The 144179-nt window shown below is 31.8% G+C and overlaps 12 protein-coding genes, 9 non-coding genes and 3 pseudogenes across 23 annotated transcripts in view; 11 read left to right on the top strand and 13 right to left on the bottom strand.

Moving 5' to 3' along the window:
• The first annotated feature begins 2385 nt into the window (after positions 1 to 2385).
• Positions 2386 to 10377, top strand: LOC118042698 (receptor-like protein kinase FERONIA). 2 transcript variants are annotated; one of them, XM_073405811.1, is made up of 2 exons: positions 2386 to 2642; positions 5721 to 8207. In XM_073405811.1, the coding sequence occupies exon 2, from the start codon at positions 5935 to 5937 to the stop codon at positions 8014 to 8016; it is 2082 nt and encodes a 693-aa protein (XP_073261912.1). In that variant the 5' UTR covers positions 2386 to 2642; positions 5721 to 5934; the 3' UTR covers positions 8017 to 8207. The 2 variants fall into 2 exon arrangements, with proteins under 2 accessions (XP_073261912.1, XP_034906307.1); XM_035050416.2 differs by lacking the exon at positions 2386 to 2642 and adding an exon at positions 10005 to 10377 and having other exon boundaries at positions 5046 to 7834.
• A 13891-nt stretch (positions 10378 to 24268) lies between these two features.
• Positions 24269 to 27216, top strand: LOC118042701 (putative receptor-like protein kinase At5g39000). The gene has a single exon (XM_035050417.2). The coding sequence runs from the start codon at positions 24367 to 24369 to the stop codon at positions 27043 to 27045; it is 2679 nt and encodes an 892-aa protein (XP_034906308.1). The 5' UTR covers positions 24269 to 24366; the 3' UTR covers positions 27046 to 27216.
• Positions 27217 to 31885: 4669 nt separating this feature from the next.
• LOC118042702 (uncharacterized) lies at positions 31886 to 38402 on the bottom strand. The gene is made up of 6 exons (XM_035050418.2): positions 38131 to 38402; positions 37166 to 37547; positions 36582 to 36778; positions 35889 to 36033; positions 34595 to 34748; positions 31886 to 32426 (listed from the first exon to the last, which is right to left on the bottom strand). The coding sequence occupies exons 1-6, from the start codon at positions 38175 to 38177 to the stop codon at positions 32401 to 32403; spliced, it is 951 nt and encodes a 316-aa protein (XP_034906309.1). The 5' UTR covers positions 38178 to 38402; the 3' UTR covers positions 31886 to 32400.
• Positions 38403 to 39798: 1396 nt separating this feature from the next.
• LOC118042703 (protein COBRA) lies at positions 39799 to 42786 on the top strand. Of its 2 annotated transcripts, XM_035050420.2 has the most exons (6): positions 39799 to 39922; positions 40589 to 40668; positions 41064 to 41520; positions 41687 to 41846; positions 41932 to 42200; positions 42313 to 42786. In XM_035050420.2, exons 1-6 carry the CDS (start codon positions 39853 to 39855, stop codon positions 42519 to 42521), a joined length of 1245 nt encoding a protein of 414 aa, XP_034906311.2. In that variant the 5' UTR covers positions 39799 to 39852; the 3' UTR covers positions 42522 to 42786. The 2 variants fall into 2 exon arrangements, with proteins under 2 accessions (XP_034906311.2, XP_034906312.2); XM_035050421.2 differs by lacking the exon at positions 42313 to 42786 and having other exon boundaries at positions 41955 to 42164.
• Positions 42787 to 49786: 7000 nt separating this feature from the next.
• Positions 49787 to 50623, top strand: LOC118042704 (uncharacterized). The gene is made up of 3 exons (XM_035050422.2): positions 49787 to 49945; positions 50100 to 50188; positions 50276 to 50623. The coding sequence occupies exons 1-3, from the start codon at positions 49799 to 49801 to the stop codon at positions 50421 to 50423; spliced, it is 384 nt and encodes a 127-aa protein (XP_034906313.2). The 5' UTR covers positions 49787 to 49798; the 3' UTR covers positions 50424 to 50623.
• A 3132-nt stretch (positions 50624 to 53755) lies between these two features.
• LOC118042740 (PI-PLC X domain-containing protein At5g67130-like) lies at positions 53756 to 56631 on the top strand (annotated as a pseudogene).
• Positions 56632 to 83264: 26633 nt separating this feature from the next.
• On the top strand, positions 83265 to 87337 carry LOC118042705 (cytochrome P450 85A). The gene is given in 9 exon segments (XM_073405698.1): positions 83265 to 84274; positions 84796 to 85117; positions 85219 to 85368; positions 85461 to 85706; positions 85814 to 85900; positions 86002 to 86088; positions 86653 to 86781; positions 86909 to 87033; positions 87126 to 87337. Coding segments are annotated over 9 exon segments (1425 nt in total). The 5' UTR covers positions 83265 to 84083; the 3' UTR covers positions 87214 to 87337.
• A 2211-nt stretch (positions 87338 to 89548) lies between these two features.
• On the bottom strand, positions 89549 to 98100 carry LOC118042741 (uncharacterized). Its single transcript, XM_073405550.1, has 5 exons — positions 98023 to 98100; positions 91305 to 91501; positions 91064 to 91108; positions 89880 to 90019; positions 89549 to 89625 (listed from the first exon to the last, which is right to left on the bottom strand). The coding sequence occupies exons 1-5, from the start codon at positions 98098 to 98100 to the stop codon at positions 89549 to 89551; spliced, it is 537 nt and encodes a 178-aa protein (XP_073261651.1).
• A 2706-nt stretch (positions 98101 to 100806) lies between these two features.
• On the top strand, positions 100807 to 103905 carry LOC118042706 (UDP-arabinopyranose mutase 1). Its single transcript, XM_035050424.2, has 4 exons — positions 100807 to 101361; positions 102806 to 103056; positions 103151 to 103319; positions 103411 to 103905. Exons 1-4 carry the CDS (start codon positions 101020 to 101022, stop codon positions 103744 to 103746), a joined length of 1098 nt encoding a protein of 365 aa, XP_034906315.1. The 5' UTR covers positions 100807 to 101019; the 3' UTR covers positions 103747 to 103905.
• An 880-nt stretch (positions 103906 to 104785) lies between these two features.
• LOC118042707 (tRNA (guanine(26)-N(2))-dimethyltransferase 2) lies at positions 104786 to 112457 on the bottom strand. The gene is made up of 12 exons (XM_035050425.2): positions 112117 to 112457; positions 111380 to 111682; positions 111159 to 111246; positions 110819 to 110940; positions 110462 to 110601; positions 110305 to 110377; positions 110034 to 110122; positions 109835 to 109940; positions 109021 to 109233; positions 108649 to 108843; positions 105431 to 105508; positions 104786 to 105238 (listed from the first exon to the last, which is right to left on the bottom strand). The coding sequence occupies exons 1-12, from the start codon at positions 112213 to 112215 to the stop codon at positions 104993 to 104995; spliced, it is 1752 nt and encodes a 583-aa protein (XP_034906316.1). The 5' UTR covers positions 112216 to 112457; the 3' UTR covers positions 104786 to 104992.
• LOC118042766 (small nucleolar RNA snoR83) lies at positions 106055 to 106172 on the bottom strand. The gene has a single exon (XR_004686507.1). It is a non-coding gene; the product is annotated as a small nucleolar RNA snoR83 (small nucleolar RNA).
• LOC118042764 (small nucleolar RNA snoR83) lies at positions 106371 to 106492 on the bottom strand. The gene has a single exon (XR_004686506.1). It is a non-coding gene; the product is annotated as a small nucleolar RNA snoR83 (small nucleolar RNA).
• Positions 106657 to 106779, bottom strand: LOC118042769 (small nucleolar RNA snoR83). Its single transcript, XR_004686510.1, has one exon. It is a non-coding gene; the product is annotated as a small nucleolar RNA snoR83 (small nucleolar RNA).
• On the bottom strand, positions 106966 to 107084 carry LOC118042768 (small nucleolar RNA snoR83). The gene has a single exon (XR_004686509.1). It is a non-coding gene; the product is annotated as a small nucleolar RNA snoR83 (small nucleolar RNA).
• LOC118042767 (small nucleolar RNA snoR83) lies at positions 107273 to 107391 on the bottom strand. Its single transcript, XR_004686508.1, has one exon. It is a non-coding gene; the product is annotated as a small nucleolar RNA snoR83 (small nucleolar RNA).
• LOC118042762 (small nucleolar RNA snoR83) lies at positions 107559 to 107677 on the bottom strand. Its single transcript, XR_004686504.1, has one exon. It is a non-coding gene; the product is annotated as a small nucleolar RNA snoR83 (small nucleolar RNA).
• LOC118042763 (small nucleolar RNA snoR83) lies at positions 107857 to 107975 on the bottom strand. Its single transcript, XR_004686505.1, has one exon. It is a non-coding gene; the product is annotated as a small nucleolar RNA snoR83 (small nucleolar RNA).
• Positions 108168 to 108286, bottom strand: LOC118042770 (small nucleolar RNA snoR83). The gene has a single exon (XR_004686511.1). It is a non-coding gene; the product is annotated as a small nucleolar RNA snoR83 (small nucleolar RNA).
• On the bottom strand, positions 108478 to 108604 carry LOC118042765 (small nucleolar RNA snoR83; annotated as a pseudogene).
• A 5656-nt stretch (positions 112458 to 118113) lies between the features above and the next one.
• LOC118042742 (uncharacterized) lies at positions 118114 to 119169 on the top strand (annotated as a pseudogene).
• A 715-nt stretch (positions 119170 to 119884) lies between these two features.
• On the bottom strand, positions 119885 to 119958 carry TRNAI-AAU (transfer RNA isoleucine (anticodon AAU)). The gene has a single exon. It is a non-coding gene; the product is annotated as a tRNA-Ile (tRNA).
• A 66-nt stretch (positions 119959 to 120024) lies between these two features.
• On the top strand, positions 120025 to 122382 carry LOC118042708 (uncharacterized). Its single transcript, XM_035050426.2, has 2 exons — positions 120025 to 120212; positions 121954 to 122382. Exons 1-2 carry the CDS (start codon positions 120100 to 120102, stop codon positions 122177 to 122179), a joined length of 339 nt encoding a protein of 112 aa, XP_034906317.1. The 5' UTR covers positions 120025 to 120099; the 3' UTR covers positions 122180 to 122382.
• A 4493-nt stretch (positions 122383 to 126875) lies between these two features.
• Positions 126876 to 135211, top strand: LOC118042709 (agamous-like MADS-box protein MADS2). Its single transcript, XM_035050428.1, has 8 exons — positions 126876 to 127060; positions 131842 to 131920; positions 133046 to 133107; positions 133307 to 133406; positions 134084 to 134125; positions 134212 to 134253; positions 134836 to 134975; positions 135124 to 135211. The coding sequence occupies exons 1-8, from the start codon at positions 126876 to 126878 to the stop codon at positions 135209 to 135211; spliced, it is 738 nt and encodes a 245-aa protein (XP_034906319.1).
• A 4369-nt stretch (positions 135212 to 139580) lies between these two features.
• The window catches only part of LOC118042710 (agamous-like MADS-box protein FUL-L), a 6910-nt gene continuing 2311 nt past the window's right edge, over positions 139581 to 144179 (top strand). Inside the window, exon 1 of the mRNA XM_035050429.2 lies at positions 139581 to 139910. Within this exon, the coding sequence (XP_034906320.1) occupies positions 139726 to 139910 (185 nt within the window). The 5' untranslated portion in view covers positions 139581 to 139725. The remainder of the gene's footprint in view (positions 139911 to 144179) is intronic.

Below are 144179 nucleotides of genomic sequence, written 5' to 3' on the forward strand. Positions count from 1 at the left end.
TACCCTTGATATGAGATAGAAATAAAAAATAGTTTTTTTTAAGAATTAAAAAAATTTCAAAGTTAAATCAATAAATAAAAAGTCAAGAAAACAATTAAGTCCACCCAGGTTAACTTGACTAACTCGTGACTCGAATCAACCTCATATAAAGGAAAGTGGAAAAAATCACTAAGATCATGGTTCAACAATCTAATGTTAAAGAATTAAATTGAAACAAAAAATCATTTAAAAAAAAAACAGTGTGATTGAGTTAGTTGAAGTTCGCTTAGCTAACTCGCAACCTACAGAATGTGATTTGTATAAAAAAAATTATTTAAAATAAAAAGGACCTAAAAAAAAGACCGAAGTAAAATAAAAGGAATATTAAAAAACTCAAAGTCAAGCCGAGTTAACTTGACAAACTTGTGACTCTGGATAATCCCATTAAAAAAATGAAAAAAATCACAAAACTTAAGGCCCAATAATGTAATTTCAAATGATTAAATAAAAAATAAAATTAAAAAAGCCATAAAAAAATCAAAAACTTGTGATATGAGATCGAAATAAACCCACATAAAAGAATGTGGAAAAAATCATAAAGCTCAATACCTAATGACTTGATATCAAAAAATTAAATAAAAAAACTTGAATGAACCTGGGTTCACACAATAAATCTATGACCTAGGATAAGACAAAAAAAAAGTGAAAACAATCATGAAACTCAAGGCTTAATAACCTAAAATTAAATGATAAAATTGAAAAATAATCAATTTTAAGAAAAGAGAATAAAAAATCAAAATTAAATTGGGCTAATTCTCGAAACTAGTGACCTGTGTCATGAGACCAGGATTAAACCATGGAAGACAAAACCTAAAAAAATACTAAGTAAAATTTCTAATTATAAAAAATTTGATAAACAAAACAAATAGTAATAAAAAAATGACCAAATTTGGCATAAAAATTAAATGAAAAAAATAACAAGGGACTAAATTGAAAATTAAAATAAAATAAGAAAATGATGAAAAAAACAATCAAAGAATGAAGATCAAAATTGCATATAAAAATTAAATAAAATGAAATGATGAGGGATAAAATTGAAAAAAAATAATAATTAAAAGAATGAGTATCAAATTGATTTAAAAAATTAAATGAAATAAAATGAAATAAATGTTAAATAAAAATCAAATTGAAAACAAATAAGGCTCAAAAAATATTAATAAAAAAAATTAATAGAAATAAAAATTAATAACTAAAATTAATAGAAATACAACCTGATATGAGAATGAATATTGTTGATGGTTTAGGAATAACTCTTGATAAATGGAAGTGATGATGTGAAATAGCTTTATTGATGATACGAGAATAAATATTGTTGATGGTTTCAAATAGAAGTATATATTGCTATTACTTCTATTATTCTAAAAAAAACAATTCTAAATATTGAAACTTCAATAGTGGTCTGGTTAATACGGAAATGTTTTTTTAAAGATATAAGAAAATAATTTAAAATAAAATAAAGTTGTTATTTTTCAAAAAAAACCTCTTAAAGCTAGTATCATCAGACTGCCTCTCCCTGACGTCCCAGCTGTGCACATGCTTGAAGCGCAGATTGAAGACGTCTTTGGACATGTACCTCATGCGCCCAATAACATATTTAAAAGGTTCTCAACTCAATTGATATGATCTTTATGTGCATTATATGCATAAAAGATGATTTATTAAGGCTAATACGGGATATGGAATATTTTATTAGTTTTTTAGTTATTTTCATTGTAAATTATTATTATTATTATTATTATTATTATTATTATGGGGTTAAGAATGACAAATATACTAATAGTATCATAATTTATTTTCATATAAAAAGCCATAAGAAACCGATTTGGTCAATAATGAAGCTAGCTCTAATTAAGTTAACCATTTCTTGTGTGCATAGAAATATAAACAAGCCAGCAATAAAAGGCCAATGGCTATGAGGAAAACGGGTGGCTATTTTAACTTATAGGTGTCATATCTCTTGCATGCTATTTGCTTATAATTTGTAGTTTTATATTTTGTTTGGTATTGTAAGTATTAGGTTTCGGATCTTAAACCAATGATAGGTTTTTCTAATTCTTTTATTTTTTTTATTAAATTAATTTTTTTATTTTATTTTGTTTGTGCCACTAAAAAATTTTGCGTGCATACTATTTCCAATTGATGTTAATTTTAATGGAAGTATACTATTTTTTATAATAAAATAAATATTCATGTGTATCGAATGAATAATTATAGATAATAAAAACTATACCAAATATTAGGATAAAAAAAATAAAGAATTTCATCCTTTAATAATGTAAAAATATTAAAATACAAGTTGGAATAAAATAAAACATGGCCTAGGGTCATTTAAGAGGAGGTATGATTCTTCCCTTCCTTAATAGTGTCCACCTTCCTCTTTCTTGCATTTTCTTCATCATACCTCTTGCATGTCCCTAAAAAATGATGCTTGAAAGAATAATAAGTGAGTGTGACTGTGTGAGGATGGAAACCACCATTTAGAGGTGTAGACATAGAGAAGTTCGGTTAGAGAAGAAACAATTGGAAGAGAACCAAGTTAAGAAGAGTAAGAAGAAGAACAAATCGTTAAAGAAACATCCTTAAATCTTGTTCAAATTCAAGTGGTAAGAAAATCTTTCTTGTTTTCATCTTTGTTTTGATTGAATATTGTTGGAAGGGATGAAACCCCCTTAAATGTGAAGAACTAGGGGTTTTTTGGTATATGCTGATTTATGGAATCTAATGAAACAAATAGAAGTAATTAGCAAAGAAGGAACAAAAACTCAAGTGAATAACAAAGAAAATTAAAGTATATCAAGAGGAAACCTAAACATAGGGTCGGCCACCTTTGAGCATGAAGGAGGAATAGAAATTGAATTGTAATCTTCAATGTTTAGAGCTTGAACTAGCACTCACAAGAGAAATAAATGATTAAAAATGAATTTTCTAAGGTGTTATGTATTCTTGGATCTTGAGCTTGTTGGATAAGCTTCAACATTACAGAAAGCCCAAGATATCCTAAACAAGAGTGGTTAGGATAAGATAGGCCTGATGTAATACTAATAGAATTAGGAGTTATCTAGTTCTAATAGAAATAGGAAAGCTGTGCTAGTAAGATATAAATATCATTGTTGAGTTGTAACAATGATCACAACGAAAGCTTGTGGTGTTTAGTTTTGAGTTATTTTCTAAACATAATAAGAGAGCTATTCTTATACACAAGCTAAGTGTCTTTATTTCTCAGAAAATAGAGAGCTTACAAATTTTAAACGTGAGATTATGGTGAGAAAATGAAGTGCTTGGAATGAAAGAACTTGGAAGAAATTGAACTTGGTGGTTCGGCCATAGGGTAGATTCCAAAGGAAAATTTCTTGGTTTAGGAATAACTCTTGATAAATAAAAGTGATGATGTAGAAATAGCTTACTGATGATATGAGAATAAATATTGTTGATGGTTTCAAATAGAAGTATGTAAGCATATGAATATGTGTATTTGCTTGGAAGAAGATTTTATTAATGGTGAATAGAGGGAAGATAGTGAAGAAAAACCTTAGTGCTTTACCTTAGACATGTTTCGGTCAAAATGAAGTTAAGAAAGATGAGATTTAAAGAGTTGGATAGGTATAGCAACCATAGTATTAATTAAAGGAACTAATTAAGGGTAAAGAGAATGCATTGTTGTATGGGTAGATGATGTCAAATAAGACAAGTCATTTTAAGAGGAAGTTTTAACCAAATAAGGGCTTTATTTTGGATTAGACTAATCAAATGAGTAGACCCATGTCATGTTATTGATACAATGAGAGATAAGAAAATTGATGAGAAAAGAAAACGAACACCCTCTTTTTTATTAGATGACGTTCGGCCAAATGAACACCAAAAGGAGGAGGAAGAAGACAGAATTTAAATTGATGTATGATTTTGTATAAGGAAATGTATTATTGTGATTGTTAAGAATAAATTATGGAAAAAAAATCCAATGGCATTGGTATGTTAGTGGTTATGAAATGACATGAGAATATTGAACATGAAAAGAATTGTTGTGTTTCTTACCATGGTTTGGAATTTAAGTTTAGATTGAGAGTTGAATAATATTTTCATAAAAAATCAAATTATATGTGATGAGTTACTCCTATGACATAGGAGAGGTCGCGAGTTCAGTATAACAATAAGGAGTTTTCACTCTAGTACAGACTTCAGTTAGGTGCATTATATCTTTGTTAATTAATCATGTCAAATTCTTGATAATACGATGTTATAATTTCTTTAATTTTATCATAAGTTCTTAATAGATTGATTGTGAAAAACTAAAAAAGATCTGTGATTGACTAGTTTTCATAATAAAGATTAGTGATGTATATTTGATGATGGAGAAAAATTAAATTAACTAGTTCTAATTATGGAAACGAATAGTTATTGTCAAATGGAAAAATTAAATTGAATCGACTACTTTCAAGATTGGAAACAAGTAGTATTAATATGTTTGACAATCAACAAAATTAAAGATAATTGGAAATAAAAAATTAATAAATTAATCAAGATTAAATAGTTCTTATGAAATTATTGAGAATTACTATGTTGAAAACGATTTTTATCCTTATATAATCTTAAATAACATACAAAATTGTTGGATTCATTATTCTATAATTTAATTACATCTTGTATAGTAAATATGTTTTCAGGCTCATCTTTTGTTTATGTAATTTAATGACATTAGAATAGACTAGGTTATATCATGTAATGAAGAATTAACTTCTTCTTCCTTCTTTTTTTTTTTTTTTTGTAAATAGTTTGTGGATGTAACTGAATTTCCAGTAGTTAATACTTCTAGTTAATTTATTAATTACTCCGATGAATAAAAAATTAAAAAAACTCGGCTTTGAAAATGGGGTTGTTATATATTATATTATATGATATAAGTTAGATAGTTGGTATAATTTTTTTAAAAAAAATACATGATATAAGATTATTTAACAATTAATAGATACATAATTAACTATTATACATATAATTTTTAAATATAAAATATGTTATGTATCGAACAAATAATAGGAGAGTTTTCATGTGTTAGACGTTGCCGTATTGGTCTTTACATTTCAACTTTGTAATTAAATATATTGATAAAAGAGGTGTTGACCAAAAAAAAAAAGAAAGCAATAGCGATAATAGATGAATGGGTAATAGAAAAATTAGAATCAATCAACTTCCGCATGACTTGAATTTACACCTCTAAGCATATAATTAAAAGTAGCTTCTCCTCTCGATTTGTTCATCTCTCCTCCTCTGGCCAGAAACAAAATGAGGAGCAGCAGCAGCAGCAAATATCTCTCTCTCACAAACTTAACTTTATTAACACATCTGCACCTCTCCTTCATGTTCCTCCATCTCACCATCCTTGTAACTGGGGATTTACCACCACCTTACGTCCCTCTCGATAGCATAGCGCTTGATTGTGGTTCATCCTACGACAGTTCTGGAAACGGTAGGCACTGGACTGCAGACATCAACTCAAAAGTGGCCCTTCTAGATCAAGACAGCTCCTTAACAAATCCCACAGAAAAAGTTGCCTCCACTAGCTTTGCACCTTATTATTCTGCTCGCGTCTCTCTCTCCCAATTCACCTACACGTTTCGTGTCAATACAACGGGACCTAAGTTTGTTCGCCTCCATTTTAATCCAGCTTCCTTCACTGGTTTCAACAGGTCTAAAGCATCTTTTTCTGTCACATCCGGTCGCTATACCTTACTTAGCAACTTCAGTGGCATACATTACACTGACCCTCGTGGTGAACGAAGTTACGCCAGAGAATTCATCTTAAATGTTGAAGATGAGCAGAAAAATCTGAGCATAACGTTCACGCCGAGCCCTCATGTAGCTGATGCATATGCTTTCATCAACGGGATTGAAATCGTATCCATGCCCACCAATCTTTATTACACTGCAGGAGATGACCGAGGGCTGTATGATTTTGACCAGGAGGTCTATCTTCCCCTTCAAAACGAAACTGCTTTAGAGACCATGTACCGAGTAAATGCGGGTGGGGGAGAGATCACACCGCCCAACGACAATGGCATGTTTCGAAGTTGGTTACCCGATGTCGATTACTTGACGGATGCTCGACCAAGCGCTTTGGTATATAATGACACTATTCAACTTCAGTATAATAACCACACTCGCTATGCTGCACCTGACGTACTCTATCGAACTGCTAGGACCATGGGGGCCAATGCTACTGTAAATAAGAAATACAATATGACTTGGGAGTTTCCGGTCCACTCCACATTCACCTATCTTGTTAGGCTTCATTTCTCTCAGTTTATTCCGATTATATTGCAAAAAGGCGATCTAGTCTTTAAAATATATGTCGGTAATCAAACGGCAGAGCGTTACGCCGATGTAATCTCTTGGGCTGATGGATATGGGGTTCCCATACACAAAGATTACGTAGTGATGATGGATGCCGGAGGAAACGACGGAATACAGAATTTGTCGATTGCATTGCACCCTATTCAGTCTACTAATGCCTTTGATGCAATGTTGAATGGAGCTGAAATCTTCAAATTGAGCAAAACAGACAGTCTTTCCGGACCAAATCCTGGTGTATATCAGGATAGACCCATTAGTAATACTCCTCCTAGCCCGACATCAACAAAGCCAAATCATGGTCTAAGAAGAACAGTCGCCATTATTGGTGCTGCTGTTTCGGGCATTGTTGTCGTCTCTGTCCTATTTTTCTTGATTTTCCGGAAAAGAGTCCAAAAATTCAAGGACTTGGTTTCTGGTGATGCAGCTTCAAACTTAGGCACTCTTGTTTCCTCTTCAAGAAATTCAACAAAGACCCATAGGCCATCTCTACCTTCTGATCGATGCTACCGTTTCTCGCTAGTTGAGATCATAGCAGCTACAAACAACTTCGACAATTCATTCATTATTGGTGTTGGTGGCTTTGGTAACGTGTACAAAGGATTATTTGATGGTGGAGTCAATCGTGCTGCGATCAAGCGATTGAATCCAAGTTCACAGCAGGGTGCAACCGAGTTCAGGACAGAGATCGAGATGCTCTCCCAGCTTAGATTCCGCCATTTGGTTTCTCTAATTGGTTACTGTAATGATAATAATGAGATGATCCTGGTGTATGATTATATGGCTCGGGGGACGCTTCGTGATCATCTCTACAGAACTGATAATCCTCCACTTTCATGGACTCAGCGCCTAGAGATTTGCATCGGTGCTGCCCGTGGGTTGGATTACCTTCACACAGGTGCCAAGCACACTGTCATTCATCGTGATGTGAAGACAACAAATATCTTGCTGGATGAGAAATGGGTGGCCAAAGTTTCGGATTTCGGATTGTCCAAAACAGGCCCTACGAGCACATCGAAGGGCCACGTGAGCACCGTTGTGAAAGGTAGCATAGGGTACTTGGATCCCGAATATTGTCAACGCCAGCAATTGACAGAAAAATCTGATGTCTATTCATTTGGGGTTGTGTTGTTCGAGGTATTGTGTGCTAGACCACCAATAAACCGATTAGCAGTGCCAGCAAGTCTAGCAGAGTTGGCTAGACAAAGCCACAGCAACGGAACGATTAATGAAATCATTGATCCGTATCTGGATGGAAAGATCTCACCAGATTGTCTGGAAAAATTTGTTGATGTTGCAGTGAGATGCTTGCTCGAGAATGGAATCGAAAGGCCATCGATGACCGATGTGGTTTGGGGCCTTGAGTTTGCATTACAACTGCAAGAGAGCGCGGAAGAGAATGTCAAAGTGGCTCAAACTGAGAAAGAAGTTAACATGGAGACTCCTCTGAAAGGCTCCACAATCGATGACAGCAGTGATTTGTTTAGTACTGGCAGTGAACTAGTTGTGAATTCCCGCATTTTGGAAATGGCAATAACAAGCAGAAGCGACGGACAGAGTTTTCCACGCAACGAGTCGGAGAAAATGATGTCTGGTTCTGTGTTCTCCGAGATCGTGAATCCGAAGGGGCGATGAGAAGCAAGCTAGTTAGCATGTTAAGTTAGTATAGGCCTCAAGACAAAGGTTTATAGCTGAAATACCTATCGATGCATATATGCATTGCTTGTTTGAATAATTTTGGTATTGATAATCAGAGTGTCTGATAGAATGATTTTATTGCAGTGCTCTGCTTATTCAGCATTAATTGGAACCAATTTTTCATGTTATTTGGCCACTCAGCCGCAAAATCACCACTCTTTCAAGCTAGCAATATATATGAACAAGTGCATGCTTAGTAATTAAGAAGTTAGGGATGCTCAAGCTTATCTGATTCAAAATTCGGTTCACTTGGATGAAAGGAAATCAATAGACTGAGAAGATTCTCTCTATGCAACCAACTCTTTATTTACAAAACAAAAAAGCTTACTTTTTTTCCCAAAAAAATTTGTTCCTTACTCAATATGTTAAAACCAAATTTTATTGTACATATAAAAAACATCATTTGATTTTCAAAATCCTTATTTGACAGATTCAAATAAAATACAAGAAGTTGATCTATTTTTCTGAACTTTAAAATAATCTATAAAGAATATTTCACCAGTGAAAAAATAATAAAGTCAATTAATATAAATCCCATATATATATATATATTAAATGGAAATATTAATTATTATTATTTTTTATAAGTTATGAGTTCTATTTTTTTTTTCCTATTAAATTTTTTTTTCAAGGTCAACTCAAGAAATAACTAATAAAATATCACTAGCATCATAAAATTTTCTTTACACACAATAAAAAAAATAGAAAATATATTTATTGTATAGATATATGGTATTAGTAAAATAGTAAATTGATAAACAACATTGTAAGACTTTCATGTTATTAATTTCCGAAATATATTGGATATCATTATCCTTGCCAACTTATCAAGTGTATTGTAGAGAAAATAAGAAAAACAAATATTAAATAAGAATTAAAATGAATGTATAAATTAATAAGATAAAACAACGTGAATTTACTAGTTATATCTAAATTTATGAAAATCAATAAAGAAAGGTCCACATGTTAAGGATGAAAAATCTGACGTTTCATTTCCTACAGAACGTTTCCAATATTTTATTCATAATTTGTTTTTTTAAAAAAGAAAATCTAAGGAAATATACAGAAGTCTGATTATGATGTCTTAAACGTTACCAAACTATTGATTGCATAACGCCAACGACTCGGAAGTCTTTGATGCCTTTCAAAGGTCACTGCTACACAGCACAGACGAGACGACCTGTCAAAGGTCACTTCTTCCATTTCCAATTGGTCCACTCTATTTGTTGCCTCATAACGTGCATTAGATGTTTACATGAAACTGGGCCCAAAGGCTTGGAACTTTGCCAACAACATGTATTTGCCTTTCCTATTCCAGTTTCCACGCCGGAGAGGGCATCCTATTTTTAAAATTGACCTTTTTTTTTTTGTTCAATTCTGCATAATTCTTAATTTCCCTTTCACTACCTATTTATTCTTAATATGAAATAAAAATTAACAATTATCCAACTCAAAGCATGGTTGACGCTGGCGAGACCTATAAGAATAAATTTAAGCATGGAAAAAGAATCCACATATAAACCATAAATTCATAATTTATTTATCTGAAAATAAAACTAATAAAATTTATTTTTTTTAGATGTTTACAAGACCTATAAATAGATTAAAAAAAAACCCTACATCTACTAGAAAAAAACTAGAAATCCAAAAGCACAAAGAAAAATAAAATAAAAAACCAAATTAAATAATAAATCCCAAAAAACCTAGAAAAAAATAACAAAATTGACCTAAACAACATCATCTTGGCTTGATTTCTAATTCTAGAAGATTCTGATAAGAGACACAGTCTTAATGTGCACGGCAGGGTGCAACCGAGTTCAGGACAGACATTGAGATGCTCTCCCGGCTCAGCTTAGAGAGCGCGGAAGAGTATGTCATAGGAGCTCAAACTGAGAAAGAAGTTGACATGGAGACTCCTCTGAAAGGCTCCTCAATCGATGACAGTAGTGATTTGTTTAGTACTGGCGGTGAACTAGTTGTGAATTCCCGCATTTTGGAAATGGCAACAACAAGCAGCAGCGACGAACAGAGTTTTCTGAGCAACGAGTCGGAGAAAATGATGTCTGGTGCTGTGTTCTCCGAGATCATGAACCCAAAGGGGCGATGAGAAGCAAGCTAGTTAGCATGTTAAGTTAGTATAGGCCTCAAGACAAAGGTTTATAGCTGAAATACCTATCGATGCATATATGCATTGCTTGTTTGAATAATTTTGGTAGTGATAATTAGAGTGTGTGATAGAATGATTTTATTGCAGCACTCTGCATATTCAGCATTAATTTGAACCAATTTTTCATGTTATTTGGCCACTCAGCCGCAACATCACCACTCTTTCAAGCTAACAATATATATGAACAAGTGCTTAGTAATTAAGAAGTTAGGGATGCTCAAGCTTATCTGATTCAAAATTGGGTTCACTTGGATGAAAGGAAATCAATAGACCGAGAAGATTCTCTCTATGCAACCAACTCTTTATTTACAAAACAAAAAAAGCTTACTTTTTTCCCAAAAAAATTTGTTCCTTACTCCCTACCATAATATGTTTAATCAATATGTTAAAACCAAATTTTATTGTACATATAAGAACAAGATTTGATTTTCAAAATCCTTATTTGACAGATTCAAATAAAATACAAGAAGTTGGTCTATTTTTTCTTAACTTTAAAATAATCTATAAATAATATTTCATGTTATTAATCTCCGAAATATATTGGACATCATTATCCTTGCCAACTTATCAAGTGATATTGTAGAGAAAATAAGAAAAATAAATATTAAATAAGAATTAAAATGAATGTATAAATTAATAAGATAAAACAACGTGAATTTATTAGTGATATCTAAATTTATGAAAATCAATAAACAAAGGTCCACATGTTAAGGACGAAAAATCTCACGTCTCATTTCCAGAAAGTTACCAATTTTTTTAATGATGAATTATTGATTGCATAATGCCAACGACTTGGAAGTCTTTGATGTCTTTCAAAGGTCACTGCTACACAGCACAGACGACCTGTCAAAGGTCTTCTTGCATTTCCAATGGGTCCACTCTATTTGTTGCCTCATAACGTGCATTAGACATTTCAAAGGCAACAACTTGGGATTTCTTAATGTTGACTTATTGATTGCATAATGCCAACGACTTGGAAGTCTTTGATGCCTTTCAAAGGTCACTTCTCTCATTTCCAATTGGTCCACTTTATTTGTTGCCTCACAACGTGCATTAGATGTGAAATATTCCATTTTTCACGCCGGAGTGGGCATACTATTTTAAAATTGAACTTTTATTTTTTTGTTCAATTCTGTATAATTCTTAATTTCCCTTTCACTACCTGTTTATACTTAATATGAAATAAAAAAATAACAATTAGCCAACTCAAAGCATGGTTGATGCAGCAGAGACCTATAAGAATAGTAACAATACATAAAACACAATAAAATTTAATGAACAAAAAAAAATTATATATGTGTGAAACACAAATTTATGATTTATTTATCTAAAAATAAACCTATTAAGTTTATCTTTTAAAAAGGTTTATAAGACCTGTAAATAGATCAAAAAAGCCCTACATCTATTAGAAAACAACTAGAAATACAAAAAAGAAATAAAAATAAAAATAAAAAATCAAAGTAAATAATAAATCCAAAAAAAAAACCTTGGAAAAAATTAAAAAAAAAAATAACCTAAATAACAATATTCAGGTTTGATACCTAATTTCGGGAGATCTAACAATCTAATAAAAGACACGGTCCTAAGATGTTCATCTAATTTGACACGACAAGACCTTTTTTTAGATCTAGAATGTCTGAATGGTATATAAAAATATATATTAGATCATCCACATAGTTTTTTTATTTCAGATTTTTATCTAGTTATATAAAATTCTCATTTAATTGTATCATATCTCCACTATTCATAATGATATATACATAATCTTTCAATATATTTTGATGTTATCATATAATAAAACATCCACAAAATCTTGTGAATGATGATATCATTGCATTCTAGGTATGATTGAGAAATATCTAAGTTTTTTATATACGATATGAGTTTTACCTTTACTAGTTTTGAGTTTATAAAAAGCATGTCCACGTATTCTGAACTTGATCAACTCTACATTTTCAAGGTATTATAATATACATAATGTCGCACGTGTGCGGCGGCGCGGCGATCGTCCACCCTCAAGGAAAAATCAGAAATATTTATTTCTGGAAAATAGTCAGAGACAAGGAATTCTTGTCTCTATAAGTAAAAAAATGGATTGGGAGTCGCCACCTAGTATTCTGGTTACTAGGAACCTTAACTGGTCTTTAGAGATCAGGTACGGAGACTGGTTGCGTAAAGGGAAGGTATTAGCACCCCAACTACGCCCTACCTAAGGTAGGCTGCATTGTTTTAATGTATGATAACATCTAAGGTCGTGTTTTGTGGTTTTTAATTTTATTGTTCGGAATACGCATTACATGTAATGTCATATCCCAAGTTCTAAAAAATATATATATAAAAAAATTTAAATTAAATATCCGGAATATGTATTACGTATAATGTCATACCCCGGATATTAAAAGATAAACAAAATAAAATTGTTGTTGTTTTTTTTTGAAATTTTGGCCAATATTCTCTTGACTTTAATAAACTGGTTATTAAAGCCAAAATGCATGCTAAAAACATTGATTTTTTTTTTGTATGAAAAATACAAAATGATTTTTTTTTTGAGACATTTGGCCGTATGCACAAAAACATTTTTTTTTTTAATTTGTTTTTTATATTCTTGAAAGTCGAAAACCGGGTATTTCAGTACCGGATTTGTATTTTACGACATAAAAATATTGTCCGATATTACATAAAAAACTACGCGAAAAAATTATAAAAGAAACAAATATTTTTGATTTTTTCTTTTTTTTATGGGCCGGGTGAACAGTACCGTATGAACAGTACCACGCTACGAAAACGGTGTAAAATGATAGAAGAAAATGTGCCCTTTTTTAAAAACATAAAATATAAAAATTATAACAAAAAAAAAATAATAATAAATAAATAAATAAATAAAAATCTGGGCCGGCCCAGCCCAAATGCATGGGCTGGGCCAACCAAACCCGTTTACAGGGGCTGGGCTGAACGGCCCAGCCCAGGCCTAAATGGGCTGGTTACTGTGCATCAGCACAGTAACCAGCCCACGCTGCATTTTGCAGCAGAACGTGAATTATTCACGTTCTGCATGCAAGTGCAAACCGGGGCAGCAGGAGAAGAAAATGATCGGGGAGCAGGAGGGTACCTGGGGCGGCGTCGAGGCGGTTCTGCTGGCGGAGGCGGTGCTGCTGTCGCGGTGGTTCCAACGGCGGTCCTCCTTTTTCCTCTTTCTCTCTGTTTTTTCTTTTCTTCCCTCCTCTGCCGCTTCTCTTTCTTCTTCCTTTTGTTCTGTTTTTTTTTCTTTTGTTTCTCTCGTCTCTCTACTCTCTTTCTATCGTTCAATCCTTCCACTTCTCCCTCTCTTTTTTTTTTTTTCTTTTGTTCGGTCCTCCCCTGTTTTTATAGGCAAAAACAGGGGGGACAATGGTGGTGGGGCGGCCACTGTTGGCCGCCCCTCCACTAGCCGTTCAACGGATAAAAAGGAGGCAAGTGGGCGTCGAATGGTGGGCGTCTTATTGCGTAGAAATGGGGAAAGAAGTTAGGCGAAAAGGGAGAAGAAAAATCTTCTTCTTCCCCTGCCTCGCGCGTCCAGGGGAAGAAGAAGACCTACAGTGCCGTCAAAACGGCGCCGTTTTGGGCTTCTGTTTTTTTTTTTTTTTTTTTTGCAACAGTGAATGAAACGACGCCGTTTTGGTCAAAACGCGCCGTTTCATTTAAAAGAAAAAGGCGCCAAAATGCGTCAGATTTCAAAGAAGGCCCTCAAATTTCTCGCGTTTTACAATTTCATCCTTGGTCTCGGATTTCTTCAATTTAGTCCCTAATTGGCCATTAAACTTCATTTTTTATGCAATTAAGCCCCTGATTTGACCAAATTAACTTCCAAAAATTATAATTTGACCCCAGAAAATTAATTTCTTCCAATTAAAGCCCAAAATAACTCCAAAATCAATTGTTTTTGCAAGTAAAACCTCTATAAATTCAATTAAACCTTCAATAAAATTTAATTGAGTCCATAAACTTCTAATTTTGCATTTTTCTTCCTCAAATTGAATTTTCTTTATCATTAGGGCTCGCATCAGTCAATGATATACTGTCAAATTTTAATTTTTATTTTTTTGCACATCCTCAATCAATTTTTAAACATTTTTAAGGCGCTCTGACATTTTTTCTTTCTGTTATATTTTTTTTTTATAAATGTATTTTTTTTGAATTTTTTTGTAGTTTTAGGTGAAGACCCAAAAATGAGTTACAACACATAAGTTTAAATACATGTTAATTTTTTAGCATCTTAGACCAATAAATTTCATCATAGATTAAACATTATAGATTTCTTTTTAGTCTATTCTCTTCCGCCTTTATTTGTTGCCTCATAACGTGCATTAGATGTTTACATGAAACTGGACCCAAGGCTTGGAACTTTGCCAACAACATGTATTTGCCTTTAATATTCCATTTTTTACGCCGGAGTGGGCATTCTATTTTAAAAATTGACCTTCTATTTTTTTTGTTCAATTCTGTATAATTCTTAATTTCCCTTTCACTACCTATATGTAAGGGTAAGCAAGAAAATAAAAAAACTGATTAAACTGAGAGAACCAGAAAAAAAAAAACCGAAAAAAACCGAATTGTAAAAAAAAAACTTATTAAACCAATTAGAATTTTTAAAAAACTGATTGGTTCGGTTAGGTTTATAAGCCTAAAACCGAAAAAACTGAACCTAAATTGAAAAAACTGAGCCAAGTCAGAAAAAAAAAAAAACTTAGCCAAACAAAAAAAAACCGAGTCAAACTGGTTGGTTCAATAAAAAAAAATCAAAAAGACATGCGAGGGATAACGGTCTTGAAGGATTGAAAGAGGTAGCGGTTTGACGGGAATTCAAACTGCCATTCATCTCGAGAGATATATGGACGACATATATTGAGCACGTGACCTTAAAGGCGGTTCTCACGGCCCTCATAGTTCGGCGCCCACAACCGAAACTGGTAAATTCATGGTTTGGTGACCATGCACACCGGCGGCTCCGTCCCGTTCAGCGCACATGCAAAGCGGATGGTAAGATTAATTTTAATGAAATATATCGTTAATTAATTTGTCGTTGCTTATAAATATATTTAACTTGCAATCTATTTTTTCCTTATAAGCTGCTCTTGGACGTGAGCTGGTCCAATGGAGCTGTTTGTAGAGATGCATGTGCGGAGTCAAGATCGCCAAAAAGGGGTGCAATAGTTTGTGGACAACCGTGCTCAGCATTTCGTGGTATGTTCGTTCAATCCTTTTATTTGGTAAGTTATTATTTTCTTGAATTGAATATGATGATTTTTTTAAAATTTTCAGGAAACCTATAATAGACGGTTGAGGGAGAGATATGGGGACGATCCTTCGACCCATCCGGATTTCGATTCGGATTAGTGGATGGAGGTGAGATCGTCTGATGGTCCCGAAAAAAAATTGAGTCCACGGGCTTTCCAACACTATGATCGAAAAATTGCGATCAACCCGTAGTCTCTCAATCGTTAGGAGCTCTCCCTCAGCATCGAGCACCCAGTCTGAGGAGTTCATGGCCTTAAAACAACAATATGAACAACTCTCGATGAATTATGATCAACTCCGTCAAATGGTCATGGAGTAATGATCAAGGATGAGTGATGATACATGTGCAGCTCATTTTTTGTCGTACGGTCCCGGGAACAACCAACCTCCTCCTCTAGCTCTGCCGCTATTCTAGTTTAATTTTGTTTTTTAAACACATTAAATTTGTAATGAATATTTGGATGAATATTATTTAACATTATTTTTATATTTTTAATGTTTAATACAATTTTATTTGTTTATTAAGCTTTTTTACTATTAATAAATTATTTTATATATATTATAAATACATGCCGACGGCTTTCCCGACGGATCCTGGCCGTCGGTATCTTACCGAGAGTTGCCAAACAATTACCACCCATGCCATAATCACCGACGAACATATTTCGTCAGTGTTTACCATTACTATTACCGACGGAATATTTTTGTTGGTATTTTACAGGGTTCTGAAACATTTATCGCCATGCCACCATCACCGATGGATATTCCGTTGGTGATTACTGTTAAAAATGCAGACGGATATATTCCGTCGGTAATGTTCTCGTGGGAAATTTTGTTTTTGCAGCGTGTCACCGTTTATAAGACCGGCGGTGGTTGGTTTTTTTAATTCCGACAGCATTAGCGATGAAATAGGGAATTACCGGCGATTAGTATATCGACGGACGAATTCTGTCAATGAGACCATCAGTAATAATTTTACCAACAGATGTCATGCCTTACACCGACAAAATTAATTTGTCAATAAAACTGTTTAATGATATAGTGTGCACTAAGACGTGTCATCAATTACAAGCCTCAACAAAGTGCTTCAATATATTAGATATCCAATACACGATAAGAGAGATGAGACTTTAAAATGCTTCAATATATTCAAAATCTGACATAAGGTCAGGATTCTAGCAAGTCTAATTTAATAATAATAATAAAATCATTACTAAACAACATTCATTGTTACATTTATTCATTACAAATGAGATGTAATTAATGCCTTTTGAACTACTCATTCAAAATTTCAGACCATTATAAATGACATCTTTAATCTGTATTTAAAATTTATGATTATATACATAGATGATGACTTTTTATTTTTAAAATTAATAACCAAACATTTCGACAACTTACAAAAGCTTCTCAATATTATCAAACAAAATAGATTAGTTGTCTCAACCTTAAAGATGTTAATTAAAAAATATAATTTTTAGACATGTATCAAGAATCAATAAATCTAATCACTAGATCAATAAAATTTACTGATAAATCCGTAGAAAAAACCAAGGATAAAACCCAGCTTTAAAGGTTTATGAGATGCCTGAATTATGTTTTAGATATTTTTACAAATCTTAGATATTTTTACAAGATTGAATTCATAAAAGAAGTCAAAGAGTCTTTACTAGGCTCAAAATGAGCATCCCGGTCAAGAAGTCAAAAGAATCAAATACTCTTACACCATTAAAACCAATTCAAGCAACAACATCAAGCATTCAAGATACTTTAAGGAGGGTATTGCCTCCTATTGTGAGGCTAGTTTTTGTCTCAAATAATCAATTTTGAATCCTTTAATCAACATCACTCAGTCCAAGCACCTCACTTAAATTATTCTTAATCTCTCAAAACACCCTTGTTTGTTTAATCTTAAAATGCACCTTCAACAACATTATTGTTAATGCCAGGATTTTTATGAAAATAAAATTTCTTAGTTATTATTATTATTTTCTATTTAGTTTAGAAAAATATTTTTTTTTTATGGTGATTTTATTTTTTTCTATCTAGTTCAGGAAATTAAATATTGAGAATGATAATTTTATTTCTCTTAGTTTGTTTAGGAATTTTGTTACTTTTTCTTTATTTTGGGATTTTTTTAATTTGTTTAGTTTGGTTTTTAAGCTTATTTAAAGAGTTCTAAATATCTTAAAGGGGCAAAAAAAAAAATAGTGGATTTTTCTCTTCATCAATAAAACTATAAATTAGGATTCTTTTACTCTATCCTATTTCAACTATTAATTTTCTTTCTCTTGCTATTGGTTTTTTGCTTGTACTTCCACTTATGTTAATTACTCTCTAAATCCTCCCTAAAAAATGCATTAACCCTTTCAAGTCAAGAAACTATTATCTTCATATTTGTCCAATTAAAAAATAATTTTTACAATGAAGACCCAAATAAGATCATTCTTTATATCCCCCCCTCTCAATTTCAATTTATTTTAGAAAATATATTGAAAACAAGACAATTCTATAAGTTTATTCTGGTTGACATTAACTTTGTTGAAATAACTCATAATTAAGATGTAAACAATCCTGTTTTTTTAAAAAAAAAAAAAATAAAATTTAAAAGGTTTTAACCTTTCAAGACATGAATCAAAACCCCTGCACCTTGAAAGATTTTCTCAAAACTACCAATCAGTAATTTTGATTATTAACAAGCTTGGTTTAATTTCTTTTTTCTAAAAAACTATGACCATTCATCATTCATCCATTTTGATAAAACATTGTCCAAAGAATTTTCCAACTTAGTTCTCAAACAATTGGTGGTAATATTTTTCTTCAATAAGTAAGATTCTCCCTAAAAATTCATATAAAGATAGGAATTGTTGACAACAAAAATAACTTTGAATTCAATTCATGCCTCTTTTTATTTCATCTCAACCCTTGGTGTCCCATGCTATCTTGGGACTTCATTATAATAAATGATGTAGATGAAGATATTGGTTACTCTTTAGATCTCATGAGGAAAATCTAAGTCAAACGATGGACCCAATTCAGAAAAACTCAAGCTTGTTCTCAAGTTGTGCATGCTCGGCTACAATCTCATCAAACTCCATAGCTGCAAGCATTCCCCATCAACTCCATCTCAAGAAGGACAATTTACAATTCTCACCTCTAAAATTCGAATTCAGGAAAGCCTTGGATCATCAAGCTCAAAGTCAGAACACAAGAAAAAACTCCAAAAAGCCTTGTATGAAATATCAAGTTCTCACGAGGATGAATTCGCTAATGAAAATCCAAATTATGGTCCTAATCTTCTGAGTTACACACACACATGGATATAAAAGAATCTTTTAGTATATGTGGACGTCATCCTTTATAAAACATCCACCTATTTTAATTATTCAATAATATTTGACAAAACATTCAGCCACTTCAATTATTAAAAAAGTGTATATATCACGTTATCCAAGATATATTCTCAACTTCAAGCATAATTTAATTAGATTTAAAGTTAAAAAAGCCTCCTGTAAATAAGTCTTTCATTAGAAGAGACTAAAAGAGCTCCCATTTTAGTATAGGTTTATTATTGTACAGCCAAACTCATTGTTAATGTAGATTGGAATAGTGAGATAATGATTTTGCTGGCTTTGGAAGTAGGATATATTTTTATTTTTTTCATGGTAAAATGACCATTATATCCTTCTAAATAAAAAGTAATGGACTAGTGGAGAGGGTCACTTTCAAGTATTCCTTTTCACATGCACAGTGAAAAACTGAAGTGTCCTTGCATTTGAATTGTCTTTGCCCTTGGTCAAGGGGTTTTGTTTTTGTCTTTTGTTTTTTTTTTTGTGATTATCAAGTTTGATAAAATGCACTTTAGTATTTAGGTATATATTATATTAATTTATTTATAAAAAAAAACAGTTGCACATGTAATTTATATGGTCACGCGTTAGTACTTTTGTTTTGTTTAGACAACACATGAGGTATCGTTTGACAGCCAAAAACTCTAGCTTTTATAATTGTGTTTTTATCCTTGCGATATTGCCGATCAATTTCTAGAGAGCTCATGTGGTAATAAAAAGTTAGATTTTGCATAGCACTTCAATTTATTTTTCTTTTAGATTTGATTCCTTTTCTTTTTATTGTTATTTCCTTTATTTTAGATTATCCATGCATTTAAAAATTTCTTTCAATTTAATCCTCATTTGGTATTTTTACATTTTAGATTTGATCCCTATTATTTTTATTTTTATTTTTAATTATTCTCTTAACTAAATTATCTTTTCAATTGCATCCCTCAATATTTTATATATTTCTCTTAATTGAATTATTTTTTTCAATTGTATCTCTCAATATTTTAGTTAGTTTTGTTTTATGTTAGATTTGATTCTTATTTTTTTGATTTATTTTTATTTGAACTTTTTTTTTTGATTTCATCCTTCAATATTTTATTGCCTTTGATTTTTTTTTTCTATGTTCTTTTTCAACAATTGATTTTTATTGGTATCATATTCCTATAGGGTTATCCTGATCTCATGTGTTAGGTCACGAGTTTCGTATGTTAATCCAATTTTGCATGTAATTATTTTTTATTTATTTGTTATTTTTTATTATATTATAAAATTAATCAAGGTTTAACATCATTATCTATTTTTATTATTATTATTTTAAAAACCCAACTATCTCTTGAAGATATTTTTCATATTGAAAAACATGTTTGGTCCGATCCGTGGTGTTGCGCGGGCCACCACTCTGGTGCATTCTAAAGGCATAGGAAATTCATACCTTATATATATTCAATTGAAAAATTACATTCTCTCTGGTTTATGAATATTAATAAATGGAAAAAAGAAAGCTTTCATGTTAAAGAAGAAAAAAAAACTTTGACATTTTATTTCCAAAATATTGTTCCAATAGATTTATGGGTATGCCAATAGCACCAGTTCAAAACACAATATATATGGTCCCTTGTAACAACTTTTATACCCTACTTGTTACTTGTTATTGTGTATTTGCTTGTGCTTCCACTTGTGTTAATTACCCTCCAAATCTTCCCTGAAAAAATTAACTTATTAAACCTTCCAAGTCAAGAAACTATAATCTTCATATTTTTCCAATTAAAAAATAATTTTACAATGAAAACCTAAATAAGATCATTTTTTATATCTTCCCCTTTCAATTTTAGTTCATTATAGAAAAACTATTGAAAACAAGATAATTTTATGAGTTTATTCTGGTTTGACATTAACTCTGCTGAAGTAACTCATAATGAAGATGTAAATAATCCATTTTTTTCAAAAATACAAATTTAAAAGGTTTTAACCTTTCAAGACTTAATTGAGTCAAAGTCCCTACACCTTGAAAGATTTTCTTGAAACTACTAACCTCAAAGATATAATTATTTTGATTATCAACGAGCTTGGTTTGATTTTCTTTTTCTAAAACCATGATCATTTATGGTTCATCCATTTTGATAAAACATTTGTCCAAAAAATTTACCAACTTGGTTCTCAAACAATTGGTGGAAATATTTTTCTTCTATAAGTGAAATCCTCCCATAAAAAATCACACAATAATTGGAATTGTTTATAGTAAAAATGCCTTCGAATTCAATTCCCGTTTCTTTGTATAATTTCATCTCTACCTTTGGTGTCTCATGCTATCTTGGAATTTCATTACAATGCATGATGTAAATAAAGATAATAGTTACTCTTCAGATCTCATGGGATACATCAAAGTCAAATGATGGATCCAATTCAGAGAAACTCAAGCTTATTGCTACAATCTCAACAAACTCCATAGCTACAAGAATTCCTATCATCTCCAACTTAAAAAAGACAATTTACATTTCTAACCTCTTAAAATCGAATTCAAGCAAACCTTAGCATCATCAAGGTCAAAGGCAGAATACAAGAAACACTCGAAGAAACCTCGTATGAAATATCAAGTTTTGATGAGGATAAATTCACTAACGAAGATCCAGATTATAATCCTGATTCTTTGAGTCAACTTCATAGTGTGTGTGTGTGTATTGACGTCATCCTTAACAAAACATCCATCCACTTCAATTATTCAAAAAGTGCTTATCACGTTATCACGTCATCATGACATATTTTCAACTTCAAGCAGAATTTATTTAGTTTTAAAGTTCAAAAAGCCTAATATAAATAAGTCTTTCATGTACTCTAAACGCATAGCAAATTCACACCTTACGTATATTCAATTGAAAAATCAACATTTTCTCTTAATTTATGAATATTAATAAACGAAAAAAAAAAAAAAAAAAAGCTTTCATTGTTAGAGAAGAAAAAACCTTGACATTCCATTTCAAAAATGTGACGGCAATAGATTTATGGGTATGCCAATAGCACCAGTTCAAAAGACATTTCTATGGTCCCTTTGTAACAACTGCTATACCCTACCATTTAATTACATAAAAGTAAGAGAAATGCTAGTGTTTGTTAGCAGGATCCCATCAAAAAATAATTGCAATTTTTTCAAAACTTAGCATCAGCTGATGGCCCATGGACTTGACGCGCACATGGTTCCGACAATTATTAGATGTCCCTCGGAAAACGCTGCGTGATGAGTGTTTGCATTATTGATATTAAAAATACATTTTAAAAAATATTATTTTAATATTTTTCTAAATAAAAAGTATTATAAAAAACCACTATCAAACACTAAAACAAATGTTCATGGTTGCAAACGAACAATGAGGAAACGATTGAATTGGCAAGGACCATTATCCAACCAGTTTGCCAACTGTAAGCAATTAGTGCGCACAATGTCAAAATCAGAGTCATGTGAAGACCCAAGTCTTCACAAAAAAGCAAGTCAATGGAAAAAAGCTGGCCTTTCACTCCATATCCAGAGTTTGAAGCCTTCTTAGCAGTGACGCCTATTTAGTGCTCTTCAAACTCTGTAACAGAAGGGAACAGACAGAAAGAGATGAGGCCTAGCGTAAGTATCGAATTCCTCCGGTGGCTCTCTTTAACTATCCTGCTGGTTTCTGTGATCACATCTGCTTCTACAGCTGCCTTTCTTGAAAGCAACTCGAGTCCCATTTTCAATGCCACAATCGGTGAAGGTAATGAAGAGGAGTTCTCTATGGAATCTGAAGTGCATCAGAGACTACAGGCCTCTCAGGGTAGCTATATTGGCTATAGGAGTTTAGAACCACAACCGATTTGCAATGCACAAATATATGGCAACTGTGCAAAACCGATCAATCCTAACACTCGGCCTTGCACTTACTACAATCGGTGCAAACGTGGTAGTTGATCGAGGAAGAGGAGACAAAGGGGTCACTTCTTTATCTGTCTGTGTGGGTTTCGATTTGAATAGCCACCCATAGAGCGCAAGGTGAACCAGTCCGTCTATGTGAGCTCCACCAAGATGGGTGGGATCAGTTTGCTCTACGTTTAGGGTGACTGTCTGAATCTTTCTTCTTTCTTTCTACTCATGCTTCCGATGAGTATAACAATAAAATTTGTATGTACTTTATGATGATTAATAATTGAAGAAAATAGCAAGCAATTGCTTTGTGGATACGATGTCTAGTGATTGTCTTTCTCGTGCACTAATTAATGGCGAAGCTTCCTCATTAATCTATTGCAAGCTGTGAAGTTGAAAAAAAGATCTTGGAATGTTCACAGGTTTGCTTAAGGTGTCCTGTTTGTACAAGATAAGAACATCTGCTAGACCTATTCAATGTAGAAGACTTGGATTTTCCTTAGGATTGAAGTGATTTCAGCATGATTTTTTCAACAATGAAACTCAATTTCATTTCATTTATTATTCCAATTATTTTTCATCCACCGAGAACTCCATTCATTTCCCCTCAATTATGGAAATCAAGCTTAACAGGATGAGAGAGAACAAATTGCCATCTCCAGGGAAGAGAAGACAGCTTGCCTCTTCTTCACTAGTGCTATTGATTTTATTCGGCACCAAGTATGTCGAGAGGTAAATCCATTATTCTTCGATTAATGGGAAGAAAGATTTCTCATTACCACCAAGTTTTGTAGTAATTAAGCGATTGCTATACCAGATGAGAAGATTTTTGGTTTTAAACTCAGCCCAAAAAGGCACACTCATGAACCAAAAAGAAATAGGTCGATCCTTTGAGCCTCCTATTAGTTCCTGTGTAAAATTATATATATATATATATATACACCAAAAACAAGAGCATTTTATCAGTAAGACAGCATTGAAGAAGAATAATAGAAAGGAGTGAATGAGACTTCATGGATCTGAGGCGAGTGAAAGGGCTTCTCATGAGGAACAAGAACGATGTTTCTTATTGAAGACTGAAGCAAGGCCAGCCTATAATGAAGATGTGTGTATATTGGACAGAAGGCATCGGTGAGGATTATATAGACCTTGCACTTGCGACAATCATTGTATCAAGGCGGTGACCATAAGGAAAAAGAAGCTTTGCACCTTTTGAATCCTAATCTCGGAGCTGTGATTACTGCATTTGTTACGGTGAACACCAACCTGAAATACATTCAACCTCGTTAAGAATATTAATCAAATAAGAAATTAAATTAAGTGGTGTGTGTGATCTTAATCCAACAATGAAAAAGTTAAGGAAAAAAGAAAAGAAAAATAAGTTTCATAGACTATTCATGGCGTCTTTATTGCAGAATTCAGAACCACACAATGGAAAGCAGCCATCCAAAGCTGACTAAGTACAGCGACCAATATGTCCCATTAGCCATATCGTCGAATTTTCTACTCCCCCGGGCTTCAAATATATTATTGGATTATTCTCAACTTGAGCAAGTATACTACTGTCTGGAGACAAAAACGCCACCGATCATCTTCCCTTAAATCAAAATCTTTGCAATTTAATGCATAGGTTTTCTTACTCCAACTTATTCCACAAAAGAAATAGCATAATGTCCATCTTCATCGCTCTCTACCTTCTCCCTCTCCTCCATCTCTTCCTCTATGTTACTGCTACTAATGATTACAGCCCCACTGATCTAATACTCCTTAACTGTGGTGCATCCTCTAAATTGTCATCTCCAGATGGTCGCAGTTGGGATGGTGATTCCCAGTCTAAGTTTGCTGCCTCTAACCCCCAAGAAGCCTCATCTGTGTTTGAAGCCTCCACTCAAAACCCCTCTGTCGGCCGCGTCCCATACATGACAGCCCGTATTTTTCACTCTAACTTCACTTACACATTTCCAGTCTTGCCTGGCCCAAAATTTGTGCGTCTGTACTTTTATCCAGCTTCTTACCCAAATCTTGACATATCCAAATCCTATTTTAAGCTTAGTGCCAATACCTACCAGCTACTAAACAACTTTAGTGCCTCTCTTACAGTTTCTGCTATAAGACCTCCAGTTGACTACTTCACCAAAGAGTTCATCATCACCGTGTGGGACGACCAGAAGCTTGAATTAACCTTCATTCCGTCTCCAGCATCTTTTGCCTTCATTAATGGTATCGAAATCGTTTCCATGCCAGACAGCTTCTATGCTCGAGGAAATGATAATTCACTGACCAATGTGGGCACCGCCCCCTTCTCTCTGTATAACACAACTGCGCTTGAGACAGTTTATCGACTGAATGTTGGGGGGGAATATATCAGCAGCACTGGAGACACTGGAATGTACAGGACATGGCATGAAGATTCAGGGTATCTCTTTGGAAAAACTGGAAACACTCCATATGTCCCAGGCGTCAAGATAGAGTACACAACCAAAACGCCAGCTTACTCCGCACCTGTTCTGGTATATAGTACTATGCGTTCAATGGGTCCTGAACCACTTCTTAACAAGAATTACAATCTCACATGGATCTTCCCAGTTGATGCTGGTTTCAATTATCTCCTTAGACTCCACTTTTGTGAGACTCGAAAGGAGTTCAAAAGTGTAAATCGACAGGTATTTTTAATATTCATCAATAATCAAACAGCACAGTATGATGCAGATGTGATCCAGATGAGCGGTGGCAACGGCATTCCAGTTTACAAAGACTACAGCGTGCTGGTCCCTCAAGGGAGCCAGAGCAAGCAGGACTTGTGGCTCGAACTACACCCTAACATGGATCTGAACCCTACTTATGCTGATGCAATCTTGAATGGCTTGGAAATATTCAAGCTGAACAGAACAGACGGAAATCTTGCAGGATCCAACCCTGAGCCAACAGTGGCTCCTCCACCAGCAGAACAACATCCAAGTCTACAAGACAGAAGAACGGGCAAAAGATCATCAATACTTACGGTTATAGCCATCGTTGGAGGTTCCATAGGTGCAGTGTTTGCTTGCTCTCTTATTCTTTATTTCTTTGCTTTCAAGCAGAAGCGAGTCAAGGACCCTAGCAAGAGTGAGGAAAAATCCTCCTGGACTCTAATATCACAAACATCTAGGTCCACGACTACAATCTCTTCATCACTGCCTACTGATCTTTGCCGACGGTTTACATTTTTCGAAATCAACGAAGCAACAGGAAACTTTGATGATCAAAATATTATTGGTTCAGGGGGATTTGGTACTGTGTATAAAGGATACATTGAATTCGGTTTCATCGCAGTAGCCATCAAACGACTAGATTCATCATCAAAGCAAGGGACACGTGAGTTCCAGACAGAGATTGAGATGTTATCCAACCTGCGCCACCTCCATCTAGTGTCACTGATTGGATACTGTGATGATCATGGCGAGATGATCCTTGTATACGATTACATGTCAAGAGGCACTCTTAGAGAACATCTATACAAAACAAAGAACTCTCCTCTTCCATGGAAGCAAAGGCTAGAAATATGCATCGGTGCTGCAAAAGGGTTGCATTATCTTCATTCTGGAGCAAAGCACACAATCATTCACCGTGATGTGAAGTCAACAAACATATTGTTAGATGAGAATTGGGTGGCTAAGGTTTCAGATTTTGGGCTGTCCAGATTGGGTCCCACTAGTACATCCCAAACCCATGTTAGCACTGTAGTTAGAGGTAGCATTGGATATGTGGATCCAGAGTACTACCGTAGGCAACACCTGACAGAGAAATCTGATGTTTATTCATTCGGTGTGGTTTTGTTTGAGGTGCTATGTGCAAGGCCACCAGTGATTCCAAGTTCACCGAAAGATCAAGCAAGCTTAGCTGACTGGGCAAGAAAGTGTTACCAAAGAGGAACCCTTGATCAGATCGTGGATCCACATTTAAAGGGCGAGGTTGCCCCTGTCTCTTTAAATAAGTTTGCAGAGATTGCTAACAGTTGCTTACATGGGCAAGGAATTGAACGCCCTAAAATGGGTGATGTCGTTTGGGGCCTTGAATTTGCATTGCAGCTTCAACAAACTGCTGAGAACAATGCCAACAGTGTAGACGGGATCAATATGGAAAATAAAAGCTCATTTTCACCACATCAAGATGCCATGACCACTGATGACGATGACATGTTTAGTGGAGCGGAGTCACATTCAAGGAGCACTGTTAGCACTCGCGAAAGTGTCACCCAAAGTGATCCAGATCAAAGAGCAAGGGGTGTGTTTTCTGAAATAATTGACCCAAAGGCAAGATGAGATTGAAATCATTTCTCAATGTGGACTGCTTAAAATATATGATTCGCAGCTTGCTAGCATTAGATCATGTCTATATATATATAAACAGTAGCTTCAATTTGTTATAAGTGGAACTGGTGTCACTGTAGAATCCTGAGCTTGTGTTCTGCATATATCCATTATATTGTTGTAGCTTGTGTTTTGCATAAATCCCAAGAAACAGATGGTGTAGAAACACATTAATTCAGACTATTAAGGGTTCGCATTGCTCATAGATATTGATTTTCCTCAGTCGAATTTTCTGTGAAATATCAGTGTTCCAGACACATACAGTGCCCCCAGATAAACCTTATCATTCATAGCCTCCACTAAACATAAATTTAATTAGATTTTGAGCTGCTCTGCGCTATTCTCATGCATTAGATTGCTATTCCTAGCATTCCAGACAAACACTTACAGATTGATAATTACACAACCAGAAAATAGAAAAATCAAGTAATAGTTATTGCTCATTCCATAATTCTATCACATTACAGCAACCCGTGATGGGGTTGTGTTCTCTCGTACATTTTCAGGTTTTCCTGCACCCTCCTCAATATTTCCGAAACTCGTTTGAGTATCCTTCAGATTTTGACAATCGATATTGTCTGCCTTTCTCAGCTTTGTAGTGTTTTTCTTTTCTTTTTTTCAGGAAATATAGACTTTTTATTATAATCACGTCTTGAGGGTACTTTCTTTGTAAACTACCTTAGACGAAGTCTATAATATTCGAATGGATACTGCCAACGACTTTTTATTATAATCATGTCTTATGGGTACTTTCTTCGTAAACTACCTTTGACGAAGTCTATAATATTCGAATTGGATACTGCCAACGACTTGGAAGTCTTGCATGAGCTGAGTTGCAATAGCATCCGCTTTCAGCTCATTATTTCAAAAAAATTTCTTGAACACACATCCTTCACGGTATGCTTCATAGCCACATCTGATTTTGATATCTTCTCATAAAAATCACTAATTAAAAAAAAATTGCATTTAAATCTTTTTCTTTACCGTCATTTTCATCATCCTCGTCAAATTTTAGTATTTGATTCTAGTCCACAAAAAAACTAGAATTATCAAAACAATTAATTTCAATGTTATATTCATCCCAATTAAGAAGTTATTTTCTTACTTTTATCTTTGAAACAAATTCTCAAAATTAACTATAGATCCATGATTACTTTTCTCAAGATACCCTAGGCTACTTACCTCTGCCAACTAAGGGGTTAATATTGCAATTTTTTGTGCATGTCTTATATCATGTCAAAATCTCTTTTTAATTTTGTAATTTGTTTTTACATGTTTTTTATCACCATTGTTTAAACATCTCTTTCTCAAGGAAAATCTCTTCATCCCTTTTTATTTAAGCATGTCGTATTCTACTACATCTTCTAGTCATAGTTATTTAAGCACATAGCAAGCAAATAGCCATTGATATCGTTGGACTCTAATATCAACTAACAAGAAACAAAAAAAAAAAAAAAACAATAAGCTATAAAGACATAATTAAAGCCCAATAAAATTATATCACAAAATTCTAATTTATTATTTTATTACTGAATATTTTATGTTCATATAGTCTTCCTCACTAAGAGATTTACAACTTCTTAAATAAACCTAAAAACAAACCTAAACAAACTAGAAAACTTGAAGAAAAAAAAAAGTAATAAAAATTCTAAATAAACTAGGAAAAATAAAAAATTAACTTCTTACACTAAATAGAAAAATACATTAAAAATAAATAAGAAAATAAATAAATTTTCCTAAAAAATCATCCTTGTTGAAGCTATTCATTGTTTAGTGTCAGATATTGTGAAAGGGGTAGTAAACTTTCAATAAAATTTAGTTTCATATTTGAAGGTTCACGTCAGTTTAGTGTTTCAAGATGTGTTATTGGGATAGGAATGGAAAATAAGGAACTTATATACAAAATATATTCTTAATGTATCACTTCAGAATTTTTAAATTGATAATAGAATTTGATGAATACAAATAAAATAAATCTAAAACATTCTCCAAAATTGATCCAAAAAAAAATCCTTTAAAAGAGAAAAAAAAAAGCTCAGAAAACACCTAAGAAACACAGCTCGGGCTATTTTATATTGATCAAATATATATTATTTTCAGTAGAATACAACTTAAAATATCATAATTTTAAAATTATACTTCAGTCTCTCCTCTTCACAAAAAAAATAGGATTCATGAGTTATAAATACACCATAAATCTTTCATTCTCTATGTGTATATTTTCAGAGTATCTCTCTCTAAAATATTATTGCACCTTCTCTTTCTATAAAGTTACTAACTTTACCATCGGAGAATTCCCACGTCCATCAAAGAGTATCTTTTACAGGTACCAACTACCAGTCACCTAGCTTACTAGACATCACCTGCTACTAGTTACCAACTCTTTAGGCTTTTCTTATCAAGTCACTATATAAATTAACTATGAAAAATGAATTAAATTGCTTGAATCCAATAGCAGTTATATGACATGTGCTCCTTTGCATGTAAGATATTTTTATTTTCTATAAAAACATTATATATGTAGGTTTTTTCAACACATTTCTGTAATTCAAAAAAATTATAGTGTAGATAAAAAAGTTTATGCATACAAGTAATCAAGTAAACCGAGAACTATGTGTGCTAATAAATAAATAAATAAATAAAATCATTAATGGTACCTAAAAATAAAACTTGAAAAATCAAGAGATAGGTGTAGATTAAGATATTTAATCTCGCAAGACATGACATTTTCTTAATTATGTGTTGCTAAATTTTGTTTATTACAATGTTTTTTTATTCAAAACAACATTAAATTGATTGAATAAAATACACACACACACATATATTTATACTACACATATTAGAAATATTATTTGAAAATAAATATTTTTTATTTTAAAAAATATAGTTCATCTAAACAAAATAAAAAAAAGAAAAGAGGTATTAATCTAAATGTTAATAATTTTTTATTTTACAAAAAAAACATATAAAAATAAGGATTAATTGAAAACAATAGGAGGAAAAAAGGTCAAGTGCTGCTAGGCATGACCCATTTCATTAGGGCTCGCCTAACTAAGTCCTTTTTTTTGTTGCTCGTAGAGCGAATAATATGTTGTTCACCTCTATTTAAAAAAAAAATCAGACAACGCATCACCTGTTTAGACAAATAACACGTCGTCTGATCTTGCCCAAATTCTAACCACTATGGTGGTCGAAAAAATCAAGGTCTAAGTTTTTTTATCCAAAAAACACTTTAAAAAAAAAAACCTTAAAAACCATGATAAACCTATTCATAGCCTCAAAAAAAGCTAAAAACCCTATGAAAAAACATGAATGAACCTAAAATAAAAAATCAACCCAAGATCATATTTGTTTTTTCGCGAACTTTTAAGTTAAGAAAAGTACCTAATACGAACTCTCTCAATTCAAAAGAACTATTTGGCACAAATATTGTCCATTTTAGTAGCCTAAAACAATGTCAACAACATGATTCTATCTCTATCGTTGAAATCTAACAACTTCTCTCTCCACTCTCAACTAGGGACTAAAAAATAACAAAAATAAACTTTTATACCAAAATTAAATTGAAAAATATTAAGGTATCAAAATTATATAATTTGTGTTTTTTAAAATTTAAGGACCAAAATACATCATTTTCAAAACTTAAAACATGTCACCATGTTTGACATCTTTTTCATTTATCTCTTTTTTTTCAATCAAATGTTTTCATAAAAAATCAAAATCAAATGGCCTTTAGTTCTCAAAATAAAGTTTAAGAATACTTAGCCCCATTTAGAAATGTGGTTCAAACCGCATTGCATCAAAGCTTGAAAGAAAAAAATTACTTAAAATTATTATTTTTATGTTTTCATATTGTTTTGAAGTGTTGATATCAAAAATATTAAAAAATATATATATTATTTTAATATATTTTTAAATAAAAAAACAATTTAAAGCACAATTATTATCACATTCTCAAACACACTGATACGTGCATGAAGATACATGCAAACCGCAACAAACCAGAAGGTGGCAGTAGCGCACGTGGTACGTGGAAGACACTTGGACGTGGATCATGCTTGGTCGCCAGATTGTTAGTGGGGTTTGTTATGGAATTAGTCATTCTCCAGTTATTTTTAGTATTAACAGTTAATAAGGATTCCTCGGAGGGATCCCTTGTTTGTTTCCCATTTTCTAGATAGTTTCCCAAATTCTAGCATTGTTTGTTATTCAATTCATGTATAAAAGGGCCTGCTGGCATCCAATAAAGGTATGGAAAATTATCCAATACTGTCTCCTCTCTTACTTCTCTGCTTCTCTTCTCACTCCCTAAATTCAAACATATCACACACCTATCTCTAATGTTGCAGTTAGTTTATGACTTCAATGAAACAAGAGAATGAAGAAATGTGGACATTGTTTCAATCTTTCGAACCCAAAACGTGAGAACATTTCCGAGCATGAATCCCAAATCTCATTATCCACCACGTTCATTGCTCCCTGAAATAAGACGAATCCAACATCACCATCTAATTATCTAATTATCCAAGATGGAAGCCAGTAACAGTTATGCAGGCAGATGCACGGCATGCGAAATGCTGCCAATAACACCTTCAGTAAACAAAAGCATCTTTGGCTAGCTTTCACTCCGAGGAATGCATAATGCTTTCACCATTAAGAGCAATTTTCAGTTGTTGCTTTTCCTCATTGCTGATATTGCAGTAATAAGTGCTTAAATCACCAAAAGCAAAACAACCACCATTTTGAACAACCTGCAACTTTTGCATGTAACTAGAGAACCATGTACTGGAAATGAGTTCCAAAGAGTAATCAAACCTTATTATTGAAAAGAGATTTCATTCAGGTATACAACTGTTTCTGCCGAAGAAGCACGTAACTCTGTGGTCTTCCAGATACTACATAAAATTTCTCTAGTTCAAAATGGAAAAATCACAATATAATTGCAACGGATAAAATATTTTGCTACAAGAATACACTAGCTATGCAAAATGAAAAATGGATATACCAGTGGAGCATATAACTGCCTCATTTATCCTAACATTGCGTTCCTAGGGAGAGTAAAAGAATCGGTGCTTAGAATCTCAGGCGGATTAAAAAGTCTTTAAAATTCTGTAACTAATCCAGATTCAATAGGAGGTTCGCTCCTCAGTGGCGGTAATGCCACAGACTGGACCAACAATATTGTATCAGGGTTGGGAATACAAGAAAAATTTCTTCTGCCTGTGTAAAAATGCCAACTCCAAAGATAACTTGATCAAGCCACCTTCAGAACCAAATCTCTACCATTGATCAATAGCAGGTTCACATCTATTCATCCTTTGCACACAACCGCTCTGAATGGAGAAAAGAAAGGAATTCTCAAACTTAGCATATCGCAGACATACAAATAGATAGCAATTGCTTGAAAAACATCTTGCATAGAAAAACAAATGCAATTAACAGGCAAAATAATAATAATACCAGCAAGAACAAACAGAGTCAAGCTGACATGTGGTCTGATAGTAGATAGAAGGTCCTATATAAGACTAACTGGAAAATTTTATATAATCAAAGCCTTGAAAAATGAACTATGATCATTACCATTGAAGTTTCAAAAACAGGAGAGGCCAGATGTTGGCTGACCATCCAAGTACCTTATAGGGAGCTCTCAGCCAATAAAAATCTCAATCCCTAAAAAAGTATCTCAAAATTATGCTATAATAACTGTGTACTCTGATATTCCCCCACTTTAAACTACACAGGTGTCACCATAGATGAACAAAGAACTTTGTGACTTCAATAAATAAGCAAAAACATGAGGAAGGCCAGATGTTAACTATATAAATTAATACTTTCTCAAGCCCATAATAAGTGTACTTTGGACATCACAGAATTTTATTTTTTTTTAATTACAAAAACTTCATTCATAGCCAATCATTACATACATGATTTTAACGGATCTAAGCATTATGTAGCCCATTGGTCATGCCAGTCATTACAGACACTTTACGGTGATGGTGAAACCAGTCACTTGCATTACCTTTTATACAGCATAACATGATTTTTGTTTCACTTTCCTAGCCTTAACCAAACATGAGAAAAAAATGTATAGATATTACTTGTGAGAGGAATTCCTCATCGATTAGGAAACAAAAAAATCGAGATGTTTATATATAAAACCCTTGTGTCAAATTTTAAATAAATGTCCCAGCAAAAAACCAGAAAACAAAAGGTTATATTTTTACGTTCTTTCCTCCTATTTATGAATTTGAAAAAGAGGTGGACACTAAGTAAAAGAGTGCTGGTATAGATGCAAAAGACAGAAATCCCAACCATTCACAAAGGTACTACTAGTAAAAAGACAGCATAGAAAACTATGAAGCTGATTATGCTATTGAAAACAATAAAGGAGGACAAGTATTTTATTTCTTCCTAAGTGCACAACAACAATCTAATAAAGTTTGGTACGTTAATAGCACTTTCATTAAACCAGATGATATGTCTTCAGATTTAAAGATCATAGATGGAAAGCGTCTAGATATAAAAGTATGATTTTTTATATTCTAAAAGTTCAAGCAAAAAGTTATGTCTTTTCTAATTTTAAAAATGAATAAGGGAATGATTTTTTTCACAGCATTCTAAGCCACCATTCATCTTCTAGGATTTGAACTAATAACATGAATTTCCAACCTGGAAATAATGTTCAGAAAGAGAAAAGGTAACATCATTTCATGAAGCACCAACACCAGACATGTTAACCAATGATCTAAGCTTCCGAATTCCAAGAAGCATTTTTTGAGAGTATCTGAGGTAGTACAGTGAAACCCCAAATTGGTTTCATGCATATAGAACACTGATGGCACCAAAATTTTACTTGAATAGTTTCTATTGTAAAATCTCTGTACAAATTATAGACACCTATTGACCAGCATCATGTTTCAGAGTTGCTCAAATATACCAACAATGGAGCAATGTGGGAACCTCCAATGCTCCAGTTCAGCATCCAAGTAGTAGAGGACCACAGGCAAAGAACATATAATAAAAGTCATTTTATACATTCAGTCCATTAAGGCTTAATGGAATGAATGGATACTGTATGTTAATCTGACTTCAAACTCTACTTGGTCAGTATCTAAATGAGTGACAACATTTAAAAAAGTAAGGCTATCAGTCACATTAAAACATAACAAATGAAGGTAAACCCAATTCATTCTTCTAGTTCAAATTATGTCAAATCAAATGGATTCCAAAATGCAATCAACAGGGAAAAAAAAAGAGTGCAGATACTCAGGAGCTAATGGGTATCAGTCACATCAAAACATAACAATGGTTTATGGGGTTCCAAAAGGAGCTAATGGGACAAGGAGGAAAGTAAGAGGTAAATTATGAAATGCAGTCAGGGACTTGCAAACCACATTGTTCTTTGAAACCCCAAAATCAGAAAGTAGCAATGTTAAGATTCTCAAATTAGTAATCTCGTTGTCTAAAAAAACAATATTGGTAAAAGAGAAGGAACCCGTACTCAAATATTCATAAGCTAATATCATTGTGGTTCCCCATGCTGACATGCTGAAAAATCTAGGACCCAACCCTCTGTAGAAGCCTGTCCAACCATCATCCTTAATCAAGCTTTTAACAACTTGTCTTGCAGAGCTTCTTCTTTCAAGACTCATCACCTAAAGAATAAAAACCACAAAGTTAGGAGAAACCATATAAAAAAAATGAACTACAAACATACAACATACAAGCTTCTTTTAAGGTTGGATTGCAGGAAAATCTCCATTAAATTCAGATTGCAGGATGATTCAGAAGAGGAAAAAAAAAAACCTTCTAGTTGTGAGCCTAAGCCCAAAACTTTATCATCGCACCAAGCAATGGCCTCCAAATTTACTTTTTTCACTTGACTTTTTCAAAAAATAATTCAGCATTTATTTCAGGAGCATTTATATGCGCAATATTTATTTTTTTAATGATGGTTTTCCATCAAGTAAAAGTAAAACAAGGAAGTAAGTTCCCAAAAATAGCCAAGGATTCTGAAGAAACGTCAACCCAATACAGAAAGCAGAACTGGAAAAAAAGTCAAAATTAAAACCAACTAAGTGAGCGAATTGAAATATATTTAGAAAGAAGAAGAAGAAGATATCCTCATTTAGTTCAGAGGATGGAGAATTCAGAGGCAACCTTGTGGTTGTAAGCCCAAGCTCAAAACTTTATCATCGCACAAAGGAATGGCCTCCAAATTTTCTTTTTTCCACAATACATTTTCAGAAAAAGACTAGCATTTATTTGAGGAGCAATTATATGAGCAATATTTTCTTTTCTCGATGATATTTTCTACCAAGTTAAAATTAACGCAAGGATGTAAACTTCCCAAAAGTAGAAAAGGGTTATAAAGAAAAATGGATCCAATAGCACAAGTGGAACTGGTAACAAATAAAAAATTCTTATCTATTGCAAAATATATATATATATATATATATATATATATATATATATATATATATTTGCAAGTGGATGTACTAAAAGTACAAGGAAATATGAAAAAAATGAGGGCCATGGAGATGAGAATGACTGCAGATAAATATTCAATTCAGCAAGCCATGGAGAAAATGTTAAACATGAAATTGCATAGCCAACTGCCAAACGATCCAGCTGGAAACTAAAGTTCCATGTCTTTATGTTTTGTCGAGTATTTGAAGCTAAAACTCACTGTGATGCTTTGGTTATTCTTCTACGAAGGTTAAATAGGCACTGGTTTACAGGTTGTGTGTACCCATAAAACAAGACAATGGTTCAGCTTCAAGTAGGTAGAATACCTGTAAGCGAGTCTTAATTGTATCCAAAGGGGTTGTGATGCAGGAAGCTGTAGCTCCCGCGATAATTCCTCCAGTAGCCTGAACTAGCATTATAGTTGACTCACTAGGACCAGCTCCCTCACGATCAGTACCCTGGCCTATAAGCCTGCCCAAAAGAATCAGATAATTTATCACTGAGAAATTAGATCATACAATTTCATTTGAAAAGGTTGACAATGCACAAGTTCATAAACATGATTTGATTACAGCCATTCAACCTTTAGAACCCTGAAACAGTCTGTTATTACTTTCATACTTGCTCCAAACCCAATACTGAGCAACCATTATACAATCAACTCCAATCCTAACCTTACAATGCTTCTTGTCTATCTATAACCATTATCAGTATGCCTATGTCTCATTTAAAGTCTAATCATAACTATTTGAGACTTTTCACTGCAGCTGAGAAACCCTCCTCAGGGTAGTGGAGGCCATTGATGATTGTAACAACTCAAATATGTTATAAGGAATAACGAATTCAGTTCAATCCATATCCTAATTCCCCAAACAAAAAATCTAAAGGCACATCATTATCTCTCGAATAGAGGACAGAAAAATGTTCAATAACTATTTCACCTAGGAGATTAAGTTGATTAAGCTCATTACAAATGTTGAAATAAATGGAAAAATAAGCAATGTCATCTCATGTCTCACCTCCAGATGATGCGTTGGCTTGAACCATAACTCGCCCACCATACAGCACTAGATGGTGAATAAGTCATGACTGATAGACCAAACCCCCTGTAAAATCCTCTGATGCCATCAGTCCTTATAATCTTGCGTGCAACATCCAGACCCCCATTATACTTCTCATGGCCAGAATATCCTTGTACCATCAACTTTTGGCTAATCTGAACAGAACCACTACAAAGAAATTCAGCATTTTTGTTACCTTTTTTTTCTCTGGGAAAAAGAAAAGAAAGTAGAGGATGGGTTAAGCATGTTGCAGATGTTAAATGCAAAACCTATTATGAAGTACTCATAAATTTTGTGCACCAGAGTTCATCTGATAATATGACAAACACTTCACTTAATGGGTTTTAATCAGACACATAACACATTTGAATTGCATCCTAGTTTAAAATTTTAAGTTGTCTCCTACATAACATAAAATTCAAACCTCGGCGAGTATGTAAAATTCAAACCTCAATAACTAGATAAATAAAAGTCACTTGGATGCTTTATTTTTTTTCATTCTTACAATGGGATAAATACTAAAAAGAACAAGAATCACATACCACATCAATGGGAACGAAGACAGCTTGAGAACAAAGTGATGCTGACATGCCAGCAATACCATTTGCTAAGGCTGCTTGTGAAGGTTCAGAGAATTTAAATGGCTCAACCATCTTAAAAGCAGCTGCTTTCGTGGTCTCCAATGCAGTAAGAAAGATAATTCTGGTAGGAATTGCACCAGTGACGACAGTACCAAATCCTCTATAGAGACCAGGAACCCCATCTGTTTTCAGTATCCCTCTAATAACAGAAGATGCACTTTTCTCAACAGTATCCTTCGTAGCAACCTGAAGTCTAGTTTTTATAACAGACATGGGATACAGTGCCACTGTCACCCCAGTAAATATACCGGCTCCTACAACATAAAACTTAGTCTTATCGAGCCTGCAAGATAACAGGTAGCGAAAATAAGCCAATGAAGATGCAAATTTAGGATTCAAATGAGATATAATGTTTAAAAAAAAAAAAAAAACCTTCTCAAGTCTTGTATTTCCCATCATGAAAATATTCATTATAATCGCAAACACTCCTAAACCCAATTAAAGAAAAAGAAAAGGAAAAAGAAAGACATTCAAGTGACCATACAATTCGTTTTAGAAATAAAAAAACAGAAACCACGCTCATCATGCTGGTTTCTTGGATTCCTTAAATCATCCATAATAAATACACTATACTGATGCAAAAACATGAATATATATTGGCGCCATAAGGGAATGAAGCGAAAACCTCATGTGGGTCTGTCTATTCCAAAGTATCTATTTACAATATATTTAAAACAACAACAAAAACAAATAAATTAAGAAACCCATCAAGCCATTTTCATGTAATTTCTACTTTTCCAAGAAATAATTATAAAAACCAAGCGTACAAGGATCTTCATTTTCCGGTTCAAAAAACAAGATAAAAAGCCAATATGATAAATCCATGATAATGTAAATGAGTAAAGAAGAAAAGAGAAGGGAATTACTTGTCCCAGTTGATCTCGGTGGTCTGTCCAAGCGATGATGCTGCCATTTGATTTGATTTGGTTGAATCTGAGGAGCTTTCAGAATATAACTCTACAAAATTAAATACAAAAAAATGGGAAGGGAAAGGAAATCAAGAACGCATTATTGTGCTTATTTTTCAAAGTTATAGCAAAAGATAATTCAATTCTTGAATTGAATTGGTAAAAGCTAAAGAAATGCTGCTACATAAAAAAAAAATGAAAGAAAAAGAAATAAAGAAAGAATAGTGGACTTTTCTTTTTTTTATTTATACTCTTTTTTATTTTATTATATTGCGCTTATTTTCTTATTAAAAAAAAAAAAAACCGCGCGCAAACAAAGAATGGTCTTGTTTTATTTTTATTTTTTTATTTTCAATTAAGCCGACGCGGCTTTATGATTGACCCGGAAATTAGGTTTGGTTTGGACGGTGAGCTGATTTGATTGGAAGAAGGGTAAATCATGTGGTTAAAGGTTTCATCCTGGGGCGGACCTATGCTGGCCCAGCATTTAGCATATGGATTTACCTCTTTTATTTTTTATTTATAAATTTACCGAGTTTTTTAAATTAAAAAAATTTGTCCTAAAGTGATTTTTACTTTCCATAAATAGTTTTTTATCATAGAATCTCTATAAAATCAGCTTTATATGTATTATTTACTTTGAAAATGAAGTGATATTTCTTTTAATTCTTATTTTTTTTCTTTTAAAGATCATTCACAAAGTATTAACTATAAAAAATGAAAATTACATGGAATTAATAAGTTTTTAATAATATCTATGGGAAATATAGAGTTTTTTAATAAATTACATGGAATTAAACCCACTATCCTTTTATTACAAAGAAAAATAGGTTTTTGTCTAAAAAAATAAATAAATAAAATTCTTGCATATGATTAAAAATCCTTTTTTTTTCTTTAAAAAAATCTAAAATATTTTGACATGTTTAAAAAATATATTACATGAATTTACAACAATTTTTTTGTGATGGTTCTATGGTGTGGCACAGGCCACATCTAATAACTTATACTAACAGAGGGAATCCTGAACTTAGACAAATATTCAAATCCAATCATACCTTTTGATAGTACACAAAGTTTTTTTAAAAAGTAATTTGCTGCTGCTTGGGCTTGTAAAGCCTAAACGGCAACCTTTGTTGCCTTAATTCTGTTTGGGTCGAGGCCCAAACAATGGCACCCATGTTATTTAAGCCCGGTCTAAATAAACTACATCTCACACTTTTTTTCTTTTTTCTTCTGCATGTTCTGATGTATTTTTTCGAGTTTCGAGTTTAAGACAATTTTCTTACAAGTATAAAATGAAACTAGTGTCGGTGGCCCGCTGCGTAGCGTTGAACAGCAGGTAGCTGTCAGCTACTAAAAATTTCTGCAGAAGCACGCCTAAAATTATGATTATTCATTAATTGAAGTCAGGTACCCAGAACTGAAGAACTCCATTAATTTTCTAACATCACAGTAATAAACAATTGTCATGCATCCCATTTTTATAATCAGTCAAGTAGAATTGTAAAGGCTTGAACTAAGTAAATCTATCTGAATCAGTCAAGTATCAAAAATTATGTTTTTTAATCACCGAAATCAATGGCAATTAATTGCGTTTACTTCACTAAAACATAATAAATGGCTCAAAGACCACTCTCTTTACTGTGTCTTGAACAAAACAAAGTACTTGTTTCTCCCATAATGAGTTTCCTCTCGAAATCAACTGTTCTGCTTCTGTTTGTGCTTTGCTGCACCAGCTTCACTTCAACAGGTGTGCAAGATCTTCTCCTTTTCTTATGTTAAGGCTTTGGTCTTTCCAGTGACGGAGTCTTTAGTTATTACATTTGTTGTTTTTGTGGCAATGGGGTTTTAGACTTCAGTCTGTTCACAGATTTTGTTTCCTTGAAAGTATAATTATGTTGATGCTAATGGGTTGTCATTGTAGTCCTCAGCCTCCTCTACATAGCTTTTACCATGAATTCGCGTATTCTATTTGGGACTTCGTCCTAGCATGATTATTAAATATGAACATACAGCTAACGGGCTTTCACTGCACCATTGAGCCTTTCCAATTTTACGATCTAAAATCTTAATTTCTACCATGGATTCGAATTCTGTTTTTGGTTTCTTCATTTCAGTATGATTATTCATTGTGGAAATACAACTAAAAGGAGAGTATTGGACTCTTTTGTATTCCCTTAAGTGGCGCAACATATGATATTTTCCTTCCACCTTCTATTTTCTTCTTTTCTGATGGTTAAGTTTCTGATAGATTAGAGATAAGATATACTCACAATTTCATTTTAATTGTTGGCTTCTACATGTTTTAAGCTCTCAGTCGTTCTCCCTATCAGTTTATGACGTGCCTAATTCCTTCATATAACTACTTTTGCTGCCATTGTCTCGTAACACAAGAAGCTGTTTATCAAATTTTCAGAAGCCTATGATGCTCTTGATCCAAATGGGAATATTACAATAAAATGGGACGTTGTGAACTGGACTCCTGATGGCTACGTAGTAAGTATCGATCACTGTACATATATTCAATCGAAGCCCAATTAGTATAGCAGGCAATGGATGCACTCTAAATTTGGTGTTTTTGCTAGATTATGTAAAATATCCAGCTGCAGGTGGTTTTTGGGAGGTTATGATGCTGTTGATTAATATAATCAGTCCTCCACCATGTGTATTTTTAATGACCATTTACTTGAGGTCTTGAGAGTTTCTTGAGCCTGGTAGCTTCACGTTGTTTACAAGTTTTAGGGCAGTTAAAGTTTTCCAAAGCCACGAATCAATAATAATTTTGGTTATCTTTTCGTTGCAGTAGTTTCATTTGCTAGCATCCATTGAAGTCGTAGTTTCTCTTGAGCATCTTATATCTTTGGTTAGCTAACATCTTCATGAATGGATAGGCTGTCGTCACAATCTACAACTACCAGCAGTATCGCCACATGGAAGCACCAGGTTGGTCACTAGGATGGACATGGGCAAATAATGAGGTAATATGGAGCATGTTTGGAGGCCAAACAACAGAGCAAGGAGATTGTTCAAGATTCAAAGGCAACATTCCACGTTGCTGTAAGAAGAGTCCAACAGTTGTAGATTTATCGCCAAGGACTCCTCGCAACCAAAAGATTGCAAATTGCTGCAAAGGGGGGTTAATCAGCTCGATGGTGCAAGATCCAGCTAATGCAGCAAGCTCATTCCAGCTCAGTGTGGGTGCAGCTGGAACTACCAACGAAACAATCAGGATACCTAAGAAATTCACTCTGAAGACACCAGGACCTGGTTATACATGTGGTCCTGCAAAAATTGTCAGACCTACTAGATTTATATCTGCAGATAAAAGGAGAGTCACACAAGCTTTGAGTAAGAACAATAGTACTGAAGAGATGTTGGATCTCTAAAATTTATGCGATTCAATGAATTTTAGTTTAAAGAGCAAATTGGAAAATTCACAAGAACCAATGCCTGCCTGCTTAACTGATTTTAAAACTGCTTCCGAGGAATAACTTCTGAAAATTTTGTATTGCAGTGACCTGGAATATTACATGCACATACTCACAATTCCTGGTTCACAAGGCTCCTACTTGCTGTGTCTCCCTCTCATCTTTCCACAACAAGACAATAGCACCCTGCCCGACATGTTCTTGTGGCTGCCGAAGAAACAACACAGTTTCAAGGGGCTGTGTAGAGTAAGTTCCCTCCCAGGAATATGCTAGTTCTAGTTTCTTCGAGATATATTAAATTTACTATCACTTTACAATATCTTGTTTGCAGTCCAAAATCACCTCATGTTCCAGGTCCAGGCCAAAAGAACACCATCACGCCTCTTGTCCAATGCACGAGCCATATGTGCCCAATCAAAATTCAATGGCATCTTAAGCTCAACTACAAGGATTACTGGAGAGCTACGATCATAATTACAAATTTGAATTATCATATGAACTATACACAATGGAACTTAGTTGTTCAGCACCCCAATTTCGACAATTTGACGCAGGTTTTCGGCTCTAAATACAAAGCATTAACTTCTCTTTCAACTACTAGTAAGTCGCCTATCTCCCTGTGGTTAATCTTCCACGCTTCATTTATTTATTATTGCATCTTTTTTATCACTGGAATGAAAGAAAAGGGGTTGAAACTTTTCGGACACCACAGATGATACTGCCATGCTGTGGGGAATCAAGCACTACAACGACGTGCTGATGCAAGCTGGTCGTCATGGTAAAGTTCATTTAGAGTTGCTTTTCCGAAAAGACAAGGCAACGTTTACTTCCAAGAAGGGCTGGGCCTTCCCTCAGAGAATCCATTTCAATGGCGATCGTTGTGTCATGCCTCCTCCGGATGCCTATCCCCTGGTTGCCTAGTGCTAGTTCGACCACCTTAATTCCTCGCTTCTCGTTTATTCTAATAATGGCTTTCTTAAATTTCCTTTTTTGCACTGGTTTACTTACGTAGATTCTCAAGGTTCACTACAAGACCTGGCAATCTGCCTAATCTGAGGGTGCATTGGAAGCCAATAATGGCAAAGACAATGGCTGTATGGATGGCATTTAGCATTTCAATCAGTTCAAGATGTTTTGTCATAAATTATTTCAATGCAGAATGGCTTGTGCCGATGTATTGTTGGTATTTGGTGGACGAATTCACTGGCATTTTGACTATATGCTATGAAACTTTAAACCATATAAAGAAGTCTAAATTTAAATGAGAATTCAATCATGAACATGGAGATTATATCAAAAGCATCCGTTCTGTAGAAAAGACATTTTATGGCCATCAATCTTTCACAACCCTCCCCTTTCGTCTGTGACAGGCTATACGAACCTGAACTAGCCTGAGTTAGACTTCAGTCTATTTTTGCTTATCCAGGACCTAGCCAGCATCGATCATTGAAGTCGAATTTGGAGCCTGAACTGCAGGCTTTTCGGGCTAGTCTTCAGCCTTATGAAGAGGTTTTTTAGCCGGAACTACGAAAATACGAACATGTTCAACTAACAATAAGGTTGCAATCTTCGTTAACGAACATGTTCACGAAGTAAGATGAATCTTCAAACTGTTTAAGTATGTGTAAACAATCAATTACGAGGTAAAAGGAAAACACTAAAAAATGGAATAAAAAAGAAGGAAGATATAGATTAACAGTTGTGTATTCTATAATTTCTTAATGAATTATATTAAATTAAAAAAATAAAATAAACTCCATTAGTTTATTATTGTAGGGCTAGACTCATTATACTGTAAATTGTTACGGTGAAATTACATCGGAAAAATCAAATGGCAATTTTATTTTCCCTCTTTTGTTCATTTTTCCACGAAACAGAGATTCGAACTTGTATACTATGCATACAATGGACAGATTCGAGATTCAATGGCTTCGAGATTGTGCATTTTGTTACAAAATTTTTCTTGTTCTTTGCTTATTTTACTTCTTTTTTTTTTTAATCAACTGATCGAACTCCTTTGATTTATTAAATACTAATCTTGTTGAAACTACACAGAAGGCTGGTTCATCATGGCAGAGATGTTGTAGCTAATTTATGGTCCCATGAATTACAGGCAACTATCCTTGCGTGGATGATCTCATAGACCACCATATGCTCCATTTTTTGCATGACACGGCAATTTTGTTTTCTCAAAAATTTTGATGCTCTATTACTTCCACTGCATCAATCTCCAGAAATTACCAAATTGAAAAAAATAAAAACAATAAAACACTATAAATTGAAAAAAATAAAAAAAAATAAGAATCAAATTTAAAAAAAAAACAAAACACCATAAATTTGGATTAAATGATGAAATTGAAAATCAATAAAACTTTTATATAAGGGTAAAAAATAAAAATCAAAAGAATAAGGTATGAATTAAAAACAGTTAAAATATACAAAATAGAATTGAAGGACTAAATTGAAAAATAATTATATAAAGAGTTAATAAATAAAATTTAAAAATAAAAAAGAATAATGATGGAAATTAAAATACTAAAAATAAAGAGAACTAAGCTGTATATTTTAGAGGAAAATAGATAAAAAGAAGAAGGAAAAAAAAAAAGAGCTTGCTGATGACAAATTATTGCATCTTTATCGACACATGACGTACCAGGAGTAAACAAATGCGACATCACATCCAATAGCACGGCAAAAACAGGTTTGATTACCTTAGTTTTCAAAATACAATTCTCATATTTTATTTTATTTTATTTTATAAACTTACAGTTAAATTGGTAGTTGTTTCAATGAATCACGATTCCTAATTAAATTTTGTGGGTACCAGTATTTACCATAAATATTATTTTATATACCAAACAATTTATGGAACAAATACTATAAATATTATTTTATGAAGTAATGATTTCACTACTAAAGTATGTATTAGGAACTAAAAATATATATGGTAATTATAGTTAACATAGCAATAAATCAACATTTAAAACAGTAGTTATGCACAATCGGCAGGCATTTGATCCTCCCGTGATCTATGCAGTTCCTTCCTTCTTTGTATTTTCAGCATTTATTTTCTTGATTCTTTTAGACACAAGGATTGTATAGAACAATTATCACATACAGGACTCTCTTTAAAATTAATCAAGAACACGTCACTTTAATAAATCTTTTATTTGTATTCAAATCTTATTATTCCCATTCTTTTTTTTAATCAAAATTAATTAATAGCATAAAACAAATATTTAAGTCCTGTATAAATTTTAAATTTAAAAAACTTTCACTTAAAAGATGCATTTTTCAAAATAATAAAAATTAAATTTTATGATCTTATATAATAATTTAAGTTTTTAAAAAAATAATTTTTTAACACGATATTAGAAAAAAACAGAACCAAATTAAATAAAATATATTGAAGTGCAATTCTTTATTTGGAAAGTTAGATCCTCCAAAATATATTGTTTAAAAATATATATTGTAAATGATAAAATTTGAATCACTTAAACATAAAATAAAGTTTTTAAAATATAGGTTTTCTTTTATTTTTTTTTCTTCTTTCTTACTATTATTTTGAAAGGGATATATAAAGGAATTTACATAAGATTAAAATTAATGAGTAATTAAGACTCATACTGAATAATGATAAGTTGCGAAGAGATAAGAGTTATATTTATTGTCATTAAAAGAGAATTTGTATGGATTATGGCCAAATAAGAAAATATTATCGTTAATGCAAATATTTAAGAGAGGATTTGGTAAGCAATCGAATCTCAAACTTTTGAAATCAGATACAAATTTAGCTATAAATACCACCCATCCAATTAATCCTCTCCAGCACCAAGGCCTCCTAGCTATTTTTCTCTCCTCTTCAAATTAATTTACTTAATTTTTTTACGCGTAGAATATTTGAATATGAAAAGCCTTTCGATCACTCTCATCCTTCTTGTGGCTCTGCTTATCAACTGTGGTAATTAAATCTTCGTCTTGCTAAAACTATATATTTTGTATTTTTCTCCACTCAAACTTAACGTAAGATCTATGCATTTTAAAAATTAAGTTTCTAATTTATTTTATTTTATTTTGAATATGTAGGGAATGAGCAAATGTTGGTGACTGCCCAGTGCGAGAAAGTGCTGCATGGCGGTGGCTGTAAACCAGACGAGTGTAGCAAGGGTTGTCGAGCCATGTTTGGAGCAGCAGCCATGGGGCTTTGTTTCTTCTTCCAGAAGCCGAATGACACTTGTTTATGTCGATATCATTGCTAAATGTCTTCGTCTCTTAATTACTCCTCAGAATAATTAATTAATCTTGAGATTTGATTGATCTTCCTGCGAAATTATTCGATGAATAAAATCCATTAGATTGTAATAAAATAATCTCTTTCTCACTTTGTGATTCAATTTCCATTTTCCATTTTAGCCGATTTTACCATAAACCATTCTTTTTATTCAATCACAAGGTTCACATGTTCTCTCCTCGAATTTCACAATGAATAAAATTCATTTGAGCTTAATAAAATAATTAATCTTGTAGTTGTTACAAGTGATTATTAAGTGCCTGTTTGGCATTAGGTTGAAGCTAAAATTGAGTGCGATTTGTATTTTTTGGATCGTTTTGATGTGCTAATATCAAAAAATAATTTTTAACATGCTTTTTGGCACGAAAAGCTATTTGAAAATTGCAATCTTAACACTCATTAGTGTGAATCTTCATAATATAGAAAGGGAACTTCCCTTTGTTATGCTATATTATTAAACCTATGTGAGAGATGATATAAATGCTCTTTTACAATATACAATTCTCCTTCTATAAAGTAAAAAAGTTTTGGTTATTTCATGATGTTATTCTTACTTCACAAAAACGACACTATTATGGAATACAAACCATGTTCCTCAAAAATTTAAAATTTTATTTTTTTTTTTTTTTATATGTTTTCGATTGTTTTGATACGTTTTGAATTAAAAATAATTTTTAAAAAAATAAAAAATTATTTTGATTTATTATTTCGACATAAAAATAACTTTAAAAAACAACGTAATATACTCCTCAACAAGTAAGGCAGAATTTTTACCCTCATTGAAAAATAAAGGCTTGAAAATAGAATTAATAAGAACCCAAAAAATTATAAAAATTGGTTTAGTAGCCCAAGTCCAAATTTAAACAATGCAAGATAAGGCTCATCAATTTGTTTCCTCCTTACAATAGAAAAAAAAAAAAAATTGAAATGAAAGGAAAGAAAAGAAAAATCTAAAGAGGAAAAAAAATAAAAGAAAAGGTTTGAAATAGGAAGAAAATAAAAGGGAAAGTTTGGAATAGGAATAAAATAAAAGGGAAAGATTTGAAAATGAAAAAGAAAATAAAGAGGAAGATCTCCCTGTCTTTAGGAGCAACCAATGTAAATAGGCTGCTCTGTCGGACAAGAAGGGGGGCACACAAACAAAGTGAGAAAAACATGGAAGCTCTAGCACACACCCGAATATTCCACGACCAACCCCTCTCTCTGCATCTTTCTAGAAGTTTTTGAAAACACAATACAAAATAAAGTTTTTTAAAAATTTTTATTTTTTTTATTTTATTTAAAATATTTTTTTTATATTTTTAAATTTTTATTTTAATGTAATAATATCAAAAATAATTTTTTAAAATAAAAAAATATATTTTTTAATATATTTCTAAATAAAAATCATTTTAAATTATTATTATTATCAAAATTTCAAATAAATTCCACCAACAAGAGACGCACCCGACCACCAGCAACATCTCCTCCTCCTCCGTCCTTCATCACTTAAATCGCTCAATTCCGATTGGTGATGAGCTTTCATGCGTGCGCGTAAACTTTTAACTGTTTAGCGTACTCTCATGTTAGCTTTCTGTACTGTTTCTAATTGTATTTATATTGTAATTAAAAATTCACCCCCAAACTTTTAATTGTTGCAATTATATCCCTCTAGTAATTTAATCTGAACGCAATCAATACTAAATTGCAAGTTTCATTTCAATTCATATTAGTTTCAAACTTGAGTGATATCTAATTATAATATAAAAAATTGACCTGGATAAAATCTTATTTAGACATGAATTAAATTAAAAAGGCATGGATTTTAATGTTAAAGGTGTTTCCTCTTAACATAATTTAGATTTAGGCTTTCTAATTTTTTTTAAGAGTGGATCTACGTTTAGTTATTTAATAGAGCATATAAAATTTATGATGGATTAATTTTTGTAAGTGTTGGGTTTTATTTTTAACCATATTTTTTAAGGATTCTAACTTCATTTGTTAGTTTGGTTAAGATATTAATTAAATGCACACATGTAATGTAACACCCCGAAACCTTTTTGTTACATTTTACACTTCTTTAATAATTATGTGTCTGGAAAATAAGATTTTTTTTTTAATTTAGCTTGATTTAGCTATGATAAAATCTTAGTTAAGTATCTTGATAGTACTTTATTAAGAATAGGAAGATATCTGAAAACACACAATATCACAAAAATTTTAAAAAACATTTATGTGTGTATAAACACAAATATTCAAAATATTTATTTCATAATCAAAACATGTAATTACAAAAAAACTCCAGCAGTTATTTGAACTATTATGGCCGGCCTTCCTATCACAAAAATTCATACGAATTCAATGAAATTCATTTCAAATCATGCTCTATTTGGCAATTCCTCCTTCCATTCATATCAAAGCACTGTTTGTCTTTTATTTTTTAAAAAAACTTCCACACATTGTTTTTTTTTTTTTTTTTTTTGCTGTTAATGCTATTAAATGGGCCTTGCTGAGTAAAATGTCCAAGGAGTTCTCAACATTCAGCCCATGTCTCCTCAGCTAATATACTGTGTTGAGGATGGTCAAACTTCAATCCATGTGCTTAGACTAGCAAACGTCAAAATAGATTTATACCAACTTGTATTAAAATTGAAATCCTACAAGTCATCATGATGATAATATCGTTCACAAATTCTTTATAATATATGGTCTTGATTTTACAACTAATCTAACAATTACATGTAAGACAAAAGTAATTACATCACCAAGATGATTATTAAGAATTTTAGTTAAAAAACGTCATCTTTTTTTTTTAATAAATAAATCCATATTAATGTAAAAAAACCTCTAAAATCTAATGATAACCATGAAAAAATTTAATGGTAGACTAGAACTAGATAATGATAGGCCACACTGGGATTCAAATACTTTCCTTTTATACAAAAAAATATCTTTTTTTATTTTTTTTTTATTTTAATTAAGATGATTATTTTCAGGTTCGGTTTGGTTTTTTATAAAAACAAAACAATCAAACCGAATATTTTTTTTTTAAATCAAAACTGGTTCAAACTAACTGGTTTCGGTTCGGTTCGATTCGTTTATATAAAAAAACCCGCTTCAAACCGGTTTGGCTCGGTTTTGACTCGGTTTTTTTTTTTTGTTTGGCTCGGTTTTTTTTCTGGTTTTTTTCAGTTTGGTTTTGGTTTTTTTTTTTCGGTTTTAGACTTATAAAAATAAAACTGAACCGGTTGATTTTTTTAAAATTCTAATCAATTTAATCGATTTTTTTTCACAGTTCGATTTTTTTGGTTAATTTTTTTCTGATTTTTTTAATTTAATCAGTTGTTTTTGCTCGCCTCTAATTCTAACTATCAATTGCAGTAAGCTGGGTACAAATCAATTCGAATTGTAATCCAAAACCCAAAATAGCATGACCTCAAATTCCTCTTTGTTCAAAGAGAAAAAAAAAAATCCAACGATCTATATAAGAATGACATATTCACATAGAAAATAGCGTGTCTTGCGCCTAGACTTCTACGGAGAAAAGAAGGTATCCACAAACACAAGCTATCATGTTTAGATTTAGAAGAATAAAATACGAAATGTCAATTTAGTGCTACAATCCCAATCCATAAAATTCTATACGATTGAGTCGTTCTCAAGCGTTTTCATGACAGCGATGAGGCATGTCAATGCTAATCCAAATATGTATACTGAATAGTTTTTAAAAACTAAAACTTGTCAACAAATCTACCAAGCCATGGAAAGTTCCAAACCTAGCAAAACAAGAGGCTAGTGCCCCTGGTTTCTTGTAAAAGTCATAGTTAATTCTCAGCCCACTGAAATCTACAGTCCATAATATACACATTGCATGGCTGGCCGAGTCATTCTCGTGAGTTGGCTGCTCTTATGACATGACACTATATATATGCAAAATAATACCTCTATGTGTGTGTATAACGATCGATATTTAGCTTGTTTCTTGAAGTTCGAGGAGGAAATTAAACCATCAATTTTGCACAGAGCAGCAAAAGCAAATACCTTCCTAGCTATGGGGCGTTGGATGAAACCAGAGGTAAGCAACCATGGCCACCACGTTCAAGTATATACAAATCTTACAAAGCTTACGGGCTTGAATGGGCTAGAGCATTACCATCTTGGCTCGATTCTTCTAGGGTTCTCTTGCCTTTGATATTCTTGTATCTCATTAGCTTATTTGTGCTCGCTAGGTCTACCCGCTGCTAGCTGCGATGACCTGTGTAACAAGTTTGTGCATCTTTCAGCTTACAAGGAACGTTTTCATGAACCCTGATGTCAGGTTCGTAGAATAAATTCTTAAACTCCAAAGAATATTCTATGTTTTCATTTTGCTGATGCGTTTTCCTTGCCTGGGATTGATTAACAGGGTCAACAAAGCAAACCGTGGCATGGGAGTGTTAGAAAACAAAGAGGAAGGGGAGAAGTATGCAGAACATGGCCTGCGCAAATTCTTGAGAACTCGCCCACCTGAGATCATGCCAACCGTCAACCACTTCTTCTCTGAAGATAAATAAATAAATAAATATACTGATAATTATGTTTAACCCCCTGAAGCTTTATCTGATAAATATCACAGCTAGCTAGCTTGCTAGCAACTTGTTTTTTTTTAATGATTTATACAGTGTGTGAAATGAGTCTGTGGTCGTTTTAAATGTTATAATACATATATAGCGAGACTGGAACTTGCTTCATTTGCTACAGTTTTCCAATTTTATTCTGGAATTCTTCTTTCCATTAACGAGGCCAATCATTAATACCAGAATTCTAAACCTCAAGCTAAGGAGATTGGAAAATATTGTTTCCATTTTTAACAAAGATATAACATAAAATTACCACCAGCAAACTTTAATTTCCAAAGTTTCTATACAATCATGGAACGGTTTGAAATCCAAAGTTTCTGAGAGAGGGAAAAGAAAAAGAAGAAGGATTGAGCGTGTGTAGACCGCACGCTCAAAGACTATTATTGGATTTTTCTAGATCGTAATCAAAATTTTCTTCTTACAGTCAACGTAATATATCCCAAGTCAACTGTATATTACAATATTTACGAATGTACATATATACATATGTTTATTCGTTATAACCCAATTTTGAATTTCTAAAAATATATAAAAATAAAAATTTAAGAATTTAAGAATTTGATCAAGACAATACAAATTAAAAATTTAAAGGACTAATAGGATGAAATTATAAAGTTGAAAGTCAATTTTGGCCAAAAAAAAAAAATAGAAGAATTGATAAGTTTAGGAATTTAATCAAACTTTGAAATTAGTTTAATTAACGCAATCCTAAATTGAAAAAACTATCAAAGTTTGAGGTCAATTTATATTAAAATTCTAAGAAATAAAATTACAGGGACCAAAGTGAATAAGCGCTGACACTATAGGGGTTAAGTGATTTTTATCAGGGGTGATTTTGAAAGAAATAAAAGTTTAAGGAGTCAATTAAAGACTGAATTGATTAAGGGTCTGTTTGAGATTGTGATAACGGTTGCGGTTTAAGTGTTTTTCGCTTAGAAATGCATTAAAATGATTTTTTTTATTTTTTAAAATCAGCATATCAAAATGATCTGAAAACATAAAAAAATATATATTTTTTAACAAAAAACAAAAAATTTAAATTTTGAGGGAACACGATTTCAAACGCGTTCCCAAAGGTAGCCTAAATTTGAAATCAAGGACTATTTTGTAAATGATGCAAAAATTCAGGGGTATAGTTGCATTGATTAAGGGTGAAATTAAAAAAAATATTAAAAATAATAACTCAATTATAAAATCTCAGAACTTCAAGAGGCAAATTAAAGAATAACCATCTTAACTTAAGACATTCAATCAAAAATCTATGTGAGAAAATTGCCATAATAGCATTTTCATTCATGTGCGTCAATTTTTTTAAATATTTTCATATGGTAGGATGTTTTCCTATCATTGTGAGTGAAAGGTTGAGTCAATGTGATTTTAAAAATATCTATTGACGGCTAGTGATTGCTTTTGAGCCTATTTTAGGCATAAAACAAGAAACGGGCTCAAAGCCCATGAAAGCCTATAAGAGTTCACCATTTTATTTTCATTTATTTGCTCATGATAACCTTATCTCACTCTTCACTGTCAGTTCACTCCACGATGAGAGATTCATGGAAAGTACTCTAATGCGGTAATTTTTGTGTATATGGCGATATTACTCCAGCAGTAGCATGCAAGGTAAAAACATGAGTTAATTAAATTTCTATGCAGTAATCCATGTTATTTTTATTCATTTTACATTAGTCCAAACTACACACTAAATGGATTCATAATGGGCTTTTCCTAGTACAAGTTCTGGACCGTGAAGGAATGGACAAAGTTAGGCCCAATTTCTTTTGTTTGAGACCGGCCCGAAGAACTAATTTCTTTTGTCTGGTTCAAATTTTACCATTCAAACATGGACAACATTCCACGCCCCGGTAATCAAAAGCATTTTTTTTAGAATATTTTGATTCTTGATATTTTAAAAAAAAATTAAAAAACTCGAAAAAAATTATTTAAATATATTTTTAAATAAAAAACATTTTAAATACCATACATACGGCTATTACTCTTCCTCTCACGTTCTTCTATCTATTCTCCTTATCGGTTAATCGTTGTTGCTTTCATTGATTCTCCTCACTCTCCTGAGAAACAAATTGCAAACCTAAAATATATGCTTTGTAAATTAACTCAATTATTAAATTATCGGTTAATCGTTATCTATTGCTGATTGCTCATGTAATATTGCAGGTAGGATAAAAAAAAAAAAAAATATCTAGATTATAAAAAATTATTTGGTATTAATATTAAACATTTCCCAATATGTTAAAACTTGAAACCTTCTAATTTGATTTCTTATCTAATCCAAGTTTAAAATAAAAATAAAAATTAACTTAACATGATCAAATTAACTTGATGAGTCTACCAGCAACTTAGCCGACTAATACAATGAAATTGGAAAAAAAAAAAAAAAAAAAAAAAAAAAAAAAAACCTTCTAGACCTAACTTCATGTCGGCTCAAATTTAAAATTAAATTATATGAAAATTATTTTGATGTGCCATTGATAATTTAATCAATCCAAAAACAATTTAGTTGAATGGTAAAACAAATCTAAAGGATGAAATTGAGAAAACAAAATTGACTCACCTAACCCGAGTTTAAACTTAAATTGTTTATGAGTTGTTTTGACATGATTCAGTCAATTTAATCGATTTAAAGATAATTTAAAAAATTATAAAAAAAATATATTCTAAGAATAAAATTGAAAAGAAATGAAGAAAAAAAAGAAGAAGAAGAATAGCTTCACTATCTAGAACGCAAAGCTTCATTAATTTTCTCAAAAACATTTTAGTACAGTAGGAGGATTTCTTTCCCAACTCCTGTACAGTATCTGCTAACCTAGACCTTACATTTGGAAAACATCAAAATTGGCCATTAACTGCACCATTGATCTGTCTTTGATTTGATCTTGGTCAAATGTTTGGTTAAATAATTAGATAGGTACATATTTTATTTAGAGGCAAATAAGGTGACTTTCAATTTACCGTAGAAGGAACCTTGTTTCCATATTTCAACATGAATAGATGGCCAACTCCACATCTGTCCTGTTCCCAGCAGAGTTTTGTGAAGTTTCCTTTGTTTTCTCAGCCAACAAACAGGAAAAGTTCACATTAATCTGTCATCCATGGAAAAATCGAACACACAAAATCCATCGTTTCAATGACACTTGACATACATAGAATACTAAATATTAATTGCACGGATATATGTCCTGCCTCCTTACATTCCTTTATTCTCCTATAGTAGTTGCAGTTGCACACCCTTTCGTTTCCCTGGCAACATGGGTTTTTCTCAGAACTTGTTTTTGATTATCACAGCTTTAGTGGTCCTTGCTGATGTTGCTACAGTTTGCTCCAATGGACAATGCAGGGTTTGTGCGTTCCCTTTTACATGCATGTGATCATGAAACGTTAACTCTAATTTGTTTTTTTTTTTCCCCTAATTCATCTCGTAAATATCAATATTTAGATACTTGATGGATGCTCATCGAACCAAGATTGTGAAGCTGGGCTCTATTGTTCCTCTTGCCTGGTAGGATTTTCAGGTTCTAGATGTGTAAGATCAACCATCACAAACCAATTCAAGCTTCTGGTACTTCCCTAATTCTCTTGTTTGCATAATAATTATGCGGGTTATTTTCTTCTCTCTCTTTTGTATGGACGCACCACGTTTATGAGTTTGTTAGGCAACATTTAGTTCACAGACGCCTTCATTGGCCCATCTGAGTGGTTAGTTCACATATGCTTTTTTTTTTTATTATTTTATTAATGTGGATGTCCGGGCTAGCTTACACGTACCTTGACTAATCTCACGGGCCCTGAAATTAACGACTATATAAGTCTCCAGTGGCTATTATATAAATAATTACAGGGCTCGAACCTGAAACCATAGAAAAAACAAACCTCTTAGTTTCAAGTTTTTATTACAAAGCCACCTCCTAGACTTTTGGTTTAGGAATGTTATAACTTAGACAATGATATCATGAAGATGTGGAGGGTAAGGGTTACAAATCAAAAGAAAAAAAATAATAAGCAAAAGATAGAGTCTATCAATGAAGGATTTGCTTTAGGGTAGTTTCCAGGAAGGTTATCAGTCACAACAAACAGGGATTCACACAGCGCAAATTGGACGAATTAGGGTGGTTAGCGTACGTTTGATACTGAAATGGAGGGCCTGCCTTGGCCATGGTCCATTTAATAATAGATTGAGATCTCCCAAAATATAAAAAGGGCCCTCCTTCAGATGGAGGAGTGCCGACTGAATTTCACTGACTGTTGATACCGAGTTGCAGGGTATGTGGAACTTGGTAGATTCAGGATTTTAAAGAAGCTGAGAATTCTGAGTGGAAAGCTTCGGAATTGGAAATGGATATTGCATCAAAATTAGTTTAAACAAAAATTACCACTGATTGTTTGTGACATTCCCAACTTTAATCATTGTTACTAAATTAGTTTAAACAAAAATTCAATATCTTTAAATACCTGTCCTACTGGATTATGAATTGAGACTGAAGGAGGATTATATGATATATAAAGCTATAATTCGGTTTCTAACTAATAACTAGGTAGTTTTTGAAAATATGGTAATGATTGCTTTTTGAAATGATTTTTTTGCTTAAAAATATATTAAAATAATTTTTTTATTTAAAAAAAATTATTTTATTCAAAAACATAAAAAATTTAGTTTTAAGACAAAAAATTAAAATTGAGCAGTTAAATGTAAGTTGTTTTTCCTACTTACCATCATGTTAGAACCCCCTTTTCTTTTCTTTTCTTTTCTTTTGCAAGTTAACAAGTGCCATTAATTATTTTACAACAGAATGGAGCTCAAACCTTGATGCTTGATACTTATGATTTTCAAGGAGATGTATGGTTATGTCATTCATTTAAACGGCAATGTTATTATTATACCGCATTTGTATGTACATTGATTCTTTACTACATAATATGATTTATTTATATTTTTTTGTTTCATTTATTTTCTCTAATGTGTGAAAATATAAATGTTTGCCCCAATAGGTCCAGCAATTGATACCCTAAAGGAAATTAAAGCTTTCTTATCAGCAAATCCAACAAAATTGTTACATTAATCTTAGAAGATTATGTTCAAGCCCCACATGGACTAACCAAGGTCTTTACTGATACTGGGTTAATGAAATATTAGTTTCATGTGGCAAACATGCCTCAAAATGGTTAAGATTGGCCATTATTTAGTGACATGATCCAGAACAACTAAAGGCTACTTGTTTTCACTTCAATTCAATCCAAGGAAGCAAGTGAAGGCATTGCCTACCAATGGAATTACATGGTTGAAAATCAATGTAAAATATATCACGTTAAAAATTCTTTCATTTTTGTTTTTAAACTTTCATACATCAATAGAATTCGTTATACCATATACATATAATTTTGTTTTGAACTTTGTTTTGTGGCAGATGAGATGATGGCATGAAAGCAGGAAGTTGCGCTAACAAAGGAGAGTCACCTCCTCTTGATGATAAGAGTAGGTCTTTGTGTTGGTAAATTACTTTAGGTCTATCCCAATGAAGGAACTCTCTTGTGAAAATAACTCAGGAAATCTCATAAACATGCTTCATACTTGTGATGGGGCTGCTGCCACCAGATTGATAAATTTTGTTGTTGTGGATTATTACAATGTATGTATGCTTATCACTTGCAAATTATCTAATATTTTCAAGTTCAGTTGACATTGATAATAGAACAGAAGAGATCATAATAATTTGTTTCTTTTTTTATGTGGCAGCTGCAGAGGAGTGAAAGAGGAGGATCATTTCAAGCTATGGACTTGCTAAATGGGAAGCTATCGTGTGGGTGTGATGATATCCATATTTTTATTTTAATGCTTGCAATTACTAATTATTTTAATGCTTGCAATTACCATTCAAGACCATATTTTTATGTTCATTTTATAGTCTTGTGATTGCACGAATTCATTCTTCTTGTTTTGACTCGTGTGTACAATAGGGCATGGTCAAATTGGTTCATCAAATCTCCTGCCCATATCAAGTTTTCCATAATAATATGATCCCAATTCAGGAAAATTCTTTAACCATATCATGCATTTTCTTCTACTTGCAGCCTGGATCGACTTCAGGAGCCTGCACTCCCTGGTAGCATTGACAATCCAATAGATTAGGGATTTGAGAGATTTTTATTTTGGAATGAAATTAATCCAATAGCACTTGAGAAAACGGTAAACATTATGTAGCTGCAATGGTGATCAAAGAAACTTACTCCAATTCCAAGAAATTCATGGCCTCAAACTCAAGTAATCTGAGCACGACTCGCACAGAATCCATTCTAATATGCTTCATAGCATATGGGTCTCAATTCACAGATCCAGCAAGGATTCTCATATTGTTGGGTGAGCAAGAAAAACATAGTTAAAGTGCTTGTTTAAATCTCTGCTGCCCGATGGAAATCAATCAAAAAGTAAAATATGCAGGCTTCATGCTGTTAAAATTATCTTTGATATTTTATTTTAATTTAAGCACCATTTTAATAGAGGAATGAGCATGTGGGATGCATAATGCCAGCAAGAAGACGTAAACTTACTAGCAAGAAAACAATAGCAACCATTGTCAACTACCAATTGATATCATTGAAAAATGTTCAAGTTTCTCTTGAAGCATATTAATGGGCTACAGAAGAAGAGTGCTTGAATTATGAAAGTGGGTTGGCAAGAAAATGGAAAGAAATCCCTCAACAATGCATGGACTATCCTAGCAGCCAGTAGTCGCTAGCAAAGGGCAACCAACTATATATTTATCCAACACATTGGGCCAAACTAGTAGGGCTACAGAGTGGATTTGTCCATAATTTAAATAATTGAGTTGTTATGATCTAGATATATAGTACTATATATCCAAGTATAACTATATATTTTTTTAATTTCTCAGTGCCTTTTTCATCGACATATTTTTCCAAGTAGTTTAATTAAGCTGAATATGATCGAGTAATTAATACAAGTGGATATCATTGTCACTGGGACAGATTTTCCACAATTTTGCTACTAAAGAATGGTCTACACTAGCTAGGATGCTGAGGAGAGAGTTGTTTGATTGATCTAAATTTGACTGTGAGGGCTTCAAGGACTCAAAATGATTTGGCATTCTTAGGATCATAGTCTAAAAAGTAAAGAAATTCAAGTGATGCCTTGATCATGCCAATTTGACCACAATAAACTCAATTAGCAACACAATCCCCCAAAAATTATGACAAATCTACAAGTTGATTATATCACCGTCTTCACGGATTTCAGGGGAATTAATCTGCAATTAGTCAAACATAGAATCCAAGGCTTGATTAATTAATCAAATTCGGGAACTAATAATCATTTTTTAGGGTAGCTTATTAGCCCTAATTATCTTGTTCTGAAGCATTTGAGTAGGTAGGCTAGGATGTATCCAACACATGCTAGTAGTAATCTTAAGACATGATGATATTAATATTTAATTACTACTGTTTTTAAGCATAATATTCTATCTTATCAGATCTGCATGAAAACTCAATAATAGGAGCACATTACTAGGAACATGCTTCGGTGTTGCTTGATTGGTGTGATGGATCGAATAATGGGATTCATGTTATTGGCCCAGTTTAATTATAATTATCTTCTTTGCACAGTCGTATTTTTTTTCGTCGACCAGGTTGACCAGCATGCCCTATATAGTCCAACATTGACCATATTAAGAATGTCTGTAGGCAACTGGATGTCTTAAATTACTAGCATTTGATTCAAACCATGGGTAAACTACAGACTAGATGGGAAAATTGATAGCAAGCTTGCATTCTAACTTGTCGCCAACAAATAAGATTGTTTTACTCGAACTAGGGTGCTTTTCAAGTTCTTAAGACAAGAAAATACAGCGAAGTTCTCTGATGTTTCGTCCAAGACTCCAAAGTAACCATGTTAACAAGAGAAAAGCCTGTGGAGAGTATCCAAGGTTTTAGCCACAAGACAATGAAAAAGCTGACAATGTAGGCCGGATAACTCTTTTTTTTTTTGAATTCCAGGCCAACGAGGGAGTATCTAAGCTACTAGAGGGTAAAAAGGCGCAGCATGCAAAAAATGGCCATGCAGTTTACTATTCTTGATTTTGTAAATCATCGCAGCTCTCTAGTTTCAGAACTGGACAGAGACGTGCAGGGCTACTGTTGAAAGGTATATGGAACCAACGAATTGGATCGCCTCTCCTTCCTACTTCACCCCGAGAATGGCAAAAGCAGAACCAAATGTAACAATGGTGTAGGAAATTGCATCCATATTCGTGTGAGCCAGTTTTTGGAATCGAGAAAACATCCATAAGAAACTCGAAGTGAGCAAAGGGTATAATTTCTTTTTTTCTCTTCTGTAACCAAAAGAATTCGTGGAGTTTGGGGCTCACTAACTGTCTGGTACTTGTCAATTGATGCCCAAATCGTACCAGGGACGATTACGATATGCCCACGAGGGGGTAACGTGCAATAGGGGCATCGTTCCCAAAATTTCCATTGTTGTTTCTTGTAGTAGGGCATCCCCGTCGATGCCCCACAGGAGCTAAAATTTGATCTTGAAGGTGGCCAGTATGGCACCAGATCACATGGGCTTTGGTACACCCCTTTCCATGACATTAGGTCACCTAATGTGGGCTAAGTGGGAGAAGAGTGAGGGGATAAATGTTTTTTTATTAAATTTTGCAAACAAGAATGAAAGAAACAACAGCAAAGACAAGCACTTAAGCATCAAAACAAAATGTAATGGGGACCTTAACACATGGGGGGTGGCTTTGAGGTTGTGAAAGTGGAACCAACTAAAAGGCGAGAATCTTCTGCAAAATGTTGGTTGGAAGCACACATTTGGGCCAAAGTCTTGTGTTCAAGTTGATCATAATCTCTTAACTTGAGAGAAAATTAAGTCAATCTTCTCCTTTCTATTTCTCATTAGATAATGTCTATCTTCGTTAATGCACTTCCTGGGACACTGAAGCTCCCAAAAGATGGCATGATCATCTTATAAATATGCAGATAAACTAATGCTAGACACATCGCTGGATATTCATGGCGGATGTAATCTGATCATTGACAGCTAGGTGTGCAATTGCCAGCAGAAGCTGCTAAGATAGCCGGTGCATGAGAGGCTCACCGCGTTGCAATTGTCTAATGCACAGTGCTGAAAACATGAGCTAAAGTTTGTGTAGATTACTGAAGTTCATTTCTTTCAGAAATGGGATCGTTGGATTAATTATTTACACCTAATCATTAACAGTAGTGGGCTCAATCAATTAGACAAGATTCCATAAATTCGCACGATGGTAACCTCATATTGGAAGAGATCGTCATGTTGGATTTGATTGCAATGTTTACTTTTCCTACACGTCAGGTTAATTGACGATACTACATGTGTTATGCAGTACCAGCTCAACTTGATGTGTTCAAGACTTGCCTAAATGTATGACTCCGCGTGTGGGTGATAATTACAGGAAAGGAAAGGTCAATTTTCCAAAGGATCTAACATTGGCACCTTTCGTCAATATTGACAGGCTCCGTTGCTAGCTATTTCTCCCTTACTTGGACAAATTCAAGCATGAGCAATGGTTTAGTTCTTTTCTGGTTTTTCTTGTTCCTTTTTGTCAAATTTGTTATTATATGGCTGGAGAGGATCACAATCAATTTGGAAAATAAAGTAAACAATCTCAACAATATCTACTACACAAATAATTGAAATAGCCCAAAGACCACAGAACATGTATGTGAAGTCTTGTCTATTCAAGTACATATGAACAATAGGATGATACACTTGAGAAGAATAAATGTTGAGCAGAATCTTTTGGGCAAATGATAGATATGTCCTCAAAGTAGAATCAAATTCCAATTGGGTCTCCAAGCAAATGCAACACCCAATGTCATACATCTATTTGACCTCGCCCATTCAACTCCATCTTGAACTCTTAGTTGGTTATGTCATTAGATTAGGTCTTTTTATGTCATAAGTTCTTAATGTGAAGGGGTGCTTGCATAATGATTGAGGGGACCTGATTGGAAAATAATTTTGTTCTGGGACTCAATTATCAATTAGATGATAGTTGGAGCACAAAAATATCCCTTGCCTTTTGTGGATCCAAGTTAATTTTGATCGACTATAATGTATTTCGGTGCCGGGTTAGAAATTGGTTTAATGGGGGTGGACAGTTGCTTGAGAACAGGGATCAATCCATACATTAGACGGATCAAAACGTATAATTTTCATTTTAAACGGGCCATTTCAAAGATGTGCTTTAGAATTCTTACAAGTGCGAGAGGGTTTTATAAGATTTTCAAGATTTGGAGGGCCAAACCATCCCTAAAATTCGTCCCTACTTGTAGCATCTCTGGTGATTTTTTGAATGGATAGGGATGAGATTGATAATCAAATTTAGAAATGGTAAATACTGCGTGCAGAACAGAACATGAGTGTTTTTATGCTGGTCGCAACTCAAGCTGACCGAGGGAAACAAGAACTTGAACATGAAACCCAGTAATTTGGAAGCACTTCATCTCGGATTCTTAAAATTTCCATCGTAACAATATACAATTGCCTATGGCTCTTGATATTTTCTTTTATCGTGTGTGGATTAAAAACAAAAAAAACAAAACATGCGTGAACGCATAAACAAAAATCATTTAAAACAATCTAAGACTGAAAGTACAAGCTCAGGGACAAGCAGCTTTAACTTCTTGTTCGCTCAGGACATACTCATACATAATTTCAACAAGAAAAGAACCATTGCCCAACTTGTCATTGATTGGATACAGGGATTCAAGTTTGACGAGGAGTAAAATATTGCTAGAAAATCTGCAAACAGCTTCCAATAAATTAGCTGATGCCCGATGCTGATGCCCTTTATACAAACGAGCAAGGTATATATATATATATATATATATATATATATATATATAGAGAGAGAGAGAGAGAGAGAGAGAGAGAGCTCTGAAGTCTAAGCTGCACAGGGAACATGTATGAAGATGGGCCAGCAGTCAGTCAAGCACCACGTGAACTCGACTCTGCTCCCAGTACTGATACTGCCTTCATCAAGCAGAAGCAGTCACTCGACTCTTACCCACCACTGTTGATTAAGATGGGGTGATTAGACCTCTTCTTTTCCCCCCCTTAATCAGATCATTTTCAAAAACTAGCAACTATGATTAATTTATTCGAAAGCACTTGGAAAGATGGTCAATGAATGATTTCTTTTTAGTATTTTTTTAAGACGTGAGGAACCAGACTCCTTGGATTTGCTGTACGTGACTCTTCACCACTCTGCACAAACACCAGAGAAGCAAACCTTCATTCTAGACTTGCTGTTAAAATGCTTCTTTTTCTTTTTTCTTTTTTTTTAATATTGATATAAAACAACATTATTTTAATATAAAAAGCTTTTTATACCGCATTACCAAATACAAAAAAAATGATATGGAATTAAAACTAAGAAAAATATACAAATAATAATTTAGAAAAAAATATGGATGATTAAGTTAAGATATAAGATTTGGAAACTATGAAGCCCAAGTGCAAGGGTAGAGACATGTTAAAGGCTGGGGTACGTGGGCTAGAGCCCAGGTTAAGATTTTATCAATATTTTTTAACTCGTTTTATATAAAAATAAATTTGTAATTCTCAATTGAGTTATTAAAAAATTCTAAAAATTTACGTGAAAATGTTTAATATGATGTTTTAGTTTGAGTTAAAATTTCAGAATTTTTGGAGAAATTCAGAAATTTAATGAAAAATCATAATTTGACCAGTTTTATGTTATTGGGAGTAATTTTTAATTCGACCATTAGATTGAGCTGACATTTTACGAGGGATTTTAAAATATATTGAATAAAATCTAATTAAAATTTTAGGATGAATGAAGCTTAGCAGTGCTAACAAAAAAAAAAGACCGTCAAATAAAAATAAAATGACTCATTAAGAGTAAAATGGTTATTTGCCATTAAAAAATAAAACAAATTAGCTCTTTCTTTCTTTTATATATTTCTGACTAGGCAGAAGCAAAATAGAAAAAGAAAAAAAAAAGAAAATGAGAGAGAAAAGGAGAGAAAAGTAAGGGGAAAACATAAAAAAAACATTCAAGGGAAAAAAAAAATAAGAAAAGTGAGAGAATAACGTTGTAAACTTACAAAGTCCAACTTATAAAACACTAATCTAAGGAAGAATCAAGTGAAGGAAGGAGGAATTGAGAGAGGGAAAAAATTTAATTATTTTGTTTTCCAGCTAACATGGGATTGTTATTTTATCTCAGTTGAGGGGTTGTTACAATATCGATTCAGATTTGATTATAAATTAATTATATTCCACAAAACATTGAAGGATGTAACTTCAATGGTGGGTTTAATTTTACTTTCACTTCAATTTTATGTACTTTCAAATTTATTTTTTAATATTTTAGGTAGTGTATTTGAATTAAAACTTTACTATTAATTTCAAAAATTCATATACATGAGTTAATAATTGATCTTAAAAAAATTTATATATTTATTTAATATTTCAGGATAAGAAAAATTCCTAGCTCCGTTTTTGTCTAAGTGTAAGATACACTTTGGTTTGACAATGGCTTTAATGTAGATTTATGTTACAACTTAATGATATTCCAAAATCCTAAATGCTTAAAAACAAGGTTTATGTGGTTAGATAGTTAATTAATCACTTGGTCATGCAATCTACTCCATTCTTTGTGGCTAGGATAGCTAAAATAGATGTAGCTTGATGTGGAAAGCCAGACACTTGCAAAAGATCCCATGTGATAAATTAGGAAACTTTTGTATGCTTAAATAAGTATTTTTTATAGTGAGAGAACGCATTAATATTTTAAAGAGAAATTTTCTGAAAATATATATACAATGGAGAATTAAGATTTCATTGTAGAGCATTCTTTATGGCTAGGGTGGCCAAAATAGGTGTAGTTTAATGTGAAAAGCCAAGTACTTACAAAATATCCCCTATGGTAGGTTAGGGAACTCTTAGATATTTAAGTAAGTATATTTATAGTGAGAGAGAGGTGCAATAATATTTTAGAGTGAGATACTCTAAAAATATATATGTAATGAAAAATAAAGATTGTGAACCCTTTACATAGATGGTTTAAAGAGCATTTATAGCTCCTAAACCTGTTCTTTTGTTGGAGTGGAGGGCTAGAGAGTCATTTCATCCTTATAAATTAATCTTGAATTGTGAGTTTCATTTCACTCAACCTACTTAAAACACTACAACCTTGTACGTACTTGTCTTCCACTAAACTTATTCAATTAAAAGATGGAGACATTGTAAGCCATAAGAGACTTTTGTGCACCTAACAATGTAGGTGGAGTAAGATCCAAGCTAAAATAGGTTGGGAAGACAAGCGCAAAGTGCAGTGCAAAAAGACAAGCTTCGAACAAAGAGCACCAAATGTAGAGCCTAGGCTTATTAAAAAAATCACTCATTCATGTAAAACTATCATAACTTGATATTGATTTGCTGTTTCGATCATTTTTTAAAACATATTTTAATAAATAGAAAAACTTTCTCAAAAGTGTAGTTTCAACATAATTTGGTCAATTTTGGCTATTTCATAATTTTTTACTTTTTAGTTATCGTTTGTATAATGATTTTTCCAAACTAAAAAGAATGAAAAAAAATCAAAGAAGAAAATCTAAAAAAAAAATTAATGAGCATAGTGATAATTGAAGAGAGGGTGGGGGACCAATCTAACCCAAACGATTAAGGGATAAGGTTTAAAATAAAATAAAAAAAATTGAAAAAAAAAAAAAAAACAGAGAGCATACAATTAATCATCGATCGAATATCGAAGACAAAGTTCCCAATCTTTGAAAACAAAAAATTCAGCTCCATTATCATCCCCGGGAATAGGAGGTCTTATTATACCATCAATATCATCACCATCATTTTATTTCTCATTAAAACTCAACATATCATCATTTTCACTGTCACTAGACTCTTACCTGCATTGATCTATGTATAAATTCTCAAACATACGTTATCCATTCATTTGCAGCAAATCAAGCATCAATTGCACTTGTAATCGGCTTCTTAGAGAGAGAGAGAGAGAGAGACAGAGTGGTTGTTTATGTTAGGGAAATAAAAAGAGACTAGATTTTATTTCATAAAATGTCAGCAACATCTTCCACCACCATGATTCAAAACGATAACATTTTAATGAACTCATGATTCGAAATCATCAAAAACAGTACATCTTTTTTTAAAAAAAAAAAAACCTTCAGCTGGGTTTTCCAAAAGGGAATTACTGGGGGTTAATTTCTGGGAAGTAAAATAGGGAGGGGAGGGAGGGACCATGCATGGAGATGACAGTCAGCAAGGAGACAAGATAAAGTGGTAAGAAATATCAGAAAGATTGAGGGCAAGGAGACAAAAATCAATCAATTCATTGAATAAAACAGGTGCACGTGGACATACTAGCCACACGTGCACTCAATCATCATGTGCGGCAACCCCACCTCTCAGTTTCTTTTCTCTTTCCCTCTTTAAAGCCATCGGGGATGAGAAGATGTTAAGAACTAGAAAACAAATGAACTGACATTCTTTAATCTTTCCTGCAGATTCTTAGTGCATTTCTTGCAGAGATGAATTCATTGATTGATGGGCTTTATGTTACCACTCCTCCTTTTCTTCTGTTTTTTGTTCTTGGCACTTGGGATTTTGAGTCTCAAGGGACTTCCACCTAGTGCATATCTTTTATTTATTATCCTTTTGTTTTCATTCTTTAATTAAATGGAGATGTTTGATGGTGTGATATTACTTGTGTTTTTTAAAGCCTGTTTTTTCATTTAAAAATATATTCAAATATTTTTTAAAATTTTTTTATATTAATACATTAAAAAAATTTTAAAATTAAAAAAAAAAAAAAAAACATTATATGATCCATTGTCTTAATCGATAACTTGGGTTTATTTTCGGATCGAGTTTGTAACGTCAAAGTTCATGGGTTTAACTAGTAAACTATTATTTTATTTATAATCAAACTAGATATATGCTTGCAAAAAAACTGAGCTTGGAGTTGCAAGAACAATTATATGTTAACATTGTGGGACGTTCTATTTATAATCTTAAAACACTTAAATATAAATTTTTTTATCATAACGACTTAATTGTATATTCCATGATATCATTAAAATACCTTTTATTTTAAAAAATATTAAATATTTTTGACATTTTTATTTTAAAATCATCTAAAAAATCTTTATTTTTTTTTTCATACTTTAAAAAACATCTTACTCGCATAGTCAAACATAACATAAGTGCTTATAAATTACTCTCAATTTTATTTATTAAAAAAAAATAGAGGGTATGGAAAAATCAATGTTCATCCACACCCATTAAACCATGAATTACTAGAAATCCACAAAGTTTTTTTTTTTTTGCCTTTTGATTTATTTTTTGAATTTTTGTTATGATTTTTTTAAAAGAATTTGTTTTTTTCTATTTCATCTTTCAATATTAAAATAGTTAGAGAATTAAATTTTATAATTTATTTCTTTTTATTTTTTTTCTATAATAGTTTATGGGTTTTCTAAGATAACCCAAGTTGCCCTAGTTTATGTTTATATTTCCTTTTGAGTTTTTTTTTGTTTTTGTTATTGAACTTTTGTTATGATTTTTTATTTTTTTATTTGTTTGTTTCATCTTTCAATATTGGTGATAGTTGATAATTAGATTTCAAAATTTTTTATTTTCATTTTCTTTTCTATAAGGTTAATTGGTTTGCAGGTTTGCCAAAATAATTCAAATTGCCCTAATTTACTAGTTTGGTGGGGTATTTATTTTAATTGAACTTGACTTTTTTTATCATCTATTTGTTTCTTATATAATTAAAAAAAAAGCAGTTTTAGAAAAAAAAAAGTTATTAAACTTTATAAAGTCCATGAATCTAGTTTGGGCGTCTTGTTGGTTGACCTGGTTTATGGGATTGACGAGTTTAACTTTTTTTTTTTAATTTTTTTAATTTTTTTTATTTTATCCTTAGATATTGGGTTAATTGAGAATTCAGTTTCATATTTAGTTTCATTTTGCTTTCTATGAAGTTATCGCGGCTTCAAAAAAATTCTTGGTATTGGGTTAATGTTTGATTTTACTATCGTTTATTTTTATTATCATATAGTTAAATAAGAAATAATTTTTAAAAATAAATTATAATCTTAGTGAAGTCCATAACCCGATTCATGGGTTTTGACATGCTAACCACCTAATTCATAAGTTTGACGAGATCACCTATTGACCGGATATGCTTTATTTTTTGTCATTTAATTTATTTTAATTGATTTTTTTAATGCATCTTTTAATATTGAATTGATTGAAAATATACTATATACTATATAATTTATTTTTATTTGATTTCTATAGGGTTATCATAGTTTCAATAAATATATGTTTTTTATACTTAATTTTAGAACTATCTATTTTTATCAAATAACCCAATTGTGATCTAACTATTTATAGGTGAAAATGGTGATTTCTGGCATTCAAAAATAGACGTTTAAAGGGGCAAATAATTGATTGTTTTGGGACTGTTTTATCATTGACCAATAATTCAAGCGATTGTTACATTTTAGGCCTTTGCAAGGTAAGAAGCTAAGATTGCTCTCGCTACTAATTCGTGAGATTGCAACATCAATCTATAGTCTAAGTAAGACATGAATCAATTATATTGATGTATGCTTTTGATTTCTTTTTCCCTGTTTCGCTAAATATTTTAATAAAAGGCTGAATAGAAGATTTAATTAAAAGATGTGGAATCTTGGCATCAACTGCTAAGTTTTCTGATTAATTTTAAAGACTTTAACGACCAGAAGAAAAGGATATATATATATATATATATATATATTTTGTCTTTTGTCGGCAGGTTGCTAAAAGTTGTTCCTCTACTAATAAAATTGATAGTATACTAGTTCAAATGATTGAATATATTCATCTCTTAATTTCGTAAAATTTCTAAAATACAACTAAATATCTCTTAGTTCTTAAGGTTTCTATAATTCTACGTACAGTATAGTTTTTATCAAGGCAAAGTTATTTCAATTTTTTCTTTCAAAATCTCTCTATTTTCATCTGAGTTCCATGCTGGAAAAGAAAAGGTTAAAGAGCAGAGGTAAAAATTATATATAAAAGGGCAAATATGCTTGCCTTTTAATTTTGTCAAATAAAAGATCTTTCAAGGACATGCTGAAAAGCTTATCACATTTCACACTAAAGGCAATTCAAAATACATCAATATTTTAGATTATAAATAAAGAAAAAATACCAAAATATTACTATATGACACTCAAAATCCTAAAAAAAAAATTTTATAGAAAATAAACTAGTTTAGAGCATCACATTACATTGCAGCCCGAATTAAAAAGAAATGAATGTAAAAAGAAATATTTAGAAATTCGGTCTAGCAAGTTAATTTTGAAATTTACTATACTACTTACATAACCCGAACTTAAAATTAAATTGTGTGTAAGTTGCTCCAACATAACCCGGTCGACTTGATGGGCTCAAAACAACCCAGATGACTAATAAAAAATATAGTTTTGGCTTTTAAAAAATCAAGATTAGATTTTTTTTTTAATATTGAGATGATCGATGACATATTAGATCAATCTAAGTTTATCTCGTCAAATCCACGATTCGGGTTATGAAACTCCAGTGTGTTTAAGAAATATTTTCTTAAAACTATTTTTTACTTAATTATATAATAAAAAATAAATGTTTGTAAAATCAAGCACAAACCATGAAAAAATCAAATATTGAGATATTTGTTTGAGATTATATTAACGTTATAGAAAACAAACTGATATAATTTATAAAGATAAATTCAAAACAAATCAAATATTAAGGATAAAATTAAAAAAAAAAATACATAAAACAAGAGGAATAAAAAAAATCACTTCCTTCCCATATGAAGTCTTCTGCCTAACTATATTCCCCCCTTTTCTTCCAACTCTTCAATATGCAGATCATTTTCTATGTTAAAAAGTTTTCGTCCTGTTATCCACGTTTCAATTCAATATCTTTTGCGAATTTTCAAAAATACGAACCATTATCTTAATGATTGAAAGGCACCAAGAAATTGTTGGCTAAGAATCATCGATTGTGATGGTTCATGAACCAACAATATCCGCACCAGGAAAGTCCCATAATTTCAAAGAAATATTTTCCAAAGAAAGAAGACAGATGAGAATGCACGGAACCATATAATAAGTGATGAGAGGGAAATCTCCCTGTAGGAAAAACCTAGCCAAAAAGAAAGAAGATCAGTCAACCGAATCTGAAAATAAAATATTATAAAAAAAATTAAAAAAAAAATGTCACTCGCTCGTTATGCAGTCTTTCTTCAAGTAATCTTTCTCACCCTCTTAATTTCACTATACGCTGGGCACCCAATATCAGCCATGGAAGATGGATTGGCATGGCGTATATATAATTAATAAAGTATTTGTGAATGTCATAATTCAACATGATAAGAACTTGTTGGAGGAAGAAGACAAGTGAGCGTGCGAGCGGACAAAGACAGGGAAAATCATTTAATATACTATAACATTAATGTCTATTGTGTAGATGGAGGAGCACAAATAATAGTTTAGTTTTTGTTTGTTAGTTCCGAAAAGGGTTTGGTCTGATCCCTTCGCTCTTTCCAATCCCCAACAACACTTGTAAATAACAATCAAATTACTATCTTGAATCAAACTGAAAAGATATAAAATAATTAGGTTCCAAATAAAAAAATTGAGTTATAAAAGAATCAAGTATCAAATAAAAAAAAATCTAATGAGAAACCAAATTAATACTAAAAAATAATTAGTATATGCAACATACTTGTTAACATGCCAGGAAAATCATCATGTTTGAGCGGCGTATGCGGCCTCTCCCGAGCTCTAATGATGGTTTTTCTTGGTGTTGCTGGAATTGACTCTGCAACTACTCTCTTCCATGACAACATGTGTTGGTAGCATAGCCACAACTTCGCTCTGATAACCTTTAGCTTTTCTTTTCTTTTTTTTTCTTTTTTTTCTCTCCTCATTAATTTACATGCATATCAAAAAATAAAAATAAAAAACTATTGTTGTAATCAAGTAGTATGTGAGAAAGGCCACAATGTTTCTTTTATAGGAATCAAGATTTTTTAAAAACTTTAATTTGATTTAATTTTAATTTTAATGAGTAAACTTGCTGACTTTTTAATGTAGGTTTTCAATTCAATCCCTAAGATTATTGTCAACATATTATTTAAGCTTTCAACTTGTTTTCATAACAAATCACATTACAATTTTGCTAATTATTTAAGATGAAAAAATAAATTCCTATTTCTTAGGCAAATAAAATGCAATTATATTTTTTAGTTGGTTTTGATAAGTACTTTAATTAGAGATTATTATTTTTTGTGCAAGGAATACTATTTTTCATGGTGTTTGCTAATTGTTATACCGCACGAGTATTCAAATTAATTTGAACATGTTGATCAAGCCATGATTACTAGTTGACCAACATGTATGACCAACTTTCTTGTACTTTGCCATACATTAATGTAAGTACTTGTAATTAATAAATTAATAATTTCAACCCCCAAAGGTATATATTTAATTGCTGAATTTGATTTTATTTTTTTGTATTTCTTAGTTGTATTATCATGTTTTTGATATATTTTTTAATTGAAAATACATTAAAATAACATATATATATATATATATATATATATATATATTAAATTTTGATATCAATATTCCAAAAACACTTTAAAAAAGCATAAATTTAATGATTTTTCAAACAAAAAGCATTTTAAAAAGGGGATAAACAACAATAAGATCTTGGTACATTCAAGAGATAAAAACACACGTGCAAGATGCATGCACGTGTGAATGTACACAAATAATACACACATGGAGAGGGAGAATAATGTTAAGAGGTAGGGGAAGAAAATTAATGGTGGCAGACCAAAAAAGAAAAGGCCGTCGTGCTGTGCTATTAGAGCCTTTTTAATTTAATGCACATCATTTTTGTTAATTATAAATCAATCATATAGTTTGGCATGTGGTTAGATTGTGACATTCCCCTCCCTTGTATGTCCCCATGCCATAGAATGGATCGATGACCTCACCTCATCCCTCCCTTTCACTCTTTTTTCTAAACGTTGACAGACAGTAAGAACAAGATGCATCCTGTTCAAGTTTTAAATTTGAATCTTCTTCCTCTTCTTTTTTTTTTTTTTCTTTTTTTTCTCAAGAACACAGGCCTACGTGAAGGAGAGGGGGCAACTACTTAGTTCTCACTACATGAAGATGTTCATTATTGTTGAAGATTTCTGCTTGATGACAGCGAGCATCCGTGCAGATTGCACCCACTTTTTGGTGTTATCCTGCCAAAATGCTAGTTGTTCTTAGCTTCTTGCTCCAATTCCTATCTTCCTTGTGTTCTCTCTACATAATTCATTTTATTTTCTGAGAGTAGACAACATTTTGGTATCATCAATACCCTCCTATTTGTCGGCAATATCTTTCCATTGATGGGATTGATAATTCTCTCCATTATTTATGGTTTTATTGGCAACAAATTATTGGAATTCAAAGGTGTTTATCATGCCATTTGTCATTATTTTATGGTGCCCATGTATACTATAATTTCTACCATATATGTGGGGCATAATTCCATGTACCATGAATAATTCGACCTTTTGATGCATCAAACATTCTTCCATGATGAAATTTTTTTTACTTTAAATTAATTTTTTTTTATGTTTTTAGATAAAAGGATCAACAATTAACTTACACCCACAACACGATTGCTCCCATATTCAATGATATATTCTCTCGAGAATAAAATCTATTTTGGTTTGCAAAGTGGATGCATCTTTTTGTTTACTTACCCCCCTCGCATAGAGATGGAAAGCAAACGCATCTTTTAAAGAAGAGGGATTGCAATTCTTTCATGGATTTTTAAACCATGATGAGTAATTAAAACATATCCTTTTGGTTTTTGTTATATTTTTTATGGCACCTCTATCGACGTCCCAAATGCCTAACCCGCCATCACTTTCTTCAATTGAATCCTCCCTTCTCATGAAAAGGATGGTTGAACAAATTTGTCGCTTTTGAAAATTTGTAAAATGGGTTTTTGCAAGATTGTGTCAAATCCTTTTCCAAGGATCCTCCTATGGATCCACACTTTTCTTCAAGTCACCATCCTATTCACCTTTAGTCCCACGTCTAGACAAGCTCCATAGGCTTAAATAAAAAAGTCAAAAACCAAATGAAGAGAGTAGGAGACGAAGAAGATAAACAGAAGTTTACAAGACATGCATGCCATGTCTCTTTGCAAACCATTTAACATGTTGATTAGACCGGAGGTCATGTACACCTACTGTACGGAGCCGCCCGTAAGATACACGAGTGTCCACCATTTGCGATGTCAATAGATGCAGAAACCCCACTTCTATTCACATATCAAGCGGCTTTGTGGGTGTCCTTTACGTGGTTTTGACAGATAATCTCTCTTTTTTGTAGACATTACATTTACTTTGTTCCTCCAGGGTGACTTGTGAGGAGGTCGGGTGTTTTTTTTCCCTTTTTTTTGACCTCATTGGGCAAACATGAATTGTAAAGTTTAATCCAAAAATGATACTCGAGGTTCTGTCATTTCAATTTTCTGATTGTTCTGTATTTTTTATTCTAAAAATCCGATAACCAGTCAGAATTGTTTAAATATAAACAAAATGGTATTTAAAAAAAAAATCAAACAAATGTGTTTTTTAAATGTTTTTAAAACTTGAAAACAAAAGAATAACGACACAAATGATATAAAAGAAGTATAGATATCTTATAATTTAATTTGTTGGGATGAAAATGATGTGTGTGTCTATATATATGTTAAAAAAATTATAACCTTGATAAATTAACAATCTCAATTAAAGTATATATTGTATGTGTGTGGCCATAGTGTTCTCGTATGATTAAGTATTTATTTTATTATTTATGTTTATGTTTTATTTAATGTTCATAAAATATATTAATTAAGTATACAATGAATAATTTTAGTTTGTTATAAAAAATAAATAAATCCATGAACTTTATTTAATAAGACTAATTACATTCATGGAATTATTCTGTTAATTTCAATAAATATAATAATGATAATAATTCATAATTCGACAAGCAGATGGTATTTTTATAATTATATATAATACATGATACACGTATTAACTTTAATGTTTTGAAAAAAAAATAAAGAATACTTTGATAAATTAATAATTTATACATTAATTAATAAAAATTATCAATTAAATAATATCTCGATTAATTAATAAGCTTTTAATGTTCAAAGTGTGCGTGTGTGTGTGTGTGTAATGTTTAGAGAAGAGTAAGGAAAAAAAGACTTTGCTAGTTAACAACAAAATATTTTACAATATTAGTCTAAGGAGAAATGTTGGCATTAATCGATACTAAGATATAAAAACATGTTGAAAACAAATATCGTTGAGTTGATCCGACTTTTACCGGTAACCAATGTTTAATGTTGATGTCCCATAAAAGCCTCGTGAGAAATGGGAATTGAGTGCACTTATGCACTTAGATATCATTTAGTTACTCACTGGGAACAGAAAGAATAAAAATAATGAAGATAAAAATGTATTTTGTTGAAGAGATAAAGATAAATGTATAAAAATAAATATATTTTTAAAATAATTTTTTGAGTGAATTTAATATTTTTTTAAAACAAGAGGTACAAAAAAGGATATCTCTCTAAAGATAATATATTTTTTTTATTTCTAAAATATCATTGTAAAAAATTCTTCATTTAAAAATTATCAACCCAAGACATGTAAGATAAAAATAATTATTATCATAGTTTTAATACTCAACTTGGTTGGGGCAAAACCTGGGTCACTAGACGAGGCCTGGATCACTAGTCAAGGCTCGGGTCACGAGTCAGTTAATCCGAGTCAGCATAAAAATAAAAATAGTTATTATTATAGTTTTAAAACTCGATTTAGAGGTCAACTCGGGGCAAGACCTGGGCCACAGCTGGGGTTAACCATTGACCTAAGTCAACGTAAAAATAAAAGTTGTTATTATCATAGTTTTAATATTTAACTCGATAGTCGACTTAAGATAAGACTCGAGTCAATATAAGAATAAAAGTAATTATTATCATATTTTTAAAACTCGATTCAGAAGGTCAACTCGGGCAAGGCCTAGGTCACGGATTTGAAGAGTCAACTTGAACAAGGCCCAGGTCACAGTTGACTCGAGTCAATATAAGGATAAAAGTTGTTATTTTTATAGTTTTAAAACTCAATTTGATGATCAAATAAGACAAGGTTTGGGTCACAGGTTGAAAGGGTCAACATGCATGGGTTGATCTAAGTCAGTTTATGAATAAAAATAATAATAATTATTATGGTTTTAAAACTTGACTCGGGAATCTACCTGAGACAATATTCAGGTCACAAGTCGGGAGAGCCAACTCGGTTAACCCAAAAAAATTTAAAATAATCAAAACAATCTTGTTTTGACCAAAATTTCTTTTCAAAAAAGTCCATCCTTCCTCTATATTTTTTTTATACTCGAACCAGTCTAGGCCCCAGGTCGGCTCAATTTCGAGTCAATCTGCCAGGCTAATCCTAGTTTTATTAACAGGGTTATTATAATATTATTAATTACAACACTCAATATAAACTAAAGTGAAAAATAAAAAACATTTATTTTCTTTTAAAAATATTTAATTTTGACAATAATTCATATTAGGGATAAAATAAACTTTTTTCATATTTTATTTTGTCTTTTCCATCTAAACCAACCATGATACAAAGAGAGTTAATTTATCTTATACATCACTACCAAATATGTTTTTGTCTCTGTCTTGTTTTTTCTATCTCCATTGTCCCTATCTCTTTTATCCCTAGACAATAACCAAATACTACCTTAAAAATGTGGCGCTTCATGAGTTTATCCATCTAATAAAAAGAATATTGAAAAACATTAAAATATGAAGATAATTATTTACAACATAATGCTTTCTAATCCATATTTTAAGTGGTAAATAATTTATTAAGAAAATAAAATGTTCTTCTATAAAAGAACCCTAGATGTTCATTAGGTTAGCAAGTGTGAAATAAATATACCAAATTTAATTAGTTTAGCAAGAGTGAAATAAATATATCAAATTCCATTTTCCTATGTTGTTTCTACTTGACACTATTGAGCGGCTTGAATTGTAGCACAACAGTTCATACAGGAAAAGTTAACGTGTTTAAATTTCTTCGAAAAGTGGTCTTGGTAATAAAGGACAATGAAAGGTTATCTTTGACTATTTCTACAATAATGGATTTGACAAATATTGTTCCTTTATTTTATTTTTATTGAAAGGTTTGGGATTACAGCAAAATACATTGGCCTTTCTGGTTTTTTTTTTTTTTTTAATTTTTTTTTCTAACATGTTATTCAGATCTTATAATCTAGATTATAAATTTAGCATATTAACCTTGATTAACTTGTTTTTTATTACCCAACTTACATCTTTATCATGCTATCTTGGACCAATTTATTTTATCTTTTTTTTTTAATTTTATCCTTAAAAAATTTATCTTAATCTCATGACTTGAACTACGAGTTTAAAATATTAATTCTGGTTAATTCACTTTTTATCACCCAGTTATATCTTTATCATACTATCTTGGGCTAATTTGTTTTATTTTTTTATTCAATCTATCCTTTCAAAGATTTTTTTTCTCAAGTTATTATAATCGTTTTTATTTTTTGAAAAATTTGATCCCTTTACTAATATTATTTATTTTTTATTATCTAATTAAAATAAAATCAATATATTTAACATAATCAAGGCTATCATAAATTTTTCTTTTCTTTTTTAACATTTTTGCGGCACTAAACATCAATTTTACAAAAACAAAAGAAAAAAAAGGAGAAGAGAATATTACAGCCCGCGGTGAATCGCGTGCCCAAATCAAGTATAATAAATTAAATGAAGAGAAGAAGACCATTAGGGGGGGTTGTTAATTGCACCTCATTAATTGATTCTTCTAATGTAACTGGCAGGAGGACCATCTGTCTATCCACCCTACTATTACTAGCAACATTAAATACCAAAGGACCATCTTACCACACAAACCAATGTACTTTCTTACCTAAGCTTTCATTTTCATTTTTATATTTATTTTTTTGATAGATGATTAATGATTCCCATAAAAGAAGAAGATGACTAATCGTGTTCCCATTAAAGCTTTTCACAACTCTTTCTTTCCGCGTACAGGAGCAATCAATGAACAACTTCCCCGTCTTTCCTTTTAATGTATCTTGGACCATTTATTTAACTTGCCTGCCACACCATCAATAATGTGTGTGTGTGTGTGTGTGTGTGTGTGTGTGTGTGTGTGAGAGAGAGAGAGAGAGAGAGAGAGAGAGAGAGAGAGAGAGAATTTTTGATGTTTTGTTAAAAATCTTAAAAGATCTAATAACAACGATATAACAACGAAATATATATATATATATATATGCGATCTAATAACAACGATATAATCCATCAACAAGTGAGTTTGACGAGCTGTCAGTTCATCATACTTGGAGTCAATTATATGTTGAGTTTACTAGATAAAAAAAAATTAAATTTTATCAAAATAAATAGACACTCTCAAAATTAAACACTAATCAAATACCAGAATATTTTTTTGAGAATGCAATAACCTCATAGAAAGTAAACTGAAATAATTTATGAAAACCAATTCAAAATCAACTAAAATTTGAAGGATCAAATTGAAAAGAAAGGGGCAAAAATGATTCAATTAAAAGAAAAAAAAGGAAGATGGATTTTTTTTTTAAAAAAAAAAAAAAGGCTCGACCTAGTGGATTAACCTTGAAACTTCTCGATTCAACTCCTTATCAAGTATGAGTTTAAGATTAACCCACTAAAAGTTTTTTCCGACGTTTCCTAGTCAACTTAGAGGCTCCAAAAGCAACTCGGATAAATGGTAAAAAATATGGTTTGATTTTAAAAAAGTTTTCAAAATTATGTCTTTTTTTTAGTATTGAGGTACTAACATATTGGATCAACTTAGATTTTGTGACTTAACCTATTAAATCTGCAATCCAGATTATGAACTCCACTAGGTTGAACAACATTATTTTTTTTCTTTTTTAACTACTCTTTACTTAATGATATGATAACAAAATAGATGTTCACAAAATTAAACACCAATCAAATATTAGGATGTTTGTTTAAGACTGCGATAACCTCATAGAAAATAAAACAAAAAAAATTATAAAGATCAATTCACAATCAATGTAATATTGAAAAATAAAATTGAAATGAAAAGGTTTAAAGGATTCAATAGTAATAAAAATGAATTGAACCAGATGGGGTTTATCCTAGTCGTTTTAGTTAAGTAGATAACTCGAGGTGCATAAGAGTGTCCTAATCTTCTCAAACTAGGTTAGAGGAATTGAACCAGGACTAAGATTGAGGAACCAAGGTTTCTTCCTAAGAACCAAGATTTCAGGTATAAGGTTCTAATTTACAACAAGATTTGGGTCAACGAGGGTCTTTCTAGTACTAGGATTTGAGCTTTAAGATTTTAACCTAGAATATGATCAAGAGGGTTAGAATGTCATCGAAGATTAGGCTCGGTGCATTATAAATCCGATCTCAGCCACAGTTTAAGGCACCTAAGGTTAAAGTCAATAATAAGTTCGAGAAACTTGGGATTTGATAAGGACTAGGTTTTGAGACATGAGGAGTGGTCTAATATCGAGATTTAAGCATTGATGTTCAGTTTATCAATAGGTTTGGAGCACTCGAGTTTCTAGAATAAGATCAAATTCAAGGTGCTAAACATCAATCTAGATCCGACTCAAGTGTCATGGGTATACATCCTAATAATGCATCCAAAGTATCAAGGGCTCACCTCGAGAGTGCACCGATCAGTTTGTTAATAGGACAACTTCAAAACTTATATGGTTAAACCCTATAACCACTTCTAAACCACTTAAGGCCACGCCAATGCTTGCGACGGGTTATGGATGTTGGAATTCATTATTAAAACATAGTTAATGAACACATTTGAAACTGAATTAAATAAGGGATTTACTCACTGTTTGGATTAAGATTTTATTAAAAAATATTTTCTAAAAAAAATACTTTAACAAGGAGTATTCATATGTTTAAAACAAATTATGGATGAATAAAAAATTGATTTTACTTTTAGTTAGTATATTTTACATAATCAAACCCTTTAATCCCATATTAAAAGAAAACATGATCTTCTTTTAGCTTACACGTTAGAAAGTTAAAGAGTTAAAATTAGACTCGTAGAGTACCAAAGCTTTTAAAGAGGATAGCCCTTGGTTTAAGTGTTTTTTGAGCTTGAGTCACACATATACTCGCTTTGCTCGACTTAGCATAGGCTTGGGCATAGGCATATGCTTATGTTTTCTATTAACAAATTAAAGTTAGACTTATTGAGCACCAAGATTTCAAAGGGGAGAGGCCTTAGGCTAAATGAGATTTTGGCTTCATCCCTACATGCTCACTCACTCACTCACTCAGTAGGGCATTGACTCGGGTTTGGACCTATGCTAGGGTTTGGACTTGCTATACAGTGCATGAATAAATTATTTGAACAATAAATCTACCTAAATAGTTTATTTTCAAAGGGAAAACATTTGATTTTTATTGAGATAAATTATCCAGGTTTTTTTTTGTAGCAAGTAATTAAGGAAAGCAGCAATAATTAATTATAGTAATTATTAAAATCAATTATTAATCAAATTCAGTTATATAAAAATCAATATAAAAAAGAGTTAAATGAGAGATGTTCCACACACCAAGTAATAACTCTTATGCCTTCTTCTCTTATTTTTTTTTTTCCCAGTCTTTTCATTTTGTATTAAACTAATGTTTAGAACTTTCAATCAACTACAAGTATTCTATATTTAGATTGTTTTATAATTTTCCAAGTTTACAAAATTTATAGAATCAAAGTTATTTTTCCTTTTATATTCATATTCATGCAAATTACATTTAGTTAAACCATACATTCACTACCAGAAAATCGAAAAATACAAACGGAAATACCAAAGGAATATTTTTTTTAGTAAATTTTTGAGGGATTTAACCGACCGAAATATTCCCATATACTGAGGGAGTTACAGTGGAAAAAAAAATTAAAACAAAGGGAAAAAAATAATGATGTGTCATTTTTTACAGACAGAATTACTGATGAAATAAATTATGTCTGTAAAATCCGTCGGTAAACTATGAACACTGTTCATCATGTCAATTACAAAGGCAATCACCGTTGGAATTTTCCGTCGGTATTTTTCAGAGAGCTTCAGAACTGTTCACTTTTCAATTTCATTGTTAATTGTTGTTCTTTATGGCCAAAATCACCAACGGATTGAAAAGTCGTCGGTGTTATTTGGCGGTTTTTTGAAAAAATTCAATTGATTTAAAATTTTTATTTAAATATTATAGACGGAATCACTGACAGATTGAAAAATCATCGGTAATTGTTGGCAGTTTCTGAAAACTTTTTACAAATTGAAAATTTAAATTAAATATTACTTGATGGAATTACCGAAAGGATAATAAAAAAATATTAATATTCAATTATCTGTCGGTATATCCGTCGCTAACGCGCCTCAATAAAAAAACCTGAATTCCTTTATTTCACAAGAGACAAACTCATTTCTTATTCTTCTTCTTCTTTTTCTTCTTCACTATATGTAAAAAACATCAATATCTATTTCTTTCTCTTTCTTTTCTCTCCTCATCTCCTTCTTTTTCCCTCAATGCTCGGGTATGTCTTCTTCCTCTTTCTTCTTTTATCATCTTAGTTTTTTTTTTTTTAATTAGTATGCTTTACGAAATTTTCTCTCTCTCCTTAGCTTTACTTGCAAGTATATTATGGCAAGATTTTCCTCTTTTTTCTTCTTTTTTTCCATGATTTTTTTCACTATATATTTTTTTTATTTTATTTTTAATTGTTTTTGCTCTTAATAATTGTATAAATGTTGTTGTGAGATTTTTTTTTCATATGAGATCAATTTTTAGTTGATTTATTTATAGGATTTTTAAAATTTTTAGCAATTGCAACTTCATTTTTTTTCATATGAATTTTTTTAGTTGAATTTATTTTTTTGTTTTATTTATTTGTTGCAAATTTGTTTGAGTTGATTTTCTTATTCTTTTTTCCAAGTATTTTGAGTATATATTATACAGTGTTGATTTATGTTAATTTAATTACTTTATAATTTTATAAAATGATTTTTTTTAATGTTTTTAAATAATTACCGATGGAATTACTGGTAATTCCATCAGTAAATCCGTCAAGAATAATATTTTTTTATTACCAACGGATTTACCGACAGATAAAAAATTGCCGATGAAAGATTAATTGATGGAGCATTTCCGTAGGTGATTTCATCGGTAAATTAATTACCGATGGAATATGTGTCTTACACCGACAAAAAAATTATATCAATGAAACTGTTAAATCTTGTAGTAATAGTGATAAGAAAAAAAAAGGTTGATACTGCGAGCATCAATTATGTTAACTTAAGACAAAACAAGGAAATTAACAAATGTTTTTTTTTTTGAGGATTGACAAGACTGTTTTATTTTCGATGTATTAAGAAAACAATAAAAAGTGATTAATCAACGGTCAATCTTGCAAATCCCGCTAATTTCGCAACAAAGCAAAGTCTTGGCCATCGATGGTGGTTGCTCAATGCTCATGACAATCTTTGTCGAATTTGAGAAACTTAAAAGGTAACGAAAAAAGCATGGAATGAAGCGAAATATTTGCCAATTAAAGGCAGGAAAACTCCATAGGCTCCAATTATATGTTATGTCCACTTCATGTGATTAGCATAAAACCATGCATTTACCCCATTGTGCCGCGAAGCTCCAACCATTAATCAATCATTGTAGCTATTTTCAAATTAATTAGGAAAAAAGTAGGATTTTTTTTTTCTTTTCCCTTTTGGAGAAAGGTAAAGCTTTGTTTAGCCTTATCATACTTGTATTTTAATTTTTTTATTATGATTTCTAAAAATATTAGTGTTTAATAAAAATTTTATTTATTTTTAAAAAAAAAAACACACTTTCACTCTTTATATAAATAGTTAAGCAAATAATTTTTTTTTAACCTTTTTTTCTTGCAGTTGAGTTTTTCTCTGGCCTAATTAGATAGAATTAGACTTGAAATTATGGTAAATACACCAAATTAAAAGACAAAATAACTAAAATGTAAAACATTAAGAAAAAAATATGTCAAATCACACATCATCAAAAAAATTTATTTGATCTAAAATTTTATTTATTTATTTCTCAGTACTTGATTTTGAGAGATGAGAGAGAAATTCAGTTGAATGAAGAGGAGATAAAAAATTATTGGTTGGATCTCTTTTCAACAAAAAAAAAAAAAACTTGTTGTTTTTAGTGTCAATGAGCTCTATTCTATTATAAAAGTTTGATGGTGGTATTTTTTTTTATAACAATCCTAAAAAAGAAGATCGAGCTTAGTCTAGAGATTTTTCATTTGGTTGATTTTTGTTTTTTTAAGTGTTTTTGGTTATTACGTGGTTTGAAATGTTTTTTTTTTTTTTTACATGTTTTAGAGGTGTTTTTAAGGTGGATTTTTACCAAAAAAACCCTTCCACCTATTTTTTAGTACTCAACATCTAACACATTGTCTATTATATTTTTTTTAAAAAAATAAAAATTAAAAGTTATCCACCTCTTAAAAAGGAAAAAAAAATGTATGATGGTGGTTTTTAGTGTCAATGAGCTCTATTATATTATAAAAGTTTGATGGTGGTGATTTTTTTTCTAACAATCCTAAAAAAGGAGATCGAGCTTAGTCTAGAGATTTTTCATTTGGTTGATTTTTGTTTTTTTAAGTGTTTTAGGGTTATTATGTGGTTTTGAAAAAGGTTTTTTTTTTTTTTTTTTTGCATCTTTTAGAAGTGTTTTAACGTGGATTTTTTTACCAAAAAAACCATTCCACCTGTTTTTTTCAGCAACCATAGTGGTGGTCAGAATCTTGGTTAATAACTCAACATCTAACACATTGTCTATTATATTTTTTTTTAAAAAAATAAAAATTAAAAGTTATCCACCTCTTAAAAAGGAAAAAAAAATGTATGATGGTGGTTTTTAGTGTCAATGAGCTCTATTATATTATAAAAGTTTGATGGTGGTGATTTTTTTTCTAACAATCCTAAAAAAGGAGATTGAGCTTAGTTTAGAGATTTTTCATTTGGTTGATTTTTGTTTTTTTAAGTGTTTTAGGGTTATTATGTGGTTTGAAAAAGGTTTTTTTTTTTTTTTTTTTTTTTTTTTTGCATCTTTTAGAAGTGTTTTAAGGTGGATTTTTTTACCAAAAAAAACCATTCCACCTGTTTTTTCAGCAACCATAGTGGTGGTCGGAATCTTGGTTAATAACTCAACATCTAACACATTGTCTATTATATATTTTTTAAAAAATAAAAATTAAAAGTTATCCACCTCTTAAAAAGGAAAAAAAAATGTATGATGAAGGTTTTTAGTGTCAATGAGCTCTATTATATTATAAAAGTTTGATGGTGGTGATTTTATTCTAACAATCCTAAAAAAGGAGATCGAGCTTAGTCTAGAGATTTTTCATTTGGTTGATTTTTGTTTTTTAAGTGTTTTTGGTTATTATGTGGTTTGAATTTTTTTTTTTTTTTTACATGTTTTAGAGGTATTTTAAGGTGGATTTTTACCAAAAAAGCCCCTTCCACCTGTTTTTTCAGTAACCATAATAGTGGTCGGAATTTGGTCAATAACTCAACATCTAACACATTGTCTATTACATTTTTTTTTAAAAAATAAAAAATAAAAGGTGGCCACCCCTTTAAAGGGAGAAAAAAATGTATGGCCTAAGCACCGGGGCCTACCTCAATCCCAAGTGTTTAGGCTTCTTTATGGCTTAGGCACGTCGAGCCATTTAGACCTGCGTGTCTAACCTAGTTTTTTTTTAATTTATTATTTGATATTTAATTAATTTTAAATTGATCTTCATATTTTTTTATTATTTATTTAAATAAATAAATATTATTTAATCCAGTAAAGTCCATAACCCAGGTTATAGTTTTGACAAGTTATCCACGGTTGATCCAGGTAAATATAATATATCCCATCTTAATGTTTTAAAAAAATTATTATATTGAAATATTTTTTTTGTAAAATCAAATCATAATTTTACCAATAATCCCAATTGTCTTTGGATACTTGCGCTTAAATGTTATGTATATAGTCATTTGTTTTTTTCCCCAAACCTAGTTTGGATGTATTTAGGAAAGTGGTAACTGTTGTTTTTTTAAAATCTAGTTTGGATTGTATTTAGAAAAGTGGTAACTGTTGTTTTTTTAAAGTGTGTTTTGCTTAGAAATGCATCAAAATAATAATTTTTTTTTTATTTTTTAAAAAATATTTTTGATATTAGAACATCAAAATAATTTAAAAAGTATCAAAAATATATTAATTTTTTTAAAAAATAAAAATTAGATTAAATTTTTTTCAAAACTTTTTTTTCAAATGCAAAAGCATAGAGGCCTAGTCTTCTATTTGTCCTGTAGACCCCTAATGTTTTACCCGGCTAGATCTCTAACAACCATGTTCAAACTAATGCGTCTATAAAAGAATTTTTTTTATTTTTTTTAAATCGTACTCGGATAAAGAATAAATGGGCACCTTGAGCATCACAAATTTATTACAAGTCTGGTAGATGATGGTGTCCAAGTAAAGTCAACTGCACAGTTTGATGGTATTCATGGAATTACTGTTCACAGCTTCAGCCTGCTTCGAGGCGCAGTCTAAGGTTGAAACTTGCAGTTGGAATGGAACCACAAAAACTACAGAAAACAAACTTTCTCTCTCCCCACTTATTCACAAAACCAATGGCTTTTCTTTTTATGCAGTTTCCAAGAGCCTGTCCTCTAGTGGTTTTTGTAATTCCATTTTATGCAGATCTTGTTGACAGACATGTGAAGGGCAATGGCTTTTCTCTTGGGTCCAATGGGTGCATGTGGCTCTATATATTTCGCCCCTTTTAACTCAGTAGTTGCGTCCTTTCCTCTCTAGCAAGGCTAGTTTTTATAGTTTATACTTCTACCATATAAACCAATATATAGTGTGCCCCAATCATTTCTCGAAAACATCACCAGCCCATCATAAAGAATTCTCCCCGTCCACAAATTGTTGTATTTTTAAACTGAGCTTCTGATAATACAGACATTCATGCCTTGATTCTTGAGAGAATTGCGTTCCAAGTCTTTTTTGAGTCAAGTAGTTGGCTCAGTTAAAAGTTTTCGGTTAAAATATTGTTCTTCTTTTAATTTCCTGTGAAGTGCTTTTATTACCTGTGGTTATAGAGAGTAGGGTCCCTTTGCTAGTAGGGTCTTTGCATTTTGCATATAGTTTAAAGGCCTCTATATATGCGTGTGCATTCCTCCTGGCAAGCTCAAATTAGAGCATTTCGATAGCATTAGCAGCTCTTTCCGAGGTGGGCTTGGAGCTGTTCTTCTTCCTTGGAAGCATCAATGGCAGTTCTCTTGATGGTTCTTGTGGCGGTTCTCTTTTTGTTCTGTATCTCCTCTGCTTTGCTGAGGTTGAACGAGGTGAGATATAGGAAGAAAGGGTTGCCTCCAGGTACTATGGGATGGCCGGTCTTTGGAGAGACCACTGAGTTCCTAAAGCAAGGTCCAAACTTCATGAAGAATCAGAGAGCAAGGTGATTGTTTGCATGAATCTTAATTCATTATGTTGATGTTGTTACTGCGTGTTTTTCTCTGCTTGTGTTCTAGCCAGTATTGTTTCTGATGCATGCCCGCAGATTGGAAGGAGTTGTGTTCCTAGCTCTTGTTCATTCCGTGTGTCAACTGTTGATATATTACTTTCAAGTGAATTCTTGGTTTAAGCTTTTCACCTCATTTATTTTGTATCCCTGCTTATTTTCTTGTTTATGGTTAGCTGACAATTGCTTCTAAAGTCATCTTTCTTTTTTTCTCTTTCCATTTCAATCAAAAACAAAAGAAAAAGGACTTGTACCTTCTTTTTCCTTTTGGGTGAGGATTGGTCCCTGCTAACCCACAAAAGATACCCATACAGCTAAGGCCAATCTCTTAATGAAGTTATGGCTGTTAGTTAGAACAGTTGTGTGTGGGTTTTCTTGTAAATTTAACTCAAACGTAACATTCTTGATAAACGGATAGCTTATATCAGCAGGTGACCCTCGTCTCTTTAAAATTGCAGGTATGGGAGTATTTTCAAATCCCACATTCTGGGGTGTCCTACCATTGTTTCCATGGATCCAGAGCTCAATCGATACATCCTCATGAACGAGGGCAAGGGCCTTGTTCCTGGTTACCCTCAGTCCATGCTTGATATCTTAGGCAACCGCAACATTGCAGCAGTTCATGGCTCCACTCACAAGTACATGAGAGGGGCATTATTATCCCTCATTAGCCCCACCATGATCAGACAACAACTTTTGCCAACAATCGATGAGTTCATGAGAAACCACCTCAGTTGCTGGGATTCCAAAATTATTGACATTCAACAAATGACTAAGGAGGTACCTACCACCATGCCATACATCAGAATTTAATGAAGCTCTTCAACTTAAGTTTCCCTGGATTGATAATAATGTACTTTCTGCACCATTATTTTATGCAGATGGCACTTCTCTCTGCACTTAAGCAAATTGCTGGCTCTGATTCTTGCTCAATATCTCAAGCATTCATGCCTGAGTTTTTCAGGCTCGTTTTAGGCACTTTGTCATTGCCAATTGACCTTCCTGGCACAAATTATCGACAGGGAGTCCAGGTAATTGATTTTCTAAAAACATAGAACATTTCCATTTCTAGTTTTTAGTCGAGTCTTTTTCATCACTGTGTCTGTTTCACTATGTCATGCAGGCAAGAAAAAATATTGTAAGCATGTTAAGGCAGCTAATAGACGGGAGGAGGGCATCGAAATTATACCACCAGGACATGCTTGGTCGACTTATGAGAACTGAAGAAAACAGATTTAAACTAACAGATGAAGAGATAATCGATCAGATAATCACAATTTTGTACTCTGGCTACGAAACGGTTTCGACTACTTCAATGATGGCAGTCAAGTATCTGCATGATCACCCAAGAGTTCTTCAGGAGCTAAGAGTAAGTCTAGACAATAAACAAAATGATGAAACACTTAACGGTTTCAAGTGTTTGTACATTTTTGTAACATTCCTGTGTTCTTGACTGAATGCTTCTTCTCTGTGTAGAAAGAGCATTTGGCAATTAGAGAAAAGAAAAGGCCTGAGGATCCAATCGATTTAAATGACCTTAAATCGATGCGTTTTACTCGTGCCGTGAGTGAAAAATTTTACTTCTCGATTATCTCTACTGCCTTTATTTTGCTGATAAGTTGCTGAGCTTAATTTGATCATTTATTCTGTTTCATCTCATGCAGGTGATTTTTGAGACCTCAAGATTGGCTACAATAGTAAATGGGGTTTTGAGGAAAGAACTACTAAAAGAAATGGAACTAAAATAGTGAGTGTTATTTATTTTATTTTTAACTTTTTATATATATAGAATAATGTTTCCTTCAGCTATAAATTAAGCAAGTGGTGTCGAGTTTCTGACAGAATCTCAAAGAATTAGTCTTTAGTTTAGATACCCTGAAGAACCCAAAAAAAAAAGTAAACTCTATTGTTTTTAAGGGCTCAAGAAGCTGTTTTGCAGCTAGCAGCAGCTGTGCTTTTAGATCTTTGTCAAGAAAAAAGATAATCATGAGAATAAGATCATCTCCCTTTGTGGGCCTTACAACTCTTATGATTTACATGGAATACCTACCAATCCAGCTAGGCGATTCTCTTGGTGACCCAAAATCATGTTTAAATTAATTTTGACAAGAAAGGGAGCTTTTTGCTGAAAGGAATTCTTTTATCTGGTAAAATATGTGAAGCTAAATCAATCTTTAACTGATGGGTTTTCTTTTCCTTTTTCTTTTCTTTATGCTGGTGGGCTTCCTTTAATGTTCATCAAGAAAGAAACATAAGGTTCTAAATTTGCTATTTGCTTATCATGCTTAATGTGGATTATTTATGGCTAATAATAGCTTTACTCTCCGTTGTTTTCAGGATTTGTGATTCCAAAAGGATGGAGAATCTACGTTTACACAAGGGAGATAAACTATGATCCATATTTATATCCTGACCCATTCTCCTTTAACCCATGGAGATGGCTGGTGAGTGATTATTAAATTATCATTTTTTTTTGTTTATTTTTCCTTCCCGTACCTGTTTCTGAAACTAAAATAAAAAATCAACAGTTTCCTTGAAGGGACTAAACTAATCTGTGTTTGGTAAGTGCAGGACAAAAGTTTGGAGTCTCAAAACTATCTCTTCATTTTTGGAGGAGGTACCAGGCAGTGTCCAGGGAAGGAGCTAGGAATAGCTGAGATTTCAACTTTCCTTCATTATTTTGTAACTAGATACAGGTAACTACAGAAACCCACAAATAAAAATCTATCCTTGAGCAACAAAACTGATGTTAATTTGCTGATCTGGCTGCCCTGTTGCTTACCTGCAGATGGGAAGAGGTTGGAGGAGACTCATTAATGAAATTTCCAAGAGTTGAAGCACCAAAGGGGCTACACATTAGGGTCTCATCTCACTAACTAGTAATAACCTATGCATGTACAGAAGAGAGAGAGAGAGAGAGATAGCATATCAGAACTGATAATGATGTTCTAACATGTTAGAAAGTGAATGACATCGAGCTAGTTTTTCCATTTTTGGCTATATTGTTATCGTGTTCATTTTCCATTTCCATTTCCTTTTTCTCCCTTCCCGTCTTCAATCATGTGATGGGATACAAATCATAGAGCTAATCAAGCAATGCCATCATGTTTTCTCAAGAAATAAACAAAAACACATTGCCGCTAAATGACACTATCCAACTATAAAGTTAGATGCTGTATATATTACTGTTGATTCTGAGAAATAAATGGAAGAACACGAGTATATTATTGTCCAGTTAAGATGAGGTAACAAGCTTTTTACAGAAGACCGATATTTCAGATAACATGGCATCTAGCGATTATGGGCTAAAACGATCAAAATTCTAGGGGTGCTTGATGGGCTTAGGAAACATCTTGAGCTGATTAGCCATGTTGATACCGCTGGGAGCTTTTCCTATTTGCTTCACAGATGAATTAAAATCTTTCTAGTGTTGAAATGCTTCTTTTCTTGTACAAGACGGAATAAGAATTAATGTTCTAAGTCTTTATTGGACAAAGATTAGGTCTAAAAAATAGTATTTAGAAGAGGCATTCACTGTAATTCTTTTACCTGCCACCTTAATGGTGAAAGCTAGTATGATGACCGGAGAAATGAAGAAAAAGTGGAAAACTAGCACCATTACTGTTTGGATTCTGAACATTTGGTCCTTGAAATATAATGAAAGCTTCCCATATGTGCTTGCCTAGAAAGATGGAAGCTCTTGCAACTTCTCATGTGTGCTTGGTGATCTTTTCTCACAAATCTTCTCTTCCATAATGTGAGTAAAATTCAATCCTCGGATCATATGTGATATGGTTTTAGATGACACTAATTATTGTTTAAGCTCTAACCCAGAAGGTAAACTAGAGGATTTGGTTAAAAATCAAATAGTAGTGTCATCAAATCTAGAACAATCCATTTTGATCGTCCTTGTGTGGAAGGGCAAGATCTTGGCCCATAAAACAACGGTAAGTCATTCTTTTATATATGTGGGCTTGAAATGTCTTTAAGTAGTTTAATGGACTTTCTAATTCATTTGACATCTCTCTGCAGTCTGCCCATCTAAAATCTACTCTGCATAACCATACATTTTCAATTATTTTGACTAGGTATGAGCATTTATTTCCTTATTATTTTTATTTTTGATGTTTTTATTATCTATTTTGTTGTGTATTTTTATGCATAACTCATGCTCTTTGTTAAGCTTTAGGTTTATAATCTTTTTTTGTTAAAAAAGAAAAAAAACCAGCTTTGGAGTTTTCTATTGGTTATAGTGAGACATGTAGGATAATATTTAATTACTCTTGAAATTTGTTTAATAAGTGAACACGAGAGCTTGTTTGGCTACATGTTGCGGCTATGTTTTAATTAAAACATAGTTTGCAGTCGTTTGATTAAAGAAAAAAGTGAGATAGTGTTCACTAGGTTCCACTTCTTTTCTGCGTTGGAAATGTAGTATTTGAAAAGCAAGGATTCCTTATTTTGTTTTAACTGTTTACGTTAATTGTACTGTTCAATAAACAATGCAATTAACATGAACAGTGTATAGTAATGCACTGTTCATGTGAACAGTGCAAGAGAATTGCACTGTCCATTTAAAAATAGTGAACGGTGCAATTCTCTTGCACTATTCACTTGCATTCCGTGATTTTTTTTTAGTGTGTTAATTTTTTTAATATTTTTTAAAATAAAAAAAAAAACTAGTTTAGACTGAATTTTATACATGATAATATTTTGTCTAATTTTTATTACACGCTAAAAAAAATTATGAAAAACTATACTTCTTGTTGGATATATTTCATACGTAATGGAATTATAGATGGTTTCATGGAATAATAAAAATATTTTATAGAAAATATGATTTTTTTTTCATGATATAATAGCAATAGTTAAATCCATAATATTTAAATTAAAAAATCATCAATATTAATAAATATTTTTAAAATTATTTTATAACCTCAATTTTAAAAAGCATTATTAACCAAACACATTAAACTACTTTTTCTTCAACCTTAATTTCAACCACAGTTTTAACCAAACACCTATTTTTTTCAAACCAACCTCAACTAAAAATAATTTTTATAAAATAACTTTTTTCAAACCACAACCACAACAGTTACAGCAATACCAAACACACACTAAGTTGTTAGACTAGTTTTGAAGTATAAGACTAAAATCTTAATTTAGCTTCCTGAAAATAATTACTCTTTTTTCTCTTTATCTCTCTTCTCTCTAAGTCCATCCCTTCCTCTCATCTTCTCCATCATATTCTCCTCTCCCTAGCAATAACTTCATAAACTTCCCATTTACTTCAATCAAACCACATCAAAATTTGAGTACAACAAAAACACGATTGAAGACGAGAAAGACACAGCACAAGAGACGTACCAGAAATGTGACAGGATCCTTCTCAGTGGGGCCAATACAAGGCTTCTTTAAATCAAACAAACACAAATGAATAAGTGTGAACGGTAATGATATCCTGCAGCTCCCCTGTAAGTTTAAACAAAGGTCTATTATTGTACCTTGTAGAGTAGGAAGATTAGAAGACAAAAACAATTACTGTAATCCAGGTTGTAGAAGTTCAGATATAAGATATGTGTAGTAACAAATGCAATTATTGGAGCAGAGACCATGACCCTGGCAGCCTCATCTCTCATGTTGAAAGCTCGTAGTATTGCTAGAATAGGGGAAAACCCTAGGCTACGATTGTTTGTAGGAAACTGAATTCCTTTTGGAAAGTGAATTTCGGGGAAAGTGAATTCCTGAAAAGTGAATTCCAGGAAAATATTTTCCGATGTTTGGTAGTGTTATGGAAAATGAACTGGAAAACATTTTCCAGTGTTTGGTTATGTCATGGAAAATGAGCTGGAAAATAACTTATTAATATTTTTATTTTTCTCAAGTTTTATTAAAATAATGAGGAACAAATCTTACAAATTAAAAAGTTGAATAAGAATGAAATTTGAAAAAAAATATATATAATTTCATAAATTATCTCAAATAAAACAAATAATAATCAAAATAATAGGGATCAAATTCTAAAAAATTAAAACAAAAATGAAAAATGAAGAAATTAAAATAATAATAATCAACATTTCATAAATTATTTCAAATAAAATAAGTAACAATCAAAAGAATGAGGATCAAATTTGATAAATAAAAAATTTCAATAAAAAAAATGATAAGAAAAAAGCAAATAGCAATTATAAAAATAAGGACCAAAGTTAATATAAAAATAAAATTTAAGAGATGAAATTGAAAAAAAATATTCAAAACAAAATATATATAGCAATCAAAAGTTTGAGGATCAAATTTTGATATAATCAGCAAATAATGACATTTCTAAATTTTTCACAACTTCCGGAAAGTGTTTTCCCCTCAAATTTTTTCAGGAAAACACTTTCCTGAAAACCAAGCCAAATTTTTCTTTTACTGGAAAGTGTTTTCCATTGACCAACTTTCCTACTGGCAAACAAACACAAGAAAGTTTGGAAAGTGCTTTCCCGGAAACCACTTTTCGGAAAACAAACACGGCTAAAAGGAAAACACTTTCCTGAAAACCAAGTCAATTTTTTTTTGACTAAAATTGACTGGAAAGTGTTTTCCGTTGACCGGAAAGTGTTTTCCGCTGACCGGAAATTGTTTTCCGTTGACCAACTTTTCTAATGACAAACAAACACAGGAAAGTTTGGAAAATGATTTCCCGGAAACTACTTTCCGGGAAACAAACAAGGCCCTAGTAACGCCACAGCAGATGAACAATCTAGTTTCTCGGTCAACTCAACATCTCTGCAATAAATTAAATTTGAAAATCACCCACCAGACAGGAGGACAAAACAGAAAACGCAATAAAATATATCTAAATAGAAAGGCATATGTAGATCTGACATTGTCACATTACAGCTAAAACCAATGTTTGCTGCCAAGAATTAGCAGATTCAACATCTTTTTATTACAATGTAATTGATCGGGTAATATTGCTCACCGACTGTGGAAAACAGCACTCCAGAACCACGAGTTCATCGATAGAATTCCATAGATGGGCCACAAGCCAGTATATTCATAGTAAGTCTTCTTACTTGGTGTCAGTTGCAACTTATAGTATCTTAGGATGAAAAAGGATACCCAACCATGAAACTGAATGGCAAGATTGAGTGCAGAGAGAGCAACAGAAACAGGTTCCTGAGAACACAAAAAAAGTATCAATTTAAGATGGGTGATTGAAATATGGGGAAATCTATTTTCCTTCCAATCTTGAGCTCTTATTTGGATCCAACTCATTAACTATGAGAAGATTTGTTTTCCTTCCAATCTTAATTGATCTCCAATTTCTGTTTTTCTTTATATTTTGTGGGTTTTTGCATTTTTTTTATTGTGTTATAATTAATTTGCAACTCTGTTTTTGCTTGTATTTTAACTAGAATTCAATCATGTCTTGGTCATGTAAATGGGAACAAGTTTTTGAACAACAAAAACGGGATTTGCTTCTTGGTTTTACTGGTTTCTTAACAATAGAAATAGATTGAATTGAACCGAAACCAATCGGTTTGAACCGGTTTCAACATTAAATTTTTAAAAATAATAATGTTGGTTTAGTTGATTTTTTTCATGTGAAAACCAAACTAAATCGAAAATGATCACCCCTACCTATAATGTTTATATACTAGTTATTTACCTAAACTCACATGGTAAAAAACTACCAAAACTTAAAAGTAATGATCTAAGACCTAGCCCCTACAACGAGGCCGTATCCTTACTTTTAAAATATAGATGTCGGACTCGAGAGGATGGTAAATATTAAGTTGAAAATTTAACTCACTTACTTTGATTGTGTTGAAAATAAACCCAAAAACCTTCACTAGCTCACACTCATTGATTTTATATGAGATCATGTTGAACTAATCCAAACTTACCCATATATCAAAAAGAGATACAAAAATAGCCTCACACAAATTAATCTTAGATATAAGATCGTTTATCCTTAAAAGAAAAGGCCTAATTAGAATTTATAATCTTGAATTGATTTTGAGTTACAAGAAGAAAACAAAAATACAGACCAAACATCATTATTGATTAAGTCGTACACATATTCAACACAATTCAAAAATAAATAGAATGTTTAAGGGTTCATAAATGATTATTGGAAACTGCTGGATTTTGTCCAGATACCGGTGGAACTGAAATGGACAGTGTCGGTGTGTGACAGCATTGCCATGATTGTGGCACGTAGGTCTATACACCGGTTGGAGAGATGGCTAACTGGATCAGGTGCTATGCTCTCTCCTCTTCACTTTTATATTGGCGATGCAATCCACAACCATTGGAGAGGGGAGGTCAAGCTATGAAATAGTTTGGCTAGCTTTCCTTCTTATTTTCCCTCTCCACCGTGTTCTCTCTCTCATTTTTCTTTCAAATGCTACTACGACTTCTATTGTTTAGGTTGCTTTAGTGGACGACAAGAAGGAATGTGATTTGGTTTATGGAATCATGGAAAGAGAGGTTATCGTTGATCAATGGCGGTTAAGTTGTGATCAGGTGGAAGAGATAGTGTGTTCAGGTAGAGGAGATGGAAGTTGGTGGTTATGAGTGTAAGAACAACTATTAGTTCCCTAATCTATTAGTGAGAGTGATTCTAGTAGGAGTAGGCTACGAAAACCAGGGGATTCAGAAGTTAGGAACACATTCTGAAGTTGTCACTAATCTATGGCAGTTAATATGCAAATAATTTTAGGGGATCTGAAATTGGGGTATGACCTTTAAAATTATAAACGTGTAAGTATGTAAGAATGCTTGAATGTGTGCATGTGATTGAAACCTCATAGTTATAGGTTTTGAATTCAGAAGTTAGGAACACATTGAAAAAAAAAAAGCATAATATATTTATTGAAATGAAAGGTGGGGTGATGTTAAATTTAGAAGGAGTGCATGCCTTACCAGACTTAAAAGCCACACATTCTTTTGTTTCTTATAAAGTTTTAAATTAAATATATTGATAGGTAGATTGAGTAGAGGATTAGCTTTTAGTACTTCTATAGAGAAAAACATAGAAATTGATGATCTATATGAGAGGTGTATTGTGTTGATTAAGGACCATGAATTAAAGTTTCACTATATATTTTTCATTACCTTTGTTTTCGAGTTAATTAGTAATTTTTTTCTCTCATATAGAAACTCCGATAATTTATGTGTGCGCGCGCGTGTGTTTTTTCTAATCTCTCTTGTATTTAGAACACACTTTATAATAATATGTTCCCTCATTCTAATCCCTCATCTCGATCATCTCTTTATCTCCTTGTATTTATAACTTTTAATTTTTTAATATTTTTATTTTTTTATCATATAGTTGTGGTTTACGATAACTCAAGCTCTTATCTTTATTTTAGCCCATCTTTTCCTTGATCATCATTTTGCTTTCCATTTTTTTTAGCTTTTAATTTTTAAAAAATATATTGGAAAATAAAAGGTAAAAAAGGGCTCCAACAAACCATAAAATTTCAACAAAATTCCATTAAAATGGTGGACCTTTGGAATCATGTCATTGTCTAAGCCTACTATTATAGACGTAGGCTAGACAAATCTATAGTAGGTGTTTGTTTCCGCTGTTGCGGTTGCTTTTAAAGAAAACCGCAGCTGTTAAGCGTTTGGTAATATAAAAACCATGCTAACTGTTCATGTGGGGCCGACTAAAATAAATTAAAACCGCAGGTTTGCGGAAAGCAGCTCTCAGCTGCTTTCCGCAAAGGCGCAAACATGTGGAACGCAGTGGAGAGTTTTCACTCTCCACTGTTCAGTAACATGAACAGTGGAGAGTGAACTCCACTGTTCATGTTACTTTTCATTGCTTTTTTAAAAATTATAATGACGTAGCATTTGTGAAATTTGATCGCAATTCCAATTATGTTATTGCCGGGTCTGGCCTAGTTAAAAAAAATTCAGTTTTTATTTTTATTTTAATTGTGTTCTATTCAAAAAATTAAAAGGAAATCACTTGATGACGTAATAAAAGATTCAGTTTTTGTTGTTGCGTGCTTAAGAAACCATGAAAAATATAATCCTTGTTGGATAGATTTCGTATGTGATGACATTGCACATAGTGTAATAGAATAATAAAAAAATATTTGATATCAATATTATTTATTTCATGATGTAATAACAGTAGTTAAATTTACAATATTTAAATTAAAATCATTAATATTAATATATATATTTTTTAATTATTTTATAACCTCAATTTGAAAAGCATTTTTTTTTAACCAAACACATTAAACTACTTTTTCTTCGACCTCAATTTCAACCACAGTTTTAACCAAACACCTATTTTTTTCAAACCAACCTCAACTAAAAGTACTTTTTATAAAACAACTTTTTTCAAACCACAACCACAAAAGCTACCGCAATAGTCTCTAACTCTCTATGTATATGCAGTTGAACCAACCAATGCGTCTAGGCTGTTAATGTCAAACACAAAGTTCTAACTTCTCTTTTTAGAAACTTTTTTTTTATAGTTAGAATCAGCTAAAACTCCACTTCTACAAACACATCAAATTCATCAAATCTATTGATTGTCTTTATTTTTATATATATAATATACACTATTGTAACTTGATTTATCTTTCCCTTTTAAAATATTTTAGAGTGACACCATAAAGAGCATATATTGGGATTTTTATTTATTTATTTATTATCATAAACTATAATTTAGAATCCACACAAAAATGCTCCTATGAAAACTATACATGTATACGTACAAGAAGGTTTTTTTTTTTTTTTATGTGTTTAATAATAGACTATCTTATTATATATGTATTGAAATGGTGTTTCACATGTCACTTTCGTACGTAAATGCGTTTAGAATTATAAAATATTGTCGTAATGATCATATAAACATTATCAAAAAATCGATAAATACAAACAAGAATACTGAGGAAATATTTCCGTCGGTAAATTTCTGAAGGATTTTACCGACGGAAATATTCCCTTGGTATATACCGAGGGAATTATAATGAGGAAAAAAATTAAAACAAAGCAAAAAAAAATGACGTGTTATTTTTTACCAATGGAATTACCATAAATTCCGTCGGTAAAATCTATTGATAAATTCATTGGTAAACTGTGAACACTGTTCATCATGTCAATTATAAAGAGATGCACCAACGGAATTTTCCGTTGGTATTTTCTAAAGAGCTTCAAAACTGTTCACTTTTCAATTGCACTGTTAATTGTTATTCTTTACAAACAAAATCACCGATGGATTGAAAAGTCGTCGGTGTTATTTGGCGTTTTTTCTAAAAAAAATCAAGTAATTTAAAATTTCCATTTAAATATTACAGATAGAATCACCGATGGATTGAAAAATCATTGGTAATTGTTGGCGGTTTCTAAAAACGTTTTACGAAATTGAAAATTTAAATTAAATATTATCAATGGAATTACCAACGAAATAATTAAAAAATATTAATATTCAATTATCCGCCGGTAAATTCATCGCTAACGTGCCCCAATAAAAAGCTTGAATCCCTTTATTTCACAAGAGACAGACTCATTTCTTCTTCTTCTTCTTCTTCACTATATGTAAAAAAAACATAAATATCCATTTCTTTCTCTTCTTTTATCTCCTCATCTCCTTCTCTTTTCCTCCATGCTTAGGTATGTCTTCTTCTTCTTCTTCTTCTTTATTCTTTTATCCTCTTAGTTTCTTTTTTTAATTAATATGCTTTAAGAAAAAAAATTTCTCTCCTTAGCTTCACTTGCAATTACATTAAGGTAAGATTTTTCTTTTTTCTTCTTTTTTTCATGATTTTTTTCACTATATTTGTTTTTTGTTTTATTTATTTGTTGCAAATTTGTTTGAGTTGATTTTCTTATTCTTTTTTCCAAGCATTTTGAGTATATATTATAGAGTGTTGATTTATGTTAATTTAATTATTTTATAATTTATAAAATGAATTTTAAAAAAAAAAATTGAATAATTACCGACGGAATTACCAATGGAATTTCCGTCAGTATATCCGTCGATAAATCCGTTGGTAATAAAAAAAATATTATTACCGACGCGTCTATTCTGTCAGTAATTCCGTCAGTAATAATATTTTTTATTACCTACGGATTTACCGATGGAGCATTTTCGTCGGTAATTTTGTTGGTAAATTAATTATCGACGGAATATGTGTCTTATGCCGATGGAAAAATTCTATCGGTAAAACTATTAAATCTTGTAGTGAAAGAAATTAAATTAAATTTAAATCCTGTAAATTAAAAAGGAAGGATATCGGTTTCTGCTTCTAAAAAAATGTTAGGAAAAAAAAAAAACCTTCGAGTCATATTAATGATCGAACAACACTTTTCGGCTTTTTTTTCCATGCAAGTGGTGATCACTCCCGCCTCAATTCTATGCACTAGGCAAGATAATTTGTTTTGGTAATGTGGGTATTCGGGTTAGCTTGCGCGTACCTCGACTAATTTCACGAGGCCTGAAATTAACAATTATGTAAGCTTCCAGTGGCCCTGAGATTTGTGAGACTCAAATTGGTGACCTCTAGAAAGCAAATCTAGGACCTGATTAGTTGAGTTACACTCCTTATGATTAGACAAGATAATTATTCAAACTTCTCCTTGTTATGCTTTTAATTACAATGAGTTCTCACAATATGAAAGTAAAATAAATAAATGTAATAAAAATTTAATTGGATAGATATGAAGACTCTATTTGATTGTTGTAAAGTGAATTCCATGAAAAATCATTCTTAAAAACAAGGAAAACTTTTTTATATGTTTGATCATATGTTTATATCATGAAAAATAAAATAAAAATTATTTACCGTATTTGATCATTTCATAAAAAATAGTATTTTTTATAGTTATTGACTTTTTTAAAATAATACTATTCAACATTTTCTCATGTTCGGTACACATTGAAAAACAACAATTTTTTCCACGGTATCCTATTTTTATAATAAAATTTATATAATATAATATGTATATATGATTATTGTATAATATAACTTTTTATTCAATATAATGTATTTTCTAGCATATATATATGTAGATTAAAATTAACATTCATAAAGATAAATTATAATCAATGATTAGTATATTATTTAATAAGTTTTGATGTAAACCCTAACATCTTATTTTCTATTTACATGTATACATAAATATTAATAATTTACTATTTTCCAATAACATTATATTTTCTTATTAATATATAAAATCATTAAAATGGTGTACCATTTAGAGAATGTCCAAGGATGCGGTGTAAATTGTGTTTTTAAAAAAATTAATTTTTTTTTGTAAAAATTTAATTTTTTTGTATGTTTTGAATTATTTTGATGCGCTGATCTTAAAAATAATTTTTTAAAAATAAAAAAAAATATATTATTTTAATATATTTCAGTATGAAAAATACTTTAAAAAACAACTATAACTATATTCTTAAACAGGCTCTTAAGCTCTTTAAACATTCCTAAAAGGTATTCCATTCTGTTAAATGTAGAACCTCTCTTATATTTTTTAGAAATTAACTCGGTTTAGCTAGTTTTCCTTCACCTGAAAATGGAATTTCTCTTATTCTAAAGTAGACATGAAATATGAAATTCATCTCAAGGAAATGGAGAGATAAAGCAAATAATTAGCACCATCAAACGCGTAAATTAAACCTTGCTAATGATGAAAGCAACAAAAAGAAAAAACCCGAGTTTCCATACACATGCAACGCAGTTCATCTTTCTAGTGCCACACAATATCCATCTCTCCTCCTCCTCCTCCTCCTCCTCCTCCGGCATTCACTCCTTATCAAAAGCGGCGGTGCTTTTCCCTGTCGGTGCCTGCATGTCTCTCTGGCTTTTGATTTCCCCCCATCCATCTATTCCTTTGCCTGAAAGTTCTTGAAATTATTTATATGATTTTAAATTTTGATTTACGGACGTACCTGATTTACAAAGCGAATTGAACCAAACCTATAAGATTGATTAGATCTTGACTTTCCAAGCCTTACGAAAGTTAGACTTGTATATTTTCATAGCAACTTCTCATGCAGTCGATAAATGTTTTTTTTTTTTTTTACAAGTTGATTTGTTTATAAAATAAATTTTATAAATTTTGTTAGAAGATAATATAAATCATATCATTGAATCTCACCTAACAGCTTAAACTATTAAATTGAAATGGTTCTTTGATATAGTATCAGAATCTTGATGATCAAGCAGTCATAAGTTTGAATCTCATCATCTTCATTTATTTGATAAAAAACAAGTACAAGGTAATATGGGTCTATGCAAATTTCAAATTTAAAATACTTTCACTTGAGGTGGTATGTTAAAGAATAATATAAATTATATTATGTAACCTTACTTAACAACTTAAATTTTTGGGTTGAATTGATTCTTTGACATGTTTAATTTTATTTGCAGCCATGTAACACTCTCATTGGATATAATCTATAGTCCAATTTAAATGTTTTTCTTTATCGAAATATATATGTAGATATTCAAGATACATTCTTGAGAAATAATCTTTATAATAATAAAAATTTAATTATCTTGACCTTTAAGGTAGATTATCTAAAGTCATTGATGTTACCAGAATATTTTTTTTCATCTACATTAATGTGCTTCAGTCGACGACAACTAATTAATGATGAATTAATGACTCTTGGGTCAATGTTAAACCGCTTTATCAATAATTAGCAAACCTTTGATTAGGGACTATTGACTATCTTTAATTAATTAATAATTGTCAAGCACACTGCTCTCTATTGGGAGATATTTTCAACTCTTTTGTGTGTTTTCTTTGAGAATTTAAGAAACAAAAAGTGGGAAATCAAACGTATGCCAACATTTATGAATAAAAAAACAACTTATTTTTAAGAGTAAGTTTCTGAATTTCTTGGTTCAATTAAGGAAAATAAATGTGGGGGGTTTTCCAAAATAAAAAACAATGGACAGTCAACATGTATGTTACCTTAAAAGTAATAGGACGAGGAGATGCATGTGCTTTGTTTCGTTACTAAAATCTCAAGTAAAGTGCATTAATCGATGATTAAGGGAATTCTAAAGCAAGCAACATTTCTTTCCCCATTTTATACCTTCAAGACAATATATTATATAGACATATACTTATTTATTCATGGAGTTTAATTATTTTGATTTTAAGAAATTCTTCCGACAATACAATATAGTAATTATAATTTATAAAATAGCAATCCCTGGTATTCATACTTTATTAGTAGAAAAATTAACACCACTTAACTCATAAAACCAAATTCAAATACCTCGATTACAAAGTATTTTTATGTGATGTTGTAAAATTATTTTTTAATTGAAAATATATTAAAATAATATTTTTATTTTATTTTAATATTAATATATTAAAATAATATTTTTTTTATTTTAATATTAATATATTAAAACTAAAAAAAATATTTAAAACACATAACTTTAGATATTTTTTTTTGAAAATAAAAAAACAATAAAAAAAAACTTACAGACCCAGATGACCTTTATGACAGATGTCGGAAGTAATACCAGCCTGTCCCATGCCAGACACCAAAGGTACCGCCCCAAAAGACTTTAGACCATCGAACACCTCTGGGCCAACACATGTAAGGACCCCACACGGAAATCGTACAAAAAATACGTTTGAAATGTGTGATCCTCCGCCAAACGGAGGGATGAACCGACAATCCTCGCACGGGCATTATGCAGTCAAATGGACTTTAAAATTAGTTATTATGTTCAAAAAATTGAAATTTTTTAATGTTTTTTTTATTTTCAATTAATATATTTTTTTTTTTTTAAAAATTATTGTAATATACTAATATTAAAAATAATTTTTTTAAAATAAAAAAATATTATTTTAATATATTTTTAAATAAAAAATATTTACTGAACACCAAGAATATAATTTGTTTTTGTTATATCAACCTAAGTACTAGGTTTGCTAAGTTAATATTTTATTTTATTTTTTTTAAAAAAATTAATTTTATTTTAAATTAATTTTTTTCTTAATAAAATGGATGTTTTAATTTTTTTTAAAAATAACACGGTTTTTGAAAAAAAAAATCTGGTCAAAAATAAAATTAAGGTAAATTAGATTTCGAATCTCGTACTAGATAGACTGCACGAAAAAAACCTGATTTTAAATTAATTTTTAAATATTTTTTAATTGACATAGAAAATGAATTTTAAAAAATAATATATATTATTTTAATATATTTATAAATAAAAAAAATATTTTGAAAAATTAATCTTTACAGCTTTCTGAAAGACATCTTTCACTGCTCTTGTTCATCATAAGTACACTACGTGTTGCTACGTGCATGCATCTAAGTGGACGAAGATATTGCATGAGATTACATGTTGAAAGCGATAGGAGGGCTGAGTTAATTAATTTATGAAAGTTGAAGGACCATTCAATGAAGTTTACCCATAGGGTGACTGACCCCTAGTCCCCTACAACCCCGTCTGTGTTTTTGAACAAGTCCCCGCCCCCCTCTCTCTCACATTCCACCAGGTTCAGACACGTCTCCTACTTCACCTCCATTTCGGCCACATTTCACGGAATTGCACGTGCCAGCCCACACCTCTCCTTATATATACACATTACACACCTTGCTCACATATCCCTCGACACTCGTCTCCTTCTCTGCAGTAAACCTCTCTCCCTCCGTCCCTTCCTCTTTGTCTCTGTTACTCTCCTTAACAATGGTTGAGCCTGCAACTGACACAAAAACAGCAGCAAAGGTTGTACCTTTATTGAAAGATGAGCTTGACATTGTTATACCAACCATAAGGAACTTGGATTTCTTGGAGATGTGGAGGCCGTTCTTTGAGCCATACCATCTTATCATCGTTCAAGACGGTGATCCATCTAGGACTATTAAGGTCCCTGAGGGTTTTGATTATGAGCTTTATAATAGGAATGATATTAACAAGATTCTTGGTCCCAAGGCCTCTTGTATCTCTTTCAAGGACTCTGCTTGTCGTTGCTTTGGTTACATGGTTTCTAAGAAGAAGTATATTTTCACTATTGATGATGATTGCTTTGTAAGTTATTTCGATCTCTGCTTTTTCTCTCCTTTTATTATTTTTTAGGGTGTTCTGCATCTGGATTTTGGTTTTTTTAGGCCAAATTTTAGATCTTTCTTAATTTAGAGGTAGATTTGATCTGTTTTGTGACTTGGATTTTCTTGATTTTGGATCTGTTTATGTTATGTGAGTTGATAAATTTATATGCCGATTCTGTAACTGTTGCATGTTTTCGATCTGCAAAGCTTCTCTGTCGGTGGATTTCTGTTTTTTCTTAAAACACATTAGTGAGTGATTTGCACTACATTCTGTTAAGCGATATACATTGGCATCATCATGTTTAAATCTTCTTCATAAACTTTAATTGACACATGACAGGTTTATGATTTTTAAATCTCTGTATACTAATTCTGTAACTGTAGTCTGTTTTTGATCTGCAAAGCTTCTTTGTCAGTGGATTTCTGTACTTTCTTCCTCATAATTGTGAGTGATTTGTAGTGCATTTTATTAAGTGATATACATTGGCATAATCATGTTTTAAATCGCCTTCAGAAAATCTGAATTGACACACATTACAGATTTATGGTTTGAAGTCCTAATTGAACTTGTAAACCAAATAAAAAATTGCAGGATCCTTAGAATTATGTTTTGATTCTTGCTTCCTTTTAAGTTTGATTGTGGCATTTGTGAAATTGGGGTTTTTTTTGGTTTAGAAGTAGTCTTTCTTTAGACTTTTCCAGTCCAATGTACCTAAGCATCTTTTTCTGTTCTGTTTCTATGAACGTGCCATATTAGATTTGAAGTAATGATGTGAAATCTCTCTAGACATTGTGACATGGTCTTGTAACTTGAGATCTGACAATATTGGGTTTTGTATTATTTATGACACCTCATATCATTATCTCATACCTAATCAAGTTGGATTTGTTAATACAAATTCAATTAAGTGGCCCATGCATGGAAAGCTGAAGCAATGTTTATAACTTTGCACAAAGGGGTATCATAGCAACATGCCATTTGTAATTGACAAATATGTGGTTGCAAATTGCAGTGATGGACAGCTATGAATTCTGATCTGGTCTAATTTTGAATTGTCTGTGATTTCACATGTTCTTACTAATTGATAATGGAAGGAAGCTTCACTTTTTCTCTTTTTTGATTGGTGGGTCCTTGTTTAGAATAAACTATAAGGTAAGCATCGGATTTGAAGGCTAAATGCTCCGCTTGCCTCATAAAAAAAATAAATCCCAACATGATTAATCAATTGTTTTATACTAACTCCATGTGCTTAAGTATCCTTGCTAGATGGTTAGTGTTCTTTAAAACTATACTTGAAAAAAAAACTTAATGTTATTTCTCACCATGTTTTGATATAAAAATCCTGCCTCGTCACAATTTGAATGCATCACTTTATCTATTCAACAAAAAAATATAGATGTTTAACTGTTAGCTATGTGGTTAGGTTGCTAAGGATCCATCTGGTAAAGCTATCAATGCTCTTGAGCAGCACATCAAGAACATTCTCTCGCCATCAACTCCATTTTTCTTCAACACCCTCTATGATCCTTACAGAGATGGTGCAGATTTTGTTCGTGGATACCCCTTCAGTCTTCGTGAGGGTGTCCCCACTGCTGTTTCTCATGGCCTGTGGCTCAACATCCCTGATTATGATGCTCCTACTCAGCTCGTCAAGCCTCTTGAGAGGAACACAAGGTGTGTGATCCATTGATGAGTGCGAGGACTTAATTTGGCCCTCGAAATGTCTTTGATTCAATTAGTTTTTAATACCATGCTTGCAATTTATTAGGTACGTGGATGCTGTTTTGACCATTCCTAAGGGCACCTTGTTCCCTATGTGTGGTATGAATTTATGTTTTGACCGCGATTTGATTGGCCCTGCCATGTACTTTGGTCTCATGGGTGATGGTCAACCAATTGGTCGCTACGATGATATGTGGGCTGGCTGGTGCACCAAGGTACATATGTGCATCTATTTCATAAAAAAAGCAAGACTTGTTCTATATGTTTTAGAAATGTTTTTGGTATTTAATTGATGATTGTTTCCAGGTTATCTGTGATCATTTGGGACTAGGAGTGAAGACTGGTTTGCCATATATCTATCACAGCAAGGCTAGCAACCCATTTGTGAACCTAAAGAAGGAGTACAAAGGCATCTTCTGGCAGGAAGAGATCATTCCCTTCTTCCAAGCTGCAACTCTTTCAAAAGACTGCACCACTGTTCAGAAGTGCTACATTGAGCTGTCCAAGCAGGTTAAAGAAAAGCTTGGAAAGGTTGATCCTTACTTTGATAAGCTTGCTGATGCCATGGTTACTTGGATCGAGGCCTGGGACGAGCTGAACCCCTCAGGAGCTTCTGCTAAAGCTACCAATGGCAAAGCTTAAGTGAGATTTTGATTAGGTTCATAAGCCAGGATGAGAAAAGAGTTTAATTATTTAAGTCATTGTATCCTTAATTCTTGCCAGTGTGGCCGATGCTTGGATTTTCCTATTGGTGGACGTATTTTATTTTATTTTATTTTTAATTTATTAACTTCTTGTTCACATGAATAAAATGCAGATAGTTTAGTAATAAAATATGCTTCTTGGATTTGGCAAAGTTAAGACGATTATCTTGAACTTTTACTAGGTATTAAGAAACAAGGTGGAATAGGCTTCTTGTTTCATTCCTTCTGTCCTTTTCCATTAATCAGCTGGGTGTGATAAAAATATTATTTTGATATATTTATAAACATATTATAATGTCAAACAAATACGCATCAATTGTCGTGGAGGTTGAAGATGTACACTTATTATATGAAGTCCGACGGCTTGCTTTATTTGTGACCTGAGCACCATAAATTCTTTCAGCATGTGATCTAAAGTAGTGATGGTACTGTTGAAGACACGCGACATGCAAGTGAAATAAAAACTGGAGACAGAAGACGATGATAATCCCAGCAAGACTGAGACCTTGAAGGTGCGAGTTAGACTTCAGAAACATGAATCGTCAAACGATGCCAGATTCAAGTTTCACACAAATAACAAGTCAGATGAGCCAAGAAAAACTTGCAGTCAATTCCTTTTGAAAATTCTTTTTGGTCAATTATTGCGAATCATAAGTTGAATCTCACAGTCAATTCCTTTTGAAAATTCTTTTTGGTCAATTATTGCGAATCATAAGTTGAATCTCACAAAACAATCGTCCATGATACATAAAATTAAACTTATGCAATTATTTCTTTCGTAGAAAATTTGTCACACTAGGCACCCAGCACCTTTATGGTCATGCTCCTTTGTTTTTTGCAGTTAAGAATATTTTTATATTTTTAGATATTTTTATATTTTAAATAATAAAATAATATTGCTTCAATGTTTTTCTAAACAATCACAATGCCTTGCAGGCTCTATACAGTTGCTATAAAATCTAAACTGTCACAGTGGATTAACAAAAGCAAAAGAATTTATAATGTAATAAATAGCATCTGACACTAGAAAAATGGCAAGGGGTTCTATGGATAAGAAACACAAGATTGCTTCCACATTCACCAAAAATTTTCTCAACTTCTGAGAATTTAGTGGTATGTGAAACCACCTGCAATGCAGAGAACATTAAAACAGATGACTTCTGTAGCATCAAAAGGCTTAATTCTTAAGAGCTTGAGGTAGGATCACTGATATCATCTGTTTTTGAACGTTTGGCTTTAGGCTCTTCACTGTTTTCATGGTTAAGATGTTCATTCACTGCCTCCGGACCCAAAAGAGAAATGTGCTTGCTGGTAATTTGACGACCTGCCCTTAGTTTTGGCCCCCAATGTCTTTCAGGATTCGGAAGGAAACGTGCGACCTTCTTGGCTTGTGCCTTGCTAAGAGATGCAACTGCTCGGGCAAAGTTGGCCTACGTAAGAAGAAACAAAAGGTAAGAGAACTCAGCCAGGTGATAATCATCCACAACACAGGGAAGTGTGTGTGCTGCACATGCAAGGTACAAATGTGGGCAATTGTTCAAGAATTGGTTTAACATTGAATTAACAACTTAGGTTATAAGGAGAAAAAAAATCTAGATCTGCAGCTTGGAAAACAAACATACTTGAAGAACAGGTTCTTTTGCAAGTATCACGCTGCCTGGCAGATCAGGCGCTTGAGCTTTCACAGGATGATTTTTCACCTACATAAAGATACATAACCCATTAATAATCAAGAGTGCTTTCAGCGGCAGGAAAAAGCTGCTGTCTTTTACATGTATATCGATTACATTTTCCAATACTTCAAACAAGAGAGCACAGTTCTAAAAATCATCTTGAGAGGATCACATGCAAAATATTAATGGAAATGAGAAAACACCAAAAGAAAAATGAAAGAAACTACAGCAATAAAAAACCAACAGCTAATTTATTCAATCTATTTTAACTTTACACGTCTGAAAGGAAAGGAAAACTTTTTTATTCTTGAAAAAATAAAAATTGCACACACACACACAATATATGGCGTTGTACTAGTGAAACACCTTTTCTAAAATAAAATGGTGATATTAGCAAGCTCTTTTTGTTATTTGGCGCACATGAATCAGACAGCCACCCAAAAAGTCTTTACACAGCATCTCCTTATGTCACCAAGAAGAAAGAAAAGTCCAGGAAGATCAAACAAAATGCTAATTCTTCTATCTATTCTAAGATTAAACCTTTTTTTTAAAGCGAGAGTGTTGCGCGTGCGTGCATGTATGGAAAGGTGCTAGTACCTTCTCAAAGAACAAAAATTGCTATCAGCAAGCTCATATTTTGTTATTTGCCTCCCATGAATCAGATAGCCACCAAAAACTAAACATCTGGGATTACAAAGGCAAAGCAGGAAGATAGGAAAAAACATTGGACACAAGTCCTCAGCCGGCATCCCATTATGTCAAAAGAGGAGAGGGAAAACATCCAGGAAGCTCATACAAATTGCTAATTCTTCGACGCATTTTAACATTGTGCGCCAGGAAGAATAGGAAAACTCTTTTTTTAAGGAGAAAAAAGAAGCCAAAAGCAGGCATTTGTATAGTAAAGCACTACTAAAACACCTTTCTAAGACCAAAAGGTGCTATCAGCAAATAGCCATTATGTTTTCTGCCTCCCATAAATCAGATAACCACAAAAACACCCGTATCTGGGATTATGAAGGAAAAAAAGGAAGTAAAGGATCATAATATGTCCCAAAGAAGAAAGAGAAAAACACAGGAAGCTCAAACAAATTGCTTCCTTTATCGATCAATTTTAATTTAAATAATTGGGTTAGGAAAGACAACCATTTCTATTTTAGAAAGAACAGTGCACACACACATGTAAGGTGAGGTACTAGTAAAACCCCTTTCTATGACCAAAAGGTGCTATCAGCGAACTCCCAATTTGTTATTTGCCTCCCATGAATCAGATAATCATTTATAACAACATTAACTGGGATTATGAAGGCATAACAGTAAATGAAAACCTTGGACATCAGTCCTTATCCATGATCATATTATGTCAACAAAGAAAAAGAAAATTGCGGGAAGCTCGAACAAATTGCCATCATCTTCAATCTATTTTAACTCAATGCAACAGGAAGGAAATTCTTCTGAAAGAGAAGAGACAAAGCCTGCACATATGCACATGTATGGTAAGGTACTAGTAAAACACCTTTTTAAAAAAGGTGCTATCAGCGAACTCCCAGTTTGTTATTTGCCTCCCATGAATCAGATAATCATTGACAACAACATTAACTGGGATTATGAAGGCATAACATGAAGCAAAGGAAAACCTCAGACAAGAGTCCTAATACAGCATCTTATTATGTTCCAAAGGAGAAAAGTCCAGGAAGCTCAAACAGTTTGCTATTACTTCAATTTATTTGAACTTTAGGCATCAGGAGGGGGGGGGGGGACCCTTTTTAAAATAAAAAAAAAATACACAAGTGCACATGTATGGTGAGGTACTAGTAAAACACCTTTTTAAAAAAGGTGCTATCAGCGAACTCCCATCTTGTTATTTGCCTCCCATGAATCAGATAATCATTGACAACAACATTAACTGGGATTATGAAGGCATAACATGAAGCCAAGGAAAACCTCAGACAAGAGTCCTAATACAGCATCTTATTATGTTCAAAGGAGAAAAGTCCAGGAAGCTCAAACAGTTTGCTATTAGGATCAGGAGGGGAAAAAACCTTATTTTAAAAAAAAAAAAAAAAAAATACACAAATGCACATGTATGGTGAGGTACTAGTAAAACACCTTTTTAAAAAAGGTGCTATCAGCGAACTCCCAATTTGTTATTTGCCTCCCATGAATCAGATAATCATTGATAACAACATTAACTGGGATTATGAAGGCATAGCAGGAAGCCAAGGAAAACCTCAGACAAAAGTCCTCACACAGCATCTTATTATGTTCCAAAGGAGAAAATTCCAGGAAGCTCAAACAGGTTGCTATTACTTCAATTTATTTGAACTTTAGGCATCAGGAGGGAAAAAAACCTTAAAAAAAAAAAAAAACACAAATGCACATGTATGGTCAGGTACTAGTAAAACACCTTTTTAAAAAAGGTGATATCAGCGAACTCCCAGTTTGTTATTTGCCTCCCATGAATCAGATAATCATTGATAACAACATTAACTGGGATTATGAAGGCATAGCAGGAAGCCAAGGAAAACCTCAGACAAGAGTCCTCTCACAGCATCTTATTATGTTCCAAAGGAGAAAAGTCCAGGAAGCTCAAACAGGTTTCTATTACTTCAATTTATTTGAACTTTATGCATCAGGAGGGGGGAAAAAACCTTTTTTAAAAAAAATAAAAAAAAAAATACACAAATGCACATGTATGGTGAGGTACTAGTAAAACACCTTTTTAAAAAAGGTGCTATCAGCGAACTCCCAATTTGTTATTTGCCTCCCATGAATCAGATAATCATTGATAAAAACATTAACTGGGATTACAAAGGCATAACAGGAAGCCAAGGAAAACCTCAGACAAGAATCCTAACACAGCATCTTATTATGTCCCAAAGGAGAAAAGTCCAGGAAGCTCTAACAGGTTGCTATTACTTCAATTTATTTTAGCTTTATGCATCAGGAAGGAAAAAAACCTTTTTTTTTTTTTTCAATAAAGAAAAATACAAAAATGCACATGCATGGTGAGGCCCTGATAAAACAACTTTCTAAGACAAAAAGGTGTTAGCATTAGTGAACTCCCATTTTGTTATTTGCCTCCCATGAATCAGATAATCACAAAGAAACAACGTTGTATGGGAATATGAGGGCAAAACAAGAAGAAAATCCTTGGACATGTGTCTTACCCAGCATCTCATTATGTCCCAAATGACATCCATGGGGGCATCTGATTTTAGCCCCAGGGGATTTACATGCGTCCCAGAGATACGATATCCTGCATTGATCACAGCAGAACGGAAAATTACTGCAGATGGCGAGGTGCATTTTAGTGTTGCACAGAGGTTGTGCAGACTCAAAAAGAGAGGAACATCAGGCAATTCCTGCAAACAGTAAAATTGGAATGAGAACAACTATATCATTAAGACATTGGTAGTCCCGCGCCAAATTTCCAGCACCATGGAAATTATGACAGTTCAACCCTTTGCCCTGCACTAGCAAAGAAATGGAATAGCTGAAGAAAACTGAAACATGGCCAAAAAAGGAGCACAGGAACTAACCTCAGATATCGTTGTCAGTACAGCTGATATGCGATCATAAGCAGGATATCGGTCCTTCATTGATTTCACACTTTTGAGTATGGAAGTCACCCATTCTTGATCATGAATGGGAGCAGACCATATAGGTCCACCCATATTGTATTTCTTCCCACAGTCACTGCACTCTTGAGGAACAGCAGGACCAAACCCAGGTAGATATCTTACACTGCTATCCTGAAAAGTAAAATCAAATGATATATATGTCACTGCAATATTCAATGGTGACCAATTTAAGATTTTTTGTTCATAAATTTGAAAAATTAAGAATATAAAATTGCTTATCCAGAACAGCCAAAGATTTATAAACTTTCTTCTGTCAACAAAGTTATGAAAGATGTCAAGATATTTTACAGCCAATAGAATTCGATACAAACCAACAGGCACAACTCATTCCATTTTAACTGGGCAGGTCAACACATGCAGCATATACACTCTCCATGTATTAAAATGTTAATTTGGTAGAGCCCAATGATTTTAATTCACGTTTCAAACTCAATTACATCCCACCAACAGAGCTCATCAGGTTGGAATAGCACTAAAGGGATTGTTCAAACTTGCCAACCTGTGAGTTCACTACCAAATTGGCCACATAATGCTGGAATGGTCCCCTCACTCAAACTCAACCAATCCTAAACTACTGTTGACCATGGTGGAAGGAAAAAATGAAGAGAAGCAAGATCACCAATAAAGTGATGAAATGGAAAATTAAATCAATTTGGATGCATCCATGCATGTAAATAACTAAGCACAAGTGACACTGAAACAGGATGCGTACCTTGGAGACAGTCCTCCCAATAGGTTGAAGATGATAAGAATCACAACCAATGCATTGATAAACATACGAGAGCTTAAGAGGAGTGTTTTTCATTGCACTTGCAGAACTGCATTCAAGAATTTCAGTTTCAGTCAGCTAGATATGGAAGTGCTATCTTATATATTTAACAAATATTAATGAAAATAAACAGGCTACCTACGTGTACACACGAACAAAAACCCGAACATAAAAGTTCATTTGGACAGACAGAATAGGAACAATGTAGCGCTTGTAGCGATTTGCATGGCTCTGCAGAAGAACAAACAATTAATTATTGAAAAAAAGAATCTCCAGCTCAAGCAGGATACTCTCAGTGCTCATATTCCCCACAATTTGTGTACTGTTTCTTTAGACCAAAAGCATATAAATAGCTTGTCTGTGTTCTCCAAAAGGAAAAAAGAAATGGGAGATTTTCAAGAGCATGGATGTACCTCAATTGAGGCAAGGAGGATCCTCAAGGCCATTTCATGGCAGTATTTCCCTCTCAATGGGTAAGAACCATACCTAATTCCACAAGTATTTGTTAAAAGGTATGCCACCAGTCTTGGAAAAGAATGGTTAACAAGAAGGTAAAGACTGTAATCTTACTTTGAGTAACAAACCTCGCCATTGCCTCCACAGAGCACTGCCATATCAGTTGCTGTACACATCAGCATTCCACCATCAACAACAGATTGAACTGCAGAGTCCAAAAATACTGAAGGTGATCCGTAAGGATCAAGATCAACCTGAAACAATCTAAACCAATGAGCAGTAGATTTTTTTCCTTTTTCTGCTTTGACATAAACAGAAAAACTGCTAGGACTTTCTGAAATAATTGAATTAGTAATCATGAAAACAGTTAAAGGTATTTGAATCTGTTTATAGCGGAACTGACAAAAGACATTTTTTATAGGGATGCAGATTTTCAGAAAGATAAATTAAACAAGTAAATAAAATGCATACCATATCAAATTCTTTGGGGTGAGTGAGCATATATACACGAGCATCAGCAAGATGTGATTCGACCTTTGAAATTGCCACCGAACCGTTGAATTTAATATTTTTCTGGCAAGCTTCAACTGATGCTGCAGGGTGAAAATGACAGAATAAAACTCCTGTTATTTAATTGGCCATATAAAGTTACACAATACACTTATATGTGAGAGAATGTCTACATTAATGGGCATCTGTTATAGAAGCAGCCTCGTGATCTTTTTCTAGGGCCATTTTGTGCAAGAATGTGTCTTTTCAAAATCAAGGAACAGGCAAAGGCTTCCAGAAGTCAAGCATCCAAAATATTTACCTTTATCATTATCCAAGGCCACTACTTTACCAATCCCTTCTACCTCACAAGCATATCTTAGAGATCTTAACCCGGAAGCTGACAATGCCTGCGTATCCAGAAAGAAAGTACTTGCAAAGTGATTTGATAATCCTATAAAATGATAACAAATGAACTGATAACAACAAATACTAATTAAGAGTGCATGAAAATATATAGAAATAAGAGATCTGATATTGAACCTCAAGAACTTTTGGTGGCTTCAGCTCCCCTCGATGATTTCCCTCTGCGGACTTCATTGGTTCTTCTGAAATGCTACAAGGTTCAACCTGAGATATCTCTTTGTGCGCTTCGCATTCAACATTAGATTTTTCATTATCCAAAGCAGACCCATTAGATTCTTCTTCTACAGCAGGCTCAGGTGCATCCTTGCCAGATGCCTTATCTGCTGATTTTGTTCTTTTGGACAGCTTCGCTTCATGCTCCTCTTTGCGTTTGGAGACAAATGTCCTCAGGACAGCAATAGACAAGTCTCTGTTGTTAACCTGGCAATTATAGAGTCAAATCATGAGGATCCTCTAACTGCACAACGTACAGAAACGGTAAAGCAACCACAACAAAATCTTTGAACTCCGGAAAAGAAAAATTAGGAGACTACATTATCATGTGAAAATACCAGTTGTAAATCAGTCACTGAAGAGACAATCAAAACCCCGCATATTGATTTATGATAGAAGGCTTCTTGACTAGTTCTTTGAGAATTTTCTCTTTGACCAATTACACCTTAGTTCCTCTACCTAAGATATTTCCATTAAACAATAACCGGAGCTCTTCAACTAAAACCAATACCCCATCAAAACTCCAATTCAAAAAACCGGATTTTACTATCCAGCAAATCAAAGATTCGAACTTTACATCTCTTTTAGACAAATTTACTATAAGACAACCAACAAAAGAACAGAAGACAAGATTTAGGCACCTGGGTTTTGTTGTAAAACACTTGGTTTTTAACATTCATAAGTATCTCAGCCTCTCCTTCTTTAATAATGGTATAATCTTCCAGATCTTCTCCTGCCATTGCTCTTATGCTTTTATCAACAAAAGACAATCTCTTAAGAAGCGAAAAGAAGAGGTTCTTTTATACGGTTGAGAGCCCTTGCAATCAACAAGAACATGCATCAAAGTTGAGTAAATAGCTTTATTTATACATGTGAGTGTGTGTCATATGTCTGCTCCTCAAAGCTGTTACTGGAGTTCCTTAAACCCTAATTTCTGACCCTAGTGCACATTAGATACTGTTTGGTGTTTTTCGCTAATGTGATCTGGAGGGTTGTGTTTTGATCGGGTGGGTTTTGTTTGAAATTTCTTTAGGCCCTCTCTTAAAATTCAAAGAATGGATGGGCTAGAATTTATCTCAATGGGCTTTCCCTCTGGACTAGATGGATAGACAATGATTTTTCTCCAAAACGTGAACTTTTATTTGGAGCCTTAGGGTTCAGCTAGCTAAGGCCCGGATCACATTAACTTGGATTAGTCTAAGTTAATAATTTTTTATATATAATAATCAAAGTAATTTTGATTTAATTCTCTTTTTAAAAAAAAATCAGTCAGTTTTTTATAAGATAAATTTGTCTAGTAGGTCCAACCAAGTCTAACTCTCTTTTTTTTACACCCAATTTGTACCAAAACATAGATAAGTTGGATTAGGAGTTAGCAAAAAAAACTAAATCGCAAAAAAAAACCCAAAAAACTGATTAGAATTTAAAAAAACTCGAATCGATTTGGTTTGGTTTCGGTTTTATAAGCCTGAAATCAAAAAAACTGAACCGAGCTCAAACCGAAAAAAAACAAGAAAAAACCAAGCAAAACCAGAAAAATTAAGCGAAACTAGTTCGAACCGGTTTTTGTTCTAAGAACATCGAACTGAACCGAAATTGATTTAAACTGACTTGAAAATTTTGGTTTTTATAAAAAAAAAAAGTTCTGAATTACTTTTTTGTATTAAAAATTGAACCAAGCCAAAAATAAATACCCCTAAGTTGGATTGACCTATTACGCAAAACTAGATTCAATAATAATGATTTAAATTTGTTTGAATTGATACAATATTATTGTGGCAGCTTTTCCTTAGTAGGGTTCCTTTTTTTCTTTTTCTTTTTTTTTCTTTTTTCTTTTTTTAGCGCTTCTTAAATATTAGGCCGGTCTGCCCAATAAAATATATTTGTTGTTGTGATTTTGAAAAACTTGCCTATTGTTGCTAATTTTATTTCCAATAATACTAAGTTGTGGTCAGAATGATAGTTTGTGCATTCAAAATCAAAGTGATGTGGTCAATAAGCATGGTCTACCCAACATGGAAATGATTTTAGATAATCAGACTTGAATCGCTGGAAATGTTTGTTCATTCAATTACATGCCCCTATTCTATTCAAATGGACCCGATTGAATAATTACTTTTAACTTTAGGGATCAAACTATAAGTTTCTCAAAGAATGGGGAACAAAATGTAATAAAAATAACTTTATTTAATATGTGTGGGTAGATTATTTTTTTAAACTTATTTTAAAGTAAATTCCAAATGAATTTAAACATCATTGCTAACTCCAACACACTACTTCTTGTTCTATTTAGTTTTATATTTTAAAAAACTTTGGAAAACATTAAAAATTTTTATTTTTTTCTTTACTTCAAATTAATATTTTTAGATTATTTTAATACCTCAATTTCAAAAATAATTTTTTTTAAAAAATAAAAATATATTATTTTAATATATTTCTAGGTGAAAAACACTTAAAAAACAACACAACCACACTTCCACATAAAAATAGTGTTTTTTTTTCATGAAATGCCGTGAGGCCATGTTAAAAATTTTAATATTATATAAATTAAAATAAATATTTGTAACAATTTAAGAGATTTATATTATAGAGTAAAAAATGCATTTTCAGTCAAAAATTTATTTTTTATTCATGTATTATTTTGAACGAAAACATGTCTTTATTTTTTTTTATCAAATGCAAGACTTCTTTGAAATAACACTTATCATAGTCTCAAAATAACTATATGAAGTCCTGACATGGATGCTGATTGTGCATATGAGCTCCTGGATTTATAATTTAAAAATAACTTAAGATTCATGTTCATGAACTCATGTTTTACTACTGTGATGCTTGAAGGCTTTGATACAAACATGAATCATCAGATGATAAACTTGTGCAACCAAGCTCATGTTTTAAAAGTTTTGATTTTTTTTTTTTAGTTTTAGATTAATATTTTTTTCATATATTTTTAATGATTTTAAAATACTAATATTAAAAACAAAACATTCTGCCATGAAGGCATTTTCGGCGTTCGAAATTTCTTATTAGCTGCCTTGATTTGTTAGAAAACCATCTTAGTGAATCTTCACCTGAAGTTTCTCAAATCTTCCTTGTCTTCAGAGACTAATATTATATCTACTTATTTTTGTTCTTGAAAAGATTGATGTTCAAATTAGACGTGAAGACCACAGCATCAAAATAATTTTTTTTTTTAATTTTTCAAAGAATTGAAAGAAGAAAGGCAATTAAAATCATTAATTTTCAGTATACAAGACTCTCTGCAAACTCTAGCAAAGGGATTCTCCCATGAGGAAGCGAGCAACTCCTTCATGCTACTGTTGCCAAGAACAAACTGGAGAACTTCTGCAGAGAATCGACAGATCGTATCCCTTCAAATCACAGTAAAATTCTCAAAACAATATATAAATAAATAAATAAACCATGGTCAGAAAAAAATAGATAACATAAAATTACAGGTTAGGAGAACCATAGCTAATTAGAGATCTGGCCATGTACGATATGAGCAAAGCATCAGACTTGACAAGATCTACCTCACCGGACGATAGATCTTGGTGATCCAGAGCTGCTGGAGTAGTGAAGATAAGTAAAGGGAGGAACTACTGGAAATCTGCGGTATGGGAGGACTCGGAAAGACTCTTCTAAGTTCTTTTAGAGTCATTCCCGCCTCTCCCATACCGGAAGCTTCCAGTAAATCAGCCTCCCTTTCCTTTCCAACACGGCGGAGGAAGTTGCCTGCCTCTGTTTCCACTTTATTCTTCTTTATATAGAGAGGAAAGGACAAATCTTGGTGTCCAACGTTCACAGGTTAGTGACAAACTGACCAGTTTTTTCCCCCAGGAAACGTAATTAATTCTCTTGGGTCGGAGTTTTCGGGGTTCTTGACGAAGACTTTGTTCCAGGATGTGACCCTAACCTAACAGTATGGAATTTTCAGCATGTCTGTAAACGCGGACAAATCTGAATTTTTAAAAGATTTAAATTTTTATTTTTTTTAAAATTTAATATTTTTATATATTTTAGATGGTTGGTTTTAAAAATAATTTTTTTAAAAATAAAAAAAAAATTATTTTAATGTATTTTAACATGAAAAATACTTTAAAAAACAACTGCAACCATACTTTCAAATGGTTTCTCTTATTAAACGATCACAACTAATTCTTGTTTTATTTTAGATATATTTTTAATTATTTTTATTTTAAATTAATTTTTTATATTTTTAAATTATTAATATTAAAAATATTTTTTAAAAAATAAAATATATATTTTTAAATAAAAAATACTTTATAAAATAATATCAACCACAAACTCAAATATTTCTCTTGGAGCTCATTTGAAAACACGGGTCAACTTGTATGTTTTAAAAAAATTAATTAAAAATTATTTTTTATATATATTTTAAATCATTTTGATACATTAATCTAAAAAATAATTTATAAAAAATAATATAAAAAAATAATAATAACAATACTCTTAAATAAACTGTTCATCATTAATATTAGGTGTACCAGTTTTCGAGCTATACCCTTTGGAGGCCAATCACTACTAATTTATTAGATTTTTTAACTTTGAAAAAGGACGAAAACTTACCTAACATCTTTGCCTTTTGAATAACAATCCTAGACCCGTGGAAAACTACTGTAGATATTTCTTTTATACATGTTCTTGATAACGGTGGATTCTAAGTTATAATTCATAACAATTGAATTATTCTTTGCTAAAAAATCGGAAGAGATTGTATTAGGGGTAAAATGATTTTTCTACGATGTCAATTTATTATTTTTTATTTGTTTGAAGATAATAATATCTTTTTTTTTCAGTATAATTAATGTATTTACTTTAAAAATTAAAAACTAGAATTTTGATATAGAAACCTTATAGTAATTGCATTTAATTATGAACAATTTAATTACTTCATTACCCCTATTTTCAAACAAATAATAAAAAAAAATGATGACGCATGCCTAGTATGTGTTAGCCACTTTACTATTTTCAATTGGTACATGAGGTTGACTGCAATGGTTTTAATAGTGTTTTTACCGCATAATTTGATTTGTCTCAGTGTTTGTTTTTTCTCTAAATGATGCATATATGGTGGCTCAGTTTGGTTTGGTGTTAATTCGGTTTTTTTTTTTCCCTTCAGATTGTGTGTTGACCATGCAAAACAATTATAACAACCCTTTAATTTCTTTTTCCTTTTGATTCAGTTCTTTTTTTTTTAATTGTAATTATTTTAATTACATTGATTATTTCTAATTGAATTTTATTTTTCATTTAATCCCTAGCCATTTAATTTTTTAAAATTTTTTTTTTTATCAAATTTGGACCAATAACATTACATATGTGGCATGTTAAATTTACAAATAGAAATATCAACAGAATAAAGTGAGTAATTTTTTTAACATGCTTTATCCATCTACAATTCTATCGGTATATTTATTATTAAGTAATCTTAAATTATCTATAAGAGTTTTTTCAACTGTTCCTATCATGAACTCGTCAATAATATATGTATTGATAAATTATATAGGTAAATATCAACATAAATTTATATGAATAAAACTATTAAATTTAATAGTAGTTTCGGAGTTCAAACTTGGCTTTCTTCAAATCATTATGAAACACATGGATGGTTTCACTTTGTGTCAAAGAAAAGTAGGTACTTTGGTCGTAATATGGAGAGGTTGTGTTCAAAGAATTTAACACCAAGACCATGCTTTCCACTTCCGATTCGCACTAGCTATAGGAAATCAAAGCTTGCTTAGCATGACATGATCTTCACGTTCTTTAACAAGATCTCGAATACTGTATAAATGTCGCTTTCGTACGTACCTCTATATTAATTAATGAAATAATTTCTCTTAACCATCAATCTATAACTAGGCATTTACCACATAAAATATTAAGTCTAACCAATTATTTATGCCCTAACACTCTGTAAAAATGCTTCCTGTAGTCATCCCAGAGGCAGATATAGCTTAGGTGACTCATCTATGGCGACTGTACTTTTGGGCATATTTAAATACCCCATCACCTTAATTATATGGCATCCTAGAAGCTTCATTAGCTAATAAAATATACTTCATTAACATTAAACAATTTCTAAGGCATGGATTTAAGGATAGTTTATGTCAACAGATGGTGCACTGGCATTGGAGCACAAGATGCTTTCGAGGAAATAACAGCAACCCACTTACTTTCTTTTTTGGCTAAATCTAGATCATGCTGTCTACAATCTCATTATCCTAGACAACAAGCTTTCTATCTTGAATTAATTAAGACAAGGAATCAATGATGTTGAAGGCTGGATTTATGTTGATGATATACAGTACGGCAGCAAAGATTAGTGAAGACAACTGTGCCCTGCTGATTGGGTAAGCGATAGTGAGCTGGTAAGTCTATAGAAACACTTGGATTCCGATTATAGGAGGGAAGACATGATTGCATCGCCTGAAGCAAAAATAATGGAGAAAGATATTTGTGCTTATGAGATCATCACTGTAACATGTAAAATAACTTTAAGGATTCAAGCTGCATGTCTGATTGAGGGGGGTATACATAGGGGAAGCCCGTGTTCATTTGTGTCGTGCAAATTGGAGACAACATATACAACAGTTTAAAGCAACACGGTAGCAAGGATGGGTTGGGGAATTCCCGAGAAAGGGTGGAGGAAAGGTCCTTGGACTCCTGAAGAGGATAGATTGCTTATTGAATACGTGAGCTTGCATGGCGAGGGGAGATGGAGTTCTGTTTCTAGGTGCCCAGGTAAGCTCTCTTGCTAGCTTGAGGTGGCAAAGGCAGTCACAGTCAACATTATCAAGGGAGATACAGATTACAGATAAAAAGAAAATATATACTCTCTAAATTTTGGGTAGGATATATATATATATATATATATATATATATATATATATATAATTTAGAATTTATCATTCATTATATAGCAGATATTGATCATGCTTTCTGCTTGTGATATTACATGTTAACTTGCGCATGCATTGATTGGTTTCCAAGAGTAATTTTCTCGTTGATAGTTTTAGTGCTTAGCTTTGATTACTTATGATTGATTTTCTTACCAGGTTTGAACAGGAGTGGTAAGAGCTGCAGGCTGAGGTGGGTGAATTACCTTAGGCCTGGACTTAAGAGAGGCCAAATAACACCTCAAGAGGAAGGAATCATCATAGAACTGCATGCTCTCCTGGGAAACAAGTAATGCAGTTGATCTCACCGTTTATAATATCATAATTTCCTTTTCTTTTTCCTGTCTGTCTTCGTTCTTTGTAAACTGGTGTTAATATTTCATACATATCTATCTAGGTGCTCAACTATTGCTAGATACTTGCCTGGAAGAACAGACAATGAGATAAAGAACTACTGGAGAACACATTCCAAAAAGAAAGAGAAATCCTCTCAGAAACAAGAAAAGAGATCGAGAAGCTCAGATCCTCAAACAGGAAGAGGAACACCAGCAACACCTGCAGCAGCAGCAGCCGCTAGAAGCTGGTGACATGAAAATGGTCAACACCATTGCTCATGAAAAGATGCATGAAGCAGTACCAGAGATGATGTACCCCACTTTGGAGGATCAATGCTTGCCTGTGATGTCTCAAGATGTTGTATCTTGTGCAGATTCTGTGGTAGAGGATTATTATAGACTATGGGGTGGCTTCTGGAACGTAGATGATCATCCATAGGCTCAAATTATTATAGACTATGTAGGAGTTGTAATTGCATGCTCAAAAACTCTGGAAAAAATCAAATCGAAAATGGATCTAGTGAGATAAGCAGATAACACTACTTGTTCCATAGATTGGGGACACCTCAAATAAATAATGTTCTTATTCTTCCTTAATTTGATTATATCATCGTATCCATTTTTTATTTTCGTTTGATTATACTTATCATCTAGTATTAGTCGCGCCAAAAAGAAACGAATAATTTTTTTTTTAATAATAAATATATGAGATAATAAAAAAATATATTAAAAAATAATATATCTATGACTTAGGAGAAAATAAAAGTAAAAACACTTGAATAACCGAAGAACAAGAATGATAGGGATTAATATGATGCAATGATAGTTTTTTTTTCCTTTTTTTTTTTTTCTTTAATTTAGGCTAAGCTCGGGGAATAAATTAAAGAAGTAAAAAATAACGAGAAAATAATGTGAGCACATGAAAATTTTCGATTCCTGACTGTGTTAGTGACACTAATTGATGAAAATATGTAACGATGATAAAAATATAATATATAATATTAAGATAAAAAATAATAGCTGTATTTTTTAAACACAAAAGAAAATAAAGATTATAGGGACAAGTCCCAAGATAAATGGGCAAAAGTGTGGGCTTTCCATGGGCTCGCCCGAATCCAAATAAAAAAATACAAACAAAATTAATAATTAATGGGTGGCCCATGCAGGTTTCGAACCTGCGACCTTCGCGTTATTAGCACGACGCTCTAACCAACTGAGCTAATAGGCCATTTGTACTCCAGGTCAGAATATTTTATTTTAATAAACTATGTAATAAATGATATCCGATATATTTTTTGTGGTGGGAGAGGAATTGAACATATTAGAGTAGAAAGGAAGTACTGTGTGAGCGACAGAAGAAGAGGAGGAGATGAATAACTTAACAGCAAGTGAAGTAGCAGGTTATGGTGTTGGAGCTTTGCTTTTATGTGCAACCATTTCTGCCCCAAAGATTGACTCTTTCATCTCTGCTTCACAAAGAAGGTAAACAAAAATGTCTTCCTTTGCTACTGTTTCTGGTTTATTATAGTTGCTTACCATTTCTTTGAATTGTTACCTTTGATTGCTACAAGCTTGGAAAATTTGTTTGTACAATGATGCTGTTTTTCTCTGTTTTTGAGTTTTGATAGGTTTATAGTTGTTCCCATTTTGTTTTCTTTGTGTATTGTCTAATTAGTCTGAGTAAAATGAAACTTGGGTCACTGCATCAATTGGTGAGTATGCAATGGAAGATTGAGAAGAAAAAAGTTCTGGAGAGTAGCTATTGTCTACTTGCTAAAAATCAGCAAAGATTAAGTTCTTAACATAATTTTACAGCTAGTATCTTATGGGACATATTTTGTTGCACTTACAACTTAACATGGAAAATAGGATCTAGAGTCGTGCAAGAAAGATGGGACCTTGACTGTGAGGAAAATTCAAGATGTTGAAGTCTTGTTTTTCCTAGCTTGAAGATTTTTTCTACTTCTTTCTTTGGTGCTTTATTCGGCATTGTCAAGTACCTTAATTTTTACTTAATGTAGAGATTGGTCTTGTCCATTGTAGATTGGTAAATGAACAATGCTGGCTCGAGCTTTTATATCCATGTTTTATGTATTAGGTCAAGAGGAGCTTGGATTGCAACTATGTTCTAGCTTAGTTCTGTTATCCTATTTTGGTCTTTGCAGTTATAGGATCAACTCAACTGGAGGTTTTCATAACTCTTCTTTATAATTCTTACTTTTATTTGAGGAGAGGTTCCATTCCCAATGTTGTTACAGTCAAGATGTTTTCGTGGTTCTATTCTTTTCTAGTGGTTATCAAGTATGTTTAATAGCAATTTGAACTAGCGATTAATGTAGAGAATCAGACGTTGGCAACCCTGAAAAGAAAATTCACTGTATCATCCCAGATGCAATTGTGACTTTATTTGTGCATATGGCCATTTAAATGATTTCCAATATCACCACCTACAGTTCTGTCTGTTAGTTTTCTTAAGATGGTAGGATGCATGTTCTCGCAGTTATGGACTTGGAAATTTCAATTATGGCAATGTACATATCCTCGTATTCTTTCTCTCTTGTTGTAACCACTTTGCTTTGTTCCAGGCCTTCTTGTATTACAGAACCTTGGGGGACATTGCCTCACCGTTTGAGAACCAGGAAGTACAACCTAGTCAAAGTGCAATATAATGTCTATAAATGCTACAAGGTTTTTTATTATGCAAACCATTCACAAATTAAAAAAGATTGTGCTACTTGTTTTGAAACAAGAGAAGTGGTTCTGCTTGATAAAACAGAACCTGCCCCATGAATTTGGCGGTGATCTGAATCACATAGGACAGTGGTAGAAATGAAGGGGCTAAAATTTATCTTTGCAGATAGAACTTCTATCCGCTTGCTGTGTGTGTTCTGTTGCATAAGTAACACACACACGCAATGCAGCATGCATATGAACACAGAAAACAGGGCTCAAGCATTGAGGGTAGAAGTTCTTGAAAATCTTCACTTCTCCATTGTTAACTGAATGTTGGTGGATGGCTAATTGATTTTTTTTTTACTTTACTTTTGCATCCTGGTAGGTGGCATACTGGCATCCTTCTGTGCAATAATATTCAATCAGATTTAGGTCCATAGTGGAAAATGCATAACATTCATAGCTGAGCTGACACAATTTTAGGAATTATGTATCGTTCAATGTAATTCCACTTCTTACTTGTTGTGTGTGCAACTCCTTGAATATGCAGTTCTCTGGGGATGTGCAAGAGATGCGGTGATCTAAGGATGATAGCATGCTCAGGATGTAAAGGAACTGGCTTAGTCAAAGAAGGTGGAGCATTGAGTTTTACCTTCATAGATGATATGTACGAGTCACTTGGTGGCGACTCAAAGGTGAAGACCATTAGATGTTCTAAATGCCAAGCTAGAGGTCGGTTTTGCTGCCCTGATTGCTCCAAAGCACAATCAGCTTAATTACATATTGCTCCAAATTACAATAAGTTTAATTTCCTCAAGTCTCTTATCATATCTGTCAGATTCTGACTGATTGTGGATTAGATTATGAAAAATATATGTTCTTGAGGGGAGAGATGATGGTCCATGAGCATGCCATAACCCTCAAGCTAATCACGTTTCCTACTTTCATGATATTTCAACTTGCTTTCCATTTTCATGTATATCCCCTCTTGTGTGATGGTCTTGAATTATACCTGGTGTTTCAACTAGCCCTACATGGCTTCTTTTGGATCAATGGACCACCTCCTAACAAGGAAGTGATATATACTTGCCTAGAAAGATGCCGTGTAGCCTGTTGTGAGTTGAATGTAGTAGGTTTGTGGGTTTGACTTCCTCAAGCTTCAACTCGGTTTTCTTTATGCAAAGCTGCTGTGTTGTACTGCAAATTCCAAACACCTTTACATTACTAGTAATCATAAATTTTGCAATAAAAATGTTAGAGAATAATATAAATCATATCTTAGGACCTGTGCACCTTGACAGTTTAAGCTATTGGATTGAGATGGTTTTTTGAACAAAAAAGATTTACGCGTAAATTGCTTGCCCTTGTTAGAGGATTCCTCGCATGCAAACCTTTGGCATCTAAATAAAGACCAGAAGACATTCAAAGCAAATGTGACTTTAAATATGTAGTTGGCAGGTAAGTTTGTGTTTTGATGGCATCTAGCTAAGTCAGGAAAGCATCATTGCATGAACTGCAATCTTTACCAAAAGCACATATTCATGCTTTGACTACATGAACAAGCATGTGCTTTCAAATTTATGTCAAGACATATGCTAGTGGAAACTCAACAAAAAAACTCTTCTTTCCAATGTATGTCTGCCTACTCTAATCCACAAAACCTAGCAAAATCATTGTTCAGGTTTCTCCATAACCTCAATGTGGGGATCTTGTCATAATTTTATCTGGGTTTTCTTGGTTTCAGACAAGGGAGACTCTAGTTCTAATTATATGGTCCAATTCCATCCCAATCTGCCTTAATTTCACACGGGAAGGAGTGGAAATGTACCATGAATGCATCAATTACTATGCTTAATATATGAAGCTATCAAATCAAACAAGTGAATTTGCTTTGCTCTTCATTATAAAGATTTTGTGGAGTAGGAAACAAGGGGTTTTTTTTATATATAATTAAACTTTATATGTATACGGTTATCACCCAAAATGATAACATATAATTAAACTTTACTATTTCTTGGAGTATATATTATAATGAATCAGGAAATCTTAGAAGCAAGTGGAATTACTAAAAGAGCCTGTTTAGTATTATTATATCATTTATTTTTTAAAATATTTTTTATTTAAAAATATATTATAATAATATTTTATTATTATTTTTTAAATTTTAATTTTAATATCAGCATATCAAAATGATGTGAAAATATAAAAAGTTAAATTTAAATTTAAAAAAATATTTTTTTTTTAAAATACAAAAAAAAATAATGAACTTGTTCTGATGTCATCGTCATACTTATTGGATGTGGTATACATTGCTTGCCACTACTTTTGGACCATATCCTACGTTTGTGTTTATCTTTATTGCTGTCTGTTCAAATTTGATCCAGGGATGGTGATCCACAACTGCATAACTTTTTTTGTTGCTAATTACTATACCAAAAAAAAAAAAGATTACTGATCAACCGTTGGATGAGTTAGGCCATAAATCCTAGGGATGAGAATTTTGGTAGAGCCATTTGAGGGTTTTTATTTTTTTTTCTTGTTTTCTTCAAATAATAAATGGTCTGCCGATATATATTATATATTATCTTTTATTATATTTAATTTAAACTTTGATTTTAAATTTATTGGATCCCATAATTACATATAGCTTTTACATGTCTATCAACCACTAAACATTTCATCCTTCGACCTAACATCTTTAACACTTCATCTCTTGACACTTAACTTGTTAACAAACATGAATATTTTTTTTTAATATTTTATATTAATTTTTTTTAAAAAAAAATTATGTTGGTTTTTCATTACATATTTTTAAAAAAATTAATCAATGTAAAATATTTTACATTATATTTTTAAACTTATTTCATTTATTAAAAAACATTCTCAACATAAAGTCTTATAAAATATTTTATCATAGTAATCTACTCATAATATGATGTAGATAATTCTAATGGTTCTAAATATATAGTTCGTCCTTAACTTCACATAATTGGACTATGTAGAAAGTCTAATAAACTTATTTATAGACAAGTGAAACCAAGCCAAGCCCTAAAAGAGGTTTGGTTGTGCCAAACAACTAATTTCATAACAAGAACTCATAACTTTAGATGCAATTATTGAATTGTGTTCAAATCTGGATCGACTTAATAGATTGGGTGTACATCCTCCTCTAGCATGCTTGAGAAATCTCATACAACGAACTTAACCAAAACTTTTTTTTTTTTTGGATTTGTCCGGAAAGCGCACTTAGCCCAGATTCCCAGGCTTCTACTCGAACTCAAGGCTGTGCTCTCAAACCCTTTGCCACCACGCTGTTGTTTTATAAGGCTCTCTTTTTTTTAAATCTCTTTATTATAGTGAGTGGTTAGAGTCGATTGCTAATCTGGTCACGAGTGGTGTTAATTTTAGATGCAATCAAATGAATCTTAATCACCCTCGATTGATAAAAAAAACTATAACTTGTTATATTTCTAGTTAGATAAGCAAAACCAACCAAATAAAAGGAAAAACAAGGAAATATCCAAAGTTGATGGGAAATTTTATAGTGCATAGAAAGTAATTAATAACATCCTATTAGTCACTCTCTACGACTCATTTTGAAGAAAAAGATACACATGTAGGAGATAGAATAAACTCTATGACCCATAAAAAATGATAATAATATATTTTTTTTTAGGATTTTTCTCATCAAATTGTATCTAATTATTTCTTAAAAGTGAGCCATATGAAATAACTAATAAGCTATCGCTAATTACTTCCGAAACATCATAAAATTACTCCAAACTTGACCTTTCAATCTCTAGGTCTCTTTTCCTACATAACACCAAGTGTGCTCAATCCAAAGGATCTCTCACATTTTCATCAACTTATACCCACCATTTCACCATTTCATCACGATAACCTTTCATGAACAAACACAAGAAAATCCTTTTATTCTCTTAATAAATAAATAAATTTGAACACCTCTTCAACTGGTGTGACAACTCAAAGCAAAGATTATTTTATCTTAGCAAAATCTCTATTTACCGTGCTTTTTTAATGGTTTGTCTACATAGTATTTGAGTAGAATTTATGTTTTATGTTGGTGATGGTAGTAAAAGAAACGAATTAAGTCTCAAGTAGCAAGAAACTTCTATTTGTTGGTGTTTTAAGCTATATATTGCCATTATTACCATATTATTTTCTTTATTTTTAGATTATTTTATGCATTAATTAAAATTAATTTTTTTAAAGGATATTAAGGACTCATTAAAATTAATTAATTAAAATTTTAACTTTTCACTCTGTATATACTCCAATTAATTTTCTTCAGGATATATTCTTAATTGAATTTAATGTATGTAAAAAGGAAATTCAGTTTACTGAATTATCAACGGCCCAAATAGCAACGCTGTAATCGAACAACCTCGTTAGAGTCAAAGTCAAATCAAGAACTTCCACCAATAGTAAACCAACACGTTAAGATCCATTTTAAGAAAGATGACGTATGAACACAACTGGAAATGACAACCTGATACCCATAAAATAATTTTGTTTTTCCGTATGAAAAGACCGCCGATCCATTTCCACTCACACCTTCTACATTACCGTTGGATTAAATTTTTTTTAAAAAGATTATTATTTATTTTAATTTATTTTTTTATATATTTTTATATTATTTTAATATACTGATATCAAAAATTATTTTTAAAAATTAAAAATAATAATATATTAATATAATTTTATTTTAAAAAACACTTTAAAAAATAACCATTACCACACTTTTCAACCATACCTTATCCTCAATCTCAATAACGCCGCAGAATGGTTGAGACGGTGGCGTACAGATAAAACTCTGCAGACATGAATTATTTTTATGGTTTCTAATTTAATGATGTGAATGATCATATACTAATTAGAAGATGCTTAGTACGTGTTTGTCTGCGTACTAAACTGTAATTAATTACGTAAAAAGTATAAATATATAAAAAAACAAAGCTAACTACGTAGACAAACAAGCATTTAATTATGGTATTAAAAGAGATCTAGAAAAACAAATAATTAACCCTAAGCTGCATTTAATTTCTACAGAAAACCTTATATATATATATATAGAAAGAGAAGAGAAGACAACCAAAGCAATTCTTGAAACATAACTCTCTCTCTCTACAAACTCTGTAGTTCTCTATTATTGGTGGGTGTTTCTCTCTCTCTAGGGTTTCTTCAAAATATCCAACTTTCTCTTGTTTTTTCACAATTTTTTTTGTTATAATCCGGATTCTGATTCTTAAAGGCAATAATCACCTCCTTGTTCTTAAGAGGAGAACAAGAAACGAGGAAAATAAAAACTCAAAAGAAAACGAAAGACTGCTCTAGCTAGTACACATAACAAGTAAATATATCATAAACTTAGATATATGTATTAATTTCAAAGAAAGAAGGGTTTCTGATTTTTTTTTTTTTTTTTATGGATTGTAATAATATTTAAGGAGTATGGGGAGAGGTAGAGTGGAGCTGAAGAGGATAGAGAACAAGATAAACAGGCAGGTGACGTTTGCGAAGAGAAGAAATGGGTTGTTGAAGAAAGCTTACGAGCTATCTGTACTTTGTGATGCTGAGGTTGCTCTCATCATCTTCTCCAACCGTGGCAAGCTATTTGAGTTTTGTAGCACATCTAAGTATGACCCTTTTTCCCTTTCCTTCTCACCTCCATCTTTAATGCATTCTTCCTTTTTGTTTTTGATTCATTATATGTTGGATCCGTTTATTAGCTATCTTGATTTGTTCATGGACATGCTATTTCGTGTGATTCTTGTCCCACAAAGCAAGCTTCTTTATATCTTTCTCTATCTAACAAATTTTGAGCATTTACTTTTTCTGGGGACTATTGGAATGGTCACTTTTTAATTTTGATGGTAACTTCGGTTAAGAACTTGGTTAAGTGTGTTATTTTGTGAAATTTTCTTGTTGTTTTCCTTAACTCTTTGTTTACTTTTGTTATAATCCTTGTGATGCTCAAATCAATTATATTTTTGTTTGATCTGCTCTCTGCAATAGTTTCTTCATGGGATCCGAATCAAATTTGAAGTCTTTTTGTTGTTCACCATCGAAATCTTGATGTTTGCTTCTTGGTGAGCTATAGAGAGTACCTAACTGATTAAGTATTTATTTGAAAAAAGATTCGTTAGTAGCACAAAATTCTTGTTGTTGTTGTTGTTGTTTTTTCCTCTCAAGAAGCTTGAAATTCCTTGATAAAATACTTCGTTACTGATTCTTTTTTCTCATTCCCCCAAGTTGAAAAAAAAAAAAAGAACAAAAGAAATTGATATATCCAGCAGCTGGCAGTTCTTTTGAGTTTGGTTTTTAACTTCTTTTTTTTTTTTTTTGTGAGAAAAAGTTTGGATTGAAAAATGCTAATAAATGAAGTTAAGTAGATTATCCTGGGAACCTGTTCTTACCCATGAGACAATTCGGATTCGTTTGAGAGAGCTGCGAGCTGTGAAAAGCCCTATAATTACTTGGCCATATTCAACTGTTATCTGCTAGGTATAAAAAGCACTTCTCCCTTGTTACATGGTTCTTACAGAAATCCACGTAGGCACTTGTTTCAATAAAGAAACTGTGGTTAATTATTAATTAAACTAAAAAACAAATGAATGATTGATTTGAGAAATGTTCGGGGGATTCGGGGTTTTATAAAAAAAAATGATTTTTTTTTAAATTTTTAAATGATTTTGATATGAAAAATATATATTTTTTAAAAAATATTATTTAAATATATTTAAAAAAATAACTACACCAATGATCCAAACATCCTCTTGACAGCATGAGTTTTGGGTATTTTAATACTTTTATTGGGATTATTAATCAATTAATTTTTCATTTGTTTTTGTCTTGAAAAGAAAACTTTGGTTAAAATCATAATATTTCGAGGTTGGATTAATGTAGTGCCATTTATTAGCAATCCATTGTAGCTTCTTGAGTGTTTCAATCATTAATCTTGCAATCTTTGAGTGCAAACATGCATGTGTTTGTTGCTGTTAATTAACTTCTACGTGTATAAAACTGACATTTGCTAGGGTTTTTGTCTTATAACTCCAGCTCTAGGGCAAATAGATTTCAAACTTTCATAACTGGCGATAGTTAACATAACAGCAAACTTAATTACCCTCTTCCCAATTATCAATCATAGAAGTTAATCAATGTGTGAAATAAAAATGTAATCAATATCATCGATTGTAGTATGTTTGCTATTTGGCTTGATCATCTCAAGGAGTAGATTCTTTTTAGTATCCAAAATTCACATATTTAGAACATGGACATATAAAAGCTTTGGAAAGAAAATGGGAAAGGAGAAGATGGGAAATAAAATACAAAGTTAATGCATCCACTACAATGAAAACACCCTAAGACTCGGTGCATAAAATTTATACAAATTTCATATATAAATTTTATAAATCCAAATTCAGAAACTAGTTACAATCACTATGTTCAAATTTAGTGAAATGCTTCTGTTAATCAATAATATTAATAAAAAGAAAACACAATCTCCACTATTGAGTATGCATATTTCTTATTGATTTATAAGCCAATAGCCCTTCTAATTCCATAGCATTTATTATAAATTTATCATACCCTCAAGGATTTAGGGGTTATTTGTTTTTAAAAACACTACCACACTTTTCAAAATAAATAAGTTTTAACCCATCGAACTAAGTAATTTTACAAGTTTTTGTATATAAATATCACAAACACTTGGAAAACTACTGATAAAACCAGATTTAAGAACCCAAATAACTCTCATAAAACCCAACCTCATTTGGGCACAACTAAGAAAAGAACCCACCCTCTATATATTAGCCTCAATCACAAGAAATATCCATCTTTTTAGGCAAAACTACATTTTGAATCCTACGCTCTATACCCATTAGGTATATAAAAGTTCTCTAAGAATCGTTTATATTTTCATCAATATTATTAATGTGTAAGAGATAATGTGTAAAAGTCCATTAAGAACCCACCATATTTTCATCCATATTAATACATGTGTTAAGGATATTTTCTCTGTTAATGATATTTTTCATCAACATTAATACATATGTCAAATATTTTTTTTCTTTTTAATATTATTAGGGCAATAACACACTTTAGCCCCTCTACTTTATAAAAAGATTCATGGGTTATAAATAAATTATTAATAATTTAAACAAAAGGTTTGGAATCTCGATTCTCTATTGCATATTTTCTTAAACAAAATCACTGACTTAATTTTCGGAGAGTTATCAAGTTCATAAAAAAGTTCAAAATCTTCATTTTCTACTGCATATTTATTTTCAAAGTATTTCTTTGTAATATTTTGCATTTTCTCTTAAAAAATCACTAACTTAATTATCAAATAATCCTTAAATTCACAAAAGAAAACCTTTTGTAGGTATCAGGCACCGTCTCTAACCACTTTGGCTAGGGACAATAGATCAAATTGTCAGAACTAAGAGATTAATCGATTATCTAAGACATAATTGTTGCCCCCAAACTAGACTTTTTAGGATATCATCACATTTAAAAAAAAAAAAAAAAAAAAAACTTGTTTTGATGAATCCCCCCTCAAAACTACTACACGACCACATATAAACATATTATCTTTATTTCTTAAAATGAAAACTAAAAATAATAACGAAAGTCAAATGTAAGTACCGGTAAATAATGTTATAGATTAAGAGGTAAAGTTGAATAGGATTGTCTTAAACAACTTAACATTAGATTAAGAGATATTAATAGCGTATATATTTTTAAATTTTTATATCAATTTTTTTTCAAAACATATTTTTCAAAAAAATTCCATTAACTTAAATATTTTATACTTAATTTCTAAATTTAATTTATTGATTAAAAAATATTTCAACTTGCATGTGAAGTTTCATAAACAAATTTATAAACAATAATCCACTCACCAATGTCACTGTATCCGCAACCCCGCCCATCAGCACCACTCCACTCCATTACCGCCACCGCCACCATCTAAATTCATTAACTGTTATAATCACTACTTCATTATCATAATATATTATTATCATTAAAATCACTATTTACATATTTTTCACGTAAATTATTTTTCAACATAAAATATTTCCACGTATCCAAAACAAATGCCCTCTTAGATATAATTACAAAGAAAATTAATGCACCGGTAAAAAAAAAAAAAAAAAAAGGAAAAAGAAGAGACAGAGAAAAAAACGATAGAAGTCACTTTGTTTTCATGTTTAAAACATGGCCTAATGCTTGATTTGGAAAGACGTAGTTGTGGAGTAGAACCAGAACTGTGTATGGGAGTTCGAGACATGATGGCTTAAATACCAAAATTGAGAATTATAAAATTTTTAGGGGAAATTTGAAATAAAAAAAAAGGGTTCAAACTTAGTTGATTTTACTTTTTTAGAGCTTAAAGATCACATCTCAAGAGATTTGGAGGCTGTAAATGGGAAAAAAAAAAAATAATTCGTAAAGCAATCAAACTTTGTAACTTCGAATCCTGGTTTAACCAGTATTTTACTCATCAACCGAATTGGTCTTCCATTTTAGACCGCTGAATCAGTTTTGAAATTGTTCGATGAGTACACTAAGTTTAGAAATATCGAGGGAATTCACCATGTAACTTTAAATAAATATATGTTTTTTCAATTAAATCCTTGCATAAATTAATTTTTTTATACAAGAGTACCATATTGAAAAAATATGTTATATAAAATTACGTTCATAGGTTTGTCCCGAAATATTTATACATAAGAAAACCCTATATTTATGATACAGTAGACAGTACTCATATGGATTACTCCCTACATGCATCAATACCATTATATGTAGGTTAAACCAGGCCTCTTCTCGTGGTAGATCGAGGGTTGACATTTGTCACATTCATGGAATATATCATGGGGATGGAAAGAAAGAAATGTAAATCTTGAGGTCAATATATATGAACATTCATTCATTTGCTCCACAGCGTAGAAGGGCATGGAGAAATTCTTGCACTATGATTGGATGGATAAAATATCACCAGATCTTATAATTTAATGTACCTCTCGATCTCTTGAGGAAATCAATCAGGTCATAGAAAAAAAGGGGTTATGGCTTATTTCTAGTAGTATAGTTAAGGCAAAATTATATATTTATTCAAGATTTTAAATTAAGAGAGCAAAAAAACATATTTGTGGTTTCCAGATCGATGCTGAAACAGGACTTTTATTTTTTATACAAGGCTTCACTGTCATTGTTATGGTTAGATTACGAATGTTTGCTTAACAGTTACCACTAAACACCCTCTTGCGTAAGCTCCTGATTAATATAAATATATAATGTTCTTGTTTTATGAAAATCGATAACAAATTTCATTTTTGCATATCTGATTTTCCAATAATCAGACTGTGGTTTGGTTAGACTTATTTCATGCCTTTTCCTTTTACAGCATGCTCAAGACCCTGGAAAGGTATCAGAAGTGCAGCTATGGGGCAGAAGAAGTCAACAAACCAGCCAAGGAGCTCGAGGTAAGCTTAGTTGTATTCTTTTTACAGCAATGTAGATGACTACAGTGTAATGCAATTTTTAGATGAAGTATAGAGTATTCATTATTCTTCTCTCATAATCTTACAAAATTCGTTGAAACATTTCGATATTAAATGAGAGGTTTTACTTAGAATTTTGCTCTTTGACTACTTTGAACATACGGTCACACAAAACTAAATGCATCAGGTTGTGCTCTCATTATTTACATAGGTAAATTACAAAATTTAATGAACTCTAAAGTTAAAAAAATTTCTTAGCTATAAATACTCATCTATACAAAGTGTATGATGTGTTGAAAGAAATTAAAAAAAACAAAAGTGAATAGTATTTTCTCATTATTTTCAGGTGGGAATTTTATTGGCCAAAAGGTATATATGTAGAGCTTTAGGCTTTACCTTTTATAGAGAGAATGCACCACCCACACGAAGATTTATTTGGATTTTTGTATCAGAAACGAGTTAAAGAGAAAGTCTGCCTGTTGTTTCAGTTTTTTAAGGCTTTGCCAAATCAAATAGGCTTGAATGTTCTTTTGACTAGGAGTCGAGGTGTTCGTTCCTTTTTTCCTGGTCTATTTTATTAATTATATATTAGTGTTTTATAGTTCTTTTGGTTGTAAAAGGAAGGTTTTAACTGTAGGACCTCTCTAGGAAGAATATCAGTTGAATTACATTGGCTCAGTACAAATCAATTTGAAGCATGTATATCTTGCTTTCTTTTAAGGAGATTCAAGTCTTTTAAAATTTTGAAAATCCTTCAAAAACTTGTGCAACAATTTAGTTGGGTTATCGTGCCATAACGGGCACAAATGAAAGAGACTGCTCATTCAATATAGAAAATGATTCGATTATATGGATGGTGAAAGGTTATGCTGTTGTTCCCAAAATATATAAAAAGGTTAGGTACATTAATTAAGAAAGGAAGAAGAATTACGATTAAGTGTTCATTATGCTTTACTTAATATCTGACTTCATGGGTGCTATGGTTTTCTAACCAAGCCTGAGACATATCATGTTTTGTTCATGTATGAGATGACTTGCGTTAGAATTAATAACTTCAGTTATAATTCTTGGTTTGTAGTTTCATATGACTTGGGTTTATGATTGCAGAGCAGCTACAGGGAGTACCTGAAAGTGAAAGCAAAATTTGAGACCCTACAAAGAACTCAGAGGTAACCACAATAACAAGCATCCGGGAGATATTATTTAGCAACTTTTACTTTTTAAGTTATTCAGTTGCGCCATGCATGCACCTGGAGATGTGGTTAAAGCTGAAGTTTCTTGCCAAACTGTAAAAGTTTAGTGAACGCTGCCTTGTTATCAAATATATGCAGATTTCTTATCCTTGATAAATTTCCTTTTGTACTGCAGGAACCTTCTTGGAGAGGACCTCGGACCTCTGAATACAAAAGAGCTCGAGCAGCTCGAGCGTCATTTAGAGTCGTCATTGAAGCAAGTTCGGTCAACTAAGGTAATCTAAATTTTTATTGTTATATTTTTCTTTCTATCATCAAGGAAAAATCAACTTCATATTTCACATTAAGATGGTTTTCTGGGTATCAATTAATTACTAGCATTAATGTTCTATGATGTTAAAATTTCATGGACTACAAATCAAGACAAGGGTACTTGGAAGATAGATGCAACAAGGTGTTCTAGCGACAGAACTAATTCTTGTATTAGGATTTTTTTTCTTCTTAATTCAGTTATTTTTGAGTTATAGCTTTCTTTTGCTATTTCTTTCCTGTCGTTTCCTGGTTTTCCTTTACGGCCTTAAGATAGGCGTAAAATGGCTATCTTTCTTTCAACCATTTGTTTGTGCCGCCTGTTCTAGCTGTATAGTAGTGAATTTGATGTTCCCGTCTTTGTTAGGAAAGATCAATGGTTCCTTGATTCTGCAGCTCCTGCTAGGACGGGCTGATAGAATCCTCCCATATAGTTCTGCAATTACAATCGGCTGTGAGTTTACTGTAGAAAATGATAGACTATGAGAGCTAAGATCCTGCTGATCTTATCTTTTGAGAAAACCATGGAGAGTTCATAGTGCTTTGTGTATCTTGTTTCTTGATGTTTATTTGCTGAAAAGAAAATACTAGCTCTTCTACATTGTGTTTGTTGATATTATTACCATTCCATGCCACTTTGCAGACCCAGTATATGCTCGACCAACTTGGTGATCTTCAAAATAAGGTATATGAAAGTGACAGTTAGTTTATAATAAGTGCAACTCACTTTATGTTACTTCCAATGCTAACTGAAAAGTATTTTGAGTACAGGAACATATGTTGCTGGAAGCAAACAGAGCTTTGACAATAAAGGTAATATTTCACCTTGTTATATCCAAATTGATTTTATACTGTATGAGAGGCTAGACTTGTTGGTGGTGACTTGTTAGCCCCAGGTATATAGAAATTTGTTTTCTGCAAGGTTGTCAGGAGTTATTCTTATATTTTCTTAAAGGCCCTGTATCTCTCATGCTAATCAGGATATTATAAAGAATCCATCTACAGAGATCCTTAAAACCATTCTCATGATTAAGAAATAGCATTGTTCATCATTTCATGAATGTTTTCAAAAGCTACAAGTATTTCTTCTTACATTCTAAAAGTGGGAAAAAGTAAAAAAAAAAAACCATGTGTAGCACGCCTAATACAGTCTTAATATTTACTTCTTAAAGAATCAGTAGTTTCCTGTTTTTCTTTGTTCTCACTCTCCTTGTCTTCATTTTTTCCCTGTAGTAAAATGTTGGCTAGCAGACTCCATTTTCTCGTATTTTGCAACAAATTCAATTCTATAGCACAATAAATTCTGTATACGTTCTTTCTAAACATACTAATTTGCTGATACACTCATGTTTGTCAGCTAATGTGGTTTGCCTGCTGTTTTCTAATGTTTGGCAGCTGGATGAAATCAGTGCAAGAAATAACCTCCGACCACCATGGGAAGGTGATGATCAGCAAAGCATGTCCTATGGCCATCAGCATGCACAGTCTCAGGGGCTATTCCAGCATTTAGAATGCAATCCCACTTTGCAAATTGGGTAAACATTCAAACATCTCAAGATACCTCAATTCCTTTCATCTGATGTGTACTCAGATCAACTAGACTAGGCCTGTTTCCAGAATATTGATTCATTAATTCGACAGCAGTCCTAATCTCCTTTCTGTTTATTCATATTGTGAAAACAGCTATAATTCTGGTGGTTCAGACCAGATAAGTACTGTAACACATGCCGCCCAGCAAGTTCATGGGTTCATTCCAGGGTGGATGCTTTGAAATTTGTGTTCTTGGCTGCTCATAAAGGGACACCTACTATATATGTAATTGCTTGATTACATCCAAGAGGCATGCAAGAAGTTCTGGAAGACTTAATTTGTTTCTCTATGATTATGAACTCCTTTTCTAACAATTTCATTTCACTGAGCTGCTGATCTCCCTGTGAGAATAGACAACGCATATGATGGTTCCTCATGGTCATTGCTTAAAGCATCTTAAAAGAGCAAACTTTATTGAAATCTTGACATTTTCTTTTTCTTGACACAGACCCTTCCATGGCAGCTCTGGATTCATCCTACACATACGTACTCCCAAACAGTACATAGTAGAAGTTAGATAGTTGATATATTTTTATACATAACAAATAATACGTGCATAATTAAATATTATATGCATGATTTCTAAATATATATATAAAAAAACTCTTAAATGATTCATACATATATTGTTTCTAAATATATTTCAGTTTATAGAATTAATTGAAATATATCAAAAAAATATATAAAAAATTAATATAACTTTTAAATATATAATTAGTTTATTTGTAGATTTATAAAAAATTTTAAATATATATTTTTTATAAGGTGTTTTAGAGTATATTAGTAGTTGTTTTTTTTTTTTTTTATAAAAATAATATTTTTTTTTTTTAAAAAAATTATTTTTAATATTGATATAAAAAATTTAAATTTAAATAAAAAGGAATTGAATTTTCGTGTAGCGCGGACGGTGTAATGGTGTCTTCAAGAGTACAATGACAGCGACTTGCATTTACTACCATAAGAAATAACACCGTGGGAGAGTAGCTGCGCGGTTTTAATAGCCAGTTAAAAAAACAGGAAGAAGCAGGTGTAAAGCGATGTCTATAACGAGATACGCTATACGTCAGGACACGTTATCAAACCCCCCACCCCCATCTATATATATATATATATATATATATATATATATATAGAGAGAGAGAGAGAGAGAGATGCAGGTGGTTGGAAGCTCTTATGTTGCTGAAAAAAGTATTTCAAAACTTAATAATTTTTTATTCCGTTTAAATTTTTTAGTTTTTTAATTGATTTTATGGTTTTGGATTAAAATAGATTTAATTTGGGTTACTAGCATGTTTTTTTTAAGTGCAAAGTAAATTTAAAATGAGTTTTAAGGTCTAAAAATTCAAACACTAACTTTAGAACCATGGAAGATGATTGGAAATTTGAATCAGATAATGACAAGTTGTTTGTATATATAGATGACATGTCGTTTATTTTATTAAAAAAAATTATTGACCATTTATTTTTATTTTAAATAAAGGGTTACGTGTGCGAGCTTAATATTATAGTTTGATACGTTAACTTCAATTTTTAGCCAAGCGCGCGAGTCAATCTTCCTAAAACCAATGTCTAGTCTCTTTTTATACTGTCCTTCAAAAATTTTTAATCTTTTTTAATTTTAAATTTAATTCCCCATAAATAGAATTATTAAAATAAATATTTAAACTCAATCTTGTCATAGTTTTTAAATAAATTTATTATTTATCTTTATAATACTAATAATTATTTTATGAACGTAAAATTTAGAAAACATATTCTCATGAGAATAAGATATTTATTTTATTTTAATTTATTTACATATTGTTTTAGATTTATTGTTGTTTTATTTTCTCCTTTCATTGCGTATAAATCATCTAGTTTTGATTTGTTTTTTATTGAACATTAGTTTTTGAACCATGATAATTTTCTATTTTAAAATTATTGATTCTAGTAAAAAAAATTAAATAAAAAATAAATACATTTTTCATCTTTAATTCAAAGAAATGGAATTTTTATGAACATTTATTTAAATGGTCTTTAATTTTTCTATTTAAAAAGCATGCTAATAATAAAAAGATAATTTTTTTTATATATAAAAAATGCATTAATAAGGTAATGAAAATTCTCCTAATAAAATATATTTTATTACAAAATTCAAAATATTTATCTTTCTTGCAAATATCTATTTTAATTATAACAAAATTAATTTTGAAAAATTCCCTTGCGCATGGCGTGGAAAAGCTGCCAGCATATATATATATATATATATATATATATAGGGAGAAATGAGCGCCCGTACAAAACAAGTGAGCAAATAGGTCAGCAAGGACAAGGACAAGGTTTAAGTGTTGAAGCCTATCTCATCAAACGCTGGCGATAAAAATCTACCCGGGCCCCGACAGTTTTGTCCGTTGCATTCGTTAGTCCTCTTCTTCATTTTCTTCGGCGAAAACAACAAAATCAAGTCATTTCACCTTTTGCATGCCGTCTGAACCACCGATTCTGTGTTTGGCTTACGTTGAACCCCCTCATTCAGGTTCTTTTAAATAAATAAAAAAATTACTCATTTAATTTTACCTTGTGGATCCGGTGTCATTAGTTGATTTGAATAAAGGATGGTTAATATGTTGTCACTTGTATGAATAAATTCTAATATAAATTTATTAGTTTTGAGAGATGCAGTTCAAACTAGTCAGATCTTAAATTTATTTTCTAGATATTACTAGTTTGAATTTCACAAATATCAGGATCACTAGAAACTTACATAGTCGATAACTTCAGGGCCCATGAAATTAGTCAAGATACGTAAAAGCTGGCCTGGATACTTACGTTAATCTAAAAAAAAAATCTAAGATAAACAATAAATATAACATAGTTTGTTTCTTTAAAAAAACATTTTTGAAAATTCTTGAATTGTTTTATTTTAAATTAATTTTTTTTTATTATTTTAGATCGTTTAATGTACTGATGTCAAAAATAAATTTTATAAATAAAAAGATATTATTATTTTGATGCATTTCTAAATAAAAAAATACTTTGAAAAGCAATCGATATTATAATTTCAAGCATTAACTAGAACGACACACAGAAATGTTATTTCCTCTAATTCTTTTGATGTTGGCACTAAGTTTTAATTTAAAAACTATTATATCTGTTTTGATATATTTCTAAATTATTTTGATGTTTGTTTATTATGTTTAATATATATATATATATATATATATATATATATATTGATCTATTACCATTTATTTTTGATATTTAATCACATATGATCAAATTAATGGAAGTTTCTAATGGAGGGTTTAAAATTACATTTAAGTGGTTGTAGAGTGTTCATAATTAAAAATATATACTTTCTCTTTAATTAGAAGTCTTAAATCTCATTAGACTATGAGAAATAATATATTTTAATGATTTTTATTAGTTTATATAAATAACCTTTTTTAACCGTATTATTGACATTATTAGAGAGTTGATATAAAACAATTATTGATATCTCATTTTTATTTTAAAATGGTTTGTTATATAATATGATAGTTTTAATAAACAAGCATTTGGAAGTTTGAATTTTACTATCTTTAATTCTGGATTAAATTAAAATTAAGTGTGTGTATGTATATGCAAGTTTAAAATTAAAATTAGTTTTACTTTTATATACACACACACGTCAAAGATTTAATATAAAGCCATTTTAGGCACCTCACACATTACTAAATCTCGTTCAATAATTTGAATAATTTTAGTACTCATTGGATTTTACTGGGAGGATTTTTTTTTTTTCATTGAAATACAATTCTTTAAACAGTATTGCAATGTTAACTCCTTGGAATCGAGTTACTGAAATTTAAAATCTTGTCTGGGGATACAGTTGTAGCTACACCTGACATACATCTCGTGTTTTTAAATAAAAATATTAAAATAATATATTTATTTTAAAAAATGTATAGATTATATTTTAAAAACAACAACTGAAAATATATAATTTATTTTTTATTAATATGAATATTCAGACAGTTTGTATGCATTTCGATTAATCTTAAAGATCAAAATCATATAAGTTTTTAAATATAAAAAAACTTTAAGCTTATAATTATTAAAAAATAAATTTAGCACTTAATTAATTGAACTATTCCTTCGTATGGAATAAAAATCAGGTAATGAGGTTTTTTAGCCTTGAGTCCACGTGGACCCCACAATTAAAATTCCTTTACACTGTAGGTTGATAAATAAGTAAAAATATGTTAGAAATAATATCAAACGAGTTTTGTCTTTCATGCAAAATTACACAAAAATAGGTACACATGCATTATTGAGATGTGTGACCAAACATGAAAAGCAAAGGGGGCAATAAGCAGTTTACAGAAGTAAAAGGATCGCCGTCATTAAAACAAATAAGAATAAAAAATAGAAGCAGAGAGGTTTCCACTTTCCAGTTTCTACGCCATGGGTGACAAGATTGTGTACAGACCGTTCGTCCAATAAGCTGTGGCTCTGAACGACACGTCAGCCAACAGCTAGACTCTTCACCAATCACGGATCGACAGAACACAGCTCTAAAACCACTTCTGTTTTGCAAAACCACCCCTCTACAAAGTACGAGACCCCCACCACACTTTTCCAGATATACATACAAAGGAGGGCTTTGGCTTTGATAGTTCACCATTACCATCACAGAAATAGAAACTTTGAAGAAAAGAGTGAAAAATAATAAAGATGGGGAGAGGTAGGGTTCAGTTGAAGAGGATCGAGAACAAGATCAGCAGGCAAGTGACATTCTCCAAGAGAAGAACTGGTTTACTAAAGAAAGCTCATGAGATCTCTGTTCTCTGTGATGCTGATGTCGCTGTGATTGTTTTCTCTACAAAAGGGAAGCTCTTCGAGTACTCCACTGACTCCAGGTTTTTTCTTTCTTCTTCCTTAACTCCACTTTGCTATCTTCTTTCTTGTTCTTGCACGTTGATCTTGCTCTATAGTAAACTATCTACTACTTGTTTTCACGTTCTTTATTCTTCGCTCTCGTATGGTTCTGCCTGTGATCATTTTTCTAGCTGTTCAAGGTCTGCATTGCACCTTTCCTTGCAACAATCTCTGAGTCTTGATCATGTCTGTTGCATACAAACACAGATACAAACAAGAAATAATGCTACAGTACACATCTTCCTTGCTATAGATAACATTGATGTTAATGTAGATGCATGAACAGTGACAGTTTGTGTACATCACATACTGTTGACTGCTTTAGAAGTTTTTTCTACGGAAAAAATCCTTGGTATTGATCATAATTGTCTTCTTATATAAAATATTTATAGTTCCTGGTCGCTCTTCTTTTATTTTATGTCCTTGATGATTCCCTTTTGTCTTGTTCGTCAATTTTGTTTTCTCTGCATCTAGAGCTAGCTAGTACACGTACGGAATTAATCACTTAATCAAATGATGAGAAGGAGAAGCTTCAAATTTGTGCGTTTTGTAGTTTTGACTCCTGCATATGCATCTCAGCAGTACTGTCTGTCATTTCCCATGTCTATATACTACAAGAAGCTAGAAGCGGCAAAGTAGCAGTATTTTAGACATAGGAAGTGACATGGGTTTCCATATATTATGAGCTGAAGATCATATAGAATTTTAGCAGGTCAGGTCTAGCCAAAGGCCGTAGAGCTCTGTGTCATGGGGTTTTGTGCTTCAACGACAACGTTTGATTAGCATACTAGGATATTGGGACATATATATGGTGTAAAAAAACATATATAATCTTATTCTGATTGTTAGATCAAATACCTAGTTCTATAGTTTTTTTTTTTTTGTCGTTTTCAAGTCCAAATTAACCCTAGAAGTTGTACGTCAGCTACTTTTCCTTCAAGAAGAGGCTGATCGGACGAGGAAAGACGAAGGAGACACAAGAAAACAGGGAACAGTGGTCTGTCGAGGGAAAAGATTCTGCCAAGTGAAATCGTGGTTTCTGTAGTTTTCGATTAAGTTTCCTTAGAAAAAAAAAAAAAAAGCTTTAATAACCTTGGGATTCATCAAGCTAATTTTATAGATACAATCATGGCGCGGGGAGGAAGATAATTCTGCTAAGGTATTGAAACTGCCATTAATGAATTTGTGCAGAAAGAGGGCCTTGCACAAGTCTATAATTCAGCCCATGTAACCCAGACCTAACCCATAAAAATTACTGAAAATAATGCCCAGCTTCCATACCCAAAATTCAGATATGATAGATATACAATTCTTAATAAAAATCGACGTCTAATCATTTCAATGATCATCGCCGCCACTTGCACCTTCATCGGCAGCATTCCGTCAATGTTGCTATAATCTAGCTATCACGACAACATAATTATTATCATCCCCGCCGCCACCTTCCCCATACCGCTGATATAACTGTCATCACAGCACTATCTTATTAAAAAAAACATTTTCACTTCATTTAAATCATTAGTTGAAATCCATTAAAAAAAAACTTACAAAGTGTTTATTTTTAATTAAATAATAGCCTTTTATCTTCCAACTTTATATTTCTTATTTGTTCTAAAAGGATTTAGGAATTGAAAATTAAGAAATATATTTATTAAAACACAAATTCTCAAAATAGAATACGATTACCTTGTTTTTCTTATATGTTGAAAAAAGAGAAGAAATGAGCATAAAACAAGGTAGATGTACCAAACAAAACACTTATATTTATATGGAAGAACTAGTAAAAGAATGTTAAGGGAAAAAAAATCAAGAGCAGAGTCATTGATTCAATTGATAATATAAAAATAATATGAAAAAAAAAATAAAAACAACAATAAATAAACTAGCAACAAAAAATAACAATGAAAAAAAAAGAGAGAAAGAAACTTAGCTCATCCAAAGTATCCAAAAACCCATTGATGTTGAAAGGACAAAAATGAATCTTTTATTTATAAAAAAAAAAAACATGTTAAATTGAGTTAACTTGTAAATTCTATGATCATGAATATAAGATTGAAATAATCTTATAAAAAGAAAAAAAAAAAAAGTTGAAGACCAATTTCTATTAAATCAAATGAGAACATAATAACTTCATTTAAAACAAAATGAAAAAAAAAAAAAGCTTAAGCTCAATCTCTAGTAAATAAAATGTTTTAGGATGAAAATTAAGGAAAATATATAATTTAAAAAAAAAATTCAAAAAAAACTCGATTCTAGCCTTTACGGGTCAAGATGCAAAAAATATTTGACTTAGTTGTGATACCAAGGTATCCACGTTCAAAAGAAATAATAAAATAATAAAATTTAATTATCAAACAATCCAATGTTTAAGAACAAAACCTAATAAAGAAATTTAATTTAAAAAAAAATGAAAAGAAATATAAGTCAACTCGGGTTAACACACTAACTTTGCTACTATAGGCACATGAACGAGATAACACAATAAAAAGAAAAGATAAAGAAAAAAAAAAAAGTGTGAAGATCAATTTTCAATAAATAAAAGGTTGAAGGATAAAATTGAAATAAATCAATTTAAAAAGGGGGGAAAAAAATAAACTCGCGTTAAGCTTTGAAATAGTGACTCTTATCATTAACTTGAGAACTAATCTTATAGAAGGCAAATCATAAAAAATAACAAGACAAAACTTTAAAAAAAAAGATAAAATAAGAAAACATCAATTTTTTTTTAAAAAAAAAAAAAAAGAGGAAAAACAAACAAACCCGAGTGATCTTTCTAAACCTTGATTTAATTTTAAAACTACTAACTTGTGAAAATTCAGGATTCTAGTTAACCCACTAAACTTGCAGCTCAGGTCATAAGATTAAGATAACCAAGTAGAAAAGAAATCATAAAAAATCACAAAGCTAAAAGAAAATAAAAAAAAATAAAAAAAATATATCAACCCGCATTAACTTTCAAACCAGTAACCCGGAAAATTAAAACAAAAACACTCTATCTAGAAAAACCTCAAAGCTCAACTTTCAACCAATTAAATGTTGAAAGATTAAAGTGGAAAAACGAATATCAATTACACAAAAAGGATCCAAAAGAAAAAATTAAAATTAAAAGAAGAGTGATTACATTTTTTATTCAAAATAAATTTTACTTTTGATTAAAAGGTGAAATTGAAAAGTGAAATTAATTGAACAGAAAAAACAAAAAAAAAAGAAGAATAAGGATCCTAAAAAAATAGTAAGGGATGAAATTGAAAAATATTTTTTAATTTTATAGATATTTAAAATTTTAAAATAGTAACATAAGATCATGAATCAAATGTGAAAGAAAAATAAATTGCAAAGTGGTTGTTCTTAATTCTTGTAGGGGCTAACATTAAGTTTAAAAAAAAAAAAGGAAAAAAAATAGTTTTCGTGCCAAATCTAAGATGCTTTTGGCGCACGCGCCACCCCATCACATAAGGGGCACCAAGGCTTTTTGAATGCCTTCATGGAAGGCAAGGTTTGGTGACTGGACAACCATGCATACGCCACTTAAAAAATCATGAGAATGACATTTTTTTGAATAATATTTAATAAATAGTAAATTACAATAATACTGCTTGATAACCTTAAAATTAACTATAAAAACAATGTAAAATAATAATAAAAAAAAATTCTTATAAGAGAGTTATATTGATTTTATTTTTAGAAACTACAAAATAATTTCACTATTTGAAAAAAATTGGAATACCAATAGCTACCCTATTTAAATCCAGTTTATGTGTTAAGATTACCTGCGTTGGGAGCTAAATTTAAATCTATTTTATTTATTAAAAAAAATATTTTTAAATAATGAGATTTTATAAAATATTTTACGATAGGAATTCATATTTTGACCACGACCTCGAGTACCATCTCAATTATTATTGTCAATATATAATGTGAAATGGTTGTCCATCTAGTACTAGCTTAACTTTTCTGGTCGGATTTTGTTTGCATCTCCATAACTCGATATTTTTAGATTGAACTGATATTCTAGTTCGTCATGGTATAGTGTTTTGTCGGCATTGATGCTAGTCTAGACAACACAAGTTTTACTTTCAAAAGTTCTGCATAACTATGATTTTTTCTTGTTCAGCGATAAGGGATGTCTTCGAACTAACGCATGCATCAATAGAGATCAAGTATTTTTCTCGGATAATCGCAAAAACATGCCTGTTAACATTCGAATATAATTGACTGCAATGCTGACATTAAATGAAGGTCGTAGATTG

Source organism: Populus alba, chromosome 17, assembly GCF_005239225.2.
Source record: "Populus alba chromosome 17, ASM523922v2, whole genome shotgun sequence".
Lineage (NCBI taxonomy): Eukaryota > Viridiplantae > Streptophyta > Magnoliopsida > Malpighiales > Salicaceae > Populus > Populus alba.

Bases quoted from the DNA above. Each gene is read 5' to 3' on its own strand.
- LOC118042698 (XM_035050416.2), top strand. From the start codon at position 5,317: ATGAGGAGCAGCAGCAGCAGCAAATATCTCTCTCTCACAAACTTAACT. The intron at 7,835-10,004 runs GCTCCACAATCG...CTCCTCTGAAAG, and splicing joins CATGGAGACTCCTCTGAAAG to GCTCCTCAATCGATGACAGT.
- LOC118042701 (XM_035050417.2), top strand. From the start codon at position 24,367: ATGCATAGGTTTTCTTACTCCAACTTATTCCACAAAAGAAATAGCATA.
- LOC118042702 (XM_035050418.2), bottom strand. From the start codon at position 38,177: ATGGCAGCATCATCGCTTGGACAGACCACCGAGATCAACTGGGACAA. The intron at 36,779-37,165 runs GTATGTGATTCT...GGTTCTGTTCAG, and splicing joins TCTTCGTTCCCATTGATGTG to ATTAGCCAAAAGTTGATGGT. The intron at 36,034-36,581 runs GTGAGACATGAG...TCTTTTGGGCAG, and splicing joins AGCCAACGCATCATCTGGAG to GCTTATAGGCCAGGGTACTG.
- LOC118042703 (XM_035050420.2), top strand. From the start codon at position 39,853: ATGAGTTTCCTCTCGAAATCAACTGTTCTGCTTCTGTTTGTGCTTTGC. The intron at 41,521-41,686 runs GTAAGAACAATA...TTTGTATTGCAG, and splicing joins GAGAGTCACACAAGCTTTGA to TGACCTGGAATATTACATGC. The intron at 42,201-42,312 runs GTAAGTCGCCTA...CGGACACCACAG, and splicing joins AACTTCTCTTTCAACTACTA to ATGATACTGCCATGCTGTGG.
- LOC118042704 (XM_035050422.2), top strand. From the start codon at position 49,799: ATGCAAAATAATACCTCTATGTGTGTGTATAACGATCGATATTTAGCT. The intron at 49,946-50,099 runs GTAAGCAACCAT...TGTGCTCGCTAG, and splicing joins GGCGTTGGATGAAACCAGAG to GTCTACCCGCTGCTAGCTGC. The intron at 50,189-50,275 runs GTTCGTAGAATA...ATTGATTAACAG, and splicing joins TTCATGAACCCTGATGTCAG to GGTCAACAAAGCAAACCGTG.
- LOC118042741 (XM_073405550.1), bottom strand. From the start codon at position 98,100: ATGCCGGAGGAGGAGGAGGAGGAGGAGGAGGAGAGATGGATATTGTGT. The intron at 90,020-91,063 runs GTTACTAGGGCC...AAACAATCGTAG, and splicing joins GATTGTTCATCTGCTGTGGC to CCTAGGGTTTTCCCCTATTC. The intron at 89,626-89,879 runs GTAATTGTTTTT...GTTTGATTGAAG, and splicing joins CTTCTACAACCTGGATTACA to TAAATGGGAAGTTTATGAAG.
- LOC118042706 (XM_035050424.2), top strand. From the start codon at position 101,020: ATGGTTGAGCCTGCAACTGACACAAAAACAGCAGCAAAGGTTGTACCT. The intron at 101,362-102,805 runs GTAAGTTATTTC...CTATGTGGTTAG, and splicing joins CTATTGATGATGATTGCTTT to GTTGCTAAGGATCCATCTGG. The intron at 103,057-103,150 runs GTGTGTGATCCA...GCAATTTATTAG, and splicing joins CCTCTTGAGAGGAACACAAG to GTACGTGGATGCTGTTTTGA.
- LOC118042707 (XM_035050425.2), bottom strand. From the start codon at position 112,215: ATGGCAGGAGAAGATCTGGAAGATTATACCATTATTAAAGAAGGAGAG. The intron at 111,683-112,116 runs GTGCCTAAATCT...TATAATTGCCAG, and splicing joins TGTTTTACAACAAAACCCAG to GTTAACAACAGAGACTTGTC. The intron at 109,234-109,834 runs GTACGCATCCTG...TTTACTTTTCAG, and splicing joins TTGGGAGGACTGTCTCCAAG to GATAGCAGTGTAAGATATCT.
- LOC118042708 (XM_035050426.2), top strand. From the start codon at position 120,100: ATGAATAACTTAACAGCAAGTGAAGTAGCAGGTTATGGTGTTGGAGCT. The intron at 120,213-121,953 runs GTAAACAAAAAT...TTGAATATGCAG, and splicing joins ATCTCTGCTTCACAAAGAAG to TTCTCTGGGGATGTGCAAGA.
- LOC118042709 (XM_035050428.1), top strand. From the start codon at position 126,876: ATGGGGAGAGGTAGAGTGGAGCTGAAGAGGATAGAGAACAAGATAAAC. The intron at 134,126-134,211 runs GTATATGAAAGT...TTTTGAGTACAG, and splicing joins TTGGTGATCTTCAAAATAAG to GAACATATGTTGCTGGAAGC. The intron at 134,976-135,123 runs GTAAACATTCAA...TTGTGAAAACAG, and splicing joins AATCCCACTTTGCAAATTGG to CTATAATTCTGGTGGTTCAG.